Source organism: Haemaphysalis longicornis, unplaced genomic scaffold (assembly GCF_048455015.1).
Source record: "Haemaphysalis longicornis isolate Haplotype H1 unplaced genomic scaffold, Haemaphysalis longicornis Haplotype H1 scaffold_13, whole genome shotgun sequence".
NCBI lineage: Eukaryota > Metazoa > Arthropoda > Arachnida > Ixodida > Ixodidae > Haemaphysalis > Haemaphysalis longicornis.
In genome coordinates this window covers 11,462,947-11,596,430 of record NW_027526233.1, presented here as the reverse complement: position 1 = coordinate 11,596,430, position 133,484 = coordinate 11,462,947, and the positions used below count along the sequence as shown (strand labels likewise).

The window sequence follows — 133,484 nt, the reverse complement described above, 5'->3', positions numbered from 1 at the left end:
GTCAAAGTGATTTTAATTAAAAAACGAGGTGGAGGAGGGTTTTCATTGTTCCAGGTGTTACGTCAAGCAACAATTAGACTGACCGTAGCATGAGACTGAGGCAAGGATGCCATCAGAGTGAGCAATGTTAGTATACAGGACGTAACACCATGTTGACGAGAAAAACGCTCGTTGGGACCTCGAGTCCTGAACCTCGCGGAGAAAGAGGTCTGCATCCTTTACGTATAAGGGTAAAGCCTGTGGGATGTCTTTAATTAGGTGGTCAATGAAACTGGATATTTTTCCCGTTGCCGTTCCATTGCTGGATACAATGGGGCGACAAGGATTGTTTTCTTTGTGTATTTTAGGTAGGAGATAGAGACGTCCTGGCTTAGTATTTTAGGGTAGCATCGCTTGATACAGCGGATTGGTTATTTTCAAACCACGCAGCAAGGACTTTAGTATATCCACAATGTTCAGCTTTAAATCGAAAAGTTGGGTCGTCGGTGAGCATGCGGTAGAAGGTCTCGTCAGCTAGCTGTCGCTGTGCAGTCAGTCTTGTTCATATTTACCCAGACCCGCCTTTGTCAGTAGTTTTATTACAATGGCAGTGTCCTCACTCAGGCACTTTAGTGCCTCACGCTCGTCCCTAACGAGGTTGCCGCGGATGGGCAACCGTTTTTTTGAACACTCTGATTATATCTTTTTGCATGCCCGAAATGTGTATAATCAAGTGCTTATCCCGTTGCTCGTTTGGTGTCCACATTTTGTCTGAACTGGCAGGAAGTAAATTTTTGCTTTCAGTGGGGCGCCCATGAACATATTCCCGAAGGCGCAGCTTTCTCGCTTGCCTTCGTCAAAGTATGGTTACATGATTTGCTGTCAGCAAAACCATGTAGCTGTACACTTATGAAGGCAGGTCCGGTTGCCGCTATGTACGTAAGCGTTCTTTGTTATTATTCTTGCTGTGTATCCGACTCTTTCCTTATACTATTTCTGCGCGGTTTGTGAGTTTTATCATTCTCTCTTTTCTCTCTGTCTCTATATATTGTCACGAAGCCAAGGACGACGCATTTGTTTGGGAAAGAAACAAGTTTATTGGAGCGAACTTGTGCTCCCCTAACAACTGAAAAGAATACAGAGGCGTACGTGCGTCGGCGAGCGTCGCAGAATCCAATGCCCCGGCGTCCGCACTGCAGGCTTTTTGTCTTTCGGCGCGCGTGGTTCTCGAAACGTCGATTCGCATCGAGAACATAGTAGATCCAAGAAGATTATTCTGGGCTGTTCACGTTAGATCGGAATGCTCTCCCTATCACAACAGATAACACATGCGGCACAGAAAGAAAGAATGGAACACGCGCTTCCCTTGGCGCAGAAATAACACAGACCGGCGCAGCCGGGCGGTAAAAGCAAAACACAAATAAACAAACCCAATGTATGGTTCGCGGCATTACCCCCCCCTCTAAGAGTGCATCGACCCGATGCTAACATAAGCGACAGTCCGAACAAATGAAAATAAAAGTTCGTCATCGTCCGTGGAAAGGTTTTAAGCGAACCACGTGGACGACTTCAGGCCGCGTGCGTTGTCGTGATGTGCCGGAGTCACCATCGGTTATCACTTCGTAGGTAAGTTGGCCAACACGTCGTAGAATCTGGTAGGGTCCGAAATACCGTCGCAGGAGCTTCTCACTCAGTCCGCGTCGTCGGATGGGAGTCCAAACCCACACACGATCCCCTGGTTGGTACTCGGCGTCTCGGCGTCGGAGGTTGTAGCGGCCCGTATCCACCAGCTGCTGGTCCGTTATACGAACTCCAGCGAGCTGGCGGGCCTCCTCCGCACGTTGAACATATCCGTGGACGTCGGCGTTGAGGTCGTCGTCTTCTACGTGCGGAAGCATTGCGTCGAGCATCGTAGTCGGCCTTCTACCGTAGACAAGCTCGAACGGCGTCAGCTTCGTCGTCTCCTGGATAGCCGTGTTGTACCCGAACGTGACGTACGGGAGTACTTCGTCCCAAGTCTTATGTTCAACGTCAACGTACATTGACAGCATATCTGCAATTGTCTTCTTCAGACGTTCTGTTAGCCCGTTCGTTTGGGGGTGGTACGCCGTCATTCTTCGGTGATCCGTGTTGCTGTAGCGTAATACCGTAAAAACCCGCGTATAATACGAGGTTTTTTTCCAAATTTTACTATGTAAAATTTGTGCATCGTATTATATGCGGATCCCAAAGTTTTCAGCGGAAAATTTGCACTTTCGGTTTCAGCGGAGGGTGCGCCATCTTGCGGTGGCGTTAGCTGGCTGCTGCTTCTCTCAGCCGGCGCCATTTTGATTGTTTTGACAACGCGAAGGATCGGCACGTTCACCGCAAGTCTATCATGATGTCGGGTGCATGAAGGCAATATTCAGCGGTAATTAAAAGAAAAGTTATTTTATGTGCCGACACCATCAGGAATTGCGCCGCAGGACGGCAGTTCGGCGCCACCGAAGGCAGCATTCGTGGGTGGAGAAAGCAACTGGTGCTCGACTGGATAAAGTCTGTGTGGTGTCGGCGGCCTGGAGCACTGTTGGGGATTCCCCTCAGTGCTCGTGTTGGACGCCTTTCGCTGCCACCTGGCCGATTTCGTGAAGACGTTGTTGCGCGAAACCCGCACCGAACTCATTGTCATGCCAGGAGGAATGACATCCCAGCTGCAACCGCTAGACGTTTGCATCAACAAGCCTTTCAAAGACTGCATCAGGTCCTGCTACCAAGAGTGGATGAGGTCAGGAGACCCGTAAATGACAGCTACCGAATGGCTGACACGGATTTCTCCAGCGGTGCTTTGTGGCTGGATCGCGGATGCGTGGGCCAGCATCCCAGAGGAGCTCGTCAGTCGCTCTTTTAAGAAATGCGGCATCTCGAACGCCCTTGATGGCACTGAGGACCACTTTCTGTGGGAAGACATTTCCGACAAGGCGACTCCAGGAGACAGCGGCAGCGAACCTGACGATGACTGAACGGACGTCGGGAGACAGTGCCAGCGAAAACTGACAATGACTGAGCGGTAACTGCAGTGCAAATAAATGTTTTCTGTGCTCTTTAGCTCGCATTATATGCGGATGAAAGCTTTTTTTCTGATTTTGCTGTCCCCGAATTACACCTCGTATTATACGCGGGTCCGTATTATACGCGGGTTTTTACGGTACTCCTTGCATCAGCTCCGCAGTGAATGCCGCTCCGCGGTCTGTGATTAGGACTTCCGGGGCTCCATGTCGCAGCACAACTTGGCTTATAAAGAACTTCGCCACTTCTTGTGCAGTCCCCCTCGGAAGAGCGGCGGTCTCAGCGTAGCGCGTCATGTAGTCTGTCGCTACGACAATCCACTTGTTCTGTGATCGTGACGTAGGGAATGGGCCTAAAAGGTCCATTCCAATCTGTTGAAAGGGTCTCGATGGGACGGCGATCGGTTGCAGAGGTCCGGCGGGTCTTGTCGGCGGCGTTTTTCGTCGCTGGCAGTCACGGCAGCTCTGGACGTAGTGGGTGACGTCAGGGGAAAGGCCGGGCCAGTAGTACCTCGCCTTAATTTTTCCAATAGTGCGGGCTGTGCCCAGATGTGCGGAAGACGGGTCGTCGTGGCACGCTTCCAAAATTTCGTCACGAAGGTCCGCGGGGATGACGAGAAGGTAATTCGCTCTTGTTCCGGGGCTGAAATTCTTCTTCACGAGGACGGAGTTTCTCAGGCTGAATGCTCTTAAGCTGCGTTTGAAGGTCCTAGGAACGGCAACGTTGCATCCCTCGAGGTACTCGATTATGACGCGTAAGTCGGGGTCGGCACGCTGCTGGGCGGCTAGGTCGCTCTCCGTCACGATCCCGAAGAACGCGCTGTCTTCATCAGAGTCTTGTGGTGGTGGGTCGACGGGGGCGCGGGACAGGCAGTCGGCGTCGGAGTGTTTCCTGCCCGATTTATAAACGACTGTAACGTCGAACTCCTGCAGGCGCAAGCTCCACCGCCCAAGACGGCCAGAGGGGTCCTTCAAGTTGGCGAGCCAACACAGCGCATGGTGGTCTGTCACAACCTTGAATGGCCTCCATACCCGTATGGGCGAAATTTTGAAATAGCCCATATAGTAGCCAGGCACTCTTTCTGAGAGGCAGAATAGTTTTTCTCCTCCTCCGTCAGACCACGACTGGCATAGGCGATTACCCTTTCGCAGCCGCTTTGCTTTTGGACAAGGACGGCACCCAAGCCTATATCACTGGCGTCCGTGTGCATTTCCGTTTCGGCATTTTCGTCGAAATGAGCGAGCACGGGCGGACTTTGCAGGTGTTTTTGCAGCTCGCAGAATGCTTTTTCTTGGTCGTTTTCCCAGCTGAAAGGGGTGCTATCTTTCGTCAAGCGCGTGAGTGGCTCTGCAATGCGTGCGAGGTTTGCGACGAAGCGGCGGTAGTATGCGCACAGCCCGAGAAATCTTCGCACGCCCTTCTTGTCTTTCGGCCTTGGGAAGATCGCAATGGCTGAAGTTTTTGCCGGGTCAGGTAGGACTCCCGCGGCGTTGACGACGTGGCCCAAGAACTTGAGTTCCCCGTATGCGAAATTGCACTTTTCAGGCTTTAGCGTCAACCCCGACGTACGAATGGCCTCGAGTGCAGACTCCAACCTTGCAAGGTGTTCGTCGAACGTCCGGGCGAATACCACTACGTCGTCGAGGTATACCAGGCAGGTGTGCCACTTAAGGCCAGCTAGCACAGTGTCCATGACTCTGTGAAACGTCGCTGGTGCTGTGCACAGCCCAAACGGCATCACCTTGAACTCGTATAGGCCGTCTGGGGTTATAAATGCAGTCTTCTTTCTGTCTCTCTCGTCCACTTCAATTTGCCAGTAGCCGGTCTTCAGGTCCATCGATGAGAAGTACTTCGCGTGGCAGAGGGGGTCGAGGGCGTCGTCGATTCGGGGGAGGGGGTACACGTCCTTTTTCGTGATTTTGTTCAGTCGCCGGTAGTCAACGCAAAACCCTAATGTGCCGTCTTTTTCTTTACGAGTACGACGGGCGCACCCCAGGGGCTTTTGGATGGCTGTATAATGTCGTCGCTGAGCATGTCGTCGACTTGAGTCCGGATGGCTTCCCGTTCGTGTGAAAAGACGCGGTACGGTGACTGTCGGGTAGGTCGGGCTCCATCTTCGGTTATTATGCGCTGCTTCGCTAGAGGGGTCTGACGTAGTTTTGCGCTCGACGAAAAACATTCGCTATAGCGACGCAGCAAAGCCAATAATTTTGTCCGTTGTTCTTGTGGTAGCGCCGGATTCACGTCGAATGTCGGCGGGAGCTTGAAGGTTTCTACGGGTGTGCGTTCAAAGTCGGCGACCGCGATCACGTCACTTGCTTCTTGCGTTTCTTCGAGGAATGCAATTGCCGCGCCCTTGTTTAAATGCTGGTGCTCCTCGGTGAAATTAGTAACCAAAATGTGGGATTGGTGTTCATTGAATCGCGCAATGCCTTTTGCGACAGACACACCACGGTCGAGAAGCACCCTTTGATCAGTGTCTACGATAGCGTCGACGTCAGGAGCAGCATCTTCACAGTAGACTGCGACCATCAAGCTTGCGCGGGGTGGCAGGGTGACATGATCATCGGCAATCCTTACAGCAGCACGTCGTTCGGGGTTAGGTTCCGACGTCATGCAGTGATGGGGGGAAAAAGTTATTGACTTAGCCTGCAGATCGATCATTGCCCCGTTGTCCATCAAAAAGTCCATTCCAAGAATTACGTCGCGGGAGCAGTTAGTCAGAACGACTAACGCCGCAGGGTACGTTGTGCCGTGTGTGGTGACGCGCGATGTGCACGTTCCACTTGGCGTCACGAGGTGGCCTCCTGCTGTGCGCAATTGCGGACCGTCCCATCTGGTCATAACTTTCTTCAGTTTAGACGCAAATGGTCCGCTCATTACCGAATAGTCAGCTCCCGTGTCTACGAGGGCGACTACGTCAAAGCAGTCGATGGACACCTTGACGTCAGATGCAGGCTTCCTCGAGTTCCGGGTTCGTCGGGGCGTCGTATCTCTGCTTGTACATGTTGACGGTCGGGCACTGTGCATCGTCGTTGTCGTCGTCGTCTCGGTCAGGTCGGGTACGCGTCGCACCGTGTAGCTGTCGTCGTGTTCGGGAGTCTCGTCAGGGTTAGGTCGGGTCGTCGGGATGAGGGCATGTCGTGAATCAGTGTCTTCAGCGCGTCCTTGCGTCGTTGGAGGGTTTCCAGTTTTTCGCCGTAGGGCAACTTCACCTCCAGAAGTTGCTGCTTTTAGTTTCCCCCGCGTGGGCTGGTGGACCTTCCACGTGCGAAATCAGCATTGCTACGGCGGTTAGGCGACTGGTATGGGTAGGGCGACGGCGATCGTTTTGAGCGGGCTGGTCCTCGGTTGGTGTTGGACAGGTATTCGTCGATCTCAGTAGGGCGCTGGCCGTGTCGGGGGCGTGGGGCGTCGACGCAGAAATCACGCAGTCCGAGTCTCTTGTATGGGCAGCGACGGTAGATGTGGTCAGCCTCTCCGCAGTGGTAGCACAGAGGACGGTTATCGGGAGTTCGCCATACGTCTGTCTTCCTCGGCGTCTGGTTTCGGGCTACCTGGGGTCGGCCGGGTGACAGTGGGCGGCGGTACGGCGGGGCCTCTTGACGGCGTGTTGGAGCAGGGCGGGGTCGACGAACAGCAGCGGAGTATGTCATAGCTTGTGGCTCTCGGGGTACCTCGGATGGCGTAGAAGTTCCCAACGCTTGTTGCACTTCTTCTCTAATCACGTCGGTGAGGGAAGTGACTTGGGGCTGCGGCGGCGTTGGGAGAAGTTTCCGCAGCTCCTCTCTTACTATTTCGCTGATAGTCTCGCGTAGGCTGTCGGCCGGGATCCGCGTGCTGCTAAAGTCGTTCGCATTGGCCGCGCCAACAAAGTTGCGGTCATACTGCTTAGCACGCATTTCAAGGGCTTTCTCAATGATGCTGGCTTCGGTCACGAATTCGGCGATGGTTTTGGGCGGATTTCGGACAAGTCCAGCAAACAGTTCCTCCTTCACTCCGTGCATTAAGAAGCGCAACTTCTTTTCTTCCGTCATTTCGGGGTCCGCGCGGCGAAATAGCTGCTTCATCTCCTCAACGAAGATCACGACGCCTTCGTTGGGGTGTTGCGTGCGCGTTTCCAACAAAAGGGCGGCTCTTTCTTTCCGCGCGACGGTAGTAAAGGTCTTAGTGAACTCGCTTTTGAACTGAGACCAGTTTGTCAAGGAGCTCTCGTGGTTCTCGAACCAAGTGCGAGCCGAATCTTCCAAGTAAAAGAAAACATGCCGGAACGTTTCTTCGTCGTCCCACCTGTTGAATTTCCGGACGCGCTCCAGTTTCTCCAACCATTCTTCTGGGTCTTCTTCGGGGGCTCCTCGGAATGATGGCGGTTCCCGTGGCTGCTGCAGAACGACAGGAGGATCGGCTTGGTTGAGCATGGTGCTGGTTGCGACGTCTTTCTTCTTCGTCTTCTCCGGTAGTAGACCGAACTCGGGTGGTAAATCTTGCACGCGGAGACTGGCTCTTGTTGGACTGGCTTGGCGGCTTTCAGAGGTTGTAGTGGGTATGAAGGGTGCGTACTCCGCACCTCACCAGATGTCACGAAGCCAAGGACGACGCAGTTGTTTGGGAAAGAAACAAGTTTATTGGAGCGAACTTGTGCTCCCCTAACAACTGAAAAGAATACAGAGGCGGCGAAGCAGCGGTCAACAAAGTGACGTACGTGCGTCGGCGAGCGTCGCAGAATCGAATGCCCCGGCGTCCGCACTGCAGGCTTTTTGTCTTTCGGCGCGCGTGGTTCTCGAAACGTCGATTCGCATCAAGAACATAGTAGATCCAAGAAGATTATTCTGGGCTGTTCACGTTAGATCGGAATGCTCTCCCTACACAACAGATAGCACATGCGGCACAGAAAGAAAGAATGGAACACGCGCTTCCCTTGACGCAGAGATAACACAGACCGGCGCAGCCGGGCGGTAAAAGCAAAACACAAATAAACAAACCCAATGTATGGTTCGCGGCAATATATATATATATACCTTTATATATATTGAGAGGCTGTGGGAGTCGTCAGGCGGTAGACATTATTCGTGCGGTCACAGCGCTAGCAAGGCTCTAAGAAGGCTCACAGCGCTAGGAAGAAAGGCGATGTCGATGATACTGTCGCCGCGGAGATGAAGATGATGCGATGAGATTAGGAGGCACACCCAGGAAAGGGCGATTGTCCACATGCTAAAATAAAACCTGTACAGCTTCTACCACTTATCCTCCCCCTTCAGAAAAATCCGTCACCTGGACGGTGGCTAGGGCGTGTCGGAACGATGAACGTATGGCTTCAACCGAGAAACGTGAACACTTTCAGTTCTGCGGCAGTGACGATCGGTGACAGCGTTGTTCGGAGCCAAGCGATAATTCACCAGGGACGTTTGCCGAAGAACGGTATAAGGACCGATGAATCGCGAAAGCAGCTTTTCTGACACACCAGGTTGGCGTACGGGTGTCCAGAGCAAAACTTGGTCCCCTGGCTGAAAAGAGACACTGCGGTGAGTCTCATCGTACTGAGACTTGCGGAGATGCTGACTGGCTGCAGTATTCGCCGAGGCCAATTGGCGGCAGTAAGCGACGCTGGCAACGAATTGTGCGGGGACATTCGCCGTGCAGTCAACAGGTGCAAAAAAGAAAGTTGAATCGAGAACAGAAGGTGGTGGGCGCCCCAAAACCAGTGGTGCATTGAACTGCAGAATTATACGCGTATGTCACAAAAGGCAGAATAGTTTCCCAATTGGTGTGATCTGGACGGATATAGGCAGAAAGCTTATGAGAAAGTGCCCGATGAAAGCGCTCAATCAACCCGTTTGTTTGAGGGTGGTACCTCGAGGTCGTTTTATGGACGGATTGGCGGCACGAAGAACTTCCGCGAAGACTGATGACAGAAACGTCTTATCAAGGTCGCTTAGAAGAGCGCGTGGTGGACCGTGGCGCAGAAATAAGGAGTGTAAGAAAAACTCGGCGACCTCTACGGCGTAACCGGTTCGGAGAGGGGCGATTTCAGCATAGCGGGTAAGGTGGTCAACCGCAGTACTACCCACCGATGACCAGCTGGCGTAACAGGCAACGGGCCGTTTAAGTCGATGCCCACAACATCGAATGGTGCTGACGGACAAGGTAGTGGTTGCAGCGGTCCGGCAGCTGGAAACATTTGGAAACATTGGTATTTGTAAACATTGGTAGAAAGCCCAGGCCAGGAGAAACGACTTTTGATTCGCTGGTAGGTCTTGTGAAAGCCTAAATGTCCGGCCGTAGCGTCGTCGTGAAAAACGTGCAGTATCTGCTGTTGAAGAGCACGCGGAATGACGGGAACCCACTTGTCACCGGTAGGGTCGTAATTATAACGATGACGGATACCATTAAAGAGACGGAACTTCTGCAGCTGACGACGTAACGGGCTGTTCGACGGCTCTGCGAGACCGTTCTGTTCATCTATGAGTTTCGGACAATAATGGTCTGCCCGCTGGAGTGCAACAAAGTTTGCGGGGCAGTCGAGCTTCACGACGCCCAAAGGCGCTATTGGCAGGGTGACTTGAACCACCGGAGCTGATGATTCACTTTGTGTCGAGATAGGGCAACATGAAACGGCGTCCGCATCCATATGCTTTTTGCCAGATTTGTAGGTCACAGTGAAAGCATACACTTGCAGACGCAAGACCCAGCGGCCAAGCCGTCCGTTCAGGTTATTTAGCGACGAGAGCCAACATAAAGCATCGTTGTCAGTGACCACCGTAAAATGACGTCCGTACAGGTATGGGCGAAATTTTTGTACTACCCAGACAACTGCGAGACACTCTTGTTCCCTGATTGTATAATTTCGTTCGGTAGGTGTCAGGGCATGACTTGCGTAGGCCACAACGTTTTGTACTGAAGATGCGGTGCGCTGCAACAGCACGGCACCGAGGCCATGCCCACTGGGGTCTGTGTGTAGGATAGTCGCTGCCCTTTGGTCATATTGGTGGAGCACCAGCGCAGAAGTGCGAGTGTGGTTTAGATTTTCGAACGCTGCTTCGCAGTCATCAGACCATGTGTAAGGGGTGCCAGATGCGAGAAGTTTGTGGAGGGGGGAAGCAAGCGAAGCGATGTTTCGTATGAAACGCCGGAAATAAGAAGCTAAGCCAAGGATACTGCGGGGGTCTTTGAGACGGGTCGGCCGGGGAAAGTGCTGTACGGCGTTAATTTTGTCGGCGTCCGGGCGAATTTCATCTTTCTTCACTACGTGTCCGAACACCTCCATGGATTTGCTCGCGAATCGGCATTTTTTTTTGATTAGTTGAAGCCCGGCGTTGGCAAGGCATAAAAGGACTTCGTCTAGGCGGTGTTGGTGGTCAGGAAACGTAGAGGAAAAAACAAGGTTTTCTAGATAGCATAGGCAGGTTCTTAATTTAAGGCCACGAAGGACGGTCTCAATCATTCGCTCAAATGTGGCCAGAGCGTTGGAAAGCCCGAATGGCATCACGTTGAATTCGCAAAGACCATCGGGCGTGGCGAATGCTGTTGTCTCTTTATCGGCTTCGGTCATGGGAACCTCTCAGTATCCAGAGCGAAGATCAAGGCTCGTAAAGTACTCGGCACCTTGCAAAGCGTCTAGGGTATCATCGATGCGGGGCATCGGGTAGACGTCTTTACGAGTTATTTTGTTCAGCGCCCGATAGTCGACGTAAAAGTGTACGGAACCGTCGTTTTTTTCACATACACAACAGGCGAAGACCACGCACTCTATGAAGGACGAATGATAATCCGCATGAGCATGTCGTCGACGTTATCTTGTGTAACCCTCCGATCGGATGGAGAAACGCGGTATTGGAGGCGGCGAACAATAGACGGTGCATCTGTATCGATGCCATGCTCCGCAGCAGATGTCTTTCCCAGGACAGACGAAAAAAATGTCGAAGGAACACTGGTGTTTCGATCGCAAGACTTTTTGTGCTTGCTTCTGGTCTGGTGTAACATCAGAACTTATTGCTGAGTCAAAAGCAGAGGCTGGGGTTGGCGACTTGGAGGCGTGTTGATCTATCGAATGTGTAGACAGTGGGAGCACAGACACTGCCTCATCGTCACAAACGGAGGTGACCGTGGCACCTTGCGGTAGCAACATTGTTTCGGCAGACGTATTTACTGCAGCAAGGCGAGCTGAATCAGACGAAAAACGGACGAGGCAGGAAGGTATGACTACGCCTTTCAAAATAAAACTCCCAGCTGGTTCAATCAACACATCACCATCAGTGACTGTGTTCGAGGAGACGGACAAAACTGTTTATTCTCCTCGGCACAAAACAGAATCGGTCCTCGCTACTAAGCGGCATTGCTTCGACCTTTCCGAAACACTGGAAATGGAGGTATCGGCGATATGAATGGTGGGTTGGCGACAGGTGATGACCGCTGAGGCCGACGACAGAAAATCCCAACCGAAAATGAGTTGATTTGCACATGAGGACAACCCTGCGAACTGTATGTGATGACGTATGAAATCGATGAACACACCAGCTCTGCAGAAACCGGAGGGTCGAATCAAAACACTGTTGGCTCCACGAAGAGTCGGACCGTCATTGGGCGTTGTAACTTTGCGTAACCTACAGCACTAATCTGCATGAACCACGGAAACACTGGCACCTGTATCGACTGAAGCCTCGGCCCAAACTCCTCCTATGAGAACAGTCAATGTATTTAATGGGGACTTAGGGGGACTTGAAGATTTTTCCCCCCAGAAAACTGCTGCTTTCAGTTTTCCGAGAGACGGTCGGCAACGTGAGAGGCATGGCGGAGAGGAGATGACGACCGGCGGTAAGGCGAAGGTGACCGACGTCGCGGATAATGTTTCGTGCGAAGCGGGTCATAGGAGTCAGGAGGGGGCGAAGAGCGACGGGTAGCTGGTGGAAACAAGGGTTGTCCATAACGGCGTGGGCTATAATCACGGCATGCGTTCATAGCGTAACTGTATCACTCGTCCTGCTGCGCCGTCAACAAAAACGTGAAATATGGCCCCGGATGCCACAGTAGTAACAAACTGGCCGTGAAGGGCCCCAGACGAAATAAGACTGCGCAGTAGAAGACACCGTAGAAATGGGAGCCACGTGCGCGCCGGATTTCCCCACGTGCGTTAGCAGCGTCGACGTTTGCATGACCGGTAGCAGTGTTGAAGCAGAAGCCGCAGGACATGTGCAGGAGTGCTCAGCCTTGTACGGAGGATATGATTTAATAGCAGCCAGCTCATCCCTTAAGCAGATCACGCAGGCCGGGAACCAAGCTTTCTTGTGGCGCTTCGTGCTCTGTAGTACTCGGCGGCTGGTGGCGGTTGTCTAGGATATTGTGCGAGACGTGTCCTTCAAGCTCCTCGCGAATCATCAACCGAATCATGCCGCGGAAGTCGAAGTCCTTCGATATGCCTTCGCCCCACATGGCTGGCTTCACCCTCATAGATTGCAGGTCTTCGAGTCGTTTGCATGCTGCTATGACGTCCTGCACGCGTGAATGGTTCTGCAGGGCAAATGCCTGAAAAGCAAACGGGGCAATTCCCTTCATAATATGCCGAACTCGGTCTTCTTCTGACATGCCGCCGTCCACGTGTAGACAGAGGGCCAAGACATCCTCGTTCTATTACGTATAGGTCTCCATGGGATGTTGCACGCGCTCATTGAGTTTTTTCTTGGCAGCTTCAGCTGGCGTGGAGGATGTGCCGAGAATTTGACGCAAGTAAGTGGTAAATTTGTCCCAATTGGTTAAATCTTCGCGATAATTAAAAACCAAGTTTTAGCCACCTTGTTCAGACGGAAGTGCACCTTCGTTAGCTTGTAAGAGTCATCCCGCCGATTGAAGGAACTCACGCGGTTGTAGGAGTCGAGCCACTCTTCGACGTTGTCACCGCGGAGGCCAGCGAAAGATGGAGGATCGCGCTGGGGGCTGGTGATAGTAAAGGTAGGCTGGATTGGGGCTGCAGCGTTGCTGCCCGAGCGGCTGCTCTCGTGCTGCATGGTGCTGGTGGGCAGTAGCAATCGACGACCTGATCGAGCTCCAGTCGTGCGGAAGCGAGAGGTAGACTGCGGGATCAAAGCACCTTCAACCACTTGAGAGGGTCTGGGAGTGGTCAGGTGGGAGATTTATTCGTGCGGTCGCAGCGCTAGGAAGGCTCCGGAAGAAAGGCGATGTCGATGACACTGTCGCTGCCGAGATGAAGGTGATGCGATGATAATAGGGTGCACACCCAGGAGAGGGTGATTGTCCACATGCTAAAATATAACCTGTACAGCTCCTCACAATATATATATATGTATATGAATAGATATATATATTTATGTATATATGTATACATAAATATATATATGTATATGTATATAAATAAGAAAAGAAAACGTTCAAACTTTCAACAAGGTAAAAGCACGATTGTTGCCAACGTTTCAGCAAAGAGATTTGCTTTCGTCAGGACTCGGTCCCCACTCTGGGCGCGTGTTTTTCTTTATTTCTTTTTTACGTAATTAATAATGAAAATATAAAAAAATAATGTAACGTCACTAACGGTAAAAAATAGTCTAACCACTCCCCTATACTTTCTTTGGCGTTGTGGACTGCCGGCATTTCTTTCTATATTTCCTAACGAGCCCCTCATTTCCAAACCGTATTATCCTACGAAAGCTTAGCGAGGGCGTCGGTTCGGCCAGCCTTGATGCCAAGGTAGCCTAAGAGGGTTTCCCACCAGTTACCCGCTTAAGACAGGCTGTAGACGTTCGCGTCACGCCCCGGGGGTTGAAAAGAAGGTCCCCTTCTCCCCGTGTAGTCGGAGTGGCGCTGGCTACCACCCTCAAGCGTCAGATACAGTTGTAGTAAATATAAATACCCCAGAAAGTGAAGGAGAACACATTCGCCCAGATAGCCGAATTGGTAAGGCATTCGAGATCTAATCGAAAGGCATGGGTTTCTGCCGGCATTTCTTTCTATATTTCCTAACGAGCCCCTCTATTCCAAATAATATATATATATATATATATATATATATATAAATCTAGAGAAAGATAAACTCACAAAGCGCGCAGAAATAGTACAAGTAAAGAATCGGATACACAGCAAGAACAATAACAAACAATGTTTACTTACGTAGCGGCAACGGGACTTGCCTTCATCAGAGTAAAGTTACTTGATTTTGCTGTCGCAAACATTTTGAACACATTTCTTATATAGGTTTGCATAAAACTGTGAGAAAGAGCGGAAAATGTTTCGGAAATGGGGAGTGTGCTTACAGTCAGGCTACGCCTATGTTACAACATCAACAAACAAACAAGAAAAATAAAAGGGGGGGGGGCGAGAGAGAGAAAAAGGGGTCGTGTTAACAATGCAGCGTTGAAGGTTGCACCATGACGGGTCAACGTATGCCGCGCGGGCTGCAAGTTCAGACAATGGGGGAAACTAGACAACCGCGGTTTGAAAAGAAAGGGAAGAGTATACAGTAAGGTATTAAGTGACTGCGGAGACTGGTTCGAGGGGAAGCGAAGATGGGTGTACCCCCCGCGGGTCAAGAGAATAGATAGGAGGCACAAAAGAGCATTTCACAGAAGCTAGCAATTGAACAAAAAATAGGTAGGGTCACAAAAGGTTAAACATGAATAGATCACAAAGAGTTAAACATTCTTAAGTGGTGGTGGGAACGAGGCCTCCCTCCCAAGGACAAATGGCATTGTTGAGCCGCATTAGGCTAATAAAGCTGCTGTATTAGGAGAGTTTCTGCGAATTCTGATGGCAAACTTGAGGGTAGGAAGAATGAACATAGTTATAAAAAGTATGAAGCCGCTAATTTTAATCCAGGGATAAGCACGTTAGTTTTCCGTAACTTTCATTAATTCCAAGCGTGGCTGACCCAAACCTATAAATGAGATAAGATTCCCTAACCTAGCGGTCGTGGTGCGTTTTGAAGGCGGATTCTAAAATCGTTGCTTTAAGATGTTCAAATGCATGCCCGGGACTGTTCACATGTCTTGACAGGGGCAAATAAGGGCAGCTTTTTGCATGAGAGCGGTGATTATTGAACCGTATTCGGAAGGGCGTTTCAGTTTGGCCGATATATTGTTGCCTACAAACAGTGCACTCTAGAAGATATACAACATTAGCGGAGTCACAGTTAAAGTTACCTTTTATATTTACGTAGTAGTCTGAAGCCGTGCTGGTGGCGCGCTGTGTAGTGGTCATGTGTGGGCATACTTTACATCGGGGTTTATTGCAGGGCATGCAGCCAGTAGTTGGCGGTCGGTTGATACGAGAGTTATTAAGAAAGTCACCTAAATTCTCATTACGCCGGTAGACAACACGTGGTGGTTCGGGGAATATGCTTTTTAAGCGATCACTTTGCATTAGGATATTGTGATGTTTTTTTAGCACGGTTGACACTCTTGAAGCGGAGGATGAGTGGGTTCAAACTAAGTTAGTTTGCGGGTTCCCGTTCGGGGCTTTTTTCTTACAGATTTCGTTACGGTCTAATTGGTTGGCTCGCACATTAGCGTCGTCGATAACTTTTTCCGGGTATTTTTTATTCAGGAGGGCGGTCTTGAGTTCTCGACAGTTTGAGGCAAAGTCGGCTTGGTTTGAACAAATTCTCCTAAATCGGTGAGCTTGGCTGTAAGGTATTGCTGTCTTGCAGTGTCTGACATGGCTGCTTCGGAAGTGCAAATACTGCCGCGTGTCTGTCGGTTTTCTATACAGTTTAGTTTGAAGCCGACATTGGAAGGTAGTAACGGTGACGTCCCAAAAGTTTACACTGTGTTCCGAATAGGAATGAGCAAGGGAAATAGTAGGATGGGCTAGGTTAAATGCCTCAATGAAGGTGAGGAGCTCCGCCTCACCATGTTGCCAGATCATGAATATGTCATCAATATACCTTTTATAGTACATTGGCTTTAAATTTTGGGTGTCAAGAAAGTTTGATTCGAGGTGAGCCATGAAGATATTAGCGTAGTTAGGTCCGACTCGAGTTCCCATTGACGTTCCGCTGACTTGCACGTAATGAACTCCGTCGAACTCAAAATTGTTAAGTTCAAGAATAAGCCTAAGGAATGTTTGGAGAGCAGAAGAATCGATAGGTCTGTCGCACGATGACTGCTCATACGCAAGGGATACAGCGGCGATGCCATCTTCGTGGGGGATGTTAGTATACAGTGACGCAACATCAAGGGTGACTAGAAGGCAGTTATCAGGAATTTCAATTTTTGAGATGTCTGAGAGAAAGTCATTGGTGTCCTTAATGAAGGAGGGAAAGCTGGGCGGAATATCACAAATGAGATTATCCACATAGAGCGAGAGGTTTTCGGTAACATTGCCAATGCCAGAAACAATGGGGCGCCCTGGGTTGTTCACCTTGTGAATCTTTGGGAGAAGATAGAATTTACCGGCTACTGGGCTTAAGTGGATCAGGGAACGAGCCGTGGTTTCATTTATTGTTTTATTATTAACAAGCTCAGCAAGTTTATCTTTGACAATTTGCTTATAATCTTGAGTGGGATCATTTGGTAGTGCTTTATAGAACGTCGGTACTGATAGTTGCTTATTGGCCTCGTTAACATAGTCGGTTTTGTCAAAGATTACGATTGCGCCTCCCTTGTCGGCAGGTTTAATAATTATGTCGGGACAGCTTGCGAGTTCCTCTAGGGCTTTCTTTTCGTAGGTAGTCATGTTGTGGTGGAACGAAATTTGTGTTTGGTAAGCTTTTCGCACATCGCGTTGGGCAGCTTTGATTTACATGTCGAGGCAACTATCACGCTGTGTGGGAGGGGTCCAGTGCTTATAGCTAGGTAGGGGTCTGCGGGCTTCTTCCGTCGCGGGGTGATTGTAGAAGTAATTCTCGTCGTCTCATGTTTCTGGCAAAGTTATCTAAGTCCTTAAAAAGTTGAAATTCATTAAAACCACCAGTATCCGGGGAAAAGTTTAGGCCCTTTGACAAGACGTTCATCTGAGCTGGGGAGAGGGTTATACTTGAAAGATTCATTACATTCCTGGTAAGGTTTTCTTTTGTGACGGCAGGCGAGGGAAAAATATTAGTACAGGGATTTACCTTAACTGTTTGGGGTGCAGTAGTCGAAGCATATATTACAGTCGTAGTGACATTATCGGCCGTATTGTAAGAGTTGTGGCAGTTACTAGTGCCGGAGCTTGTTAGGTTCTTACGCATGTGGCCAGTGTTAGAAATCTTATCTCGGTTAAACTTTTGGTCTTTTGTTCGGGATATGGCGGAGGCCGTCTTAGATTCGTAGTTGCTTAAAAGGTTCAACTCTCTTTTGCTTAGTTCCTGACTAAGTAGTTCCTCTTTCTTTCGGAGAGAATGGGCCGTAGTTGCGTAGTGATTGAGGATTATTTCAGTTAATTATAAGGATGTTTTATCGAGTACCTGTTTCCACTTATTCATATTGGACGGGGAGAGTACGGTAGTAGCAGGTTTTATTCTAATCCAAAGACCCCTGGGAGCGACCGGGGCAGTCAAGTACTGTGCAAGAGCGGAAACGTGCAATTCGGAACGTATGCGCTTTCGGTGATTTTTCTTAGCTTTAAAAACTGTCTTAAAACGGGGAAGGAGGCCGCGTTACCTGTTTTTTTGTGTTGTAGTCAGTCGCTGCTATATAGTTGCTGCTATATATATATATATATATATATATATATACATATATATGTATATATATTTTCCGGAAGCATAAAAACTCAGACAGAGCGGGAGAAAGTAAGGTAATAGCAGCAGATACACACGAGAAAACACATTCAAAAAATCAAAGTTTTCTGACGTTTCAGTAAGAAGACTTCCTTTCGTCAGAGTACAGAATAGGTTGGTTTCAAGGTTATGTATAAAGAGAATGTAGCTAAGGAGTGGGCAGGGAAAGTTAAGGGAGAGTTTGTACAATGGATTCATGGATGGTGGGCAGGGACAAAATGAGCGCAGTGGAAGAGGGGAAAGAGGAATGTAAGGGGCAAAGAAAAACATTAGAAAAGTAAACTAAAAAGATGCAGAACGAAGAAAAAAATTTAACAAGGTAATTCCCCCTTTCCCCCGTGGCAACAGGGGTTAAAAAGAACGGTCAAAACAGCTTATGGCCCTGCACGCAGTTGGCCCTGGCATGAAAAAATACCACAATAAACTGAAAGTCATGCGGAGCGAACATGAGAAAAAAGAAGTAAAAAATTTTTACCATCTCCCCGTAGGAGAACCCTGAGTAGTATGCGAAGCAGCCATGGGGTCAACTCAAGTTCCCAGTAGTTTTCAGTAGGATCGCGGCGTTGCAGAGGTAGAATGAGTGGAGCGGAGCGCGCGCGTGTGTCATTAATACCGCGGAGCTACAGTGGCGCCCCTAGCGGAGTACGCAGTGGCTACGGTCGCGTCTCTAACCCTAAGCTTGGGCACCCTGCCACAATCATCACCAGTGGTGCCTGGCCAGGCATGTGCAGTTGGGCATGTGCTACTCCGGATTCCCCTACGGGAATAAACATGCAATAATAACGAAAACGTAACGCAGTAATCACACTTACTTGGCATGAAGATACAAATGAAGTAGGATAAAAAATAAACTAACAAGGTAATTGCTATTTTCAGTGTACCGTGGCAACTGGGGGCAAGAGAGGAGTCAAAACATATGCCTATGCACACTTATGGTGCACATCTGGCCATACCCTTCTATTACATGGATCAGAGTCAGGTGATTGAAACATAAAAGAGTACTATACTTGGCTTCTGGTTTTGAGAAGAAAAGGCAGCGCGCACAAAAGCACAAAGACAGGTACTTTCGAAAGGAAATGAGTGTACATTCCCATCCAAAGAGCAATAAAAAGCAGGAAAAAAGGAGTAAAAGGAGACAGGGTGAAGCAACTCTTGAGACCAAATATCACAGAAGGCAGTAGCACACACAAGACGCGCTCCTGGAAGTGTAGGTCTGGTTGGCACATGGTACCAGTTCCGGGAACACCGGTCTTTTTCGGTAGAGAGATTTTTTTAAGTAGAGAGATTTCTTGCCTCGATGCTGCCTCGATGCCTTAAAAAGGAAGAAATCTATCTACTTAAAAAAATTCATTTGACTACGCAAGAAAAGACCGAACTAGAAATGTTTAAACTGAACAAAACAAGCCATTTTTCCGCTCTCAAGGCAAAAAAAAAACGCTCCGCGACGGTGTTGATTTATCCCTACCCGAACCTAGCACATCATCTTCCCATAATGATGTACCCGAGCCCGATACTCCTGATAATGTAGTCAACCTTTCCACCGTTACTCTTTCGAAGGATGAATTGAGCGCATTGTCTAAGGGGCTATCGTTTTGTCCCTCCACTGGAAAATTGAATGAGCTGCAACTGTACAAGGATCTAGAACATTTCTCACGCTCACTCCGGTTAAAAGAGTACTATCATGATGTCCCCAGGGTTGATAACACAGGACCGAGCCTTCCATCAGTTAGCCATTGGACGCCACCACCACAACGTGACAAGTATATGGATACATACATCAAGGCGGTTCAAAAGGATGTCATAGCGGAATATAGAAAGCGCACCTCCTACCGACCGAATCTCACAGGAAAGGAACAGAGGGCACTAGAAATTCTTAGCACCCGCTCTGACATCATTATAAAGACCGCTGACAAGGGAGGGGCCATTGTTGTCATGAACCAAACGGATTATAACACTGAAGCGCAAAGGCAATTAGGTGACACGTCTTTCTACCAGCCCCTTGTGGCCGATCCGACATTACAATACAAAGAACGAGTCCGCAGTACCATAATTGAACTTAGGGATGAAAAACTGATAGACAAAAAAACTGCGGGAGCTCTTATTCCATTGCACTGCACGCCAGGACGTTTTGACCTCTTTCCCAAAATTCACAAATTCAACAATCCGGGCAGCCCATAGTCTCTGGCATAGGAACCGTGACCGAGAACATTTCTAGCTATGTCGACAACATTATAAGGGAAATTCCACCTACATTAAATTCGTACATAAAGGATACTACTGATTTTCTAAGTGAAATAAAAGACCTCACAATACCGGATGACTCCTTCCTTGTAACATTAGATGTAGCCTCTTTGTATACAAACATACCTCACGCCGGTGGAATAGAATCCGTCATAAAAGCCTACGAAAATTCACAAGAGGACGAACGTATTGACAGCAACACTTTGGCTAAACTGCTAACTTTATTACTTGAATTAAACAATTTTGAATTCAATAACCAGCACTACATCAAAATAAGTGGCACATCTATGTGGACAAAAATAGGCCCAAATTATGCAAACATATTCATGGGAACCCTTGAGACACAGTTCTTGGAGAACTCCCCTTTAAAACCACTGTTTTACAAGCGGTACATCGACGACATTTTCTTGGTTTGGTCTCATGGTGAGGAAGCCCTGAAACCATTCATATCCTATTTCAACAGTGCTCACAGTGATATCTCATTCTCACACGAGTATTCAACTTCTAAAATAAATTTCCTTGATGTGCAGATAACAAATAACGGAAACAGACTGGATACTTCTGTGTACAGAAAACCCACCGACCGACACCAATACTTGAATTTTCACAGCAGCCATGTGAGACACTGGAAAATGGCCATTCCATACAGCAAAGCCCTACGCTTCCTCAGAATTTGCTCTAACCAAAATGACTTCGCTTCTAATTGTGATCAGCTCCGCATTGACCTCGCACGACAGAAATACCCACTACCACTCATTGAAGATTCAATCAGGAAGGCATCAGAACAGGAGCGTTCTAGCCTTATTAGTGGCAATAAAACCTCCACTTCGAGGTCACAAACCAATCTGATTCTGACATATTCGGCATCTGGCCCAAACGTCAATGAAATTTTAAGAAGACACCACAACATCTTGCTCCAGAGTGAAAGAATGAAGCACGTCATTCCAGACCCACCACGCGTGGTGTATCGCCGGCCAAGAAACAAACATCAGAGACATTGTAACATCATCTCGATCAAGAGAAACTAGTTTCACAGGTTCCACACCATGTGGAAAACCCCCGTGCTAATTGTGTTTAACGATGACACCAACAACAAGCGCTCAGAGCAAGGAATCTGACTTTTCCATGCAGATCAGGGGCAACTTTAATTGTGACACTGCAAATAAAGTTTACCTCCTAGAATGTGGTGATTGTGGTGCGCAATGTATTGGACAGACTGAAAATTCTTTTAGAACTCGCATCAATATTCACAGATCCGATGCAAAAACAAAACCTTATCTCCCCCTTTCAAAACATATCAACTCTTTCAAACACCCGTTCGACCAATTTAAGGCCACAGTGCTCCAATCAGGATTTAAAACCCATTTCGACAGGGAAGCCTGCGAATCTTATCTGATCCACAAATATAACACTCTCACAAGAGGTATCAATGAGTCTCCGGGAAGGCTGTCGTGCCTTCATACCTAGATCTTGTAGCGGCACGTATCGCACGTTACCACTTCTCAACCGTTGGATGGTTCATCGTTGGGAGCAGGTTACTTTTCCGTATGCTTTAATGCTTCTCCTGCACGAAATCTTGCTGTATCCCATCATTACACTTTCCAAGCACTATTCGGTCTAGTGTTGTGAATAACTTATTTTGTCCGTATGCTTCATTGCTCTTTTGCCCGAAATGTCACTTTGTAAGCTATTTTTGTTCACTGCTATGGTTCCCCATGTTCTACGATTTGTACACGTGTATTCTTTGTATTCTTTCGTTTGTCAGTTTGTTTAAAGAATGTTGTGTGCGAATTTATACTGCCATTGATGACTAGCTACAAAATGTTTTTTTTCCTAGATCACTGGAGATTTGTTCTGATACGTGCGTCACATCTTTATTTTACTTTTTTCATAATGTGCAAACCCTTGTTACTTGCAAAAATATCAAATGCAAGCTGACAATTTGTTGTATCTATCCATTTCATGTCATGAGCTGGGGGCTCGTTCAACTGCTTTTTTTCTGTGTGCTGTTTCTTTGTTTATTTCCTGCCTTGTGTGTCATTTCTCAAAATTATTGAACAACCTGCGCTCTTCTTGGGTGGCTCTCACACACACCTCTGTCGGCGTCGGCGCCCTCCGAGGGGTCGTCATTGTCCACCTTGTGCCCGGGCCGCGGGACGCGGATAAGCCATTTGTGGCTATTAGCTGGTCTCCTCCGGAAGCGGCGGCATTATCCTTTGAGGACGCGGCCCCCTCGCTAATTCTCCCACCTGCATTCTTTAACTTCAACGTCGCCTTCTGCCATTTTGCGCTCCCCAGTGTCCGGATGACTAATTGTCGATTCTAAGCTTGCGCCTTATGCGGCAGGTTGTTTCCGCTCCTTTGGAGTAAGATGCCCAGTACCACTTCCTTGTTTGTTTACTTTTTTTCTTAATATTTCTTTGCGTGGGTGGGCGGTGGCTGAAGGAAACACGCTTCCTAAGTGCCTCGCTTTTGCTTTTCGCCGCGTTGTATATTGAGATGGATTACCTGCGCGCCCAGTCATGCAGTACATTTCTTTCCACTTGTTTCTTGCTGTTCTTCCTTCTTGTACATTTTTGAAATAATGTGTCCACGTGCTCACAGCGCTCCCTGCGAGCCTACATATACCCTGTATTCGACCTATGTACTTCACTTGAAAAAGGCTGGTTCCCAGCCGAAACGTCGTATTAAATATTGTTATGTTTTTCATGGTTACTCTTATTTATTATATATATATATATATATATATATATATATATATATATATATATATATATATATATATATATATATATATATATATATATATATAGGGAGTAGTAGAACTTTGAAGATGGTAGAGAACACAAGAGAAGAAAAACTTCGAACAAGGGAAAAGCACGATTGTGGCCTACGTTTCAGCAAAGAGAATATATATATATATATATACAGAAAGATAGGTCGGCAGTCTACAACGCCAAAGGAGGCATAGGGGTGTGTTTAGGCTCTTTTTTTTACTACGGGTAATGAAGTTAATAATTTTTTTTTACATATACGGAAGAACGAAAGAAAGAAAAACACGCGCCCAGAGTGGGGACCGAACCCACGCCTTTCGATTAGATCTCGAATGCCTTACCAATTCGGCTACCTGGGCGACTGTGTTCTCCTTCACTTTCTGGGCTTTTTATATTTTACTAGAAGTGTATCTGACGCTTGAGGGTGGTAGCCAGCGCCACTCAGACTACACGGGGAGAATGGGACCTTCTTTTCAACCCCCGGGGCGTGACTAGAAGGTCTACAGCCTGTCATGAGTGGGTAACTAGCGGGAAGCCCTCGTATGCTACCTAGGCATCAAGGCTGCCAGAACCGAGACCCCCGCTAGGCTTTCGCAGAATAATATAGTAAGGAAATGAGGGGCTGTTTGGGGGAATACAGAAAGATAGGTCGGCAGTATACAACGCCAAAGGAGGCATAGGGGTGTGGTTAGGCTCTTTTTTTACTACGGGTTATGAAGTTAATGTTTTTTTTACATATACGGAAGAAAGAAAGAAAGAAAAACACACGCCCAGAGTGGGGACCGAACCCACGCCTTTCGATTAGATCTCTAATGCCTTACCAATTCGGCTACTTGGGCGACTGTGTTCTCCTTCACTTTCTGGGCTATTTATATTTTACTACAAGTGTATCTGACGCTTGAGAGTGGTAGCCAGCGCCACTCAGACTACACGGGGAGAAGGGGACCTTCTTTTCAACCCCCGGGGCGTGACTAGAACGTCTACAGCCTGTCCTGAGTGCGTAACTAGCGGGAAGCCCTCTTATGCTACCTAGGCATCAAGGCTGCCAGAACCGAGCCCCTCGCTAGGCTTTCGCAGAATAATATAGTAAGGAAATGAGGGGCTCGTTGACGGAATACAGAAAAATAGGTCGGCAGTCTACAACGCCAAAGGAGGCATAGGGGTGTGGTTAGGGTCTTTTGTTTACTACGGGTAATGAAGTTAATATTTTTTTTACGTATACGGAAGAAAGAAAGAAAGAAAAACACGCGCCCAGAGTGGGGACTGAACCCACGCCTTTCGATTAGATCTCGAATGCCTTACCAATTCGGCTATCTGGGCGACTGTGTTCTCCTTCACTTTCTGGGCTATTTATATTTTACTAGAAGTGTATCTGACGCTTGAGGGTGGTAGCCAGCGCCACTCACACTACACGGGGAGAAGGGGACCTTCTTTTCAACCCCAGGGGCGTGACTAGAACGTCTACAGCCTGTCATGAGTGGGTAACTAGCGGGAAGCCCTCTTATGCTACGTAGGCATCAAGGCTGCCAGAACCGAGACCCTCGCTAGGCTTTCGCAGAATAATATAGTAAGGAAATGAGGGGCTCGTTGGGGGAATACAGAAAGATAGGTCGGCAGTCTACAACGCTAAAGGAGGCATAGGGGTGTGGTTAGGCTCTTTTTTTTTACTACGGGTAATGAAGTTAATATTTTTTTTACATATACGGAAGAAAGAAAGAAAGAAAAACACGCGCCCAGAGTGGGGACCGAAGCCACGCCTTTCAATTAGATCTCGAATGCCTTACCAATTCGGCTACCTGGGCGACTGTGTTCTCCTTCACTTTCTGGGCTATTTATATTTTACTACAAGTGTATCTGACGCTTGAGAGTGGTAGCCAGCGCCACTCAGACTACACGGGGAGAAGGGGACCTTCTTTTCAACCCCCGGGGCGTGACTAGAACGTCTACAGCCTGTCATGAGTGCGTAACTAGCGGGAAGCCCTCTTATGCTACCTAGGCATCAAGGCTGCCAGAACCGAGCCCCTCGCTAGGCTTTCGCAGAATAATATAGTAAGGAAATGAGGGGCTCGTTGACGGAATACAGAAAAATAGGTCGGCAGTCTACAACGCCAAAGGAGGCATACGGGTGTGGTTAGGGTCTTTTGTTTACTACGGGTAATGAAGTTAATATTTTTTTTACGTATACGGAAGAAAGAAAGAAAGAAAAACACGCGCCCAGAGTGGGGACGGAACCCACGCCTTTCGATTAGATCTCGAATGCCTTACCAATTCGGCTACCTGGGCGACTGTGTTCTCCTTCACTTTCTGGGCTATTTATATTTTATTAGAAGTGTATCTGACGCTTGAGGGTGGTAGCCAGCGCCACTCAGACTACACGGGGAGAAGGGGACCTTCTTTTCAACCCCCGGGGCGTGACTAGAACGTCTACAGCCTGTCATGAGTGGGTAAGTAGCGGGAAGCCCTCTTATGCTACGTAGGCATCAAGGCTGCCAGAACCGAGACCCTCGCTAGGCTTTCGCAGAATAATATAGTAAGGAAATGAGGGGCTCGTTGCGGGAATACAGAAAGATAGGTCGGCAGTCTACAACGCTAAAGGAGGCATAGGGGTGTGGTTAGGCTCTTTTTTTTACTACGGGTAATGAAGTTAGTATTTTTTTTAGATACGGAAGAAAGAAAGAAAGAAAAACATGCGCCCAGAGTGGGGACCGAACCCACGCCTTTCGATTAGATCTCGAATGCCTTACCAATTCGGCTACCTAGGCGACTGTGTTCTTCACTTTCTGGGCTATTTATATTTTACTACAAGTGTATCTGACGCTTGAGAGTGGTAGCCAGCGCCACTCAGACTACACGGGGAGAAGGGGACCTTCTTTTCAACCCCCGGGGCGTGACTAGAACGTCTACAGCCTGTCATGAGTGGGTAACTAGCGGGAAGCCCTCTTATGCTACCTAGGCATCAAGGCTGCCAGAACCGAGACCCTCGCTAGGCTTTCGCAGAATAATATAGTAAGGAAATGAGGGGCTCATTGGAGGAATACAGAAAGATAGGTCGGCAGTCTACAACGCTAAAGGAGGCATTGGGGTGTGGTTAGGCTCTTTTGTTTACTACGGTTAATGAAGTTAATATTTTTTTACATATACGGAAGAACGAAAGAAAGAAAAACACGCGCCCAGAGTGGGGACCGAACCCACGCCTTTCGATTAGATCTCGAATGCCTTACCAATTCGGCTACCTGGGCGACTGTGTTCTCCTTCACTTTCTGGGCTATTTATATTTTACTAGAAGTGTATCTGACGCTTGAGGGTGGTAGCCAGCGCCACTCAGACTACACGGGGAGAAGGGGACCTTCTTTTCAACCCCCGGGGCGTGACTAGAACGTCTACAGCCTGTCATGAGTGGGTAACTAGCGGGAAGCCCTCTTATGCTACGTAGGCATCAAGGCTGCCAGAACCGAGACCCTCGCTAGGCTTTCGCAGAATAATATAGTAAGGAAATGAGGGGCTCGTTGGGGGAATACAGAAAGATAGGTCGGCAGTCTACAACACTAAAGGAGGCATAGGGGTGTGGTTAGGCTCTTTTTTTTACTACGGGTAATGAAGTTAATATTTTTTTTACATATACGGAAGAAAGAAAGAAAGAAAAACACGCGCCCAGAGTGGGGACCGAACCCACGCCTTTCGATTAGATCTCGAACGCCTTACCAATTCGGCTATCTGGTCGACTGTGTTCTCCTTCACTTTCTGGACTATTTATAGTTTACTAGAAGTGTATCTGACGCTTGAGGGTGGTAGCCAGCGCCACTCAGACTACACGGGAAGAAGGGGACCTTCTTTTCAACCCCCGGGGCGTGACTAGAACGTCTACAGCCTGTCATGAGTGGGTAACTAGCGGGAAGCCCTCTTCTGCTACCTAGGCATCAAGGCTGCCAGAACCGAGACCCTCGCTAGGCTTTCGCTGAATAATATAGTAAGCACATTAGGGGCTCGTTGGGGGAATACAGAAAGATAGGTCGGCAGTCTACAACGCCAAAGGAGGCATAGGGGTGTGGTTAGGCTCTTTTTTTTACTACGGGTAATGAAGTTAATATTTGTTACATATACGGAAGAAAGAAAGAAAGAAAAACACTCGCCCAGAGTGAGGACCGAACCCACGCCTTTCGATTAGATCTCGAATGCCTTACCAATTCGGCTACCTGGGCGACTGTGTTCTCCTTCACTTTCTGGGCTAATTAAATTTTACTAGAAGTGTATCTGACGCTTGAGGGTGGTATCCAGCGCCACTCAGACTACACGGGGAGAAGGGGACCTTCTTTTCAACCCCCGGGGCGTGACTAGAACGTCTACAGCCTGTCATGAGTGGGTAACTAGCGGGAAGCCCTCTTATGCTACCTAGGCATCAAGGCTGCCAGAACCGAGACCCTCGCTAGGCTTTCGCAGAATAATATTGTAAGGAAATGAGGGGCTCGTTGGGGGAATACAGAAAGATAGGTCGGCAGTCTACAACGCCAACGGAGGCATAGGGGTGTGGTTAGGCTCTTTTTTTACTACGGGTATTGAAGTTAATATTTTTTTTACATATACGGAAGAAAGAAAGAAAGAAGAACACGCGCCCAGAGTGGGGACCGAACCCACGCCTTTCGATTAGATCTCGAATGCCTTACCAATTCGGCTACCTGGGCGACTGTGTTCTCCTTCACTTTCTGGGCTATTTATATTTTACTAGAAGTGTATCTGACGCTTGTGGCTGGTAGCCAGCGCCACTCAGACTACACGGGGAGAAGGGGACCTTCTTTTCAACCCCCGGGGCATGACTAGAACGTCTACAGCCTGTCATGAGTGGGTAACTAGCGGGAAGCCCTCTTATGCTACCTAGGCATTAAGGCTGCCAGAACCGAGACCCTCGCTAGGCTTTCGCAGAATAATATAGTAAGGAAATGAGGGGCTCGTTGGGGGAATACAGAAAGCCTAGCGAGGGTCTCGGTTCTGGCAGCCTTGATGCCTAGGTAGCATAAGAGGGCTTCCCGCTAGTTACCCACTCATGACAGGCTGTAGACGTTCTAGTCACGCCCCGGGGGTTGAAAAGATGGTCCCCTTCTCCCCGTGTAGTCTGAGTGGCGCTGGCTACCACCCTCAAGCGTCAGATACACTTCTAGTAAAATATAAATAGCCCAGAAAGTGAAGGAGAACACAGTCGCCCAGGTAGCCGAATTGGTAAGGCATTCGAGATCTAATCGAAAGGCGTGGGTTCGGTCCCCACTCTGGGCGCGTGTTTTTCTTTCTTTCTTTCTTTCTTCCGTATATGTAAAAAAAATATTAACTTCATTAACCGTAGTAAAAAAAAGAGCCTTACCACACCCCTATGCCTCCTTTGGCGCTGTAGACTGCCGACCTATCTTTCTGTATTCCCCCAACGAGCCGCTCATTTCCTTACTATATTATTCTGCGAAAGCCTAGCGAGGGTCTCGGTTCTGGCAGCCTTGATGCCTAGGTAGCATAAGAGGGCTTCCCGCTAGTTACTCACTCATGACTGGCTGTAGACGTTCTAGTCACGCCCCGGGGGTTGAAAAGAAGGTCCCCTTCTCCCCGTGTAGTCTGAGTGGCGCTGGCTACCACCCTCAAGCGTCAGATACACTTCTAGTAAAATATAAATAGCCCAGAAAGTGAAGGAGAACACAGTCGCCCAGGTAGCCGAATTGGTAAGGCATTCGAGATCTAATCGAAAGGCGTGGGTTCGGTCCCCACTCTGGGCGCGTGTTTTTCTTTCTTTCTATCTTCCGTATATGTAAAAAAAAATATTAACTTCATTAACTGTATTAAACAAAAGAGCCTAACCACACCCCTATGCCTCCTTTGGCGTTGTAGACTGCCGACCTATCTTTCTGTATTCCCCCAACGAGCCCCTCATTTCCTTACTATATTATTCTGCGAAAGCCTAGCGAGGGTCTCAGTTCTGGCAGCCTTGATGCCCTGGTAGCATAAGAGGGCTTCCCGCTAGTTACCAACTCATGACAGTCTGTAGACATTCTAGTCACGCCCCGGGGGTTGAAACGAAGGTCCCCTTCTCCCCGTGTAGTCTGAGTGGTGCTGGCTACCACCCTCAAGCGTCAGATACACTTCTAGTAAAATATAAATAGCCCAGAAAGTGAAGGAGAACACAGTCACCCAGGTAGCCGAATTGGTACGGCATTCGAGATCTAATCGGAAGGCGTGGGTTCGGTCCCCACTCTGGGGGCGTGTTTTTTTTCTTTCTTTCTTCCGTATATGTAAAAAATATTAACTTCATTAACCGTAGTAAAAAAAAGAGCCTAACCACACCCCTATGCCTCCTTTGGCGCGGTAGACTGCCGACCTATCTTTCTGTATTCCCCCAACGAGCCGCTCATTTCCTTACTACATTATTGCGCGAAAGCATAGCGAGGGTCTCGGTTCTGGCAGCCTTGATGCCTAGGTACCATAAGAGGGCTTCCCGGTAGTTACCCACTCATGACAGGCTGTAGACGTTCTAGTCACGCCCCGGGGGTTGAAAAGAAGGTCCCCTTCTCCCCGTGTAGTCTGAGTGGCGCTGGCTACCACCCTCAAGCGTCAGATACACTTGTAGTAAAATATAAATAGCCCAGAAAGTGAAGGAGAACACAGCCGCCCAGGTAGCCGAATTGGTAAGGCATTCGAGATCTATTCTAAAGGCGTGGGTTCGGTCCCCACTTTGGGCGCGTGTTTTTCTTTCTTTCTTTCTTCCGTATATGTAAAAAAAATATTAACTTCATAACCGTAGTAAAAAAAAAGAGCCTAACCACACCCCTATGCCTCCTTTGGCGTTGTAGACTGCCGACCTATCTTTCTGTATTCCCCCAACGAGCCCCTCATTTCCTTACTATATATATATATATATATATGTATATATATATAATAGGGAGTAGTAGAACTTTGAAGATGGTAGAGAACACAAGAGAAGAAAAACTTCGAACAAGGTAAAAGCACGATTGTGGCCTACGTTTCAGCAAAGAGAACTTGCTTTCCTCAGGGCAATCTCTCGCCTGGCACGAGGAAGGGTTTATATAGGGGTAGGTCCCCAGGTGAAAGGAGAGGGAAAGATGGAAGGGAAATTGAGCAAGCTGATTGGTTTCGGAGTGTGTCGGGGGAGAGATTGAGGGGCCAAGAAGGTTGTCTAGTTTAAGCCGCGAAGTAGGTCACACGGAAGTCAGCTGGTGGTTGATATTCGTGGAATTTTTGGACAGAAAGGATGAGAGGTTGCTTTTGACCCGCCGCGGGGTATAGGGAAAGGATCTCAGAACCGCCGGAAGCAGACCAGGCGGTGAGGGCGGGGTCCTTATCAGAAACTATCTTTAAGCCTCAGGTCAAAAGAAAAGATAGAGACGGGGGAAAACTAACTAGGTCAAGAAAAAAAAAGAAAAGAAAGAAAAAAAAAACAGGGAGGGAAACCACATAAACCCACACACAAAAGAAAAAGCAATGACCGGGCAGCTGAAATGGCACGTGTCACCCACGGCAACATTCCTGGAACAGGCCTGTCCTGAAACCCAAAAACGAAAAGATAAAGTTAGAGTGACGTACGGGGCACAAGACCACACGGAGTAAAAAAAAGAGAAAAATAAATAAATAAAATTGAATTCCAAAAGCAAAGGTTGGAGTCCTGAGGGCGAGTATTAAGCTAGATGCTAAGGAATGAAAAAAAAGAAAAAGAAATTATGTGACCAGGTACAGAGCAGAGTGAACGGTCATGGTCTTTGGATGAGGTATATGCACGAAAATGCCTAATGCTGTATTCCCGGTGAATATCGCAAGGATTCCAAGTTGCCCTTTGACGCATTAATTCCAGCAGGTTTCATAGAGTTTAATTTTTGAATTAAGTAGGATTCCCGGTATTTCCTGTCCCTAGGAGACTTAAAATTTGACTGAAGTATATATAACTTAAGATCATCAAAATTGTGGCCTGGTTGGTTGAAATGCTGCGCTACAGCTATGGAGGATTTGTAAGAGTATCTGCCCGGTGACCATTAAGCCGTAGGCTCATAGGTTGGCTCGTTTCGCATATACTGTTTGTGGCACATTGAGCATTCCAACATATACACAATGTTGGATGAAGTGCACGTAAAACTTGAATTAATCTTGTGGACATAATTACTGGCTGTGCTTTTTACAACGCAGTCTGTTTGCAGGTGCCTACAAGTCTTGCATCTGGAGCGGGAGCAGCTGGCTATGACTGGTTGCTTTGAAGGCCCTGCTTTATCATGCACTGAAATATCTTTTAGATTCCTGTTTCTCCGGTAGGTAACCCTTGGTGCTTCCGGGAAAGTCTTTTTAAGTCGGTCGTTACTGGCTAAAATGGGGTAGTACTTCCGCAGTATATTGTTTACGTTTGGGAGGGCGTTTGAAAATTTAGTTTTTAGGGCAGGTGGCCCGGCGCTTTCGTTTTGCCGCTGTTTCTTGAGAACGTCATCCCTTTTGAGATTAGACACACGTTGGTACGCCTGATCGAGCGAGCTTTTGGGGTGGTTCATGTTCATAAGGGTGGCCTTGAGTTCGTCTAGGTGCTCTACGTAGTCACTGTCATCAATGCAGGCTCTTCTAAGCCTGGTGGCTTGTCCTACAAAGATCCCATGTTTGCAGTGTCTGGGGTGATGGCTTTTATAATCTAGGTACTGCTGCCTGTCTGTTGGCTTTCTAAAAAGCGTGATATTAAGTTTACCGTTGTTTAGAATGACGGTAGTATCTAGGAAGTTCACTTCTGTTTCAGAATACTGGCAGGAGAATTTAATAGTCGGATGCGAAGAATTGAGATGGGATATAAACGTTTCTAGAGTCGCGCGACCGTGTTCCCAAATCATAAAGATGTCGTCTATGTAGCGGAGGTAAACCTGAGGTTTATGCGGAAAAGAGCTTAATAGGGTAGCTTCAAAGTGCCCCATGAAAATGTTGGCATAGGTCGGTGCGAATGGAGTACCCATGCTAGTTCCAAAAACTTGCAAAAAGTAAGAAGAGTCAAATTCAAAATAATTGAGAGTTAGAACTAGTTTAACAAAGTTATGTACACTTCTGGTGCATGTTGGTGTGGGTTCACTAATAGAGATTTTGAAATCGCTTCAATTCCTTCGGCGAACGAAATGCTTGTATACAATGCAGCAACGTCAAGAGTAACAAGGACGGTTCCACTGGGTAGGCGCCCGCCCATATTTATCTCTTCTATTATGCGGAGGAAGTGGGGGGTGTCCTGAACAAATGAAGGAAGAAGAGCCGGAATGTCGGATGGGTGATGATTCAGAAACAGAGATAGTGCTTCGGTTGGGGTATTGTTATTCGAAACTATGGGTCTGCCAGGAATGTCGGCAGTGAACAATAATTCTACGGGGACTTTATGGACTTTTGGGAGGAGGTAAAAACGTCCTGCATGCTTATTATTTGGTTTCATGAAAGTTAAGTCAGTAGTCCTTATTAATTCTCTAGATCGTAGATCTGTGAGGGTATGAAGGATTTTTAGGCTGTATTCCAGGCTCGGATCGTTATCTAAGGGCTTGTAGTGGCAAGGGTTATTGAGCTGCCTATAAGCTTCATCTTTGTATTTTCCCTTAGGTCAAACAACTACACTACCACCTTTGTCGGCTGGCTTTATGACTATGTCGGTTCTGGCTGATAGGCAATTCAGGGTAACTTCTTCCGACGGAGTTAGGTTCTTGCGCTTGTTTCATCGCTTAGTTGTCGCCAAAATTTCTCTTGATACTGATTTTAAGTACAGATCCAATTCTGGAGATTGATCTACATCTGGAGTCCAAGTGCTAGGAGGGTGGAGGGTGCGTTCGTTGATACCGAGAATCCTACTTAATTCAGAAATTCAACTCCATGGAACCTGCTCGAATTAATGCGCCAAAGGGCGACTTGGAATCCTCGCGATATTCACCGGGAATACAGCATTAGGCATTTTCGTGCATATACCTCATCCAAAGACTATGACCGTTCACTCTGCTCTGTACCTGGTCACCTAATTTCTTTTTCTTTTTTTTCATTCCTTAGCGTCTAGCTTAATACTCGCCCTCATGCCTCCAACCTTTGCTTTTGGAATTCAATTTTATTTATTTTTTTCTCCTTTTTTTTACTCCGTGTGGTCTTGTGCCCCATACGTCACTCTATCTTTTAACTTTATCTTTTCGTGTTTGAGTTTCAGGACAGGCCTATTCCAGGAATGTTGCCGTGGGTGACACGTGCCATTTCAGTTGCCGTGTCATTGCTTTTTCTTTTGTGTGTGGGTTTATGTGGTTTCCCTCCATGTTTTTTTCTCCTTTCTTTTCTTTTTTTTCTTGACCTAGTTAGTTTTCCCCTGTCTCTATCTTTTCTTTTGACCTGAGGCTTGCAGATAGTTTCTGATAAGGACCCCACACTCACCTCCTCGTCTGCTTCCGGCGGTTCTGAGATCCTTTCCCTATACCCCGCGGCGGGTCAATAAGCACCCTCTCATCCTTTCTGTCCAAAAATTCCACGAATATCAACGACCAGCTGACTTCCGTGTGATCTACTTCGCGGCTTAAACTAGACAACCTTCTTGGCCCCTCAATCTCTCCCCCGACACACTCCGAAACCAACCAGCTTGCTCAATTTCCCTACCATCTTTCCCTCTCCTTTGACCTGGGGACCTACCCCTATATAAACCCTGCCTGCCAGGCGAGAGATTGCCTTGAGGAAAGCAAGTTCTCTTTGCTGAAACCTAGGCCACAATCGTGCTTTTACCCCTTGTTCGAAGTTTTTCTTCTCTTGTATATATATATATATATATATATATATATATATATATATATATATATATATATATATATATATATATATATATATATATATATATATATATATATATATATATATAGTTGCGCTGGACACCGCCCTCAAGTGTCAGATACACTTCTAGTAAATATAAATAGCCCAGAAAGTGAAGGAGAACACAGTCGCCCAGATAGCCGAATTGGTAAGGCATTCGACATGTAATCGAAAGGCGTGGGTTCGGTCCCCACTCTGGGCGCGTGTTTTTCTTTCTTTCTTCCGTATATGTAAACAAAAATATTAACTTCATTAACCGTAGTAAAAAAAGAGCCTAACGACACCCTTATGCCTCCTTTGGCGTTGTAGACTGCCGACCTATCTTTCTGCATTTCCTCAACGAGCCCCTCATTTCCTTACTATATTATTCCGCGAAAGCCTAGCGAGGGTCTCGGTTCTGGCAGCTTTGATGCCTGGGTAGCATAAGAGGCTTTCCGCCAGCTACCCGCTCATGACAGGCTGAAAAGAAGGTCCCCTTCTCCCCGTGTAGTCAGAGTGGCGCTGGCCACCACCCTCAAGGGTCAGATACACTTCTAGTAAATATAAATAGCCCAGAAAGTGAAGGAGAACACAGTCGCCCAGATAGCCGAATTGTTAAGGCATTCGACATGTAATCGAAAGGCGTGGGTTCGGTCCCCACTCTGGGCGCGTGTTTTTCTTTCTTTCTTCTGTATATTTAACAAAAAATGTGTAGTTCATCAACCGTAATAAAAAAGAAAAGAGCCTAACCACACCCCTATGCCTCCTTTGGCTTTGTACACTGCTGACCTATCTTCTGCATTTCCTGAACGAGACCCTCATTTCCTTACTATATTATTCTGCGAAAGCCTAGCGAGGGTCTCGGTTCTGGCAGCCTTGATGCCTGGGTAGCATAAGAGGCTTCCCGCCAGTTACCCGCTCATGACAGGCTGTACACGTTGGAGTCACGCCCCGGGGGTTGAAAAGAAGGTCCCCTTCTCCCCGTGTAGTCAGAGTGGCGCTGGCCACCACCCTCAAGTGTCAGATACACTTCTAATAAATATAAATACCCCAGAAAGTGAAGGAGAACACAGTCGCCCAGATAGCCGAATTGGTAAGGCATTCGACATGTAATCGAAAGGCGTGGATTCGGTCCCCACTCTGGGCGCGTGTTTTTCTTTCTTTCTTCTGTATATTTAACAAAAAATGTCTACTTCATTAACCGTAATAAAAAAGAAAAGAGCCCAACCACACCCCTATGCCTCCTTTGGCGTTGTAGACTGCTGACCTATCTTTCTGCATTTCCTCAACGAGCCCCTCATTTCCTTACTATATTATTCTGCGAAAACCTAGCGAGGGTATCGGCTCCTGCAGCCTTGATGCCTGGGTAGCATAAGAGGCTTCCCGCCAGTTACCCGCTCATGACAGGCTGTAGACGTTGGAGTCACGCCCCAGGGGTTGAAAAGAAGGTCCCCTTCTCCTCGTGTAGTCAGAGTGGCGCTGGCCACCACCCTCAAGTGTCAGATACACTTCTAGTAAATATAAATAGCCCAGAAAGTGAAGGAGAACACAGTCGCCCAGATAGCCGAATTGGTAAGGCATTCGACATGTAATCGAAAGGCATGGGTTCGGTCCCCACTCTGGGCGCGTGTTTTTCTTTCTTTCTTCTGTATAGTTAACAAAAAATGTGTAGTTCATTAACCGTAATAAAAAAAAGAGCCTAACCACACCCCTATGCCTCCTTTGGCGTAGTAGACTGCTGACCTATCTTTCTATATATATATATATATATATATATACATACATACATGAATATTTTCATGTGTCAGGGAACCCCCTGAGAGGGGGACGTATCAAAACCCCCGAAAAAGAGGAAAGAAAAGAACAAAGGAACAGCCATTTGAAGTACAGGCTAAGAGCGCGCCAATAACAGAGCTCCAGCGCCTAAAACCCTAGGAATCATGGGGAAAGCTGACAGCGCACTCGTCGCCCAATTGCATAACGCCGCCAGAATACCAGTGGCATGGAGACCATATAAGGACATAAAAGGGGCAAAGAGCCAATGAGAGTGCGCCACGAGAGAGCCCACAGGGGATAAAATGGGGCGCACAAAGAGAGGGGGAAGTCAAGACACTGGGAGGCAGACAACCAGGAGGCGGCCGGAGCACGTGAGCTTCACGGAACGAGCCAGAGAGACGCGGCCAGGCCATCGACCATGCATTTCGAGCCTGGGCGGGAGTAGGCCGACTTCGCATCGGCACCATCATCCTAGGTTCAAGACGAACCTGTGTCTTCATGGGACCAGCGGCACCACTCGGGCCCCAGCGACCTACGTCCACGCTCCTTCGACGTTTGTCTCGGCGGCCCCGAAAGGCGACGTTCATGCAGAGCCTACCTGAGTCCTCCAGCGGCAGCGGCTACAAGGGGGTAGCCGCCAAGGAAAGCAATCGGGGCGCGCGGAGCCCACGCCGTCCAAGGAGCGATGGCGGGCATCAAACGCCGGCAACGAAACGAGACGAGGACGGCTACCACCGAGTCGCGGCCACACACCGAGTGCGACACGTCAGCGCCGACGACAGCGGGGTAAGCCAGTCTATTATAGGGACATAGTTACAGGACACAACTGAGGAGTTATGTTACAAGAGGAATTTACTAGTTTATTGTAGAGACTTTTGGGGTTTTCATTTAAATTTTATATTGAGCTGTTAAATTATCGGTTTATATTGGAGTTGTGTTTTGGGGTTGTTAGAGGTTTGAGTGTTTATCAGTTGTGTGTAGTTTTTTATTTAGTGCTTATCGTTAGGTTTTTTAAGGGTGCAATAGTGCGTTTTGTCCAACACGTCAACGGCTTTCCTGACCTTTTCTTTGATCTGGTTAAGACGACCTGAACATAGGTTCACGTGACAATAAAAACCATTGTCATGTGCCCTGACTCATCACAATTACCCCCCCCCCCTTTAATAGTTTTTCTCAAAAAACTGCTTTATATTGTGCGTCGAGGTCCTCTTGTTTCACAATGCTTGCTCATTTCACATGATTCCACTGTTGACCACCACTGCTCACTTCTTTCGACGTGCTTTTCACTTCACACTTCACTTCACCACTTTTTTCACCCTTGTCTCTAGTTCATTCCTTTACCGAACACACACACTTGGTTCACTCCATGTTCCCGTTCTATCACCACTACATCACTTTCAAGAACTGTGAGATACTCATATTCTTCTCTAACTCATCACTGCAATCAAGGACTTCAATAATCTACTATTCGAGAACACTATTTCTCAATCAACATAAAAAAACGTTTCCCTCCAATGGAACTTTGAAACTACTTTTATAACTAGAATTCATGAACTTACACCAAACTACTCATACAATTTGTTCTAACATCATCAAAATCAAACACACTTAAAATGAACTCAACTTTAAAAACCCTCTCACTTAATACGCACTTCTCAGCTACACCACTTCCATGTACGCTTCATACACTTCCACCACCATACGCATACCACCTACTCGAACACATCATCAAATAAACGCATCAATTAGATATTATTCGACACCATGATGTCTCAATCCTAATTTCATCACTACATCTTTATTATCCCCATTGTATACATCTACAACAAGCTTACCTGTTCACTATACAACAATATTTATGCTCTACTCCAGCACACAACTTATTCGTTACCGTTATGGGTAATATTCCTTTCCGAATCGACTCCGTAATTTCCATCAGGTTCACTGACCTGTTGCTTCATCTTCACCTTCTTCCGCCTCAACCATTCAGCAGCATTAACAATACTGTCGTCTCCGTATGAACGTCCATTACTGTTCACGGGTCTCACTGAACTATGGCCCAAATCCTGTATATAGGTCTGGCCTAGTTCAGGTTTTCTCTGTATTTTGCGCGCCTCGCACGCTCTCTGCGTTTTTTGTCTTATTTACGCGTCTGAGCTTGCGCTCTCCTCTGCCGTCGGTACCATCGTTCCTCTCAGAATATGACTGAATGCCTATATCACGGTTCCCGAGCCCTTGGCTGGCATGCTCATTACAAAGACATTCGTTCGTCTTACGCATTTCAACCCGGCGTCAGCGCATCATCTCGCCAGCGTGTGCTACGTCTGCTAACTTTCCTGCTACCATACCTCTTTTCGCACACCTTGTCTCACGCTCTCTAACCTTCCTAGGCATCGATCTACTTTCCCTCATTCGCTTCGCAGGCTTTTGCAAAAGTGACCGTTTCTTCTCGCGCCACTGAGTTTCAGCTACCAGCAGCCCCTTCACACTGCTGTACTTCTTTTCTATCGGCGTCACCGAGTTCGGACTGAGGGCGTTGTTCTAGCTGGTCTGAATTCCCGGTACTCCGCTGCGCCCTAGTGACCGCATTGACAATCACCGACGCTGAGCTCCCCTTTTCACTGTATAAACACTTTGCACTCTGGTTTTCGGGGATGAGGCTACTCTTAGTACTCATATGCATCTCTAATGAACCAGAACTAAAGCCTTCTGGAGGAATGCTATTCCTTTCCGCGCACGGAGTGGCGGGCACCTCAGTCTTAATCATTATTCGTTCGGGAACATTGAAATCAATTGTATCATTAGAGCTACTAGGCGGCAGAAATCTGTCCATGCCTGGCGCGTTCTCGGTGCGCCCATCTCCCAGCGCCTGGCCTGCGATTACGCCACGCCCCGCCCGTTCACTTACTCGCACCTCAAACGCGCCTGTAGCCTCAGGCAGCTGGCCACACAAACCATTGTTTTCTTTGTTTTCCTTTTTACTTGCCGCTTCGTGATATTCTGCGACCTGCGTTATTTCTATCTCACATGCCTCATCGTGATCTGCGCCCTGCGTTCTTTGTATCCCACGTCACTCATCGCGATCGGCGGTCTGCGTGCCTTCGGTCTCACTTGCGGCGCGTTCATCGCTCACTTTGCGTGTCCCTTCTTCGGGCCACTGTGCTCCCTGTGACATGTGCTCTCGGTAACTCTGCCCGATTTAATTAAAATTCTTTTTTTTAAACACGATAGCCTTTCTTGGGCTACTTACACCCAGAAATTTTGGTCTGTCTATATGTCTGTCTGTCTTTTTTTTATTTTTTTTATTACCGGTTTCAGACATCACAAAAACGTGCTACAGATAAAAAACGCTAGATTTGCCTAAGCCTGCATATTATGTTTAAAAACGGGGCATAGACAACACTTTCTCTACTTCCTGCAGCCACTCGGGTGTACAAGGTTGATCCTTCCACATTTCTACAATGCGATGAACGCTTTCACAGAAATACTGCCTCGCGGGCCGTCTGTCTGTCTCTCTGTCTGTCCGTCTGCCTGTCTGTAACACGATTCAGCCACCCGGCCGAAGTATTACAATGCCTGCGCAATAGTCTTATATAGTCAAAACTAAATCTACCTGTCTAAGTCCGGTGTAATATTTATACTTGTCAACATTGTTGAAGAAGAACAAGACATTACGCAAATATAATACTACAAATTTATGCAGAAGTGATATCTGCAGTGTTCCTTTATAAAAATCATACATGCTTGGCTTTGGCCAAATTAAATACCTAATCAACTGCAGAAAAAAATTCACTTCGCTGTCGCCTGCAGCCGCCCGCGCCACTATAGCTTCTGGCGCCATTTTAAGAAATCAACCGGCAACACTCACGAAAGGTTCCACTAGATAGGTTCCACGTTCTGCTTCCAACGCACGTGGAGTAGGGAAACGCGGTTCTCTAAAAGTTAAAGTAGGGCGCTTCGATTCCCACGCGTCTTCGCCGTACGGCAGCGTTGGCATCGAGACACCCGGTTTGGAGCAGTGGAACGCGGGAAATTTAAAATAATTTAAGCAAACCTTTGGTGTCTTTACCTTGGGAGAAGCGCGGCGCAAGAGGAATAACATGAGCGGTGAGCAGGAAAGCGAAGAGAGACATTTACTTGGCAAAAGTCAATAAAGACTATCGTCGTTTGACGACATTTGCAACGAAAGGAGCAGATACGCTGCCTATTTTTTTCTCCTCAATCCTTCTTTTCTCCTCCTCAATGCTTCTTTTCTCCGTCGGAATCCTCCTTTTCTCCGCCTCAAAATTTCTTTCGTCTGCCAATCACCTTTTTTCCTCCACCTCTGACCTTTCGTTTTCTTTGTGAGATTCTTCGTCCAACATACGAAAAAAAAACTGCTTCTTGTTCAATCTTCGCGTTTGAACAAACGTCAACAACATTACAAAATCCATTCTCGCAGCTGGTAAGACACGTGACAAGGCCCGATGGGAATATTCTTGGTGAGGATAGATCTATCCTGGCAGGCTGGCCATTTGTTTTTATTGTCACGTGAACCGAGTGAGTGAAACACTTTATTAAAGATGAGAGGCCAGATGGCCCTGCGGGGAAGTGAGGATGGGAAGTGGGAGGAGAAAGCGAAAGGTAACAATTCACGCAATGCACACAGTTTTAGTCTTGGGGTCCAATTCAAAGAAGGCACACTTCACTAAGACATGAGTGGCAATTGCGCTGCTGACATCGGACGGGGAGAAGTCACTGTTCACTAAGTCATGAGTGGCAATGTCGCTGTTGACATCGGACGTGGATAAGTAAGGTCAGTCCGAGAGAGTCTTTGAGACCGCTTCACCAATTGGTTAAAACCGTTTTGAAGGGCGTACTGCGTTATTATTTCTAAAGTAGCGGGGTCATCACGGACACGACTAACGTGCTCCACTTCAGTCACAGGCGCAGGACCTACTGTTAGCAGCTGATGGCGGTTACGGGCGAATACAGAACAGAGCCAAATTAAGAGGAAGAGATTTGGTATGGCATCACTATTACATTGGGGGCATCGGTGCAATTGAGAGCCTGCTGGGGCTGACCAGTTATGTTTAATGTGTGGTGTATTTGCATACACTTGCATACACTTCATTCGCGAAGACCTCGCCCGGACGCGAGAAGGGCTTGAGCGTTGCAAGGATGCCAACCGGTGTTTCATCTTGCAAACGCTTCCATCTTTCTTTCTTAAGGAGCCGTGGCTGAAGTTGCCAATCTGCTTGGAGCGGAGGGCCGGGCGTGGCGGGCACCGTGGGCGGTGATTGAAGCCTCTCACTGGCAGCGTCGAGCGCCATGCGATTGCCTTTTGCGCCGGAAGTATGTCCCGGAGTCCAAACAGTGCTGGTTTTGAATGCTTTAATTTGTAGGTCTCGTACTGTGGTAAGGTTATTTGTCGCCGTAGTTTTCGGCGAAAACGGACGATTCAATTAACGGACAGCAACGTAAGAATCCGTAATAATGCGAAAGTTCTTCGCGGTGAGGTGGGCGGAACGGTCATAAATTTGCCGGGTGGCTGCCAGAATGCCCAGAAGTTCAACTTCTTCTACGAGGCCGTACGTGTTGAATATTTGCCGGGATTCGTTCAATTCTGGCAAGTCTGTAGATGTGCAGGCAATAGCCGCCGTCATTCTATGCAAAGACGCGTCGGTGTAAATGCCAACTTTGTCGCCCGCTTTCTCATCTCGGAGCGTGCGAACGTAATGTTCGCGTACTCTTCGGTTACTGCACCGGATTAGGCGAAGGCGTAGACTACCGATAGAGGGGCGCTGCCACGGAGGGATTGCTGGCCGCGAATCGGTGCTGTCAGAGTCGCTATTTAGGTGGTCCCATTTCTGCTGTCTTTTTCCTTGGGGTGAATGGTCCAGATGAGATAGAACATTTAGTGTGGTCTCTTCGATGCGGTTAGTGAGAGGGGGAAGGGGAACTGCTTCGTGGAGAGTATCTACCCGGTTGAAGGTGGGGAGGCCGCTAATCACACGGAGAAGGTGCCGATTTATATTGTGAAGAGCATTAAGATGTGACTGTCGTAGTTCATAGACCGGGAAGCCGTAAGTGAAACGTCGACGTGCCACGGCACGGGCGAGCATAGTACAGGCTGCTTGCTGCGCTCCTCCATATTTATTAGATAGCCGTGTAACTAGGTGTAAGGTGGAACGCCAGGATTTCTGAAGTGAGGCTATCCACTGGTTTGGACTATTGCAGCGGCTGACTGGAACGCCCAGCAGTCGAATTGTACCGTTGCGAGAGTCAAGAAATGTATCCCCCACTTGAAGGGAGATAATCTGTTCCTTATTTGTGCCACGTTTACCATCGACGCTGAGCAGTTCTGTCTTTGTGGGGGATCGCTGTAGCTGGAATTGGGACAGCGTATGCTCCAAGCTCAGGACTGCTGCTTGCAATTCTGTTTGCATAGCTTCTTCGTGTCACAATCGGTGGCTTCTGTCCATACCACAATATCGTCCGCATAAAGCGCAAACCGGACGGCCGTGTCCTATTCAAGAGTTCGGGCCACTCGGTTCATTGCTAGATTAAAGAGGAAGAGCCAAAATGGACCCCTGTGGCACTCCTCTATCCATGTAGAACGTAGTGGTCTGGTCTGGGGTCGAGGATTAAGACGGATCGGTCGATGCTGAAGAACGCTGCGTATCCAGGCTTGAGCTTTTTGGCTATGGTAGGCGAGGGAATGTTATTGATGGATTCCTGATTGGCTGATATTGCCAAATGCCTTGGGTATGTCTAAAGCGAGTACGTAGTCCGGCAAGGCCTTGCGCGAGGTCCGATTAATAAACCTCTGGAGCAGCCAGAGATAGTCATGGGTACCAAGGAGGGGGCGGAAACCCGTAAAGGAGGGATGAAACCAATTGGTACCCTCCAAGTGGTCTACGAGCCGATTGTTCAGCAACGCTCGATGAGCTTACATATTACAGGGGAAAGAGCGATGGGACGAAGATTCTGAGGATGACGAGGATCTTTACCGGGTTTGGGTATTGGAAGAATGACAATCTTCAGAGAGTCATGTATCTCGCCTGAGTCCCAGGAGTTGTTGGCCAGATGTAGTAGAGTATCCAGGCCGTGCGGGGGAAGGTTCAGCAGGTCTTGTAATTTAACTTTATTGTGACCAGGAGCAGATTTGGGTTTGCCTTGAGAAATGGCTACTTGCAGTTCACCCAAGGTGAAAGGGGAGTGGAGTTCCCGCAGGGGGTGATCGATGTTGATGATTGGTAAAGGTTGGAGGGTTAAAGGATCTGTAACGGCGTGAGGGAACAACGTGGGAATGATGTCATCTTCTACTTGTGTGTATCCCATTTGAAGAGAAATCTCATCCAGGATTGGCAGACTGTCACAAACTCGAGCGTACGACGTCTAAAAGTACCGTATATATTTTTCATTTTATTGTACAGCGCCTAATTCTTCTTACACTCGGTTCTATTCGCCCAAGACAAGGCTGGAAGTTTCTCGAACGAAGAGGCGGTAACACGATCTTACGCCGGCTGGCCGGCCAGAAAACAACAAAAATAAAACCTCCCCCGCTCCGGTTTCGTCGAAGCTTCCAGTACTTTCGAGGAGGTGCGCGTGGCCTTGCCAGCTCTAAAGAGCATCGAAGATTCTAGAAGGGAGAAGAGTGAAGTTATTCGCTGACGGCGGCGGGCGCGTGGTGTGTTGTGCTCTCCTTCTCCGCGCCGGCACGGCTATAAAAAGAGAAGCCGCGCCTAAGCAAACCAGCTACGTTTGGACGTCGTGATTGACAACGGTTCATCACACCATCGGCGACCCGCGCCCTGGAGGACTCCAACGTGCTCCCGGGCCTCGAATGACCGTGATCGTCTCGGACGGCCTGGCCTACAGCGAAGCCACGCTTCCCAGGTAGCCGACTCGCCTCCGACAGTGGTGCATCGTCCGGCCCGGTCGGTGAATATGCTGGGACTCTGTCACTCATATGCATCGAACTGTTCATTTCCTTTTTAGTTAACTGCTCCGATTCGTGATATTCATTTGTTAACGCTCCGGTTTGTATCATTTTGTCTAATTGGACTGTTCCTTGTATTTGAATTCCATCTAAGTTGCCGGTAATTATCGATCCGTTACCTCGTGCTTGTATTTGTGACTTGCCTGTCTAAATATAAGTCTTTGTGCTGTTTTCCGTTTAAGGCTCTTGCTCATTCTTGCCGCTCTGGTCGGCGAAAGCCGCACATCAGACGGCCACCCCCTTTGTCACCTGTGCCCTGTGGATTCGGTGGGGTTTGTTGGCTCTCATGAGTCGACTCCCCATATCTTCTGGCAGTGCACCCTAATTTAAGGAAGCGGGTGACAATTTCTGGCGTCCGCGACAGGACGTCTGATGTGAGCGGTAGGGAAGAGAAAGAGCCTGGAACTTTTTTGGCATAGGTTGCTACTATGTTTATAAGTGGGGGCTCTCGTTAACATTTCTCTGTGTAGATATACCTAGCTACAGGCTAGAGTATTGTGGCTAGATTGCGATACATTGGCAATCATGGATTTAGAGAAAATAGTAGCGTTGGGCTGTCGGCTGGGCCTGTCAGGGGCCGAATTACGAAAGTGTGTCGCGCAGAAAGAAAAAGAGGAAAACGAGAAAGCTGAGAGAGCAAGACAGGTAGCACGAGAAGAGGCTGAGAGGGCTGAAAAAGAAAGAGAGAAAGAATTTCAGAGGCAACTTCAGTCGGGTCGAAGAGAGTGCCGTTGGCTAAGGGAAAATTGTCAGGCAAACCCATTAGTGTTTTGCGCTCCACCGGCACAAGCACAGTTACTGTGCGAGCGGACTTAGTCCGAGAACAGGAGTTCACTGGGGAAACAAACCCAGTGTTCTTTATGGATGGCTCAATGCGAGAGTTGCCGGTAGCTCAGATTGAGGTGGAGACTCCCTACTACACGGGAAGCGTAACCGCCCTTTGCATGGAGAGGTCCATGTATGACCTCATCCTCGGCAACATCGACGGAGTCAGGGATCCGGACGACCCGATAACTTTAACTGCCCCAGAAGAACCGCCACCCGTGTAGGTGGAAGAGCCACTTATAAAGGAGCCACATTCCGATGTGTCGGCTGGAGACGCAGCTGAGGCTGCCGTGTCTCAAGGCATGAATAAGAGCACAGCGATTGTGCGAAATGAGTTCCATCGGAAGGATGAACTCAATGATGAAAATTCGAGAGATGAGAATAGTGGCCAAACTACTAACCGTGAGAAGGCAAGAGAATGCCAGGATAGCTCCGGAGGTGAAGAGGCGGAAGTATCCGCAATCAGCAAAGAGGAAACACCTCCAGAATTGTGCGAAAGCGCACCACTTCAGACCTGGAAGGACGATGATCCTACAGGTGATGCGGAGCTTGAGGATGGAGATAACATCCCGGTTGTGGATACCATCACGATGTCGGGACCGAACCCTCTAGACGAAGGGGTACCCGATATGGCGGGGAGAGTGCCCGAGGGAACCGTCGTCTTTCCAAAAGACACGGATGGAAGCACACTTATTGTGCAGGAAGACCCAGTTCGAGAAAGCGAATTCGCTGGGCAGACTAGCGTCACTTTCGAAACTGACAGCTCGAGGATCAAAGAGACTGACTCTAAGGTCAAGTTTGAAACCCCCGTGCGAAGCGGAGCCGCACTCCGCGGAGGGAACTCGCCGTACATAAGCGTCGGCGGGGATCCTGTGACTTCAGCGGTAGGAGAGAAACCACCCGCTGTTTCGAAAGAACCCCGATTCGATGCCTCGGAGAGAGGCGAAGCCGTGCTTGTCGTAACGCGAGCACCGGCAAAAGCGAAGCTGGCACATTTCCGGCGCCCAAGGTCTGCGGCCCCTGCGATAGAGCCGCACAAAAGGAAAAGAAGTGCCGAAGGTCGTGGAAAGAACAAACGTTTGAAAACCGGCCTTCAGAAATTTGGCAAACAGCCGGGCTGCCGAAAGAAAGAGTGCAGATTTGGGCGCAAGCTTAGGAGCAAACGTGTGCGCCGGCATTGCAGACAGCGGACAGGTGTAAAGAAGCGCCAAGCCGTCATTAGCCACTCGGTCGTTCACCAGGTGAAGGCCCAGGCAGTGAAACATTTTCGCGAGCCCGGTATCACGGCGGAAACGAAAGGGTTTGTCGCTTCGCGCGACATTTGGAAAGGAACTTTTCCGAAGAGAAGAATTCCGCAGGCGCAGTTACGCGAGCGCCCGATAGACACGGGCTAAACATAAAGAATGCAAATTTAGGTATTCACGTGGGATATGAGTGGAATTGTGTAAGACAGAGTTGTATTTTCACGTCGAGTACTGTATACCTGAACATTGTATTCATTGTTTCTCTGTCGTACTGTACGCGAAGCTTGTACTTATTTTGTCACTCTGGCTGTACAGTGTATACTCACGTACTAGTTGCGTTCTGCGTAAACTTTACTTTCGCTGTTATACAGTACATTTTATGTGTATTATTGACGTTATTAGTGCACGACATTCGTGAATGTTGGGGTTGCATGTTATTGTTTGTGAACAACATATTAGTTATGGTTCTGATGCGTTTCATTGTATCAGTGCACTGTATGTATTTCTGAGTACTGACGTATACTCATTGTATTTGTTAAGAAATCTGCGCCAAACCGTTGTTCTCTACGCGAATTCTGTACGTGTCATTATTCTTATGAAGAAGATTGGGCTGTACTCGATTTTGTATTCGTAGGCACAGCCTCTTTTTGTTCCCTAAGTGTGAACGACGCGAACGCACAACTTTGTGAGTTTTGGGAATATTATTGCATAATATTCTGAAACTGGGGGGCTGTGTCACAAACTCGAGCGTACGACGTCTAAAAGTACCGTATATATTTTTAATTTTATTGTACAGCGCCTAATTCTTCTTACACTCGGTTCTATTCGCCCGAGACAAGGCTGGAAGTTTCTCGAACGAAGAGGCGGTAACACGATCTTACGCCGGCTGGCCGGCCAGAAAACAACAAAAATAAAACCTCCGCCGCTCCGGTTTCGTCGAAGCTTCCAGTACTTTCGAGGAGGTGCGCGTGGCCTTGCCAGCTCTAAAGGGCGTCGAAGATTCTAGAAGGGAGAAGAGTGAAGTTATTCGCTGACGGCGGCGGGCGCGTGGTGTGTTGTGCTCTCCTTCTCCGCGCCGGCACGGCTATAAAAAGAGAAGCCGCGCCTAAGCAAACCAGCTACGTTTGGACGTCGTGATTGACAACGGTTCATCACACCATCGGCGACCCGCGCCCTGGAGGACTCCAACGTGCTCCCGGGCCTCGAATGACCGCGATCGTCTCGGACGGCCTGGCCTACAGCGAAGCCACGCTTCCCAGGTAGCCGACTCGCCTCCGACAGCGGTGCATCGTCCGGCCCGGTCGGTGAATATGCTGGGACTCTGTCACTCATATGCATCGAACTGTTCATTTCCTTTTTAGTTAACTTCTCCGATTCGTGATATTCATTTGTTAACGCTCCGGTTTGTATCATTTTGTCTAATTGGACTGTTCCTTGTATTTGAATTCCATTTAAGTTGCCGGTAATTATCGATCCGTTACCTCGTGCTTGTATTTGTGACTTGCCTGTCTAAATATAAGTCTTTGTGCTGTTTTCCGTTTAAGGCTCTTGCTCATTCTTGCCGCTCTGGTCGGCGAAAGCCGCACATCAGACGGCCACCCCCTTTGTCACCTGTGCCCTGTGGATTCGGTGGGGTTGGTTGCCTCTCATGAGTCGACTCCCCATATCTTCTGGCAGTGCACCCTAATTTAAGGAAGCGGGTGACACAGACGCACCCTTGCACGGCCGTTCATGGAACGGGAGACACCCCCAAAAACGCGACCGACCAGATTGATGTCCAGGACTTGAGAGAAATTCTGCCAATTCTTCTTCTGTAATGTGAGCTGATATTCGCGAATAATGCGATAATGAAGTTTCAGCTGACCCAGGTGATGTTGGTGTTTTTCTTGTGTACGATACTGTTTGGTTAGCCGTTCTGCCTTGCGGAGAAGTTGGAACATGTGGTAATCAAGACAGTTCACATCTGCCGTACTGGTAACTTCTTCAGCTGCGAGCGACTGTGCTTGTAATATGGAGGTGATGAATTCCTCGAGCGGAGTTTGAGGAGATATTGCATATTGCGAGCGATATGACGTACAGTTTATCTGGCTATAAGCACGTGTAGGCCGGAATTTCTTGGTATTAATTTGAAGCACGATTGGGTAATGGTCACTACCCGAGGTTCTGTTTAACGTGTGCCTGCTCTTTACCTCCCCAGGGGTAGCTAGGGTTAGGTCCAGCGTAGTATCTCTTTTGGCGTAATAAAGGCCAATGCGGGTAGGGACGCCGTATTCGTTTCTCAGTTGAAGGGGGCTGAAAAGCCGGTCTCGACGGTTTGTGGAGGAGTAGCTCAAAAGAGTGTTGCTAGGGTTAGGTGCGGCGTAGTATCTCTTTGAGCGTAATACAGGCCAATGCGGGTAGAGACGCCGTATTCGTTTCTCAGTTGAAGGGGGCTGTACTCAAGTGTTTGCTCTAAAAGCCGGTCTCGACGGTTTGTGGAGGAGTAACTCAAAAGAGTGTTGCGAGCGTTGAAGTCACCTCCGATAATGATGGGACCGGTGAAATGTAGTTAAAAAAGACATGGAATCCAGTCATATTGTGTTGAGGGAATGGGAGTCGAGCTCGGCTTGTAGTAAACAGACACAAGAAGCATCGGTTTGCCTCCTGGTGACGTAACAAGGACAATAACCACTTCTCTGTCGCCATTGCATGCTTGGTCCAACGATGCTGGACTGCGTGGCAGGATTTGTGAACAAGTACCACAGCTAACCCTGGGGTCGAGCCTTGTGGAGAGCGGGCTTGGGTTGGAATACTAGGATCTGAAAAGATGTTATAATCTAAAAGTTTACAAGGACCACGTGTTTCCTGAAGAAGCAATGCCATAGGACGGAGCGTTTTAATCTGGGACTTAAGAAGTGGGCCGGTTTGAGAGAAAGTACGGCAATTCCTTTGTAGCATGCTTCTACTAGGAGAAAGAGCTGGGGGAACATTGCATGGCTAATGTTTTTTCTTTCGTTTCATTTCGGTGGCTGGTGGCGTTGAGGTCTTGCGAGTTACAACTGTTTGACCAAATGTCTCCATGAACTGGCGTAGTTCCTCTTAATTAGTAGCCATTTGATCTTGAATTGAAACCATTTCACTGGACGCTTTTTGCCATTCCTTGGTTATTTCAAATTTGATACGGGCATCTCTTTGACTAAGCATCTGTTCCGTTATGTAAGAGCTTGTCGCGTGTGCCTGGGTGATATTAGTGGACGCCTTGCGGCGTCTTGTGCATGAGCGGCTGCGGCGTGCTGTGGCAGAACTACTTGGCCCACTTGAGAGGGCGATTGACTGCGCGTTGCTGCCTTTCGGAGGGCGGCCACTTCCTTTAGTAAGGCCGTCATGGCGGCGCGCATTTTGTGAGGCTGAGACGGAGCTGAGCATTTTCAGCTACTAGAGGATGGTTTGCCGATCTCTACCTTAGTCACAGCAGACATGCTCCATGACCGATAAGACGGCAGTTCGCGCTCAGCACAAATTTCGCAAGAGGGACTAATTTAATATACAGTGCATGCTTTATCGGACCTATTTACTGAAATATATTTTATGCTTTGAAAGACCCATGACAATAAATGCTGCGCACAAACTGCACCTAAGTCGTTCTGCATGACATCGGCAGTGAGCAGCTTTGTGAAATTAATAACATGAAGAAAAAACCATAAATTAGTTTAGGTGAGTTGAAAATCTTACGCATGTTGTCGGGGCCCACATGAACCATTTAGGCAAACCTGAAAAATTGAATTCATTGTAGGGAAATGAGGCTAGCGGCCAATAATTCAGTAAAACAAAAATGTATTGATCTGACATTGTCTTTCTAACAAAAATATAGTAAATCCACGGCACGGGAATGTTATTGAGCATTGCCGACTGCGCTGCCCAAAAGTACTCCCGAAATTAAATCGGTTGTTTTTAAAGCAAATACATACTCTAGACAGAACACACACACCTAGCGGCTACACGAACTGAATGTTGTTTCCACGAACATTTGAAGGCTGAAGTTTTAGAAACAGCTTTCATGCGCAGCAGCGGCCCTTATCTTTATTTTACGCATGGTATGTACAGCAAACGAACATTTGAGAACGATTGCACCTAAATACGAATTCATAAGTGAATCATAATTTTGAAATATTAGGTGTTTTCGCAAATTTAATTTGTCCAGGGTCTGGCAATCCTACCAAATCTCAAAGGTGCAGAACTGCTTTTCTTTCCCCTAATCGTAAATATTTAGCAAGAATAATGCATGTCTTCCCTGAAGCAAACGTCCTCCCAAAATGAAAAAGCTTTAGTAAACTGGCGCTTCTAATTTACTGCGGTATATGAACTAAAATACTTTACCGACTGCCCACATCTAACTGTGCCTGGAAATTTATATAAAAGCAAGTAAATACAAAAATAAAGAGAACATATGCTGTAGCAAATAACAGCTTCATAATAAAGGAAGTCATCCCTTATTTAGCGACCTCTCTTTGATGATAAAAAAATAAAAAACGGAATTACAATGGCGTTCCGTGTTGCTAGATGCTTCTTTTTTTAAGTCCCAGTTGACGTAAACCCCACTACACAAGTTACCGGAGAAACTGGTCATTCCTTTATAGAAGAGCATCATTACGAGAGCTGCGAGGAAATGTTTGTGCAATGAAGTGAAAAAAAACTAACCTTTTAAAACCAATTGGTGTTTAGGACTGCCAACTAGTATCATTCCGGAGTATTGTCACCGAGACACAAAATACGCTGCTAAAATTTTGTTAGGCTGTAGGTTGTGTGAAACGTCCAATAATATCACAATGTAATTTGATACATGCAAGGTATATTGCGATTGATTATACAGAACTGCATTGTACACCAAGCGCTATATTGTTGATTGCTTCAGTAGCAGAGTATTATCAAAGAATATAAACGGGTAACTGGTGGCAGATATGACAGGTACAACACCCCAGGAACATAAGGCAGGAAAAAACACTGACAGTTTATCTCTTCGTCCTCTAGCTAATAGTGCGTGTCAAAAAAGAGGCACTTTAATCAGCCGACAGGGGTGCGCCACAGCTGCTCGGATGCTCAGTTCATATTCAAATGATGCAACTGCAAGAGCCGGTGAAAAGAGCCTGGTGGCGGAGGCCACGTACATGTACCAACTAGTGGATGAGCTGAACGCGAGGTTATTCGCCGGAAAAGTAAGGTTTTAGGTATAGGGCATCGACAAGTTGCCACCTTCGGTAAGCGGTTGACCAGAATTGGCGTGACTTTCATAATTTTATGGCTCACAGCGAATGATGTTTAAAGACCAGTAAAACTGGACAGTAGTTTTTCGAACAGACCAACGCGTCGTGATTGGGTTTACTGGTGAACCAGAAAGCTAGGTGGGCAGCCCGCAACGTGGTGGGTATGGCATTGGCGGCGCTTCTGACTTGCTTGTGACGTGGCGATTCCAGCGCGGGTTTTTTGTAGGCCAAAATAGCATGGTCAATGGTTTCACACACGTATGCCCTTTTCGGCGTAGTCCATTCAGGCAACTGTGTGTACATTGGCTGGACAGGTTCACTGCTAGAAGGACAAAAGAAAGGAGTGTAGTCGGCGCTTTTGAGGCGAGATGAACTGTAGGGAAAAGGTGAGTAAGATGGAGGAACTTCTCATTAAAGACATCCGGCGGACTCGAACATAGCGATGATATCCATGGATTTCTTTTGTAAGCGTTCAATGAGCAAATCGGCACGCAGGAGGATGAGGGGTGAGGTTGGCTGTAGTGCGCAACAAGCGCAGAATGTTGTCGACTTCTGGAGATGACACGAACCGACTGCGAAAGCGCCGAAAGCACTGTGACGCAAAATGGTTGCGTGTAGAAGGAAATCGGCTACCTCCGTGTCGGAGCAGGTGTAATGAGCACGTGTTACATCTTAGGGGTGGCAGAATTGGGGGCTGCAGTTTCCAACCGTTATCACAGCGGGATAAGAGGACATAAACAAGAAGGTGCAAGCGAACATGGAAGAATGGTTTTTGAGGTCGGTCAAACGATTCAACAGGGCCTGTTTGAAATGAATGGGGAGTCTGGCTGTGCTTGCGTAGTTTAGAAGCGGTGACGTACCGTCAGGGAGACCATTAAAGCCGCGCACGTAAAAGTGTCGGCTGCCACGCTGGTATCTCGTAATGGTGACAATTTCTAACATTTGGATCATCGTGAAGCTGGCGGATGATGTAGGAGCGGAAATTCTGCGGCAGGGGCAAAAGGACGCAAGGCCCGCCCGCAAAAACCAAACGATACCATGAACCGACATAAAGGATTTCAGAAATTGATTCGATGACTTTTAAAAGAGAAGCTTGATGACACGTACAACGTGTAACGAGGACTTGGCGGTTGGTTATGCCGTCCACGTCTTACAGTCTTAACTCCCATAGATAGTTTAATTAACCCATAGAATCAGGCGGGCAAACAAACTGGTGAAACGAGCAGTCCACCTTCGTGTGCATTTGGTGAACCTGTAGACCACAGTCACACTCGTGGAGTCGCAACTCGTAGCGGCCAAGTCTTCATGACGGGTTCTTTAGAGAGGAAGGCCGCCGAAGGCAGCAACGGTCGTAATGGCCGTGTAAGTATGGATGCGAATGGGTTATGGCCCATAAGACTGCGAGGCATTCCCGTTCTATTAAGAAATATTTACACTCAACGTTGAACAAAAGCGGGCTAGCGTATGCAATTCCTTAATTTGGACGAACCTGTTGCTCAATCTGTACTGCCCCTATCCTGAGACCAGTGAGTCTGTTCGAACTTCGGTGGGTCAAAACGGATGAAATTGAGCCTCACTGGTAAGTGATTCAGGTGGGCAACGATTGCGATCAACGATGCTCTTTGGGTGGATACTCATGAGAACAATAAATAAACCCCAAGAACCCCGTCAATGGGCGGGTCATTGTAGCGAAATTCCCGACGAAATGACGAAAGAATGAGCCTACTCAAATACAGCTAATAGTGTCCTTCGGCGAACACAAGACAGGGAACTCCTTAAATGCGCGTATGTTGTCGCTAACTGGTCGTACACCAGAAGCATTAACTATTTGCCCTAGGATTTTTAGTTGCTGGCCACCAAAATTACGTTTTTCCAAATTAGGATGGAGACCGGCACGATGGTAGACCCGGATAATGTCTGAAAGACAGTGAAAGTGAGTCCTGAATGTCAGTGTTCAAACGATGACGTCGGTATGTAGCAGATGTAGGTCAACCACCTAAAGAATGTAACCGACACTGGATCAATCTCTTGAAGGTGAGGCTCGCTTGAAAGGGCGAATATCGTATAATTAACTTAATACAGCCCACTCGGTATCGCAAATACGGCCTGTTTTAGGTTGTTTTCTTCAACAGCAATTTGCCAATACATAGACTGGAGGTCAAAACATGAAAAGTACGATGCATGGGGAGGACAATCCAGGGGGTCATCAATTGATAGAAGCTGTTGGACGCACTCCATGTTCGAACTCGTAATAGAGTACAGAAACCCCCGCAGTTGCCAGGATTTCTCGGCAGTATCTTCATCACAGTGTTGGAATTGGTCATTGGGTCAGGTGTCGAACAGCACTGGCACAAGATTTTAGACCGCACTGGGATATCTGCTGTCGTAGGGGTTGCTGCGATTGGAGGCAGCCGGCTAAACTGGTGCGGTGGCATTTGGCTTGCCTAAATAGGCGGCATCCCGTAAAAACACATCTATCCTAGTGCTCTCTTTCAAAATGAGCTAATTGAGTGCATCGTCTGTCATTTGATAAAGTGCCTGCGTAACTTCGTTGGGCTCCGGCACGTTAAGATATACTTTGCGGCAAAGACCCAAGATTCCACGACCGAATACTGCACGCGCCAAGAGATATACCTCTGTGTAGCAAGCTAGCACCCAAGGGACCAAGCTAACTACTCTCCTCAGTTCTGTTTGAAGACGTGCGAACTTCTAGGCTGTTCTCTGTTACTTGCAAGTTAAACTCGCGGCATTCCATTCAGATAGAATATGATATTGGCCAGCACTGGTGTTGCATTCAACCAGAAGTGCGCACTGAGTAGTTCAAGCATTCTGAGCTATTCATCAGTGCTGACATTACCATCGCTAGAAACAGTCGAGAATGCTGGGCTGAGCAAGAATGAACAGCAGCGTGGTGGTCCAAGCTCACCTGATGGTGACATAGCGCAGTGGTGTATGAATCTCATTGCAACCCGACCTGGCTACCGGCATGAAGACAAGAACTGGCACCTGTAATACCAGATGCGTCATCGCAACGTGGGGGATATATACAAGTACCTAAAGGGTATTTTCTATTACGGCCGCTAAAGCGGAGCCAGCTATGGAAGCTTCGACGTCTATAGAAATGCAAGCAAACGAAATTCCCCGAGGGCTTCCCCTTCTATGTCGAGCCTATAGGCCGGTTTAGCAGAGGTGCGTGCTCATACAGAGTTGGTCAGCACATCGTGTCGAACAGTGTATTATATACTGAAGGAAAGAAGGACAAAATCTTCTCACACTGTGCACAAGAGCCTTTTAAGTAATCAAGCATTGTCGACACAGATCGCAATGAAGACACGATGCAATTATATGATATGCGTATATACCATGTCTAAAGATATGCCCCTTTTTCGGAGATACTGTAATTACCCGATTCTAACGCGCCCCCGATTATAACGCGCACCGAATTTCCCTGGCAAAAAAAACCCGAAAAAACTTGCACCTCCGATTGCAACCGGTACGGAACTTTTTGAGCAAAAAAAACGAATGCGAGAAAAACGGGTGATTTACTTCCCGAAGTAATCTCATTCATCTCACTCATCAGCGCTCTCCGCTGACCACATCATCTCGTCCTCGGTGCCGTCAAGCGCGTTCGCGATGCCACACTCTTGAACGAACGTTCAACCATGGTCGATGGGATCGTGGCCCACGCCTCGCACGCCTATCCCGCGAGCTTCTCCAGATGCGCACGCTTCAGGCTACGGGTCTTTTTCAACGTGAGAGAGCCGCTGCTGCCATTGCTGTTATGAAGAAGCCAAGGCGAAAAATTTGACGATTTGTGTGAACGCCAATAGAAAACCTAGGCCCTTCCTGCGTGCGAAAAACTAAAAGCTTTGGCGCCATCTTGAGATGGCGATGGCGATGGATGGGACAAAATTTCCACTGTTTCGGCAGTTTCGGTTTCGTACCTGATTCTGATGCGCATGTGATTTTTCTACCATTTTCCCGGAAATAAGTGCATGTTAGAATTGGGTAAGTACGGTATTCATTGACTAAACAAAAGGATGGGAAAAGTTGCTTACTATAAAATTTGAGCAGGACTTTACTATATCAAACACTGCAGATGAATGTCCTCGGTTTGCAGCCGCTCACGTACCGGATTACCCACGGCTTTTGCGAGAATATTTCACTATAGTTCAGCTGTGTAATAAGCCTAGGACAGTGCTTTGCTGTATTACATGTATGATTATGGATACCAACAATGCAACAAAGTTTCAGTGAATAAGAGATTATTGTTCTAATACCAAAAAGAAGTTAAAAAGAGTCTAATGTTTTTTTTGTGAAACCAAAAGCTATTATTGATGTGTACTGACGCAGTTCTTCCCTTTTTACTTTGGTTCGTCTGCAAGTTTTTGATGATTAGAATGTTTAATTATCATTTTATGTAATAAGGATAAGCGGCTTACTTGCCCGCTAGTTATCCGTGGAAATATCTGCCTTGACTGCGCTCTGATACGATGACCCTCAGGCAACTAAGACAAGTACAAAGAGTGTTGGGTAGTTATCCGAGTCTTATGTGCGGCCTAAGCGTACAACACAGAAATTGTAGCGTAAGGTGAGGGATCTCATTTACGAGAACTGCCCTAGCTTTCAAATGTAATTTCTGCGAGTGAATCGGAACATGAAAGAGAGTAAAAGGTGCTTTGAATGCCATTTAGAGTACGGCTGTGGCTACTCTAGCTAGAATGGGAAAACTTGAGTGCTGACAGAAAATATATAGGAGAGGTGGGGGACCAGGAACTCCTACATAGATTGCACGACGTAACTGTCGCCATGGCAGAAACTGTCGCCATATATCAAGAAAGGCTTCAGCTACGCATTTAAATAGAGACCGCCGTTACTAATGGCGCTTGTTACTGATTCTAGTTGTGTATTTGTGAAAATTATTACGTGCGTTAGATTGGCTTTGCATCTTCAAAATTCTTGTTATTCATAATGACCTGACTTTCACTCACCCTTACAATTGGAGTGTACACTTCTAACATTTGCTAGGAGATGAGTAGCTGAATTCACACACAGAGGGCTGCAAAAATTTGTAAATGATGCAGCCGATTTCATGAAGCGTACTTTTTACTACAAGAGGTTGTATTACCCATGTGTATATGTTATTCCCATGCATATGTAAATATACTGAAAAAATTGTACTTATGACTATATTTGATGTCATAATCATCATTACTAAAACACAGTCTAGTTATTTTCTCTGCATGACACAAGGCTACCTTAGTGACCTCCACCGGCTGCTGTCGTCCTGCGCTGCCTCAGTGAATTCGTTCCTCAGAATGTTCTTATTTCCTCTCTCCTGCGAGTTAAGGGCCTTGTTGTTCTTCTAACCACGACAAGACCTAAAGATACTCCCTTTGCTTAGAAATATTTACCCATCACATGACGAGGGTCGCCGACAAGCACGGCTCAAGCATTTACTACCACCCTCGGTGGTGATCAGGCAGTTACCGACACAGACGCCTCCCAACATCGAGGGCAGCAGTACGCCATCATCGTCGCTACCTGCAGGAGAAAACTCCTTGGTTGTGCCTCACTCAAGCCCGAATACATGACGGCAGCAGAAGAGGCAGCCATCGCCTTGGCTCTCACTCAACCAGAGGTTCGTAAGGTAGTCACAGGTTCCCGACAAATCTACCGGAATTAAAACTAGGGTTTGGTGGCCCGACTTGCACTTAGTGTGTTAAAAAAGTTCTCCTCAAATGTTTCCATTCAGGTCATCCGGACATCCGCTCACGCTTCCATGGAGGGCAATGAATACGCCGGCCAACATGCCTGCGCTTTTACCCCCCGTGCTATGGAGCTGCACGAGTGCAGTCATCAGCTTGTTTCGTTCAGGTACATAACCCAGCATTATCGCTTTCTGAGACAGACCCTACCTTCGCTTTCCCCCGACGTTTCCATAGAAGAACAAACTACGATAAGGCTCATACAATCCGGCTCCTTCCCATGCAACCGAATCAATACGACTCTAAATGAAGGAATAGAAACACTCCGCCACATATTCGGGGTGTGAGACTTTAGCCCTGAGCCCGCTTCTCTCTTTCCAAGTACCAAACAAGAGCAATGGGAGATGCTGTTGTCCAGCCCCTCTCTGCCTACCGAGCTTCAGCTTGTGGACAGAGCACAGGCGGCGCGGACGGAGTAAGGGCTACAGTGAAGAAGAAACCTTTCCCCTGGGTCGCACTCTGGGTCATTCAGAAATTTGAATAGATGTATTTTTTCCTCTTGTAACTTCCTCTAGCTCCTCCTCTGACTTTGCTGCCGGTCTCATCGCCTCTGTCCGCGATGGCAGAGACGGAGAAGTGAGATCGTCTAACCCCGGCTTTGAGCTTTGATGTTATAAAATAAGTCTCCCCCCATGTGCTACACTACTACAACTCATCCAACCACCGTTCATGCATCATGAATTAAGTTAACCTTAAGATGAATACTTCTTTGAAGTAATAGAAGGTGTGGTTAAGTGCGTTTCACTCCTCTCTGGTTTCACTAGTTGTAGAGTGACGTGTGTTCATTTAAGTAACGTGGCATGCATAATCATTGTCGGTGCCGTTTACAGTTTTGCTTTCCCACCACATTGACAGGACAGGGTGGATTGGCGCTGATTTTTTTATTGTCATTAGCTTGTCATCGCTGCTGATTTTCTCTTAGGCTGAAACAACCATATCAATTGGTAGGGTTATTTTAAACTTGTTTGACCTGGTTCGGGCTGACTCCATGGTTGGGTTACGACGTTTTGGTAGTTTTCCTATTTTACTTTTGACATTTAGCCTCATTTCACCTGACGATCTGATTTTCAAGCTGCGAATTTCGCTTAGCACCCACACGTCCTGCACGACCCCACGGGTATGACATAAAATTAGGTAAATTTCATTTTTGCTATGGTACTCTTGGTATGGTACTTCATGGTGCAGTTGGTACTTCTGTATGTCCTTTTTTGTTGTTCCATTTTCAGAAGGAACTGTACATTGCCCTTAGGTTAGTCCTTTCGGTACATCCAACGAGGGTATCTCCGCGGCAATTGCAAATTCCGATTCCAAAGTTTCCTAATGACTTTTCGCCTACTTTCTTTTGACCTACTTTTACGTCAAAGTCTAAAATAACAATCGCGATTTGCGTTGGTTCTTTCTTGATTGCTCAGTATACGTCCCTGTGGAAATCATGTACCGCCTCGATATCGTAGCTAGCTGCCGGTACATAGGCTTGTACTATCTTTAACCTGTATGGTTTGTTCTGCATGATCACAACTCTGACCCTGTCGCTCACACTGGAGAATTTCTTGACGTCCGCTGGTACTTCTATGTGGATTTTAAATCTCATCACCTGTTCTTTCTTTCCTTCTTGTTAAATGTTCGACAGAATAGAGTATGCTCGCTACTCAGTTCTATGAGGCCTTCTGTTCTTCGAACCGGCTTCAACTTTTGACATTCCTTTTGATGTTTGCGAGCTGCTCAAATACTACAACAATGCATTCCTCGGTAGCCAGAATTCACACGTTGAACGCTTCGAAGTTCAAGTTTCATAGGTGGACAGTCCGGATCCCGATATTCTCAGCACGACTGCTCTGTCGTTTGCCTGGGTAGGTAGGTAGATATAACTTTATTTTACAAGAGTGGCTGCCTCAAGGCGGCCGCCGGTGGGGGTGGTCCCTTCTTCTCAGGGCCCAAACCAGGGCAGCACCTCCAGTCCACGGGCCACTATGGCGCTGTGGATGTTGATGGAGGTGCTGTACCTGAGGATCTCCCATCACTCTTTTGGGGTGGGGAAGGAGGTTGGTAGAACTTGCAGATGCGATTTTGGTCGTGGTGACTTGCTGGCAGAAAGGGCCTGTGTCCTTGTACTGTTCTGGGTACATACGGTGCATTAGGGTTGTGTGCGCTTGTGAGCCTCCTCGGATTTGACTTAGAATTGATTGATCATTCCTCGTTAGCGACCGCTGGGGCTCCGAAACTGTCTGTCGATTCTCCCGGTACATGAAAATCATCCATTTGTATCTGGTTTGGGTGTCGGCGCGGCTGGGTCTTCCCTCTCGTGTGCCAGGCATGCCATCTCTCGGTCATGGTAGTAGACGACTGTGTTGACGACTAACGACGAGTGTGAGGTGGCCCATATGAGCTCGACCGCATTCTGTGGTGGCTTCCTGCTTATTTAGATTCTAGCTGCCAATGAGGAGATCACTCCTCTTATATAGTTACTGTACACTTTCTTGCTATCGGTAACCACTGAATGCCACCGTGGTCAGGTGATCTGCAGTTTCCGAGGGTTGGGCTGCTCAATCTTAGAAGCTGAGGTCCAGCACCTGCACAAGGGTGGCCAGACCCTTCTCTGGAAGGAAGTGCTGTTTGTGTCTCTAAAAGCGTTCCTAGCATTTTTACACCCATCTACTTTAGCTCGTTCGATATTCCGGATGATGGTTACTTCCGAACAAGGCCACACCCCATGCGTGGGATATTCGGAAGGCCAGAAAAAAAGGAAGACAGAGAGAGAGGGGGGATTCACACGTGCTTATATAGTGAGCGTCTTCCACTTTGTCCGGTTATGATAGCAGACGTTGCTCGCTGCAGTTGTACATTGGATTTTTACCGTTTCCAAAATAATTACGGGTATTTTTGTCCAAGTTGAGTTTAAGGTAAAGCATGGTCCAAGAGCCAGGACAAACTGAGTGAGCACGCAAATAGGAGTGGCCGTGGCCCTTGTCTGCGAACGAACGAATCACGCTAATATAACACTTTTTAGATAATCACTTTGCGTGGTTGCCGAATAAAAAAAGCGTATGTCAATGAAGCGGTATTGTGCGTGCTTGTAGACCAGGCGGGGCTCTGATTGTTCAAACTACCGACGCAGTCGCATGTAAGGCGTTGAAGGTATTTCTTCCACTGCTGTTTACACGACATGGACAAGAAAACAATAAAACAACGCCCATATTGAAACAAAAATGGCGTAGTAGAAGTCACTCACTAGTTAGCGGGACGGGAAGGATGAGGCAAATGATAATGTTGGTCGACTGAATAAGCAACTGTCGACGAGAACAAGCACGTCAATTTTAACAAGTTTTGGTGCGAAGTGTGATGGTTTGCGCTCTGTCTTGTCTTCTTTGTTTACTGAATATTCGACTTGCAGCTGACTTGGAAAGAGATTATGCGTTATTTAAGGAGGACTCCCGCGCCAACAAAAACACGTAGATCCTACTAAGTGTATTCCCTATAGTAGTACATCCATCTCTTTGAGGTAGACGCCGCACTCCTCCTGAGGGCGACAGTATCGCTACCGTTCCCGGATATTGCATCTCCACGCATTGTGTCTCCCGTAACCGATGAGAAAACGCATTTACTGGACAAAACAGATATTTTGAAGCTTCATGTCAACTCAAATATTAAGCAAGTCCAAAAATAGGCGGCGCTTCCAGGAATCAGTGTTGGCTTTGACACAGATTTAGGTGATACCAATATTATTCGAGATCCCCCGGTGTTTTTGTAACGAGAGGTTTCCTTCCTTTTTCCATCCAGCTCAGAATGTTGAATCTAAAAATTACTGGCGATCTACAAGGTTTTCAATGCCTCTACGCGTCTAAGAAACACCTCGGAAACGAGGCGAACAACGCAGGTTTAGAATATTAAAAATACCGGCGGGTTTTTACGTTGATATAAATCAAAACATATGGAGGTGTCTCTTTCCTGCTACGTATAAAACACACTATCATGGCCTTAGTAGTGAACACGCATTCCAGGACTAAGTCTGTGATTCAGTAAAGTTATGAACTATCGTGGCCGGTGGTAATCAAACATAGTGTAATAGATATTGTAACATAAAATGCTGTGAACGCCTTACCGGGCTCTTTACACTGCAGAGAGGTAGGCGGCTGGTGCAGGCGGAGCCAGGTGCGCACACTAAACCAGCAGCCCAACGCTGAAAATCGCCTCTGTAGCCTTTCCTGCTCCGTCTGAATACCACCGGTATACCCGACTCCAACAACTTTACTGTTTATTCATTCATAATAGTGTTACGCACCGCAGTTAAGCCTAGTCTAGCAGGCATGGTGTAGTGGGGAGCTAGTAATTATCAGTCACCTCGGGGTATTTTCATCCTTCAAAATCTAGACATCAGACATTTTTTCCTGTCGCCTCCATAACAGTAGCGGCGCTTCAGGTCGTGATCAAATCGGTTTTACTGGTTTCAGCAACACATCCCCTATGCCAATGAGCTACGCAGAGCGTCTCCAACCTCTTTTCGTCGGAGTCTGGATAGTTTTAGAACCATATAAATGAACCAAAGGAAAAGATAGAAGAAGTGCGACGTCATGTCAACCGGGGAAGGGCAGGTACTGAAAGGAGAAGAGGTGGTATTTCACATACGCTCAATGATTCAAGAGAAGTTCAGAAGAACAGAGAGGACTACAGCATTTAGATAGCTGGCAACTCAGGTGTGTACCGATAGTAGCTAAATTTGGGGACAATACACCTGAAAAAAGGCGACGAAAATTAGAATGATTGCAGAGTTTAACTCGCTGACGTAACGCGGGCGATGAGGCGCGCCTTAGTGGAGGGCGCCAGATTAAATGTCCCCACCTGGGGATCTTTAACGTGCAGCGAAATCTCGTACATACAGGATTTCTTCTCTATCAGAAAAGCGGCTGCCGCGGCGGGGAATCGACCCCGCGACCGTGTGCTCACCAGCGCAATGCCTTAGCCAATGAGCCACCAGGGCGGGTGAATAAAATATTCTATCTGAATATGAAAAAACAGCGCAAAAACAGGACAAAAGAACGTGACAAGACTGGGCGCTGACTAACAACAACGAGAGTTTAATTTCGTCGTTGCGGAATATATACCATCAGAAAACACGAAAAGAAAGAAAGGGAGACAAACATTCAACTAATACACAAGGCGCATGTGCAAAAAAACATTCATTGATCACGATAACTGAGTTTTTTTTCTAACAATTTAATGGATGCCTTACTGACAGACGAATCAACCCGCTTGTGGATTACATGTGCGTCGTAGATTTCTCTGGCACTTTCTACTTTATACTTTCTTAGCACACGTGTCTTCTCGAAAAGAGGGGGGTACATTTACGATCCGCACAATCCGCACAGTGCAGAGCCAAATTACTGCCAGTTTTGTTTTTCACTATGTTCGCGTGTTCTAGGAGCCTATCATTCAGACACCGCTCTGTTTGGCCCGTGTATGATTTACCACAAGACAACGGAATGCCATAGACTACACCAGACGATCATTCAACGAACTTAGTTCAAAATAACTTCAAAGAATATTCAAAAGAACTTCGTTATCTTCATCAATGAATGTTTCTTTCGCACATTCGCCTTGTGTATTAGTTGAATGTTTGTCTCCCTTTCTTTCTTTTCGTGTTTTCTGAGGGTATATATTCTGCCACGGCGAAATAAAACTCGTTGTTGTTAGTCAGCGCCCAGTCTTGTCACGTTCTTTTGTCCCGTTTCAGCGCTCTTTTTCCATATTCAGTTCGGTATCAACAAGCCCGCACCAACACACTTTTTCAGTTCATATTCCAGCAAATACGGCAACATGGATGGATGAAATTCCTATACGGCTGTTGAACCTACTGGGCCCAAAAAGCAAGGCACAGCTGACTAGAGCAACCGAAGAAGTCATACAAACTAAGATTACAGTTACCTTAGATTAGTGGCATACAGGCCAGCAATGCAAGCCATAAAAGCGCAACTACAAGCGTGCGTAGAAGGAAACTGCGTGCTGGGAGAACTAAAAAATGGATTCAGACGGGGAAAGCACTCAGATGACAATTTCTGTGTCTTAACGGAATCTATAGAGGCGTCGATGGCTCAACAGCAACCACTATATACAGCATTTTTGTGTATAAGCGCCGCCTGCGACAATGTAGATAGGGAAATTCTACGGAGTTTCCTTGAGCGGGAGGGATTAGGCCAGGACTTCACACCGCTGCTGCAAGGAATTTACAATGAGATCGAGCTATTACCTGGAAAGGCCTAAAGTACACCGAAGCGGTAGCCACAACTAGGAGAATAAAGGGTTGTCCTCTTTCGCCATTTCTGTTTAGGCTGTACATGTAAAGAATAATAGAAAATTTTGAGGGCAATAAAATGGGTTTCAATCTATGTTATAGCCACAAAGAACAAGAAGTGGAACAACACATCCCGTGACTGATAAATGCCGATGATATAGTACCAGTAGCAGTTAGTGAACAGTTTCTACAAGAGCTCCCGAATATATGTGGGGAAAAAGCCAGTGAAGTGGGGTTAGAGTTTAGGACAGCGAAGTTTGTAAGTTCTGGCTGTTAATGACAAGGCCAGTAACTAATCAGTATTAGTTCAATAGGCAATAATACCAAAGGTATCACAATACAAATTTCTCGGTATATGGGCAAACGAAAATCAGGCCTATATAAAAACTGATAAGATGGATTCAAGAGTTAAAGGAAAAAGAAGCGCCTCTATTATGAACAGAGAGCACTATAGGGATATGACAAACATGAAGCGGTCTGAACGATCTTGAAAGTGTAATGGTACAGCGACTCATCTTTTCAACAGCAGGATGGAAAGTTGGGCGAGTTGGTGTTGCGACATGGTGACTAAACAGCGCAGAAGACGAAACACAGAGAAGAGCAAAAACAGGACGAGCGCTGACTATCAACTGGGGTTTATTGGAAAAGAAACATATTTATATACAAGGTCACAAGTAAAAAGCGCGTGCACTCCGTTGGTATCACCTCAGACAATCAGAAAAAGAGTGAACAAGCAGAATCAGAACCTTTATCGGCAATCAAGAAAGGCTACTTCTTTCTCTTGCAAACATACTGAGGCATGACTAATGCAAGCGTCACCGAGCTTTGTTATGTGTGAAGCCTCTATTATTTCACGTTTACGCTGATTAGAATGTTTAAAAAGAATGACAGTTTTATCAAGTATGGGCTCGCATGAAGGCGTGGAGCATGACCGACAGTGTTCTGACATGTGGGACGTCGGCGTTCCCTTCAACGAATTGAAGTGTTCTCTTAAACGTACATTAATACACCGGCCCGTCTGGCCGACGTATACCCGTCCACATGATAACGGTATTTGGTAAACAACACAAATGCAACAAGTGACATACTTATTATTGTGTTTAACCGAGCAATCTTTGTAGTTATTGGCGCCGGAACCTTGCTTCTTTCGGTTAACTAAAGCACACACTCTACCGAGTTTATTTGGGGCAGATATGGCAACCTGCACCCCATATCTAGACGCTATCTTCTTCAACCTATGGGTGGTCCGGTGAATATACGGAACAACAGCATACTTTTTTCGTTGATCTGGTTCCCTCTGAGTGGCGGGCTTTTCACACCCTTTTACTACTTTGAGCAGTTTATTACACGCTGAGGCCAAGGCACAGTTTGGAAAACCCGCCTCCGTAAGTTTTTTTACCTGTTCCTTAAAACTGGCGCCCATTGAGTGCACACAAGATTTAAACAGGGCAGAACGTAGGCTAGAGAACGCTATAGAGTTTTTCACAAGTTTACTATGGCCTGACTTAATAGATAATAGAGTATTTAGAAAATGAACATTTTGCTAATATCGGAGCCTTTAGCATCGACGTTGAAGACATGTACTACTCGTTGCCTCAGAACCCCCTTTTGGTTGCAGTGGAAGAATGTATTAAGGTCGATAATGACGAATTGGCCTTCAGGAACTGTAGTGGAATAAGTGTGGAATCCTTTCTAGAACTGCTCTCTTTTTATTTGAAGTCTACGTTTGTTGGTTTCAATGATGGTATTTTTCTACAGAAGTCGGGTGTGTGCATTGGCTCGAAGGTGGCTCCATTATTAAGTGACATTTTTCTGTGTAAGGTTGATCGTGCCTTAGAGAGAGAATTGTCGGGCATGGTTAAAAAAGTGTACAGGTATGTCGACGATTATATTGTGTTTGTTGATAAGTGTTCCATTCTCCGCAGTATTGCGGATATACTGAAGGTATTTAAAGAAAATGGTATGGGACTTAAGTACACATTTGAAGTAATGAAAGAAAATTGCATTCAATTTCTTGACCTCTCCCTAAAATTCGGCGAAGAACATGTTTGCTGGAAATTCGCCCCCAGATCAGTTAAGCCCTTGTTAAACTATAAGTTAGGCCATAGTAAACTTGTGAAAAACTCTATAGCGTTCTCTAGCCTACGTTCTGCCCTGTTTAAATCTTGTGTGCACTCAATGGGCGCCAGTTTTAAGGAACAGGTAAAAAAACTTACGGAGGCGGGTTTTCCAAACTGTGCCTTGGCCTCAGCGTGTAATAAACTGCTCAAAGTAGTAAAAGGGTGTGAAAAGCCCGCCACTCAGAGGGAACCAGATCAACGAAAAAAGTATGCTGTTGTTCCGTATATTCACCGGACCACCCATAGGTTGAAGAAGATAGCGTCTAGATATGGGGTGCAGGTTGCCATATCTGCCCCAAATAAACTCGGTAGAGTGTGTGCTTTAGTTAACCGAAAGAAGCAAGGTTCCGGCGCCAATAACTACAAAGATTGCTCGGTTAAACACAATAATAAGTATGTCACTTGTTGCATTTGTGTTGTTTACCAAATACCGTTATCATGTGGACGGGTATACGTCGGCCAGACGGGCCGGTGTATTAATGTACGTTTAAGAGAACACTTCAATTCGTTGAAGGGAACGCCGACGTCCCACATGTCAGAACACTGTCGGTCACGCCTTCATGCGAGCCCATACTTGATAAAACTGTCATTCTTTTTAAACATTCTAATCAGCGTAAACGTGAAATAATAGAGGCTTCACACATAACAAAGCTCGGTGACGCTTGCATTAGTCATGCCTCAGTATGTTTGCAAGAGAAAGAAGTAGCCTTTCTTGATTGCTGATAAAGGTTCTGATTCTGCTTGTTCACTCTTTTTCTGATTGTCTGAGGTGATACCAACGGAGTGCACGCGCTTTTTACTTGTGACCTTGTATATAAATATGTTTCTTTTCCAATAAACCCCAGTTGATAGTCAGCGCTCGTCCTGTTTTTGCTCTTCTCTGTGTTTCGTCTTCTGCGCTGTTTAGTCACCATGTCATCTTTTCAAACGCAGTCGTGCGCGTAAAATCAGAGATTCAATCAGGGTTAGAAGTAAATAAGGGGGTTGTACGTCGATTGGCATAAGGAGCACACAGTGAAACAAGAAAACAGGAGGGGCACGAAAACATGAGATGGGACTCCTTTGAAGTGAGAGAAGCATCCAGGAAAATATGCTTTTAAGAACGACTTACAAATATAGATGACCAGTGATGGGCGGCCAGAGTTTTACGGCATCTTTACAACCAAAGCGTGGACACAGAGTGGAGTAAAAGAACCAGAAGGCTGAGGACAAAATATACTTTTACTAGGCATGGTTATGTTGCTGGCGCAAAAGACATATGATTTAAAGTGGACACTCTACATGACTCAATGCGATCATTATTATTTGGGCACAATACTCAAGGATTTATCTCGCGCACTAAAGCCTGTTCGTCTTTCCTGGGGCCTGTACTCCGCTGTACGAATCTTCCAAATATAGCCTCTCCCCCGTTATATTTCCGTGCATGTGTGCGGGAATGCTTTGCGCACAACTGAGCTTCGCCGTAGACGTCAGCTTGCTCAAACATGAACGATCATGGCAACAATAAAGTAACCGGATCAGCCACCCCACCTGTCGTTGTTTCTCAACTCCATGAACCAGGTAAGTGAACCGGAACCGACGACTTTGACATTCAGGACTGGATGGACACGTACGAGTGGCGCTGCACTCATAACTGTTGGGATCCAATCATCATGCTTGCCAACTTCGATTTACATCTGTACAAGGGGCCAGGGCCTGGTTCCAAACTTACGGGGTGGAAGTAACCAGCTGAAACATCTGCGAGGACAGGCGGCGCACCTTGATCGGCAAACCAGTCCGCTGCCAACTCGCAGCCAACTTGCAGTCATACGCACACAGAGCTCAACCAAATCTTACGTGACCGACATTCAGGACACCCGGTATTTTTGCAATAAAGCTGACACCCAGATGACTGACTCCGACAAGTTGGGACATGTACTCAAAGGATAACCGATGACACGTTCCGCCCGTTCATCTGCACAGCCTGTGCTACCGTTGAGGCTATCATCACCGAGCGCCACCAGTTCGTGCAGGCGAAGAGCCGCCGATTTACATGGCTGTTCACCCCGCTCCCAAATACTGCTGCCACATTACGTTGCGAAGACATTTCGCCACAAGCCCGTTTATGTCCAATATCACATGGCGTGACAATGGCTCCACCTCAAGGTTTCGCGAGACTAGTCCGCAGAGAGCTAGAGGTCTTGGTAGCAGCCATTCGTCCCCAATACGCCACGGAATACAGCAGGCTCCACGTGCCAATATTTTAAGTTGGGGCCTTCATTAAAGAAATTTCCAAGCTGGTCGTTCAATGCGTCTACACCTTTAGCCGCCCTCTCTTCCCACCTAGCCCTTTACACCTACTAGAGATTGGCGAAACCCTTATACCTCACTTTCAAATACCCCATAGGAAACCCTGTCGTTTGGAGAACGGGTGACGACCGACCCATATACTTTCACTGTCGTCGTGTTGCCAACGTTGCGGGATAGGTAAGAGAGCCGTCGATTCCAGCTTTCCCGACTACGATATACTACATTGAAGAAACCGGAACAAGGTCCTGCTCGCTTTTCTCTACGTCAACAGCCACCCTCCCAAGACAACGATGCCCGAAAACGCCGAAATAACCGCTCGCCGTTACCGCAACGCAGCCAGTACCGTTCGGCGCAGCCTCGCCCCTTCCTGTCGCCGATCTCGTATGAACACTCCTCTCCGGAAACTAAGAAGTGGAGCTCCCAGAGGCGACGCTGCATCTCTGACGCGGCCACCAATTGCTCTACTAATTTTGCCCGCCAGACAAAATTTACCATACGTTCCCGTTGATGGCGTTTCAGTAAGTGGTCTCACTGACAACGGAACCCATATTTCGGTTATAAGGGTAGACCTCGGCCACCGCCTTCACAATGTTCTCACTCTGGCCATGCCCAGTGTCGTGCACGTCGCCGATGGAGGGACGTCCGTCGTTGCTAGAATGTGTGTGGCCCGTGTTCGCATTGCAGTCCACGAAACTGTCGCTCTGTTTGCCGTATTGGAGCGATGCCCCCCCCCCCCCCCGACGTTACACTAGGCCATGATCTTCTTTCAAAGCATTCGGTTCTCATCGACAGCTCAGCGGGTGTTCTCTGCCTTGAACCACCTTCTACCGACAATACCACAGAAGAACCCGTCCAAATGCCTTCAGGTGTGCTTGAGGACAAGGAAACTATATGCCATATTGTCTCTCAGCATGATGTTTCTTTACGGCCGCAAGATGCAACCTCCGTTCACTTGTCATCGCGACCTCCGGTGTCTGACGGCGGTAACGTGCTTTCGACTCATCTGGATGCGTTGTTGTCACGCCAAGTGACCCTCTCACATACTATTGTCACATTACAGTTGTGGACAGCAAGATTCGCCTAGAAATCCTGAACTGTGGAACAACCCCTCAAGTTCTACCGAAGGGTATATCTCTGGCTACGCTGCGCCCGACAGGTGACCACCACGTTTTAGCTATGGTAATGAACCGACCCCAAATTTCTGGTACCTCAACCAGGCTAAATCTTTATGTCCAAGATTTCGCGGAAATGATCGCCTCCGATGTTTAGGCAGATGGAGCTGCCACTGTGCGCCCTCTTTTGACCACCTAACAAAACATTTTCGACTTCAGTAATCGTCAATCCGGTCAGAAAACTGTTTTTCAACATCGTATAGACACAGGTGATGCCAGCATTGCCCACAGCTGCCCATACCGTGTTTGCCATGCTGAACGACTGGAAATTCAGCAGGAAGTCAAAAGCGTGTTCCGCAAGGACATAATCGAGCATTCTCCGAACATCCGAGCTTCGCCTGTAGTTTTAGTTTTAAAGAAATATGACAGTTGCTTGTTCTGTGTAGATTACTGCGGCTCAGCCACATCACCAAGAATTACGTTTATCCATAGCTTCGCACTGACGACGAACTGGACTGTCATCATGGCGGCCAATATTTTTCATCTATACACCTCAGGCCTGGATATTGGCAAGTTTCTGTTGACGAATTCGACCGCGAAAAAACGGCGTTTGTTGCACCCGGCGGCATATCCCATTTTGGGGTTATTCCGTTTAGCCTATGTGACGCACCCTGTATCTTTGAGAGTATGATGTACTCAACACTCCGTGAGTTCAAGTCATCTATGTGCATATGCTACCTCGATGATGTAATTGGTTTTTTCTACATTATACGCCCACCACAAGAGATTTTCGCCAATTCTGGAAATGTTTCGACGTGCAGCTTTCAGCGAAACGCACGAAAATGTCACATTGGTCGCTGCAAAATTCAGCTCATTAGACACCTTGTAGACGCCAAGGGTATTCAACCCGGCCCTATTAAACTTCGCGCTGTGTGGAACTTCCCGAATTCGCAGTCGTAAAAACGTGTGTGGAGCTTCGCACGCCTCTTTGCATACCTTCGTCGCTTCATGGCGATTTTCGCAGACATTGCCCGTCTTCTTACAGACCTTCTTTAAAGAAGGTTACCTCCACATGGAGCCCAAGCATAATGAAGCCTTTTCTACGCCGCTTATCGCTATGCTTACACCGCCACCCGTTTTCGGCCACTTGGATCCATTGGCAACAACCCAAGTCCGCAGCGAAGCAAGCGGCTATGAAATAGAGGCGGATTTGGCACAACAACAGGCCGGCCAAACCCTCGTCATCGCCTGTACCAGCCGTCTCCTGTAGCCAGACGAGCGCAATTACTCCATCACGGAACTTGAGTGTCTTCCGCTTGTCCTGGCTTTCGCGAAATTATGCCCATATCTTTACGTTAAGAACTTTGGCGTTATTAGATACCATCAGGCTCTGTGCTGGCTTGGTATTTCAAGGGTTCCTCGGGAAAACTTGGTCGATAAGCTCTCCGCCTTGAAGAGTACGCTTTCTTTGTAGTGGCTGCCTACACAATCTGGCTGCCTACACCAGGACGCTGAGAGCCTCCCCCGCAATCCTGAGGACTTCCCAGACCTTAGCGGAGCACGTTGTGATACCTGCCTCGTTGCCATTTCGATGGTGTCGAATCCCCAACATGTAACCTTTCTCTGAGTACCTATGCAATTCGCGATGACACCCTCCATGGTGTCGCAACTTCCGCGCCGACGTACCGAATAGCTACGCGCTATGCCTGAATACTGGCGTGTGGCCATTTTGCAGCAGCTTCACGATGCACTAACGGCTAGCCATCTCACAAAAACCGGCCCGTACGACCGTGTGCGGTGTCGCTTCTTTTGGCCAGGCCCATAAAAATCCGTGTGACGATGCGTGACCGCCTGCGACTTTGTCAGCGGCAGCAAACACCAGCCAGGGTTCTGGCCGGTCACCTTCAACGTCTCGGAACTCCACTTGAGCCATTTGTCTGCGCACGTTTGTACTTACTGGTCTCTTTTCCTGTATTCAAGTACGGAAACAAGTAGGTGGCCGTCGCGAAGGACTATGCAACACGTGTTGCAATAACTCGTGCCCTCCCTACGGGTTTTGCGACCGTTGTTGCCTATTTTATAATCGCTAACGTCCTGCTGCCGCACGAAGCTTCCGTCAATTGCTCACCAATCGTGGCCGATACTTCTTATCCAAAGTCGTTGACGACCTTCTGCGCTCCTGCTTTACTCAGCACAAATTTGAGACAGCATAGCATCCGACAACTAACGGACGCACCGAACGACGCTACCATAACGTTATTGACATGTTATCAGCCTACGTCTCTCTGTGTCATGGCGATTGGGATATCGGTCTTCTCTGCATTAGATTCGCCTAGAATTCTTCCCGTCTTGATACCATGGGCTTTCCCTATTTCTACCTCTTTTATGGCCGGGAGCCTCATTTACAGACGACACCTGACTGCTCCCTTGTGCCCCTTTATCCGCCGAACACACTCACGATGAGACCACCCGAGCCACTTTTCCAAAGCAGGTGGCTATAATCGCCTTCAGGCGTCACAAGACTCTCAGAAGCATCGATATGACTAGCCGCACCGGCCAATATACTTCCCTCCAGGATCCACGATCCTCCAGGACCATACCCCGGCGTCGATGTTCCCGAAAAATTGCTTTCTCCTTATACCGGTCCTTACCGCATTCTCAGCAAGGTTATGGACGTTACATATGAAATTACTCCCGTCGTCTTTTCACCTTTCATCAGAACTCAGCCTATTTATTACCTTAGTGCATGTGTCCAGCTCCAAGCCATACTGTGCGCCTTCATCGACTGCCCTTTACCAATGGGACAACACCTTTCCTGCAGGGAGTTACAATGGAATCACGATAATCAGAAATTGGTTAAACGGAACTACAATTTAAACAGACCAGAAGCGTTACAATTGGTTGGTATTCTAATAAGGCAATTTAAAAAAAAATTTAATTTGAACTCAAATTTTCAGGCTACCACATCAACGGAACAGAAAAGAGACTCGACAACCGACTATTTGGGCAAGCGCAGCGCGATCGCGGTACGCATCATTGTCCCCCCCCCTCTCGTCACAGCTATGTTGCGGTTTCTGCATTCGGTGGTTTCTCGTTTTCCCTGATTTTGTGCGGGGTCGTAAGCGACATGTCGTCGTGAAGCCAGTATATAATGGCAGCGCACAAACGAACACACAATGCACTAGCATTGTCCATGAAGTTGGAGGTAATCAGTGACTTCGAGAGTGGTCGCTTCACAAAACCGGCTCTTGCAAAGCGCAAAGCACCGGTTTTGTGAAGGAAAAAAAATGGGCAACTCTTTCGGGCACATGAACATATCTTTACGATGTGTCAAGACCACCTTAAACTGTTGGTGATCGTGAAAGCAAGGCATTTATTACTTTCTGTAAGTAAAATGGGAGTTCATTTCTTACTGTACGAGCAAATTAGTGGTTGTTTTGGGTTAGTAATGCGTATAGATATAGTTTTCTCTTGGTTTGTGTGCACGTCTCAGCACTCACACCAGGTATTAACTGCATCAATACTTTGGTCCAATACTGCGTGGTCATCTGGGGATTTGAATTAACGAAACAGAAGGTAATCATTGCCAAACAGCCGCATTTCAACACCATGTTTGACTGAGGATGTAATATCATTGATGTAGTTAAAAAGAGTAGAGGTCCCAGGACGCTACCCTGGGGAACTCCGGAGTTAACGGGAAAAGAATTGGAGTAGGTACCGTTTATTTCAACAAACTGTGTGCTTGAAGATATATATGATGTTACCAATTTAACAATGGTCGAGGGAAACCCAAGCAAGCTGGGTTGTAAAATATTTGGAGTGGGGTATTTCACCAAATGCTTTACTGAAGTGAAGGGAGATAACGTCAGTTTGACCGGATTTATCTAGGACTGATTAGGGAGAAGGTATACTGAAAACTAATTGGGTTGCAGTGGATAGACCTTTAAGGGAAACACTGTTGGAATGGTGATAGTACGTTGCGCTCGTCTAGAAAAAAAATTTTAAAGTTAGAAAACGCCACAGAACAAGCCACAGGAACATGCCGCAAAAAGCAGTGCGTTGAGAAGTGTGCACGTAGCATAAAAGACAAATCACCAACAAACGAATTAGTGGATAAATTTGATTCCTGACCCATGAAATCCAGCAGGTTTAAGACAAGGGCGTACAATAACAATGGGAGACAAAGTAATTGTGGCCAAGACAGTGACACAGGACAACTAAATTTGTGATGGGCCAAGGGAACGCCAGTCTAACAAGGCCAGAGGAAAGTCCAAGAGACGATACCGCAAAGTTTCAAGAAAACTTGGGCGTGTATTGCAATCGTATGAGAACCAGATGAAAAAGCAGGCATAACAAGTAGCATTCCCGCATTTCATGGACATGACGGCCAACGTTTAACAGAATGACATGAAGAAACAGCCTGGTAGGAAAGCTAGGCATGCGTTGCCGGAGAAGATACATTCTCCCAAATGAAGACCTGTACAGGTACAAACGGGGTAATAGAATGGCCTAACAAATAAGGTAAAAACAAAAGAATGCTACAATTTCGGAGTGATGCACGCGCAGGACGTAATACAAGAAATCTATGCTGAATTCTTTAACCAATGTGTGTACAAAAGAGAGAAAATAGCTGCTGTGGTGAGGAGGGCGGGTTTCGCATTCAAGCATTTTATGAGCCAACGGTACATTCAGGACTGAACATCCGGTAGACTCTCAATAAACGGAACTTCAAGGAATTGAAAAGCTTATGTTTATTGAACAGACCACCGGGGGGTCGCGGGTTGCAGTCTTTCTTGGTATGGGTTCCTGCACAGCCTGCTAGTAACTGCGGTTCGCTCTATTCTTCTCCCAATCAAAGCATATGTTCATAATTATGATCAAGTTCTAAATCAGCAGAGGTCAACATTTCCCCCGTCGGACCGTCCAGTATTCACATAAAAGGGTCTCAAACCGTCCGATTCGCAAGTTAGGTTTAGTGACCCGGCTGCGTTCCAAACAGGGAGTTGCTTCTACCACAGCTGGCATGGCGGTGGCTGCCCGCGTGTTCCCGGCGGCCCGCGTGACGGCAGCTGCGCCTGTCGAAGAGATGGCGCGTTTTCAACAGGTACCGTCGATGCTCCAGGCTAATACCTGAAGGTCTTACCTTAAAATGAGCAACGAGACGCCGAATCAATATGAGAAGTGTAACCAGGGCGTCACCGTAGCATTACCACCACGTTAACAGCCGCTCCTTTAAGGTACCGAGGATGAAGATGACGAGATTTCCATGCAAGAGTCCGAGGACCCTATGCAAGACGACAGACAGGATGGCTCGCAGCGAGTCCAAGCGACCAACGCAAAATTAACGAGTAAGTCGTTCACGTATCAACCTTCAACTGAGATGACTTGCTAATACGTGCACTACAGAAATTCCCCATCGCGCAATAGCAAATGGTATAGGCTATACGCATCCCTCTGTTGAACTTGTTGAAATGGCTCCAGAGACTCTCGATGATGCCTCCAACTGTGCTCACATACCCCTGTATGCCGAAAATCATGCAGTAAAACTACTTCACATCGACCACCTCACCTTCCGTCAGAGTGGGAAAGTTGAGACAATCGAAGTGGTCATTGAACCCATGCAGTAGTACAAGGATACCATTCGAGGTGTTTTTCAAGTGGATCCCGCAGGTAGCAATGGAACTATCTTGAATTGGTATCGTGAGAAAGCCGACATCATTCGCGTCCAAAAGATTGTTAAATCCAATAGAGCTATACTTACGTTTGACTATACCACTCTACCTCAAGTTGTGAACTACTACTTGGAGCTTCTTAGTGTCGTGGACTATCACCCCAAACGAAGTGTCTGCTTCAATTGCCACAATTTAGGTGACATGACAAAATTTTGCCCATCACCTATGTTTGCAAGAAATCTGGGTGGTCTCACACTGAGAGAGATGGGTGAAGGAACAGTATTTTGTGTCGCTCGTAAGGAGGTCAGCCATCGCTGGGTCAGCAAAGTCTCTCCAAGCCGCCTCCCGAAAGCGGAAAAATCAGGGCAAAAAGATCACACATAAGTTTCCATAACTGACTTGACTTGCCTTCAACCAGCTCACGCATCGAGCTTCCAATGGAGTATCTTGGACCTCAAAGGTGCTTGGTGTAAATGAGGATAAAGAGCACTCTACCTCTGCTGCTCTCCCATCAACTCATCCGGTCATGGTCAAAATTCCCCAACTTATAAAAGACCTTCAATGTGTGCGAAATAAAATGGAGATCCCAAGAAAAGAGAAAATCTGTTCGCAAAATGTGCCCTGTAGGCAGTCCGCGTCTCCACAACCACCGAAGACTTGGGAACAGTGCAGTCCATAAAGAGTTTCCCTCCAAAAGGTAAATGTCACCAAATCCACGCCAGGCACTTCCTCGACGTGCATCACTGAGCATACGCTGTTGCAGCGGGAAAAGAAATTGAAATTTTGAAGCGCTGAAGAATGGCAGAAGGTCCTCAGTGGCGTCTCTGCTTTAGAATACCAGTTGAACTCGCTAAAGGAAAACTTGAAGAAGTTTTTCAGCGGATTCAACAGTTATACCTGCAGGAAACTCCCGAAAAAGCCAAACGGAAGAATAAAAACTCCCATTAAATGCCAACACCATCACTGGGTATACAAAAACGCCTAGGTGTGGAATGAAACTGCCACAGTTTCTTTTAAACTGAACTCCTCCCTATTAACCAAATTTTATATCTGCCTCCTCTACTTCTACAGGAAACTCGAGGTCCTTGTAAAATACCCAAGTATGCCTGTATCACTGATCCCGAAATTACGCACTCCTCCAAAGACCCTTCTAAAGGACGTACTGCCTGTGGACACGCAGCAGTTCTTGTACACAAGTCTTCCCATGCTGTTCAACACCACTTGGATGGTTCAAGCAACATTAGCCAGGAGGTATTTTTCGTTCACATCAGTCCACCTGGAGGGAAACCACTCAAATATTTCTGTCTAGTATCGTCGCCAACGCAGTTCTCGTAACCCTTGCACTTACGATTGGTTGCCACATATCCTATTCCTCGAGGGCTCCGGACCAATAATCGTAGGCGGGACTTCAACGCTAAGAGGACACTGTGGGATTACTTAACTTCGGATCTACACGGTAAAAAACTTGGAACAGGCCATTGAGTTCAGCCAATGGCAGCTGCGTAATGAACCCTTCACACCTACACGCGTCGGCCTACATTCTTCACAAGAGGACACCCCGCGCGATCTTACGTTCACGACTCCGGGTATAGACAAAACGTGGCAAACTGCCACCTGTACATAGTGAAGTGACCACTATCTTATTTTGCTACATCGCAATACTAAGAAACTTCTCTCCAAGCTAAACTATTGCGTAGTGAATTGGACCGCTTTTCGCAATTTATCTAATATGGACTCTATTTACACTCTCCCGACCTTGTCTCTTGTAGAACTACACCGAGGCAGGAAGCCACTGAATCGCTGCACATCATTTTCCATGTAGCCCACCCAAACCCCCACATGTACCAGAGACTTCATACTGCGGAATGACTACTCACCTATATCGTACTCAACGCAAGCGGCATAGGGATCATATGAGCTTTCTTGAATTCACAGCGCAAACATGAAATCAGGACGATCGGGAGAGCACGACACACAGGCGCTGACTAACAACGGAGTTGTTAGCGCCTGTGTGTCGCGCTATCCCTATCGTCCTCGTTTCTCTTTTGCGTAGGTTATAAAAGATTGTGGAACACCAACTCGCCCAAAATTCTAGTTTAACCAGTTATAGATCTTCTAAAACTGAAGAAACACAGTAAGGTAATTCAAGAATATCAAAAGATTTTACAGACTGAGAAATGGCATCATTTTTGCAACCGCCTAGGTCAAGAAAGCAGCCCCTCACATCTCTGGTCAGTTTTTAGAAGCCTAAGCTGTAAGGCAACAGCAAAAGCTTCCGTTTGTTGAAGAGTTATGCTTACAGTCTGACTATACCGTTGTTGAGGAGGTCATTATCACTACCCTTTTCCTCACCCGACTACGGATCTGACCTCACTTGAACCCCTCCCTATTATCGACAATCAAGAACTATTTGAAGATCTGGACGTTCCCTTCACCACTGGAGAACTTCATAGTTTTCTGAGTCAAGGCAAACAAAAATCAGTCCCCGTGCACGGCTCGGTCAGGTGGCAAGACCTTCGAAATGTCCCGCATACTGGAGAACAAATTATCCTTGACATAGTCAACAATTCATGGTATACAGGCCAAGTTTTGGAACACCTAAAAGCAACTATGATTACCCCCTTCCAAAGCCTGGCAAATTTACTCAAAGGCCGGAAAATCTCTACCCCATTGCCTTACCACCGACCCTAAGCAAAAGAATTTGAAAGATTGCTACATAATCGAATGCAACACCATCTTGAAAGAACTGGCTGGTTCCAGCCATCCAAAAAAGGTTTTCGACCTAAATTTGGGACCAATAATTTTCTGTGTTTTTTTATTTTATTTTAATTTTTGTATTTCATACTGCGGATAATTCAAGGTCCATGCAGGGTGGGTAGTTACATAATATTCAAAGCAAGAAATACGATGAAACATGAATACAGTGAAACAATTGTAGCAACGAACGTCACTTGGAATGAGATATAGGGCCTGTAAGAGAATCATAAGTAAAACAAAGCAACAGACATCATTTTGAACAAGGTGCGGGCTCTGCAAGAGAATTCCAATCAGCTATTGTACGAGGAAAGAAAGAGAATCTAAATGTGTCGGTTCTAGCGAAATAGGTCGTTAGTGAATGAGGGTAGTAATTGCGCGAAGGTCGTCTCATTAGAGGGGATAGATACGGAGTGGCGTCGATGGCCAATTGTTTGCTGACGAGTTGCGCTAGAAATTCTAGGCGAAATTGCTTCCTCCGAAGTTACAGGAGAGGGATATGGTTAGCTTGCATAAGGTCAGAGGGGGACTCAAGTGGGGAAAAGTTAGAGAAAACGAAAACGGCTTTTCTTTGAATCCTTTCGAGTTTGGTAATGTTAGCCTCAGTGAACGGATCCCATACAATGCATGCATATTCAAGTTTAGGGCTAATAAGTGAGAAATAAGCAAGTAATTTAACGTTTGGGGGTGTTTTACGGAGTTTGTGCCTCAAGAAACATAGCTTTCGCCGAGCAGAAGAGCAGACATTGTCAATATGGGAATTCCAGGACAGATTGTTGGTAAGTGTTAGACCTATATACTTGTGGTTGGTGACTTCAGTTAAAAGAGAAGACCTTAGTGTGTATGTGAAAGGAATGGGCGTTTGGTTACGAGTTTTGCGAAGAAGGACGGATTTATCATTGTTAAGCAACATTCCCCACTCCGTGCACCACTCATTCATATTATTTAGGCTTGCTTGGAGGTCACCTTGATGATTGGAACAGGAAATACTTTTGAACAAGACACAATCATCCGCGAACAATCGAATGTTAACACCCGGCAACACGACAGACACAATATCATTATATACAATAAAAAAAGCAAGGGCTCCAGTACACTTCCTTGAGCTACGCCTGAAGTCACTGGAAGACTCCTCGTTGGTTGCCCACCTACCGTTACGCGCTGTACGCGGTTATTCAAGTAAGCTGTGATCCAGCTGATTATCAAATCTGGAAAGCCTAATGATCTTAATTTTAAAATTAGTTTGTAATGCGGGACCTTGTCGAATGCTTTACTAAAATCTAGAAATTTGGTATCAATTTGACCGTTATTATCGATTACTTAAGCGAATGAATGAACTATCGTTACTAGCTGCGTTACTGTCGAAAAACCTTTCCTGAATCTATACTGCCAAGGTGTTAATACAGAACGTTCTTCTAAGTAAACCAGTATGCGGTTAGCTATGATGTGTTCAATCAATTTACAACAGGACGATGTCAAGGAGATAGGACGGTAGTTTTGGGGTAAAGATCGGTCACCTTTCTTAATATTGGTACAATTCGGGGTGCCCTCCAGTCTTCAGGCAGCACACTGGACATTATTGAGGCACAGAACAAAACTACAAGGAATTTTCCTAAGGATTCGGCGTATCACCTCAAAAACGAATTCGGGATACCATCCGGGCGACAAGACGTTTTGGTTTTTAAGTTTAACAACATGGAAACAACACCAGGATAAGAAATGAAAGATACATCTGAGGGGGCAAAACATGCAGCATTGGGAGTACATGGGTTTGAGCAGGAGAATACGCTGTGAAAGTAGTTATTGAACTGTTCTGCAATTGATGCATGGTCAGTAATACATACTCCATCAATAAATAGCTCTGAGACGGGCTGTTTTCTTTCGCTTATGTTATTCCAGAATTTTTCAGGTTCATTCTTTATAAAGTCAGGCAATGTTGTTTGGAAGTAATGCTCCTTTCTCTCGCAAATCCTTTAACAGATGAGACGGAGTGTGCTTTTTCTTAGGACGCTTGATCTTTCGCTTAAGGTGAATAATGTTACGAGTCATCCCGGGGGTTTGTTTAGATGTACGTTTAAATTTGTTAGGTATGAATTTACTGATGCAGAATTGACACATATTCCTAAAATGGCTCCAAAGTGTGTGGACGTCTTCCTCGCAAAAGCCTTCAAAAGCACTTTCCATGTATTCAATTATCCTTGCATCATTCGCACGCGAAAAATCTTTAAAACAGCCCAGCGGTGGTTTGCTGTGCCTCTTGAGCCGTACGATAGGCACCGAGACGATTAGGAGGAGGTGGTGAGATATGCCTTGTTCAATGGCGACCGACGTAGTGTCAGCGTAAGTTCTGGGAAGGAGAACCAAATCAAGAATAGAACTGCAAGTTCTCTGGACACGTGTAGGCTGGAGAACAACCTGAGCAGTGTCATGTCTAAGCATTACATAAAATAATATATTCACTTGCTTTCTGTTTTGCAAACAATCCTGAAGGCGTTCCCAGCTAACGTCAGGGAGATTGAAATCACCAACCAAGATTACCTTATTTTTGCTATGTTGTGTCATGTGAGCCTGCAGTTTTTCAAGATAGTCAAGTTGCATCAGGTGGCCTCTACAAAGCATATAAGATGAACTTGTTGCCCCAACAACTTAGTCTGATACACAAGCATTCTAGGTCGGCGACTTCTCCTAGTGATACGGCTTCAGTTGGGCTTTTGATAAGCACCGCTACACCACCACCCCTTCCAGACCGGTCTTTGAGGAACACTCTGTAGGAAGGGGGAAATACATCCTCGTCACAGAGTTCTTCGAGCAACCAGGTTTCAGTTATTATGGCGACGTGTGGATCATTTTGAATGAGTGCAACTTCGTGCATATAAGTCTTTTCGCTGGGCAACGCGCATTTATGTTGACCAGTCTGAGCTGTTTGTCGGCTGATACGAAATTCAGTCAAGGTTCCGATAAGGAAGGTTGTTTTGCCGTTTTTTTGTCACTTTCACCCGTTCATTTTTGCATTCATCCCAGATGTACTCGTCCTTGTCTATTTTTAATCTGTCATGGACCAATTATACGTTTTTTCTATTATTCTTGTCCGCCTTGCCACTTTCCCACAATAGTTTGCGCTTGCGCAAGGTTTGCGCAAGGGGAGTATTCATTCTGTACAGAAATTTTTGAACCTTTTAGCTTTGTGACGTTTCCAATTATAGCTTTTTTTTAATTAAAATCTTGAAGGTAAACGATTACTGGCCTATTACCGGTATATTTGCCAAGCCGATGAATTCGCCCGATAGATTTGCACTCGACTTGTAATGTTTTCTTGAATACGTCTGTGACAACTTTTTCTTTTAGTTTCGCCTGTTTCCTCTGCCCTTTCTTCGAGGCCATAGATAATCAGGCTAGGGAGTCTACTTCGATCTTCCAGATCAGTTATTTTTGGGATTGAAAAGTCATGACATTGGCCAATAAATTAAGGCTTGATTGCACTTGTTCCGTGGTTTTTAGAGACGATGAAGGTTCGGAAATCCTTTTGTCAATTTGGGTGCACAAGTTCTTCAGATCAGTTACCATGGTAATTGCGGAGGCCAGTTCTGTCTTAATTCCAGCAATATCTGCCTGGATCGCAGCTTGACCAGCAAGCAACGTTTCTAAGACGTCTTTGTTCGAAGGACCGGGACCAGGATTTGATTCCACGTCACCACTAACAAGCAGTTTACATACAAGGAAGCGATTATACGCAATTTTCACGCACCTATGGGGGCACGACACGACCACTATACCACGACTGTCGTTACGAAATGAGGTTGAGTGAAAACTAACCTGCAAAATCAAGTAGGAGCGGCTTAGAATCATGGCCCTGTCGGGTCTGCCGTTACTTAGGAGAGTCAAATATTCGCACTTCTTGAAGTCACGTTCCAGATTTTATACTTGCTCTGGGCATGCATAAAGCTTTTGAGAGCGTGTACCAAGAATGAATCATAACGAGCTTGCCCTAGCATTCCCAATTTGCAGGGCTCAAGCTTGGATTCGAAATTTTCTACAACATAGACCCATACGACTAAGTTGCTCGGGGCGTGACCCAAGTACATACTACCTTGATGGGGGGGTCCCTCAGGGGTCCACTCTAGGACCTATTCCTTTCAACCTTGCCGTGAACAATGTACGCTGAAGACATTGTTGTCTGGACAGAAGCGCAGGACTATCAAAGGAAAAAAGAGATGCAAATTGAATTACAAGCTGCAGTTTTCCGCTTGGCTTACACGTTATCTACTTTTAATTTAGACATTTCCCCTCATAAAACAAGTTAGCACCGCTGACAGACGAGACACTAATCCGTCTCAGAACATCACCATCTGCATCCAAGATACTGAAATTACATCTGACAATGGCATTATACGTCTCCTTGGCTCGAAACTCGGAAGCTGTGACTGCCCCCCCCCCCCCCCCCCCAGTTAGAATCGGCATCTCCACACAACATGGCCTGACACATGCACCTCGTCACTAAAATATCCAACAAATACGGTGGTGCTCAACAAGCCTCATGCAAACTGCAAGCAAGAGCAGTGGCGAATAGCCGCATTACTTATCGGTTCCCTATTTACGACCTCAGCCCCGACATCTGGAAGGCTTAGAAATCCCTTACCGATTCCTTATTTGTACTATTACAGGTCTCCAACGCCACACTGGGATGAAATGTCTGAACTTGCCGTACCCCTTCTTCCGCTTTAGACATTACATGAGGAAACGGTCTCACCTTTCCAGAAACATCTAGAATGCACTCTGGAAGGGAGAGAGATTGTGAAATGGGATGGTTTAAATAGCGTCTTCGATCCAGAACACTTCTCCGGCGGCGTTCCTTAATGGGAATGTCTCCTCTAGGAGTAATGAGATAATGCCCCCGTCGAAGTGGAAATCATAACGGCAGGGAACTTCTTTTTAAAAAGGTTGTCCAAGACAAGGCAGAAGACGAATTAGACATCTACACTGACGCAGCTGTCCATGAAAACGCAGCGGTCATCGCCTGGAGCTGCTTCGGTATGCCTATGCATAGCGAATCACTACAAGTTGCCAATGTCTCCGGTCTTGTGGAAGAAGCTGAATTCTTGGGCGTGCTCGGAGCTTGACAACGCCTACACGATTGTGTTTCTAATCTTCTGTGTAGGAAATACCGTATCATCACCGACTCACATGTTGCACTTCGGGAACTAGATCATCCCGTTTCACCAAATTCAACCACCACTTTAATGTTTCGAAGAGATTCAAGAGATACACTGCGGAAAGGTTCAAATCCGCATGGTCTGGATCCCGGCTCACACTTTAGAGACTACATGTAACCATATGGCACGCAAACCTGCCCAAGAGTGTAACCCTCGGATGGCTATCCCTTTGGTCCCAACACATAACGAGCCTGCTCCTCCACAACAAGATGCATCCCTTCTTATTTGGCCCCAACAATAGCGACAATACAAGGTGATGAATAGGAAACAGCTGTTTGACGCAACGGCACCAGGTTTGATTTCTGCTCTCAATTGCCCGACCAGGAAATGCGAAATATTTGCTAATAAGGTCTACCCGAACTCCGCCTCTACTCCGGATATCATTCGTAAATGGACTAATCCACATAGTGACTGTCCTTCAAAATGTGCATTTTGTCATCACACACTGACCCTAATCTTTTTCATTGAATATGGATATGCCCTAATTTTATTCGGGGTCGAGAACAACTAATCGCTCCCATGCCTCTCCCAAATGATGCGCAAGAACCCTTACTAAGGGTTCGGATTCATACAACCCTACTTGAAGGAATTTTGCGGCTTTCACTACACAGTGGTATCCATAAGGTTTTGTGGTAGGTGAATGACGATCTCTTCGCCAGTGTGCCCTTTGTAAGAACTCCAACTGTTGTTCAGTTTGTGCACATTCACAGTAGTGCCCTTCAGTGTGTTTTGTCTCTTTCAAACTGAATGGTCTACGTGAACAACGGTCCCATCTTGTTTGCATCCTCTGGAACATCTGCAACTGTTGCCCAGTCTGTGCACGTTCACTGTACTGCCCTTCAAATAGTTTTTTAACTCAAGAGCAATACACACGAACTGAATATTATCACATTTCAATAATCAGTAAGTACTCTCCCCACCCCCACCCCTTATTCCCTTTTCTCCGCCAGGGGTTTTTGCCTCTTTCTCTCTATAGCCTATCAATCAATCAATTTCCCAGGAGTTCCCTTTAGTGTGACGCATGCGTAAAAGTGCCCATGTTTTTGTGAACACGCTGTTAATACAAATATATAAACCTCTGAGCAAGAGAATAATATTCCTTCACAAAACCAAAATATCTGGCACCACTGACAAAGTTTATTTGGCAACAGTTGGTCACTGTGCCCTAAAATGCATAGAAATTTTGTTTATTTTATTTTCACATACTGCAGCCCTTTAAGGGGTATAGCAGGAGTGGTTGAAATAAATAACAATGATTACAAATTCACCACTTCAGGGAACAAAAAAAATAAACATAGCACCAGCATGCATGGCCACTCCATTTAGAACAAAATCCTGATGCCAATGTACACAGGAAAATCGTTATACATCCAATGAGTGGGCTCTGCAGGACGGGGCGCACATACCAACACGACAAAGCCAGGAACTATAGATTAAACACGATTTACAAGAAAATGCAGAAATTGATTTGTCGATGCGCTCGTAATCTCACACTCCAATAAATTCCACTGTTCTGTCATTCTTGGAAAAAAACTAAATTTGAATACATTGGTGTGTGCATGAAATAGGGCGAGGTTTAGGGCATGATTATTTCCATTTACGGTTGGCATAGGATACGTAAGATAGCTGTTATCGTAAAGGCGGTTAACTGAGTGAACGCTACCATGCAAGAATTTGAGCGAATCGATATCGCGTCGCGTAGAGAGTGAGGCAAGACCTAAAATGAATCAAAGTCAAGAATGATGTCCTTCCTGTTCTAACTTAAGTGCATGGTGTGCACGTATCACGCCTCGACTTTGCGAGTGCTAACGAGCCACCGAATTTTGAAGACGGCAGCGCGGTAATGAAGCACGAATAGTACATCCATCGCATGAGGAAGGCTACAGGAGCCTCGGCGGCTCGGCGACCCTGTAACCTCGGCGACTCGAACCGAGTCCGAACGACTAGAACAAGACCTGTAAAGTTGTATTCGTCGCGCTAACAGGAGTGCCAATTGACGAGCAGAGGCCTACAAGGCCAACGAAGCTAAAAAAACAATAACTAAACAGCCCAAACCAGAATAAGCTCATTCTTAGGGCCATGGGTTTGACTAGAACTTCCATTTTGTGTTCCGTTTGCATGGTGAGCCGGAATATTTATTTCTAATAACGAAAGGTTGTTCGTTTTATGTGAATAGAAAAGCAACCACCTTCCAGGCTACAGTTCCGATTAAGCGGCCATTCCGTTTGAGAAAGTTCTGTTTATCGAAATTCTAGTGTAATATACTTTCTTGGGCATATTGCCCGAAGGGCACCCTTTGCACAAAATAATGTCCCTAATACATACAGTCCCCCACAAAATACTCTCTCACGTGAACAACGCCTTGGCCACGTTAAAGTATTTAAAGAGAGCACTAAAGATAATCATTACGTTGCATTAAGTCCCAACACTCCTCTGGGTGTACCTGGCATAATGAAATGAGCAAGACAATCCATGTTTCAGACCCACTATACTGTTAAAACTTTGGGGTTTAAAGACAGCAAAAGCCGTTTTCGCGAAAAAGGTAAAAAGTTGTTTTTGTACCTTGCCTTTCCAATGGTATCATGCGTCTTCGATTAAACAGAAAATGTATTACCGGTGGTGACGCGCACAATATCATAATATTTGGTATTGCCGATAGCACAGAAGTATTGAGCTCACGGATACTCTTTCTAAGCAGCTGCCCATTAGAAACAACGTTTATGAAGACATCGCTAAGTCGAGGAAGTTGAGGACAGAAAGTGAAGCCCATCAAGATCCACCAAAAACACCGAGCCCTCAGAAACAGGCGGAAATCAACCAATGCGTACACGTATGAAAGGCTCCACCAGAATTTCCAGGCTAAGGAAGAGAAAAACGAAGGAGGAGCCCTGAGACGTGGGTAGTACTTGAGTGAAGACAGCCCTTACAGGCCGGAAAACGATGATGCCAACACTGTAAGCGAGACCTCTTAAAAATTAAGTGTGACACAGCGCCTGCTGAATGAGGAATATGCTCCGGTCGCTCATTTCCAACACCATTTCGGATGCCCAAAGTCTCGAGAATTTTGGACAAGTGCTGAATAACTTCCTCTCAACCGAGATAGAATTTGCAAAGTGGTAATAGTAAATACGTTGTTCTACGTGAAGGCGAGTACTTACGACAGGAAGTTATAAGGGACTTTTTATGAAAACCTGGATTGCTTGTTCACCATTCCTGCTCTCAACGTCTTGTTTGAAGTATTCACCGCAAAAGTGCAATATTGTTATGTAGTGATCCCCACGAAACCGCAAAATTTATCTGGCAAATTTATCTCAAAAACAAATACAAGCTCGTCACAACGAAGTTATAACTTATGAAAGATACCATCATTAAACTTTTTAGTTGAAATCGGTTGTCTGTGTGTTCAGCTACATTCTTTATGTACATCCTTCACGATGGTAAGTTGCCGTGACTTAGGGGCAACGGCAGCAAATTGGAAAGCTGCTACTGCTTCACATGAGAGCGGTCCGCGCACGAGACCTTACACGTCACCATATACTAGTAAAGGCTAAGCTATGTGCACCTGAGAAAAGTTTTTTTTGGCCTTTCCGTTGAAGGAATGACATGTTCAAAATGGCATGCAGCCTTTCTGCATAATCTCGAATAATGGTTAAAATGAGAGCATTTATCCAACTATTTGTTGTTTTGTTTATTCAAGCCGACTGTAATAGTAGACATCAGAAAATAAAAAGACAAATTTACAGTCTCAACCACCTCCGGGATGGGCAGTACGTAAAAGAATAGATACACAAAAGTGTTGAATCAAGCTATAGAGCTTCGTAATCATTCCGGCGTACAACCAGATGTTTCCGCATTTTTTGCTAGTATTTCCTACATTGTGTGCTAGCTAACTGACGTAATATTAAGTAATACTTGAACTGAAACAATATTGTGTCAGAAGTTTTTATCAACCTATAAAGGCCCGTTTGTAGTTGTGCGAAAATTAAGCGGCCTGAATTACGAAATCGCTAAAGTGATCAAGCAAAGTGCAGTATTGGGAGAGTTGGTTATCCATCATTACTAAATAGCGCAACAAAAACACGGACTTTAGCTGAGGTGCACAGGACGAGCGCTGACTTTCAACTGAGCTTTTATTGAAAAAACACATAGTTATACCCCACCCACCTACACACACGTGCTATAAATGCACACAACAAAACAAACGATTCCTCATATCGGTGCTATGACGCGCCACACACGCTCTACAAATTCCCATTAAGAACACACGCACTTGACATGATAATAAGCCCTCTCAAGCCTTGACACACGTGTTGCGCCCCCAGATTACTTTCTATGTTGCGTTCCTTCCCTCTTGTAAAAAATCAAGTTCCTTGGCTGACAGAGCAACCGAAGGTACGCTGACGCATTTTTCCCCCAACCTAGCAATTTTCGCTGCCTCCACTATCTCCCTTGCCATCCGGTCACTATAGCGCTGAATGACTTCGCATTTGTCGAACATGGGAATGCACTTTCCGGTGGTGCCTTTGCAATCTCGGCAGTGAATGCCTAACTGCCCTTTGACACTTGTTCGTACGTTGTTGCTATGCTCCCGGAGACTTGTATTTAGTTGTAGTTGTGGTATAATGAAACCTTGAAAGACGCCAGACAGAGCGACACCACACCCTTGTGAGGAACAAACAACGACTAAATTTATTTGGATAGTGCTGCTGCCTACACATCGAGCTCGAGGCGGATATACAGTGTTGCCAGATGGCTAGACGAAAGAAGTCGAAGTTGGGGGTTTCTACATACTCCCCCCGGAATGAGCTTCAGATCATTCTAAGGTGCATTCCATAGGATACAATAGCTGAATAGGTCTTCTGAGGATGGTTCCACTTGGTAGACGCACCATACACGCTCTAACACGTCCATCTCGTCCGACCAGCACATCATCTACCACTCCGGTTTTCCACAGCTGTCTTGGCAGATGATGCTCATGAACTAACACAAGAGTTCCTTTCCTCAATGCCCTGGATGCACTTGGTATGGCAAAATGCGCGGAGCGCAAAGAAGTCAGGTACTCCTGTCGCCATCTTCGCCAGAAGTGATCAGCCAACCTTTGCCGGTATCGCCAACGACGGGTCAACTGATCCTGCGTTGATGAGTGTGTTTCCTGACCAGACCCACTGGGAAGGCAAGTCAAACGTCTGCCAACGAGAAAATGTGAGGGGGTCAGTGGTTCTGGTTCGTTCGATTCTGCATACACGTAGGTTAGCGGTCTTGAGTTTATGACGGCTTCGATTTCGGTCAGAACCGTAGTGAGCTCCTCAAAATTGCAGTAGCAGTTGTCCAATACCTTCTTTAGAGATGTCTTTACAGACCGCACCATCCTTTCCCAGAATCCGCCCCACCAGGCGGCTCTTTCGACGATGAATTTCCACTGAATCTGATGACCCGTGAAATAGTTCTGGACTTCTTCTCCACGCAGTGTTTCCCACAGTCGCTTCAAATCCTTTGATGCTCGCTTGAACGTTTTTGCGTTGTCCGAAAAGATGGTTCGACAAACTCCTCGTCTTGCTATGAACCTTTTGAATGCCATGAGAAAGCTGGAAGTAGTCATGTTACCCACTAGCCCCAAGTGCACAGCGCGTGTAACCGCACACGTGAAAACCAGTATGTATGACGTTTTGCTCCTGCCCTGATCCTTTGTATTCAATGGTCCTGCGAAATCAAGGCCAGTCACCTCAAACGGTGGAGCCTGAGTCACCCTGTCACGTGGCAAAGGAGCTACTGGTTCGGTTGCAGCGCGGCTGTTGAAACGGTTGCACGTGAAGCATTTCTTCAAGGCCTTTTTGACCATTTGTCTTCCACGAACCACCCAGTACTGTTCCCTGAGCTCCGTGAGCGTTTCAAGTGCGCCAGCATGTAAAAGTCGGCGATGGGTGGCGCATATCAGGAGCTCGGTGAAATGATGGCCCGCAGGGAGAATGATCGGATGCTTCGTGCTGTAGGAGAGGGCGGAGTCGTCAAGACGTCCTCCGACCCTTAATATTCCGTCTTGGTCGCAGTAGACATCCAGGTCATGCAAAGGAGAGTTGCTTGCCAAGCGGGTTGACCTTTGAATACATTGCAGCTCTTCGGGGAAGGCCTCGCGCTGCACCTGCGCTATCGCAAGCGTCTGAGCTCGTGCGATCTCGTCTGCTGTCAGATGTCCCGTGTGCTTCTCGTTTCGGTTTCTTGAGTTATGCAAGAAACGTTGCACCCACGCGACAACTCGAACAAGCTTAAAAAGGGAGCTGTACTGCTTCATTGTCAAGACCGTTTCTTCGACTGTTACGTTGTGAACGCGAACTGGTCTTCTTTCTTCCTCTGCTTCAGTCAGTTCGACATCCTCATGTCTTGGCCAGGCCGCAGGTGGTTCAGCAAGCCAGCTTGGTCCATTCCACCAAACCATGTTTTCCTTGAGGGCCTTAGGGCACACTCCTTTCGTCAGGAAATCAGCTGGGTTCTCCGCTCCGGGGCAGTGATTCCACGTATCCGGATCAGTTCGCTGTTGTATCTCCAGCACTCGATTGGCCACAAAGGGTTTCCAGAGTCGCGCTGACCCTCGGACCCAGTGTAGTGCAACGTTAGAATCTGTCCACATGTACCACCTCGCAACTGGTAGGCTCAAAAATTCGGACAAATATTCCTTCATTCTGGCACCCACCAGCATTCCCATCAATTCCAGTCTTGGAAGAGAAAGCTTCTTGATTGGCGCCACACGTGACTTCGATAAAACCAAAGTCACGGTCGATTCGCTTGTTCCTGTTCCGCACAAGTACGCTACAGCTCCGTATGCCTTGGGGCTTGCATCCGTGAAAATGTGGACGTCAATTTGGCCGTCCTTGAGACCACTGTATCTTCTGGGTACTGTGACCTCCATTAAATGATGCATCTGTGTGTGCCACTGCTTCCAAGCTGTCTGTACGTCTTCAGGTAGGGGGGCATCCCATTCGAGTCCCCGTTCCCAGAGTGTCTGAAACAGCAACTTCGCGGTCACTGTTACTGGGGAAATGAGTCCAAGCGGGTCATAAATGCGCGCCGATGCCCGGAGGATGAAGCGTTTTGTATTGCTATTCTGATCCAAGAAGTCCAGGACGGCATTTAAAGAGAAGGCCAAGCAGTCTTGCTCCTTGTCCCACACGAGTCCCAAGACCCGTGAGCAGCTGGCCGTGGGGCATTCAACATGGCTCTCGCCACATCCTGTCCTGTCATTGTCCAGCAATCGTTGCAATGTCTTCGAATTCGTGCTCCACTTCCGTAGTGTCATGCTCGCAAGATTCATGACCTCGAGGGCTCGACGGTAGAAATCTTCCGCCTCTTGTTCAGACTCCGTTCCGGTGATTAGATCGTCCACGTAGAGGCTTTCCGCGATCTTTTTTTGTCGTCTCGGGGTGGCTGTCCGCCTTCGACAAGTGATGACGCAAAGTGGCGGCGAGAATGAATGGGCTGCTTGTCGCTCCAAAAGGCACCCTTGTCATTCTCCTGACTTCCATCGGTGGGCTTGGGTCGCTCTTTGTTGGCATACGCTCATACCAAAGGAATCGCAGAGCATCGCGATCCTCAGGGCGCACCAAAATCTGCAGGAACGCCTTTTCAATGTCAGCAGTCAGGCCGATGCGATGAATCCTGAAGTTCAGTAGTACCTTCAGAAGGTCCGGGTTCAAATTGGGTCCTGCCTCCAGACTCTCATTTAGGGAAGCACACCCTGCATCACTGGACGATGCATCGAACACGACTCTAATTTTTGTCGTAAGACTGTCAGGTTTGAAGACTGCTCGATGTGGCATGTAGTACATTCGTCGTTCGGGCTTGACGTCAGCCTCTGCTGGTACTCGTTCCGCAAATCCTTGATGTAGGTACTGACGTATCGACTCATCGTACTCAGTCATCATCCGTTCATCATTCACCAGCTTCTCAGTGAGGTTGAACAAACGCTTCTTTGCTACAGCTTCGTTGTCAGCTAATTGGAAATTCACTTGCTTCCAAGGCAGTCCATCCTCGTAGCGTCCGTCAATGAGCTTGATGGAGGATGTAAATTGCTTGACAACATGGTCCTCTTCGTTTTGTTGGGCGACTGGTTCGGTAATGCCCATACTCTCAAGCTCCCAAAAGGACCTGAGTTCGGCGGACAGGCTCTGCGTTTCTCCACACACGTGGGTCCGGAGAACAGCAGCGGTCGAACAGCAGGCAGTTGAGCTGCTGCGGGGAATTGGTCCCTGAAGTGTCCACCCAAACTCAGTGTTGACCGCAACCAGAGCTCCCTGCAGTTTCTGCATGTCTCCAGACACGAGAGTCCAGTAGTAGTCAGCTCCAACGAGAATGGAGATGCCAGTTCTTGCCAAGTGGGCTGGGGGCACGGTGACATCAGCCAGTTCCCGTATCTTCGCCTTGGCTTCATGAACGACATGCTCAGGAAGAATGAGATGGTCAGTGCAGATCTCTGGTATTTCTAGAGCTTCGATGGAATGCTCCTTTCGGTCGTATTGGCTCCTGAGCCAAAGTCGCACTCGCTTGCGTTTTTCGTTGATGATGTTTCCGGCTCCTCCGAAGGCGTATATCGTGACGTCCTCTTCCCCAAGAACCTCCAGCTGCAGTTCGCGAGAAAGTTCTTCGGTCACAAAGGTACGCTGGCTACCTCCATCAAACAGGAGGCGGGCCAGTGCTCTTCGCTGACGTCCTTCTGCCCAGACTTGGGCCGTTTGGAGAAGCACGGAAGACGCCTTGTCGTTCTTCTTGCCCGTAGCGGAGTGCAGCTCTGTTGCTGTGTTCTCACTTTTCTTCCACCCAGGGTCGCACATCTGAGTCAGGTGCCTCTTGCGGCAATTCTTGCACCTGACGCTTTTGTTGTTACACTGTCTCGAAGTGTGGCCTTTGACAGCGCAGCGGAAGCATCTACCGGAATCCCGAAGGGTCTTCTTCTTTTCCTCCAGAGAAAGTGGGGCTTGACATTCCTTCGTTCCGTGGTTCTTCGCAGCACAGAATGCGCATGGATCCATATGCCGCGACCCACTTCCCGAATACAGTGAAGCTTTACACTCTCTGGTCTTTTCATTTTCGAAACGAGGTTTCGTACTGGGGTTCTTTCGTTCTTGTCGGCCAACTTGCAATGCTTGTTCTCTACTTTCCACTTCGGTTTTTAAGAAATCAAGCAAGCCCTCTATGCGCAATCCGTTGTCTTCCTTGACTGCGGAACGACGCCTGTGATGTTCGATGACAAGTTCACTTGGCAGCGTTCGCAGCCGCGCGGAGCAAAGCATCGCTCCGTAGCTTTCGCTGTTCACACCCAGAGCCGTCAGCGCTGACATGTTGCGCTGCAAGTGATCGTAGAGGCGACGTAGGCTGTTAACCACATTTTCACTTCGTATGGTAGGCAAGTCCAGTAACTGGGTGAGATGTTCCTGGATAAGCACATCCGAGCGGCCAAAACGCTCCTTCAAAAGCTCGATGACGCTGGCGTAGTTCGCTCCTGTCACTTGTATCCCAGCTACCGCAGATGCAGCTTTCCCAGTGAGCGTTCTCTGTAGGTACAAGAACTTATCCGCGTTTGAAAGAGCTTCGTTGTCGTGAATAGCCTGCCGAAACTGCTCCCAGAACGGCTGCCACTCGGTGGCAGCGCCGCTAAATCGTTGTAGGGCGAGCTTCGGCAACTTCACCTTCGAACGCGCAGAGCTCCGGTTACCGTCGGAAGGCGGCGGCGGCGTTGCGTCGCTCTCCGTTTTCATTTTTGCCTTTTGTGCTTCTTGGGCCTCCTGGCCGAGCCTCGCTATGCACGTGACGATCGAGTCATCGTATTCTATGGTGCTGGCGTAGTTCTGCGCGGCTTCGTGTTCCAACACAAGTGGCTCAATGGCGGCATCCGCTTCGTTTAGTTTTATTTTCAGGGCGCTAAGCCTAGCAGTTAGAACGTTTAGGGCCTTTTCTTCTGCGTGGCTTTCAAGCGCTAAATTCGCTTCGCAAATCAGTTTCGTCACCTGAGTTCGCAATGCTGCTCTTTTCTGTTTGAGCCGTTCCATAGCCCCGTTGTGGCGTTGTAGGCTTCGTTTGGTTCTTCGGCTTCGTTGGGATGGCGTCTTTAGGCTTCGTGCGTGGGCGCGACAGAGTCAACTCGCGTTTCACTTCCAAGTCTATGTCGGCTCACCATGTCCTTGGATTTGTCGTCTCGTCGCCGCCCGATAGCCTCGTTGTTTCACGGTAAGCGTAGTTACTTTTCCGCGTTTTCGGCACCAAAATAATGAAACTTTGAAAGACGCCAGACAGAGCGACACCACACCCTTGTGAGGAACAAACAACGACTAAACCTATGTGGATAGTGCTGCTGCCTACACAGCGAGCTCGAGGCTGATATACAGTGTTGCCAGATGGCTAGACGAAAGAAGTCGAAGTTGGGGGTTTCTACATGGTAGAAAAGGAAAAAGAAAAAAGGAATGTTGCAGTGATTCCATACATACATAATATAGCCCATAGGCTGAAAAAAAATAAGGAATGCCGCTGACGTAAAAGTGGTTTTTTTCTGCCCCTCTCAAACTGGGGGCCCTTTGCAAAAAGACGTACCTCCCAAGCAAGGATTCCCACAACTGTTCCATTGAGCACAAAACGAAGTTCGTCCCAAGCGCAAAGTCGGTAATCTATGAGATTCCTTTGCCATGCGGAAAAAAGTACGTGGGGCAGACGGGTAGGTGTCTTAATACAAGGTTCAGGGAGCATAGCAACAACGTAGGAACAAGTGTCAAAGGGCAGTTAGGCATTCGCTGCCGAGATTGCAAAGACACCACCGGAAAGTGCATTCCCATGTTCGACAAATGCGAAGTCATTCAGCGCCACAGTGACCAGATGGCAAGGGAGATAGTGGAGGCAGCGAAAATAGCTAGGTTGGGGGGAAAATGCGTCAGCGTACCTTCGGTTGCTCTGTCAGCCAAGGAACTTGATTTTTTACAAGAGGGAAGGAACGCAACATAGAAAGTAATCTGGGGGCGCAACACGTGTGTCAAGGCTTGAGAGGGCTTATTATCATGTCAAGTGCGTGTGTTCTTATTAGAAATTTGTAGAGCGTGTGTGGCGCGTCATAGCACCGATATGATGAATCACTTGTTTTGTTGTGTGTATTGATAGCACGTGTGTTTAGGTGGGGGGTATAAATATGTGTTTTTTCAATAAAAGCTCAGTTGAAAGCCAGCGCTCGTCCTGTGTACCTCAGCTAAAGTGCGTGTTTTTGTAGCGCTGTTTAGTAATGACGCTAAAGTGATGTCACAAGATCGCCGATCCCGCAAAACTCAAGTTGTTCACGTCGCCTGCCTGCAGCCTTGCCAACCCCGACAACTTGAACTGGCTCAGTGAGCTTCGTCTCGCTTCGGGAAGTGTTACAGCGCAGTTTCTTCGAAGGACATTGTCTCCCGGGTTTCTAATGGAAAGGGATTGGCCAAGCCCACGGTGGTGTGGGTAGAAGAGGAGGTTGAGGTGGCGACTGTGCCGACCGCTTCCTGATCTGTTCGCTTGGCTCTTCCCGGGCCACACCACTGTAAATAAACCCATTCCATCCATCAAGATCGTGTCAATATCAATTAGTCAAAGGGTTGAGAGCTATCATTAGAGCATAATAATGGGATCAATGCTACTCATTGCCGTGGGGCTCCACCTTCAACGGAAGTAGCAGTTTTGTATTTTGAGAACAATAGTTGTACCGGGTTTATGAACTATTACAACTTGACTCTTTGTGTGTTTTGCTTTATTGCCTATCATAAAACAAAGAGTGGGGCTAAGGTACACAGTTCAGGACCTCCAATATTTTAAGATATATGTATGCACACAGGAACTCTAACATCTAGAGTGTAGTAAAACTGTAGTCAAATACGAAACATCGTTTTCTGTTTTAGGGTGTTGTATACCAAAAGTAAAAACGATACCATAAAAAAACATTTCTTAGAGTTTTCAGGCGTCTAAAACATACTTTAGCACATACCAAGTTCCCACCTGATCCGCAAGGTATCCCGTCTGGAAGAGGAACTGAGGTGCCGAATAATTTGTGGAAGAATACATGGTTTTTGCAGCACGTAACATAGCAATGCCGTCCCGTTGTCCACTACATAAAAGGAAACGAAACGCAAAAATTAAGCACGTGTGGCACGTTTTGTTTGTGTATATTTTAATGAGGAACTATGCATAAAAGATACAGTAAAAACATATCCGCCGCACTTCGAAACAAAGACACAACTTTCTCTTATGTGGTATTGTGAAAGTACTATAACTCATCGAAGGGCTTTATTTTTATAAGCGCTTGAAGCTGGTTACGGTTTCAACATGTCGCCAATTGACAATCCGCTTTTCAAGTCAAACCTTTTTCCCCCTTAAATGGTACTTTACCGCTTGTAATGGTGCACAGATTTCTAAGTCCTTACCCAAATTTTTAACATTAGCGGAAAACAAACTGTCACAACGTGGTTTAAAATCGATCATCATCTCATGTGGCCGTAAACTAAACAAGATTGCGCAAACAGTTGATCAAACATACATTTAATAGGTCAATCAATACCCATTTATTTCTGACGATGCCAAGTAGGTGAATTCTACTGTGACAATAACCAATTTAGATTTTCACATTGCCTGTTACGTATTTACAACCAATGTTATAGTTACCAAACGTTACTCTAACCATCGGCGAGACGAAGGCTTTTTCCGAGGATTGCTACAGAAATGAAACCAGTGTAAAACATAGTTTTCCATTCGCCTCAAAAGAGGAATTGACAAACTTGAACACGTTATTAGGTATATTATCAAAAGTCACATTTAAGGAGCCTATATGTAATGAATATTTCATAAGAAGCAGCGATGCTTAGAGATCTCGTGGGTAGTGTGAAAGCAGGCCAAATCTTCTCGCTTATTCTGAACTTAAATTTTATGCCTTTATTTGCTTTCGTGAATTGTCGATGGATTTTTGAATATATCGAGCAGACACGGGTACGAATTCTGCACTTACCCTTCTGCATTACAACATCTCACGCGATCTTCGCCACATCTTGACTAGTATCGAAAACGTTAGAGCAGTCAGGGGTAGTTCACCTGTCTTACCTTACTTAGGCGCGTGTTAACGTAATGATTGACCATTTCAGAATTACCAAAGAAAGCTTTCCCATTCGCATCACCTAATGAAGCTCGCCGTGTTCTGAAGCCGCTTTAACCAGGACAATAGTGAATTCGTGGCCGAAGGTTCTAAGATGTGAAAGAGAATATTGTTTTCCCATGGCCTTGAAGGACTGCAAATGTAGTAGTACCGGAATCGTGACGACTGAATATACTGAATATCATCGCAGGATCGCCTTTACAGAGGAATAGTTTCAGAACTGCACAAGTGAACTGAGACGGGCTAGATGGTGCATGATGCCACTTAGAAAAAACAGCGCCAAAAAACGATACGACAGGGAGTAAAGACAAACACTGCGCAGAACTGCCAACTGAGGTTTATTTAGAAGAACAATGAATATACCCTAGAATGAAAAACAAGGAGGAGAGAAGGAAATCCATAACACAAACAGACAAAAAATTGGAAGTTGATTGTGGAAATGAAAGCAGCCACGTGGAAATGAAAGCAGTCACACTATGAAGGATGGTGCCACTTGGAATCAACACGTAAACCAAAGAGAACTTCTTGGTAAGTAAGCCTATCGCACTCGTTCCAAGATAGCGGAACTGAGTAGTGAATATGATGGTTGGTAAGACTGCCACTCCTATAATTAAAATTACCTACGCATTTCCCAGAATAGGGCGCGGCTTCGATGATGACGAGTCCGGTAACGCAGACTTCTGTTCCAATATAGAAGATCACGTTTGAGTCAACTGCGTAAACCATTGCACTGAACACGGGAACAAGGAATTATTCAACAGACACCCCCATATTTACCTAACTACCACCTCTATGTTACTACCAATCTTAATCTCTTCATCAGGCAAAGCACAATTTTTGGATTTTGCAGATTCCATCCTGCTTGGCGTTTTCCCCAACTTTGCCGACCGCACGAAGCCTTTTACAATTCAGGCCATGAAAAACTAAGGACAATTTAGCTTTTGCAGAGGATATTTTTACTGCGCACTATTTAAGACGACTCCCGCAAAAACTCTCACTTCACCTTCTTCCCGCTGGCGACAGGACTGGGGTTGTATAAAATTGGAGAAGAACAGAACCGCAGCAATTTCTGAGCGTGGTTCAGGCGCTAGGTTCAAGGTTTTGTTCGTGCGCCAAACGTCTTATACAGAGAACCCGAAGCTTTTTTGAGTGAATTGGACTTGTATTACCAGTGGAGCCTTTGTACAAGTCGCAAGTTCGGTGTTGCAGGAACAAGAACCCAAGAAAATCCGAATGCTTGCGAGTGCGTCACCCCGGCAACCACCGGGCGACCCCGGCACGCGCATGGCTTTAGCAAAAATACAAAGAAAACAAACTGGCACAATTCCCGTTGACCTAGGAAATGCCGAGCGCTCGTTAGCCCGTGCATCGCGGCGACCGCCAAGTCTCCGTCTCGCGCAGTGGCTTTAGCAAGAAAAACAAGCTCCAGCGCTGTCGCCAATCTCTACAGCGCATGTAGAAAAACTCCAGCGCTAATGCTCATGTTGAAAAGACGTTGTGCTCTTGGGAGGCCCCAGCAGCCGTCGCACTCTCTGGAAGCCATTATGGATAGTTGGAGACACCGCTGCGACTGTGTCAATAATTTCCGAGACGGCGTTCAGGCCTCGCCACCACTTCCTCGAGTGGACGACGAAGAGCTGGTGGACGTCTGCAATGCTGAGCATGACTTTGCATCAACAACTCTCCGCGATAAAGACGACGACCTATTCGATGCCTCCTTCTCGTCAATAATTACTAGCACCGCAAATATGCAAAGAAACAACGATATTTAAATTTCACCGCGTGTCGGAGCGCACCCGCCTGCAACCGCTTCGCCATTCAAGTGTGGCGCGTAAGGGCCATCTTCCCGGAATTCATCAACTGCCGAGCACTTTGGGGCCTCCCTTGTCATCGTAGCTCGCTGTGACGGCCAATGCTCTTTGATGTCAATTGACTGCCGGAATCAGGCGGCGCAGCGAGATAACGCACCTAAGAAGAGCCCGCCGTACCCTGGATGGCGCGTCTGACGAAGGCTTCGAAAACCAAGTGGTTTATACGGGGTGATCAAATTGAGGTCGACAGGTTGTTTTTTAATTTAGGTGCTCAAATGTACATAACGAGCACCGCTACAGTGAAGTTATGCGCCCAGAACGACACAGAATTAGGGGGTAATTATTGACGTTTGTGGCTTACCTAACTAAAATTAATAATTAAGTTTGTAGGGGCGGCAGTTAACAGGCATGTTTATATTGAGAAGTTAGATGCAAAAGTTTTTCTGCACAGTTTAATTTGTCAGAATTCTTTTTGCGCATCCTAACTTTCAGATATCGCACTGGGAAGTTTAATATCCGTACGCCTGATTACTCATGCTAGACAGTGAAGACCTGCAAAAAGCTCTTACCTTGTGTTTGGTGCTTTGATAATGGTTTCGCCTACTGCAGATTCCGATAACACCAGCCAAAAACTAAAAGGCTGCCAGTTTTCACTGTTGCCGATGCCTCTACCTCGTTGTGAAACAAAACACCGGACGTCATAAAAGGGAGGAGCTTTGCGCCCGACCTCACTGTCTTGCGTGCGTAATCATGCCAACGGCAATTAAACTTCGTAGTTCAATATCTCGGAGTACGGATCCGCTCGAAGAATTCGTTCAAATGAAACTGTGTAGAAACAAGGATGTATGAAACTCTTCAATGCAAACATGCCTGCTTAATGCAGCAGCAAGAAAGAAGTTATTCAATTTTAATTACTTAAAAACCACGACATCAATTGTTACCAATTCTGTGTACCCCTTGGCGCATAACCTCACAGTAGCGGTGGGCTTCACGTACATCTAATCGCGTAATTTAAAAAAAATCTGTCCACCCCACTTTGATCACCCTGTATAGTTATAACCGTTTAAAACTCATAAACCGCTGGCGCTGGTCCTTCCCCGTTGTTTAGCCCAAAGAAAACTGCTGGTACATTTGAGGCAAAATCTCTGTATATAAATTGCAGCTCTGCGTTTATTTAGTTACGAACGCTTGTTGGGTTGGTTTTTACAATAGACAATAGTCAGCGAAAGAAGTGGCAGCCAGAATCGGCGCGTCCCAAACTGTGCAGTGGGGCGCAGCATATGCGGTATGAAAGCAAGAACAAGAACAAAAGAACTCCCGCTCGCGATCTTATTGACAGGCGGTGCACCAGCACTGGGGTGACAAAAATTTGAATTGCATGGGACAAACTGCCGGTCCATTCATCAAACAGAAGTGAGAAAAGGCAGGCAAGAGCGTGATGGGTGCTAGCAGCGAGCGGATAACGCGCTACGGCCCATTTTGGCAAATCACTGCTCTGCACTTAGTCCAGAGCACGGTGTAAGATATACTATTAGGTGAGGACACAGCTTACAAAACGAACGTGTGCTCTTTGTTTTGATAAAGTCGCCAAACTGGCGCCGCTGAGACCGTTGATTGCAGCGCCCTCCAGCGGCAGAGAAAAGAAGCTGCCCGAGCGCCGCCCAATCGGAGGTGTTCGGATCTCTTCGCCTCCTTCTCGGGCCTTCTCGGCAGCTTCCGTAACCGGTCGTCTGCTCGATTTCTGCTCGCCGCAGCTTGGCTGGTTCCGCCGACCGAGGGTGCAGACGATAATTGGAAGAAAGCCGTGCGAAAGCCTTTGCGCTCGGCCCAGTGTTTCAACATGTTCGAAGCATGTGTTTTGAGTCGGTAACAATCAAAAGAAGGTATAAAACACTAAACCGAAGGGAATGTGTGCCTTGGTAGCCGTTGAGCGCTCACACAAATGAGATTTTATGCTGCGCTTTTTATGCTTGCGCAAAAACAAAATGGGGTGCAAATGTTTTATTGAGTACGTACTGCAACGGATGGCACGAAAACGTGACAGTAATGAACGTTACCTGAGATCCTAAACGAATGAATGCGTGCTCTGCAGCCATCCCCAGCAGAAAATGATGCTACTTGCGGTCAGCATTTTTCTGAGAGTGCACTCTTAGGCAAAAAGGACTAAAATATGGACTTAAATGCAGCCGTTAGTCTTCGCGGGCGACCGTTCATTTTCAAAGGGAGTATCTGCGGCAGAGTACGTGCCGTGTGCATAACTTCGGACTAACTGTTCGTCCCCGCCGATCTATAAGGAGTAACGGGAAGGCGAAACGCATGCAGTTAGTCTCTTTGCTGCGTCGTTATCCCCTAATGGCGTCGTCGTTGCCCTGTCGCGCATATGTCTGCGAACAGTTTTATATTTCCAAAACACAAGGCATTGCAGTCAGCAGGTCCTTTAGATGGTGCCACGGGAGAAAATATTGATGTTAGTTATAAGAAAATCGCCTAGTGTTAGTAGAGCGGCGGGTAATGGCTAGGAGCGGCGAAGCGCGATTGTCCTACGCTTCTCGGCGAGGTTCTGTTGATACGCTGTGTTGCATTCTATTCGTGCGAGATAATAACGGCCAATGAAAGCTTTCAAGCGCCTTAACAGTAACTCAAAAAATAGTGACAGTAGCAAAAGTTCCTGAGCGTAATGAATATGTATATGTTTAACAGACTAGAAAAAAACGCATGTTGCTGATGACAACTGCAAAACGAAAATGCTCGCTGCAGGTAAGCGTCTCGAAGTTATCTTTTACACTCGGTACATAATTGCCTTGGGCACCAAAGCTATGACAATGCTGCAACTGCTGTAAAACCCGCTTGCATTTCGCAGTCGCAATCGTCTAGCGACGCGAATTTGAAGAATTCAGGCTAAGCAACACTAAATTCGCTTTCGCCGATGCAGGAAAATATGGCATGTTTCGTTATTCTGACACTCACACAGACGACACCTTTCACATACGTTACATAGAGCACTTAACATATGTTTCGAACACTAAGAAAGCACTTAGCTTGCGCTAATTTTTGCGGAAACATATTAGTCGTCCGATCGCCCAGCTACCTATCTCAACTAGGCGACGACGAGTTTATTGTTATTTACGAGAAAAACTATGGTTGTGAGGCTCTACTTCGAATCGAACTGAGCAATAGTCCCTAAACCTAGCAAAGCGCTAAGCGCAAGGCGCAAAATGCGGTCACGTTCGCTTGCACAGATAGAAATTCGGGCACCAGTTGCAATGGATCTGTTGCGTTATGCACAGAACTATACGCTGTACACTTGAATATTATCTGCCGCCGGAACCACCCGGTGGCGTGGTCTAGCGGATAGCGCGTCGGGTTCCTTGTGTATAATTCCGGGCGTCACGGTTTCGATCCCTGCCGGTGCTGGCGTTTTTTTCTTTTTTCTGCACTCTACGCAGTTCGTCCTTGGGGAGTAACGGAACGGACCATCCGGGTGGGGACTAACCGTTTGTCCCCTCGCAGTTATTCCCCAAAGGGACTAATGATTGTGGCAGAGGCTGTTAGTCCCCGAAAGGACGAACTTTTTGTCCTTTTTGCCTAAGAGTGTGCGGTTGCGCGAAAGGGTTCTTTTTGGTGCTTTGAGGGGATGTACTACGGAATGTCGAAGAGGGGCGCGCTCGCCAACGATGCAGTGCCGTCGACTTTACCGTTGGCTACAGCCCACCAAGCTACTCCGTACAAGCAGCGGCAAAAGAAAGCGTCCGCTGCCGGAACAACGCTCCGACATACAAGGAAAGTTGGCAGTTTGTGAAATGCATTAAACTGGCGGCGAGTACGCTTATGTTTCTTCGTCGCAAATGACGTTGCACAACTGGGGCTCCAGCGGAGACGAATCGACGTTGTCAAACTCACTGCCGGTGTCCAATGTTCTGAGGAGCTGCGCGCGCGTCTTAATGAACTTAGTACGCCGGAAATCTCGCAGCTGTTTACAGAATGCAATAAATTACGCGTTAAGATCGCGTTGTGTTAGCTCACACGGTGAGCTCAAACAATGTTGTTTTACACGCATGCCGCAGGTGCCTGCGAACTACCTGGCTTCGGACAGTCGTTGTTCAAGTCGCTTGAAGCCTCCGTCGCTTCGAAGCTTTGTTAAGAGGTCTGCCACCAGTAGTCCTTTCAATAAAAGGTCCACGCGCGGCGCCACGACGCCACCAACTCTATTTGACAGATTTTTGGGCTGCTGTGTCCACACCTAAAAGTATATCTTACACCGCGGTCCAGAGTTTGACGGAATACCGTCTGGTCAGGTAAAAGCATGGTTGTGACGATGAAGCGTAGGTCACTGACCAATAGCTTGGCCATATATATATCTTCGTATATAGCTTCGTTTTCCACGCACATGCTCATTGTGATCAAGGTACCCGTAGGTGTACCGAAATGTCAAACCGCTTCTTTGACTTGGTCAGTGACCTACGTTTCGTCGTCACAACCATGCTCTGCACTTCCGACAGATTTCACGTTGAGTGGAACGGCATTACTTATTGAAGTTTGTTTCTCCTAAGGATGGGGTGACAAATACAGAAAACAAATACAATATTCAAGGGTGATTGCGTCGGTCACTGTCTGAACTAGGGGTTTGGAATAAAAAGAAAACCTCAGTACAAATCATTATTTCGCACTTATAATCATGAAGGCAAGAATCGAAGACATACGTTTGCTTTTTATATCATACCAAAACCAGCAATGCTTGGAAGGCAAAATGTTCACATTTATGCTGGATCACCGCGAGGGTTAATCCTTATGAAAACAGCATACTTGAAAAAGGTAGTTTTGACAAAAAGTGGTCTACAACGCATTCTTGTGCTGAACATCTTTAATTATCCCCAACAAAAATCATAAATTGAGCTAATCAATCCAAGAGAAATAGAAAAAAAATCAGAGAAACTCTCCTCTTTGGGATAGGTAATAACATAGGTAATAAAAAATTAGGTATCATTCCTGCTAGCAGCTGCAATTACCTATTTCTGTGTATGCTATCAATAACAAGGGGTCCCACTAGAGTGTATTAATCTGGGACCCCTTTCTGTATTGACTATATTCTAGGGATGTATCATTCTGTAAAAACAGCAATAAAGTTCTGTTCTCAATTCCGAATTCTGACAGGAAGTGAACATGGCCCAATTAAGCTGACGTACCTTCAAGATGGGTCATTTGTCACAGAGTGCGCAAGATGGTTCCAGAGGGAAACAATTCTAGCCTACCAACAAAAATTGTGTATGTGTTTCTACGAAACGTTCTTTGAGATAGTAAAAAAGGACGTCGCATGGCTACATCTATTTTCGGTACTCTTGGTCGGGGGAAGTTTCAGTGATGCACAAAATTCAACAGAAAGGTATACAGTTACCGTGCTACACAGTAACTGTTAACATGGTAACAGAGTAACATGAGAGTAAACAGGTACTGTACGATATGTTTTTATCGGGAAGCAAACAATAAAACGTTCTATGGCAAAATCCCATTACTCAAGAATGTTGAAAAAGGCTAAAAATTAGCATACTCCATCTGAACCTCACTTTTATTGAGCAACCTTCAATTACCTAACCAATTTGGGATGCCCTCTCTTCATTTCAACGTCCAGGAAAAAATTCTCAATGAACGTAAAAAACGAAGATGCACTTTGCGCTCTCAGCGGTGTATTCACGATGAAGATACAAAAATGTCTGATTTTTAAAGTGCATTTGTTCTTGTTGAACATCGGTCGCCAAGGCTGCCATCCGCCTTTTAATGTGTTGTCGTCGTCGTCGTTTGCATGTTCCTTCGCTACCCCACCAAAACCCGGCACTCCGCATTGATATTATCCACAGGGCGACACTCAGAGATTGCCATCTCTCCATCCGCTGGCAACTACTGTTAGGAATAAATGTCCACGTCTCAGTCCTGCCATTCTGTGGTTATGCTATAGCGTCCCTGCAACGCGCAGGCTGCGGCTTGTTGTACCACAGTGTGACCACAATATCCCAAAAAATAAAGGTAGGCTTTCAAGAAATGTCGATGAAGGTTCACTTTCGTTGTCGTGTTATGCAATTTTCGGCAAATGTATTATTAAACATAGAAAACAATCGTAATAAACGTACGAAGAAGCATTATGCCTAAGATGCATGATCTTAATAAAGGATGTATTAGGCAGAAGAGCGTTTTTTGTCGAATCGAATCAGCGAGAGTCCACATTTTTCTTCAACAGTATACAACTGCAGACCAGGCTACTCCGGTTTATTACTTCAATTACCAATCCAGTACTATGCTGATGGTATTTTGTAACCGTAACTGCGTGAGTGTCAGCTTGGCGAACCCTCCAGTTCGATATTAGAATTGCATGCATGCCAAGAGACTTTACGAAGTCATATTGTATACTTTTGGTGCAAGGCACCTGAACTATTCTCTGTGTTTTAGGTGAAATTGGTAGCCCTATCTCTAAAAACTTCTCTAGGACATCGCACAAAACGACTTTGTATGAGCATCTTTTGAAATATTGATGGACAGTTGGCGGTTTCTAGTACAATCAACATGGACTATATAGGATCCGCTACACTCAAAACTTTATATCACCAATGTCTCTACCAGCAGAATACTACTGCCCACCACAGAAACCTGTTTTGAGGAATAATACGTCCTCGTCACAAACCGTCACACAATGATCTCTAGGGTGACGCAGGAACACTTGCCCTCCAAGTCTACCATAAATGTGTTCTTTGTAAAATTGTTGATACTTCAATGACCAACGGACTTCTACAACTTGAAAAAGACCATTACCCCTGTGTAAACTCTTTAGACAACCATGTGCAGACGATAAAATAAGGGCCCATGATACACTTCCGATAAACATTGTAAAAAGCTCCGCAAAGATTGTGAATGGAAACCCGTAAGAACAAAAGCGAAAACGAGACATAATACAACCCCAAACCTCCTGCGTTGCCTGAAATATTGGTTCTTTATAAAAGCCCCCGCACCGATGCCCAAATGAATTGACCAACACAGGTGTGTTTTATAAAATTGGATACGTGAAATTTGAAGGATATGCAGTACTCACCAAAGCTTTGCTATGACAGAAAGGCTGGCAGTTTTGGCAAGAGGGATAACTGACAATACTAACTCCACTCCCTTCACTAGCTTTTCTGGCAACCTCACCATCTCGAATTCCTCGGCCTCGCGACTATCCTGATAGCTTTCGAGGAGAATTTCGTGACAACGCTTTTTTTTAAATGCCACAGCTGTAACGCCAAATTGAATATGAAACTAATAGCACGTTACCCTAATTAGGAGAAGTCATAGAAAGATACAAAATTTCCCCTTTAAATATTCCCAATGCTGACGTTCATATTCTTCTTCCCGAAAAAGCCACGTCATCCGCCTTTGTTACTAGTGTTCTCCTGAGTTGAGAAGACTCGAAAGCCGAGCCAAGCACAACGTATTCATTTTCGCGAGCACAATGTTTCAGAACATAACAAACAATACAGGAGCGGCAGAGAATCCTTGCCTCTGAGATGATACAACCGAATACTTTAGACAACCCTTCTCTAGTAAAATAATTTTAGAAAACTTTCAGAACCTGACATCTATACCCTCTTTCAAACAACGAAACCTAAACTATATCAAAAAAGGGCAAGATTTTGTGACACGTATTCTCAAACGCCCTTATATCTCTAACCTGAAGCAAAGCTAATCTCCTAGAAATATATCTTTTCTAGGAGATTCTAGGAGAATCTAGATTTTATTCTGGGATTTCTACGAGAAACAAAATAATCTTTTAACTAATCAGAGCATCAAAACACCAAATGGGACATAAACATTGTTCAGCATACCTTTCTTATTCAACCTATCAGAACTACGTCACCTCGAACACTTTTTCCGCAAGAAAGATTGCAGTGAAGTGTCGGCGTAGATAATGGGTTAGCAGAGAACGTGACCGGACTAAAATCTAGGGTAGGGTGGATAAAACAAAGCGCTCATGCAGATTTTTAATTGCAAGTTTCTCCAGGCCCATAGCGTTACGTGAGAGCCGTCACAGGGACTGGCAATGCCTACCATCGATTTCTCAACTGCTGTAGAGTATTTACACTGTCTTCACTTTAGTTTCGTCTTTTAAGAATATCTTCAACAGTCTACTTTACTTTAAAACCATGTTTGGTTCTCTACATTTTCTTTTGTTTGTCTTAGTCGCCAACTACTTCAACCAGCAGCCTGCTTCCATAAGAACAGCTTATTCAGACTGAAGATTCTGTAGAGCTCGCAAGCACTAACTCTATTCCCGAACACTCACTGGCGTGTAATGTAGTGCGCATTATGGTCTACTTTTGTTCCCGCATTTCGAACGTGTGGAGGTAGTGCAGTCGCCACGCACGTGGCTATATATGTTGTGATCTGTATTTATGTTTCCGGAGCCTCTGGGCGGATTAATTCGAATCACTCAAGCGGCGCAAGTTTTCTCTAATGTACATCTACTACTACAACCCTGAAGAAGTGTTTGGTAGAATCACGTACTTCGGGCTTCAGCATTAAAACATTGATTTCGGATAATACTTATTCAAAGATAGTTGCACATTCACGCGATGTTTCTTCGTTTACGCATTCCAAACCCCTTGTATTAATTTTCTGGCAACATGTTGTACAGTTTAATAAATCTCATATTATTCAAGTCTTCGGAGTGTGCTAAGGATGAGCAGTTACCTGACAGGAACTACCTTTGGTATTCAGGGTGAGCTTGGCCGGAATATTGTGGGCACCGATCCCCGCTCGCATTGTAATCAACGGTTAAGGATATTCGACGAACAGGAGGAAGAAACGTCACAGCGTGAGCATCCATGAATGATTCCTGCTCTGCCAGCAAAGCCTATTGCTTCTGTGCAAAGCTGGCCTGAACGAATAATACTGGTTCTTACCAGTGGACCTTTAAAAACCTCATTTTGGAAGTCCTCTGCCAAGTTTGTATTCCGAAATTCACAAAAAACAGTTATCGGTCCTAAAAATTCGCGCTAAAAAGAACTTTCTGCTGTTACCAAATACAGAATTGGCGAATGGCTGAAAACGCTCGCGTTTTGTTACGGAAACTAAGTTTTTCGACTTTCTGTTACAGTTACAACAAAGTCAGTTTTTCGGAATGGTAGCATTATTTAAAATGTTGCCCCGGAAATTACAAAAAAGCCCAATATTCCATTCCTCTGGACATATTGTCAAGAACAGACTTGAAGCGTCACCACAAAAACATCATTGGCTAGACTCACACACCCAGCTCCTTTCTCCATGTGAACCCCGAGGTGTTATATGAGAAGTTCATCTCAAAGACAATACTTTCTGGGACTTGGTGGAGGAGCTGCGTCACTCTAAATTTAAAGTTGTTATGCAAGTCGCAATTTGTAGGGCAACCAAGAGGTAAACACAAGGCTTCATCAATCTGCAAATATATGTTTATGTGTTGTAAGTTCTGACGACATGCTCGTAAACTTAGGTGGTGTTTAAGTGTCATCTGAACAGCCGTGGCAGTAAATACCACGGCAGCCCTAAGACGCGCGACATGTTCGGACAGTGACCACAAACAGGCAACGACCACTCAACCGTACAAGAATACTCAAACTGCCCATCTCGTCCATTATCAGACCAGTTATCTTGACTTCATGGTGACGAATGTCGGTGAAAATGTCCGAGAATATTTGATTGAAGGCAAGGGCCCTCCGCTGGCGTTGGAAGATCTGTACGATCACTTGAACAGTAAAATGAGCAATACCAAGTTTTACGGCGGTTTCTTATGCCCTTCCTAAAGCAATTTATTCTTTTATGAACCAAGTCCTCCTTGATACATAGACGCCAGTACGTAAACTGCGTAAATGAAAGAATTTGAGGCCTTTCTTGTACTTCATCTAGAAACGTTTTGGGCAACTGATGCTAAGTCTTTGCTAAGGCAGCATTAGGCAAAAATACTTAATTAAACAGTTGTGTTCTTAAGGGTGCTATCCCCCCCACCTTCCATTTCACCTTGACATTAAGGACATCTGTGATGTCGTATTTTGTCGTGGCACACATGAGAACCTGTTGCTGCGTTGGAAAATAAATCTATTGGTGTAATGAAGTGTTTCCGCAGGAACTTGATTTCAGTTATCACTACAAAAACAAAATTAGTATCCTTCTACAATTGTTCGAAGACCAGTATTGCTCTTTTTCGGTTTTGCCTGCATTATGGCCTATGTTGTATTTATTGTACTCTCTTTCCCAGTAAGTACGATACAAATGCTGCATTTATTAGGTATGTGATGGTATTTATGTGTTTGCTGTTAGGTGATAGTATTTAGGTGTTTGCTATAAGGTTCTCGTTATTAGGTTAGGTTTGTTGGTGTTTAGTTTAGGTATTTGCTAAATGCTGGTATTTAGGTGTTCTCTTTTACTGAGACACGTCGTTGAACAGTCGCATGGCCTACATTTGTGCACGCATCCGCAAAACATCCCGCTATCTGTTCTTCACTGAACACTCTCTGTCTGATCAATATTATTACAAGGTTAACTGGCTTGCCCTGACATGCACTGTACCACGTATTGCATGTATTGTTTTTGTTTTTGTTCCGGGTTCTTGAGTGACAACATTACAGTACTTGGAAAGGAATTTTCATGTGGATGAGGCCACAGGACGAAAAACACAGTGCTTCGAACTGTTCGCAAACGCACTGCTTCCACTCAATTTTAAGGAGACTGTTATTTGGAAAAATCTGCGCACACAAAAGTTCCCTCACACAAACAATCGTGCTCGTGACCTGCGCCTCTGTGATCGTGTCCTTATTTGGCGTGTTCACGTTTAGTTCAGGGAGCTTGTCTTTTCCTTGTATGTCACAGGCACTTTTAACGAGTTGTTTGCGGTCTTTTTATCTGGCACTACCATCAAGATATTATGTGGCGGCTTCTTAAAGTGCTCATCTATTTCCCCCCTTTCCTTTATAATATTTTGCGGTGCATAATAATAACATTCAGGCCTGGACGTTCAGTAGCTTCTGGGTTCTGCCCCACCGTCCCAATTCGTCGATTAGGCAGGCCCGCATTGTATAAAGGATGCGACAAATAAGTTTCTTATAATGATAAGCATAATATTATAACAGGTGGACTGCCCTTTTTGGGGATTGCACACGCCTAGAGCCTGCCCTAGCAGAGGGCCTGATAGTTACAATTTGATTTCTTGCGCGCACATATGCGCGCACCACACCTGAGAGCTTTTACAAACTTGTATTTTTTATTTACCCACACTCTATCAAGCTCAAGTGAGGCCTTATTCCTTCATCCGGAATCTCCACTAACTCAAAAAAGTTTGTATTTGATACAGCTGCAACGTTTCGGTCAGATTTCGCAGGGTTCATGAGGACAATGTTCGAGGTACTCTGGTTTCCAACACAATATTACTGACACCTCTTATGGTAGCATTTAGGGTAGTATCGTTGCGGAAATACTCAGGGATTAAATAGAGCACCGGAATTGTCGAAAACGAACCACAACCTAATATTATCTTTTGGTTTTATTAAAGCAAAGCTTTCTACAGCTACCAGCCAACGGTTCATTGATGGCGTGCGGGACATGAAACTCCCGACGCAGCTGGGAATGCGGAATGCGGTTTTCTCTCACGGACCACACTGTAGACGGCGCAACGAATGGTTACCCAGCGTTACCCGCGTGCTGCTCACACCAGAGGGTGCATCGGTGGGACGGCTTTGTCGTATTCTTTAGCGGGGCCTGTTTGGATTCGTCTGGCGCAGCTTCGCGTCCATTGCGCACTTTCTTTGCACAGCTTGATTAACTTGTTCGGCAGGGCCTTCTGTTAAACCAGACCCGATCAAGTTATGTGTTCGCACGGCACAGATACGTTAAGGATTGGTTTTGCAGTGTGGGAGAGCAAAATGTAGAGGCATTTTTACTGACATCTGACCGCTAGAGAAACGGTACCTTTTGCGCACTCCTTGCCACGAATGAAGCGCTGTTTGCTAAATTAGTAATTGCCGATTCAGTTGTGTTTTAACAGGTATTACAAAAGGCGAAACGAGATTCTAGCTCTGATAAATAGCGATTATAAAAGTTCCCTAAGCGTCCACGCCATACGCAAACTTCAAAAACAAACTATTTTTAATCAGTATGAATGGGAATCCCTAAGCTCACATGCCGAACTATTTCGCTGTCCGCACTTGTGTCACGGGGCGCTGTAGCCCCTAGCTAGCACATGAGGGTGGCTAGGTTCCGCTTTCTAACCCTTCGAAAGACGTTCCTCTCCGTTTTCTTCCAGCCGACACACCGCTGGGGTACAGCGACGTCGTGTGCCGCTCTAGCCCGGCCATGGCCGACCTTGCTGCGTTCAGGATACCGCCTTCGCGAATTTGAGGTAATGCCCAGCAAAATCATTGGTTTCTGTCTTTGTAGAGCTAGTTGTGTGAATTCAAGTGACTTCGCTTGGGCAATAGTTGTGGGTGTCGTTTAAAGCTTTGCTTTCTAACAACTTTAACCGCGTAAATAGGAGCCAGTTTTTAGGCTGACTTCATTATATTTAATATAAATTTTAGGACTTACATTATCTGTTGCACTCCGCTCGCGCACCAAGACCGAGACACCCGCATGCACACACAAACGCACACACACAAAGATGCACACGCGCCCGCAAACACACATACATGCACAAGTACTCGCACACACACGCACACAAACACACACGCAACACACACGCACGCACGCACGCACGCACACACACGCAAAGGCACATACACGCACGCGCACGCACGCACACACCCACACGCACACGCACACACGCACGTGCCCAAACACTCACATACGCACACACGCACACGCACACACACACTCACAAACACGCACACACAAACACGCTCACACGCACACACAGGTACACACACACGAACACACACACACGCGCGCTAACATGCACACGCGGACACGCTCACACGCACACACGCAAAAGCGGACCCACACTCATACACGCACATACACACATACGGACGCGCGCACGCGCGCACACACACACACACAGACACACACATATGTACTGAGTTACACATCTGTCTTATACAAACTTTTCGCATTGAAACGAGACCAAACGAAATCTGTTGGATTTTTAACGGTGAAAACGAAAGAAACAACAGCGTGTAAACAATGAATTTAATATGAAAAGAACAACGTGCAGGCACAAAGATCGAAAGAAACAGAAAACTGCAGGTGGCTAATAGCAGGAGTTAAAAACGTGGGAAGAGAAATATTTCGACTTTTTAATATAGGAAGTTACCATGCGCTTAGAAAACACATGCCACAGGTGCAGGCATCGTCAATGACAACAATGAGCCTAATTGTCGAGCAGAATAAAAATAAAGGGCGTCTGTGAAAGCAGATAAAACATAGCATAGTCGATGTTTTGTAACCTCGCAAAACTCGTTGGTTTATCGATGCGTACAAAGCGCCAACAAATGATGGAGCTGCATGGCTATTCCTGTAGGTTTAACTCGCCGGAACAAATCATTTATTATCAACCAGAGATCATAGAGGTGTGGCAACCCATGCGATAGAAGAAATTGTACCTCACTGGTAGAGCAATGGCGCGTGAAAAATTATATTTTTACGACAGGGTCCCTAATATGACGGCGCATAAGATTAGAGGTATAGTTGTGAAATATATTTCAAGCGCAAATAGACTAAACACAAGATCTATACCCCAGGAAGGCGTTAATTATGAATGAGATCAAACTAGCTCAACATTTCGTTCTACAGAACACAAATTGTTTTAATTACTAAGTATTGTTTTAGTATTGTAGCGCAATGGGAACCTCCAGTACAAGCAAGCACTTTGTTCAATGCCACGATGGAGCCTAAACTACTAAACTATATTTAAGGGAGGCTGGTTGGTTCCTCTTCTCTCATCCGGAACACATGACGCTGGTTGCTTGGTTTCGCAGGGAGGACGACTAAGGCATTACTGCAGAGCAGATTGCAGGCGAAAGAAATCTGGGCTTTGTGCATACAGGTTCGTAGTGCAGCTCTTATGCCAAAACAATAAAAAAAACATTAGTTCTCCCAACAAGGCTGTTTTCGTGTAGGACCCCGGAAACCATAAAACCACAGGGTAGTTTATGTATTTATGTGTATACAAGTAAACAAATTTGTGCGCCTGTGTGTGGGTGTGGGTGCATACATATGGGTTTGAACTTCTACCTAACTACATGGGCGGAAAGAATACTTTTGTGTACTCTTGGCAGTTTAGTACACTTGATATAAAACTACCACTCCAAAAGTAGCATGGGTTCGTGCGATTAGGAATGCAGCACTACAACTAAAGACATATTTTGCGACCAAGCAAATATCTACAATATACAGAGGCGCTAAACTGAGTACTACATTCTGGTCTGTCATTGCATTCCAGGAGGCACGTATTTTTTTTTATTTTCCTCAAATTATTGCATGAACAGAAAAGTGGCAGAGGCAGCGATTACGGTCAGTTTAATGTAGATATCACTACAATTTCTTCTGACTTCTTGTGTTGATACAATATTCTACAATTGTCGGCGGACTTGAGCGCTTCTACGGACCGTATAAAAAAGACAAAAAATGACAGAAAAGAGGGATACATACCAGGCAGGTTTCTGTCCGAGCATTTAAAAAGTTGCAGAAATCATCTCTTTTCATCTCGCTGAAAGGGCTGTAATACGGTCGGGCTTCCTGAGTGTGGAAAGGCACATTCGGCTTTTTCAGGCAGTCTGGGTAATTGCTTTTCAAACGTCTGAAAGAAATGTAATACCGTACATTATCGATAAAAGGAAAGCGTTTAATTAAAAGGAATTGCCACTTAAGCAGAACAGACACCTGATTTTGTGTTCATATAAGAGGGAAACACTCTGGGTCAACGGAATTGAAATTTCGTTGTCACCGTACAAACGGAACCAGGAATAGAACTTCTTGTTAAAATCATTGGCATGAGATTCAGGGTTTTATGGCTCCAGATGTTTTATTTTTGTTTTTTGTCTTGCTCCATATTTTGTTAGCCTTGTTTGCATTGTACGCCTCGTCTCGTGAGTGGTCAGCCGTGTTGCGCAACGAATGCAAAATAGCAGTTCTTGTTTCAGTCGTTCAGTCTCGATTCAAGACGCCGCGGTTACAGGGCTCAGCTCCTGCCTTCTTGGTTTTTCCACGCTGGTTCTAATCGCGCTTAATTACGGCGTTGCGGCCTTGTAAATTCGGTGGCTCCTAACGACGCGCAAAGTTGAGCCTTCTAGCTTAGCTGCCGAGAAGATGCAGATGCAACGACTAAAAAAAATAATGGATGCATTTTGTAGTGCATGACGACTCATTATTGCCGAATTAACTTTGTCAGTACTGTGCCTAAACCTCTTGTAGTTTTCTTGCTTTCTCAAAACCTATCAGATACATACAACTTCTAGTGCTTATGGTGCAAAGAAATTGTATTAAGAGCCTGTACGCAGATAAATTTGCACTTTAAGACACCTATCTCAGTAAACAGAACTACTGTTACCGGAACTATGTTTTCGGTCCCTGAAGTTCAGTTTATCGAGAGTCTACTGTATATCTAATCGGTTTTTGGAAGGGTGTGGCCACTAAACCGACCAATTTGTAATGTGGCGTGCTTGTGTGCCGTTGCCATTTGGCAAAGCAATATGCACGGATGTTTTAAAAAAAACCGCGCCCTGAATGCTGCGGAATCGAAAATTTAAAATGAAAAATGGGCTGTAAATTTGAAATTGAACTTACCACCCTGACAATATAAAAGAATATACGAAACAATTAAATGCCGCTCAGTAAAAACTGGCACTACAAATTTAGACCTTCTTTTCGATGGATTTAGTTAGGCGTAATACATTTGTGATCCACTATAACCTGGTATTTGAATTAAAATATTATGCAGCCAAACTACAGTACTACTGAAAAATCTCGGTAAAGCCCAGGGACTTCAGATAGGTTTCCAGGCAGTGGAAGTAGTAAGCGAATACATCTGCTTATGCTATTTGGTGACTCCGTACCTCAGCTATGAGGCAGAGATTATTAGAGGGAGTAGAATGGGGTAGAGTGCAATCGGCAGCCATTCTCAGAAAACATTGCCAGCCTCCCATTGTGCCTGAAGAGGGAAGTGTATGACAGCTACATCTCAGCGGTACTCACCTACGTGGCAGAAACGTGGAGGCTCACTAAAAGGGCTCTACTTACATTCAGGACAACTAGGCGAGCAAAGAAACGGAATGTGATAGGTTTAACATTAAGGGACAAGAAGTGAGCGGAGTGGCCCAGCGAACAAACATGTTTAACGACGCGTTAGTAAAAATTAGGAGTACGACATGGGTTTGGGCAGGGCATGTAATGCAAACGCAAGATAACCGTTGGTCATTAAGGGTAACAGAGTGAATACCTATAGAAGGCAAGTGTGGCAGGGGGTGGCAGAAAGTTGCATCAGAAAGGGGACATCAAGAAGATTGCGGTGATAAATTAGTCACAGCTATCACCGAACTGTGGTATTTAGAGGTTTATGGGAGCTGCCGCTGTCTAGCAGTGGCCGGAGATAGGCGAATGATGGTAATAACTTAGTAATACATTTTAAGTGTCTTTGAAAAAACACGTGGAAGATTAAACTAGAGACATTTATTTAAATGATATCAAATCCGTCTTACCTGCAGTTAGGAACATGAGTCATCCAACTCACAAATTAAAGCTTAGGAGTTTCAACTACTTTTGACAGAAGAAAAGTGTTTTATTGAACGTCGCACTTCGACGACCATACCTAACGTGATTTCTCAATACCTCGAAATCATTAACTCACCATCGATTTCTATACAATTTTTCCCTCTCCCTCATCTTTAGCTCGAAAATACCAAACAGCTGTAAGATTGAAGCCCAAGAAAAGCAAATCATCAAAGGCCAATGTACGCGAGTTTGGCAATACATCGTCCACCATTACTGGGTGGTGTTCAGGAAAGGTGATAAGCCAAACAATGGCCAATCTCTGGAAGGTCAGTACTGGCCAATGCTTTGCAAAGCATATTACGTGATAAAGCCTAAGCTTGGACTTCATTTTCATGCACATTTCTGGCTTTCTGGCAACTCCTTCTGGCCAGTGCCTATACAGTCGAACACGAATATATCGAACTCCAAAGGGATCGCGAAATAGTTCGATATATGAAAAATTCGATATAAAAAAATATGGGCTCTGAGACCTCACCTGTGGCGGACGACCACTTACCGATCGGCGCATTCAAGAATGACAACTAATTCTGCACTAACGACGCAACAGGATGCTTTATTTGCGTGAAAGGAAATCGCTGATCTTGGCCTGCTTCTTCGTCCTGTACATGGATTTCAAGACGCTGGTCTCGATATTCTCGAGGCTATCCAGGTGTGACAGCCCAGTTCCTCTCACGTCGCCGCAACTACGCAGAATCAAGCTGAACGCAGCCGCCAGTTTACCGGCGGTGTACGATCGTGTAGCCGCATCCTCATCCGGACAATCTTCGCCACTGGAGCTTCAGCCTGGGTTCCTGCAACCGCAGCTACGATATCCTCGTCACCGACGCTCGCAACAGCCTAAACATTGCTGTCAGCGTTCACGAAGTCGCAGGCAGACAGCCCGGCTGGAACAGCAGCCGGGAAAACTCGCGAAACGACAACTCGCGAAACGAGTCGACCATGTCCTATACGTCGTCGTCGCCGTCTTCGCAATCTTCCGAATGTTCGGCCGTCACGAAGCCTGCCTTCCGGAGGCAGTTGGCCACGCTCTGCTTTACGCTGTTCCAGGCACCCGTAATCATGTGTATGGCCCCCAGCTGGTCAACGTTAAGCTCGGTGCCCACGCGGAGGTTCATGAAAAGCCTATCGAGGAGTAGCCTCCTGTACCCAACCTTGAACAACGCTCGAGCGGCTGCAGCCTGGCTGTTGTGTTCGGAGGCAGAAACTTGAGCTCGATGTTGTTGAGCTCGCAGGGGGTTTGGTTGGCCGAGCAGTTATCCATGAAAAGGCAAGCGTGACGCTCCGACGCCCCGGCTTCTGTCCCTGTTGGGTTTCGGTGAAGGCACTAAGCGACCGCGGAAATCGGGGGTGCAGCGACCGCCGAAGAGCACCTTCCAGCTCGTGCGGTGTTCAATATACCCAATGCCGGGAAAAATACCGTTCGATATAAACGTACGAATTCCTATACTTTTACACAGAATTTTCAAGGGGATAATTCATGAGTTTGATATAGACAATAATTCGCTATACCCGTGTTCGATATATCCGTGTTCGACTGTACTCTGAGTTTCCTCGTTCCCGATTTCTGCGTCACATATGACAATACGCATAAAATTGGTGATCATCAACATAATCACATCATCAACATCATTATCATCATCAGCCTGCTCACGTCCACTGCAGGACGAAGGCATCTCCCGTTAACATCCAACCACTCCGGTCCTGCTCGCTTCGGGTCCAAAGTATACCCCCAAGTTCCGTAATTTATCCCTCCATTGCATTACTGTCCTTCCTCTTCTTCTATACACATATCTTGGGATCTGTTATCCTAACTGTCCACCATTTGTCAGTTCGTATCTATACATAGTCAGCCCGAGTTTATTTCTTTTTTTTCGAATTTGAACTATGACTGAATAACTCAAAATTGTTTAGTGCGCACGCAATAACAATTTTCTGAAGAATGAAATGTTCAAACAGAAATCAAACAGCAATGCGCAATGATCGAATAGTATCAATTTTGGCAGGCAATTTTGGGGCGGTACAAAACCAATTGAGAAACACAACGCACCAGGTGGCGTTGCTAACTTTTCAGTTATGCACATCAAATTTAGAACGACCAACAGAAATTAACAGTGGGAAGAATACGGAATAAGTTTGTTCAAAACTCCATCACGAAAGCAAAGCACAAACACAATATAAAACAAAAAAATAAAAAGCTCGTAATACGGCAACGATCCATGCTTTGTTTAGCTTGTTTAGATGCCTGCAATGAAGAAGAATTTAGGTAAGTGAAAGGAAGACCGTCTTCGTTGGTCATTCGCCGATCTGCCTGATCAAACAACTATGGTAAATGCACGAAGGTAAATGCACGAAGATCACTAAATACACTACCTAGCACCCTCCTTAACGCATACCCCAGTGAAAACATTTGACTGAAACTTTCAGCTTGATGACACACTCTATAAACTAGGAAACGTTACGCGCAAACGTAATTTATACTTCAATACTATGCATTACGACAGCAGTTTCTTGGTCGGATTTGTGCAGAAAACAGACAGGACTTTTTCTGAAAAGGTACTTTGCACAATGGCCATCACTCGAGCAACACGCAACACGCCGGTGGTTCCGTGAAATTTTGTTGTGCCTATTATAGACACATATACAGTTCATAGCAACAGACGGAAATGTCGTGCCGGAACTTTTTATTAACCTAAGTGTTGTTTGCTGACAACGCGAAATGAGAGACTGCCATGAAACGAAGAGCCCAATGGGGTAGGAACAGCCAAACTTTCACACATTTTTTCGCAAGACATCTTTGCCTGCCTGGAGCTAAATGGGAAGCTCCGTGACTTTTTCTGGGGTTATTTGTTAGGGCGCACCCAAAGAAAGCGCACAATTCAGAGCGACGGTAGAACCCCCACTAATTTAGTACTGAACTGGTTACGGTGTTGCTGTCAGCGTCACTCACTTCTGCCTCGGCAGATGTGCCAAAACTAAACGGAGCTGATGGAGCAGCTCAGAGGCAGTGTAATTACTTTGTCGCTCGGCAAAATCTATAATACCTCACCAAAATATAGAAACGAAAGCTTGATGTCCCGCCAGCTTAATACAGCTGTACCTCGAACTGCAGATGTGTCTTGCTCCAACGCACGCTGGGCGTTATAAACCTGCAATGGGTGCCAGGACACTTATCCGGAAAACGCAAAGCCGAAAGAGAGAATAGCTAGAACTGGCGTCACACAAATTGAAGCACCTATCAGTGACCGCTTAATTCTTCGCAAGAACCGACAACACTGAGCAGCACTGAAGTGCGCCAACCATTATGAGCGACAGCTCAACTTTAGGCGGGAACCGCGCACTAAAAAATGAAGTGGTGACACATTTTCCACGGCCGGCCGGAGTAGGCAAACGGAGTTATTCCACGAGTCACTTATACTTCCAACACAGCCACGGAACCGGAACGCACTTCGCAGAGGAGTAGTACGGCGGTTTTAAGGAGTACTACGGCGGTTTCAATGACCCAAACGAGACGCAGACGTTGCAGCAACACGTCCGTTTACCACCTCAGCTGCGGAAACGCGCAAGAGCACAACAGAAAATGGTGGTCGAACAATGTTGCGTTGAGTCACACAAATGACATTTCTCTCGCGGGCTGTTTTGAATATGCTGCACTCGAGTTGGACTAGGCGTTGTGTCGGAACATGGTGCTGCGGGTCTTTAGGTAACTATTTTTTCTGCGTTTCTGCCCGTTTACGGCGCAAAACGTCATAATTACACACGCCAGGAAAACAGCACGCGCTTTGCACCTCACCGCTGTTATAGGTCGGTTAGGGCTTGGCCTCCAATAGACTTGGCGTGTGACTCTCATTCGGGTCGCCCTCTACTTGGCACTGAATCAATCGTTTAGCCTAGCTACCTATGGGTGACAGAAATCTCGCAAGCCCAGGGGGACCAATGGGTTTCAAATCATCGGAAATGGGCTACAGCTGCTAGGCAGACTCATAAAAGTGTATTTCGAAAAATGCAGAAAAAATATTTTCTCCAGCTAAATTTCGCTACATTTGATTTTTGCCACCCTGTACTTCTTAATAATTGCAACTACAGCTTGGCTCACCGCAGGCTAATCCATATCGTTTCTGAATGCTCTCTCAAACCAAATTTGCCTCCTTTCCTGAACCCTTCCCAAGAGCAGTAGCCTCCAAGCCTGCTCCCAGACTGAGCTGATGTTACCGGCGCAGCTGGTTGCGCTTTGCAGGACGTTCTGTTCTGAGGACGTCACCCGCGCGGCCGAACTGCTGCACCATTTTTGGTTGCTCTGAAAATAAACGGTCACACGTCCTCTTTTTTTCGCCATCGTTCTGCTCCACCTCAGCCGGAGATTCGCCTCAGACTCGCCTTAGTATTTGCCCTGCAGCAGTATTAGTTACGGTTGCTAAGAAATTCTTAACAGATTGTTGCCTATAAATTGGTGGTATAACAAGTATCATAATCTACATATAAGTATACACAAAAAATAGCCTACTTCAGGCATGAACATTAGACTATTTTTTTCTTGTGTGTGAGCAATAAATACGCACCAATTGAGTACCCACAGCGGAGCTATGTTTCGTAATAAAGGTTCCATAAGGTTTCATCAGGCGTTTTCTTTCGGTATACTTTAATTGGGGCATTCTTTGTGCTATAATTTGTTTGGGTTTCAAATTTATCACTCAATAAGTCTTTAGGAAATGGTTATCCCCTTGATTGTACGGCGGCTTTTATTTTATATATGCCACTCAGACGCAGGTATTGCAACGTCACGACCCACATCAAGATAAAGAACCGTATAAGGGTAACTATCCGTAATTAGAATGTCAATCCATTTGTTGAATGCGATCACACTAAAAATAAGAACTGACGTGAGAGAGTAGTTGCACCGAGACAACCACTAATCTGTGGATCTTTTCTGGTGAAGCATTCTGAACACCAAACGCTTATTATACTGTAAATATGAGATGTATTCGCCCGACCGCATCCACATTGTTTTTGATAGTTGAATTAGTCACAAACCTTGAAACTGTCGTGCATCAATACCAAAAGTTTTATAGTGCAATCAGATTCCTAAAGACCAAGTTATACATTTATTACTTTTGTACTAGAAAAGAAGCGCAAACACATTTTGTATGATGTTTTTTGTCCGTGATGGCGCCATCTTGTAAGCAAGAGTTTTATCGGTTTCTTTCTGTACAGATGTGAAAAGATTCCAAAATGATCAAGCAGGGCACTCGAAAACTTTTATGACAGTGTAAAGCGTCCCGTATTCGAACTCAATTGATTTATATCCCGTGCGCTATGAATGAGTAAGTGACATCGGAGTGGGATCAAGGGAGTCCTGTACGAACCAGCCCCATGTCCTCCTGCCTCAATCGAACTCTCCGTTTTTGCAGTTTCGTTTGCCCGTTAGATCAGTAAATACTTTACTAAAAGTAGGAGCTCATCAATGTTCTGTATTTCCACAAGTGTGCAGTTCACTTCAATCTATTACAGCTGAATAAGTTTTGATCCGAACAAATCAAGCCCAATGTCCAATGAAGCAAACACTCGAAGGTGAATACCAATGTCAACGCAATATAAAGAAGTTCGTAGAATTATGTTCTCAGCCCCGGTATCTTCCCCTTGCGTGAATACAAAATCACACTGTACAGCCTTTTGCCTCGTTCACACTGGGGTATCAAATTAACTGTGTCCCTTTGTCGGTAAAAGTGATAACCACCAGTGTCCATGGTGTACGTCATTTTTCAGCGTGCAAATATATTTACGCCCCACAGATTTGGTAACCGGTTAAGAACAGAAATTTAACACCACGCGCCTAGGCGTATTTACAATTGGGCTGAAGCAGGAGGAGCAAAAGGGTGCAGGGCATTGAGCACACACACACACACACACCACACAAACACACGCACACACACACACACAAGCACACACACACGCACGCACACACACACACACACACACACACACACACACACACACACACACACACACACGCACACACACGCACACACGCACGCACGCACACACACGCACACATACGCACACATACGCACACAAACACATACAAAATTCTTTAGTGTTTGACTGGCCGACAGAATATGCTGCGGTTTGTCGGCGAGTATAGGCCGGTCGTCAGCGCTCCTCATTTGTTCCGTGTGCTTCCGGTGCGCTAGAGGAGTTCTCTTTGGAGACTACCGATCTCTTGCTTGGGTTTAGCATTCTCTCTAGTTACTTGATCAAACACCTGTTTGATTTTAAAAAGCCCCTGCCTTCAAAGTGTCCTTTCAGAAACGCTGAGACAATCCTGTTCGTCCTTTTGTGGTGTAACTGTTTTCTTATTTCTGTTGTGTTGGGAGACTGTTTCTGCCCAGCTTACCTGATTTTCACCGCTGTTTCCACTGACGTTACCGCTGTCGCATTGGTTCATCTGGTGGAGCTTGGACGGAGATGGTGATGGCGACCCGGTAGCACGAGCAGTCTCTGCGTTCCGAGGATTCCTGGGCGTAGACCGCGACGCAGGCCTCTTCGTTTCTCGACCACCCCTCCGTGTTTTTGATTGGGAACGGTGCCGCGCGCTGTCGCCCACACTTGCAGCGTTGCTAGAATGCCCCCGAGACGTGCTCCGGCAAGGTCTTGACTGCGTCGTAGAGGAGCGCCGCTGGGTTTCGCGGTCCCGTTCCAGTGCCTTGCGTCGCAAAATGTAGGGCTCACAGAACCGCTTCGGGCAGCCCTTGCTGGCTGTCAAGTGGTCCCCTTTGAACAGGGCACAACACGGGCTACACGGTGTCCTGGTTGGGGATTCCGCCAACCGCAAGACTGGCAGCTGCGAATGTGCAGATTCGGGCACATCGATGACCCATGGTCTGGCAAACGCTGCAGAATGGCACGGTCTTTTTATAGAGGTAGCAGTTGCCTTCTGCTCCCTTGTAGTAGACGCAGAACGGCACTTTTTGCCCCAGGATAGTGACCACGACCATCCAGGTGGTGCCGAGGCACCGGCATTAGAGAAACTCGAACCCCGGGAAGTATAGGTGGTCGAAGACTTGTTCCTTCGGGTAGTGGTTGGGTATGCCGTGGATCACCCCTTTGGCAGAGTCGTATGGGGCGAGACCGTAGAGATTGATCGGGTATATTCGGCCCCCAATAGTCAGTTCTCGGATTCTGTTAAGGGCTAGGGGCAGCTTGCTGATTAGACGTGCTCACGGTTAGAATGTTCTGGGTTTCTTCTACTCGAATCCGCATGTCGGCTTCTCGCCAGGTGAGTCCTGCTTCTCGCAAAATTGCTTCGGATAGTGGGGTGGGACCAAGCTTGGCGAGGGTTAGGCCTTCCTTAGGTGTGATAACAATTTTATAGTCGTCTTTCGGTAGTGGTGTTACCTTGGCTTCTTGTTATTAACGCTTGGCGTAAGTACCGGACGAGCAGGGGTGAGGATTAGGGTGTTAGTGCCACTCACATTAGCTTTACGTCTCTGAGCCCGTTCGACGGGAAGATCCAGCCTTCGTCGTTGTTGCTTTCGGTTGGGTCTCCTTCATCAGTGGGACCGCACTGCATGGTGTCTTCATCGCTGGGTTGTTCAGGCTGATCAGTTTGGGGTTGAGCCGATGACATGACCAAGCTTGCCATCGACGCTCGGCGCGCAGTCGTACTGGTCCCAAAGTTAGGCCCAGCGGGGCGCCACCACTTCAAAAAAAAAACGGCCGCGAAAACAGAAGAGGTGCCCTCACGGACGAATTCTTGGTTTGCACAGGTTCCTGTTGACTTCAGCCACACGATACAAATGTTTTGGTGCGGAAACACTTAAGAAGTTTACTACTGGAATGTCTATTTCCATCAGAAAGTATTGCAAACGTGGCCGTGCCTCGTCGTCTTCTTATTTTTTCGATTTATTACAGGTTTTTCTTCGCATATCACATATGATACAATGCAGTTACGGGTAATTCTTTGGAAATGAATAATATCATAGCAGACGAAGAAAAAAACGAAGCGGGAATAAAAAAAGAATACAAAGTTAAGGTAAATTATTTGTAGCAAGTTGCTCGAGCCTACCTGAAACTTTTTTTATAAAGCAATTTCAATTTTGTAATGACGACGCTGCTTGATGATGGAAATGATAATTACGATGCCGGAGAAACAAGATATCACGCTTCTGGGATCGCGACACCACTTAGGCATCCTGACTGACTTACTGACAGACAGAACAAACTTTATTGAGGAATAGGAAAAGTAGGGAATGGGGTGATAGGTAGAGGGGTAGAAGGATTCATGGTTGAATCCTAAGTCCAGGGCACCGGTGGCCTGCCATGATGCGGAAGGGCCATCAGTTGTGAGCTTTTGGACCTGTTGCAACACGATTTTTTATTTTTTTCCGCAACGTGGTGGTTTGGTTTTTGAGGTCGGGTGGCTTACAGTATACCCTTAACTGCATAGTATATCATATCTCTTACTAGTCTAAATTGCAAAGGTATTGCAAAGGCGCTTATTTTGCCGCAAGATAAAGACAAGGAGCCATTGAACAAGCTATTAAATTTTTGAAGTGATAATACACGTAGAAAGTACAAATAATTGTAATCGTGCACCAGTTAGGAGCATGCAAAACGCGACGCTTCCTCCAAGTGTTGTTGATACAAATGGCGTTCTAAATAGGTTCGGAAGAAGGAGCCACTGCAATTTCAGTTGCCAAAGAGGATATAAATTCAAGCTAAATTTGCAAGAATGTATTTCTTTTCCCTACCGCTCAATGAGAACTTCGTTGAGTGTCATATATGATACCATATGCGTTATTAAACACATGTTGATTGAAAAGTTGTAAAATATGTTCTATGGTTTCTTTGTTGAGGTATGGTACATGTGCATTTTTGATGTTGTCAATTCCTGCCACGAGTGTTGCGTTTGGAAGTAGGATAGTGTAACTACCTAGGACACGTTGGAAATCCTTATCCTAGCTGCAAGAATAAAACTCAGCGCAGAATGGGTATAGACCGCTTCATCGGGCGAAGGTGAAACGTACTGTCGCACTCATGGGTCACGGTGGGAGGACCGCCTATCCCCCTCTCTGGAGTGTGCGTGCCGATCGCGGCGGGCCTGGCGCGGCTGCTCCTTCGCCTTGACTACGCTTTGCAGGCATCGCGTGGGTGGGTTTACCACTAGTTTACGCATTATTTTAATGAAATGCTTCTAATAAATGAGCAGCACTAGCAGTTTCTGAGTTGCGCAGTTTTGTTCTTCTGGGATTTTCTGTACACACCTACATTGGAGTAGTGGTAGAAAATTATTTTACGTTTTTTCCAAACTAAAATGAATTACTGAAACTTGCCTCTGCTGCAGATGGTATTAGTTCCATCTCCACTGCTGCTGTGGTCACACTGCGGCATACCCAGCTCCAAGTATTACATTGGCTGGCCTTAGGGATTTTTACAGTGACTACTACCTCCCTAAGATTTCCTATTCTCCAGCCAATCTGAGTTGACGGGGGAGGGGGCTTTTGAAGAAGACTCCGCCTCCCTTCTTCCCCCATCCGATCGAAAGAAAATAGTCCACTCACTCACTCTAGCCAGGAGTTCAGTCTATTATCCAAATGTGATGACTTTTTGTCAGCAACATCAAACTAAGCAACGCTAAAGCGAACGCTTATCTGGTTGCCCAACGGCGGAAGCTTAATAACACCTTTTGTGGTGCTCTCAAGGAGCCGTGTTGCCTATTTTATTTATGTTGTACATTAGTTGCAGGGAGAGAGAGAGAGAACCAAAGTTGTTCTCGCATTAGTTGCAGGGCTAAATTGTGCTGCAGAGCAGCTTGACACTCTAGAGACAGAAAGGTTTGTTTATAGTTGGCCACAGTGGTGGCTGAGGGTGAGGTTTTGATATATCGAAGATATTTAATACAAACTATATAATATGCCAAATACTTAATAAGTTCACCCAAAACTACCTGTATTGCACCCTGCCGGGATATGAAACCAGAAGTCTGTTACACTCACACGCGCTTCCGTTTGTTACCCATTAGCGCCGAGCGTATGACGGTTAGATCGTGTTACCAAACATCACTTTTTGCAGTAAAGCGATCAAAATACCAGCTATACGCGATCCCGGGCACACACACACAAACAAAAAGGGACGAAATATTTCAAACATATGTTCGACACGGCATGGTTCACGCAAAGCGGACCACGCTATCTCTAGGCAAGTTTGAGCTTCACCGCTGCCCCAAAAAGCCGCCAATTTAAGTCACATCGCTTAAACTGGTCCTATGCAACAACTTTCCCATTTAAAGTATATTACGGAAACGAACGTATAACGCCCTACAGCGAAAAATTCAACGAGACGCCGGTGGCGCCTATGCGCCGCGGAGCAAACGCCCAAGCCAGCAAATCAGCCAGCTACCAGACGGCGCTGCGCACGCAAGATGGCGGTGCCCTCGTTGGAATTGTCTATAGGCTGGGATTTGTCTGAAAGTGGATTTCAGCAGCCAAACTAGAAATGTAAGTCCCCCTGCATTACTAAATCTCTTATGTAGAACTATGCGTACCGCAACCGATCACAGTAGTTTGTACAGGTGCGGCCTTAGAGGTATTTAAAAACAAATTCTTACAATTGGTGTATATAAATAAGAAGAAAGAACACATACGAACGTACAGGACGCCACCATAAAGGAACTGGGTACAAAGACAAATATAATATATCAAATATTACATTAGGGGCAAAACTTAGCATGGCCATATTGTCACGAAGCCAAGGACGACGCAGTTTTCTTGCAGGAGAAACAAGTTTATTGGAGCGGACTTGTGCTCCCCTAACAACTCAAAAGAACACAAAGGCGGCGAAGCAGCGGCCAAAAAAGTGACTTGCGCAGACCAGCGTCGTCGAACCGAATGCCGCGGCGTCGCGGCGTCTCCTCTGCAGGCTTTTATCTTTCGGTGCGAGTGTTTCTAGAACCGTCGATTCACATCCAGAACATTGTAGGTCACAGAAGAGCATCCTGGGCTAGCGATGTTAGGGCGAAACAGTCTGCTTATCTGAATGGGATAGCCGGTGCGGCATAAAAATAAAGAATGCAAGACGCGCTTTGCTTGGAACCCAGATAACACAGACAGGCATGGCCCGGCAGTAAAAACAAACAATAAACAAACCCATACATGGTTCGCGGCAATATAATAACGTCAACGACAAACGTCACAAGACGAATGTAAGTGATTTACTTCCGATTCACTAATCTAGAAATACGGAGGTTGGAGAAATTTCACCGATGTATCAAATAAGAAAGTCTGTAGGCAAGTAATCAGCTCCAGCAGTGAGATGGAAGTTTCTGGAGGTGAATTGGAGACACCTACGACTGGATGTTGCCGTAAAAAGGCTGTCGTTGTTCCGAATTATAAATATAGTATTATGAACTATAGGATAAAGCGTATTGATACTGCTATGTCGAGAAATACTCGAGTGTTCTCAGTCTTTTTCCAAAAAAAACTTTCATGACGTTTGGTGTACCGAGGTTAAATGTAGACCCCACACGAAGCTCGTTCTTAACATCAGAATATTTTTATCTAAAGCCACGCTACTCGGTTTGTATTTTTTGGAGTCCACCGGCGTATAATCCACACGTACCAAAAATGGCCTCGTGCAGTCACAGCTTTGTTAGAAGGTCAAATTTCAGTGTTTTGAGTGCTGTTTCTAATAGCATTGTTCGTCTCGCCATGACCCTCGATGGCTCAAAGATGTTTCAAGCGGCCGACACGGGTGTTAGTCCTGATTCAAGCAAGCAGCGATAACCACCCACCGAAGTTCAGCATTTACAAGTATGATGTTTGTGTGGTCTTAAAATTGAAGTGAATCTGGTACAGGGATGACAAGCGGCGTTCAATTTCTTTGTCAAACAACAAAAAATCAAACCTAATAAAGCAAAGTGATTCCAAAGTTTTCATTCTGTTTATAAAAAAATCTCTTATTAGGTAGTATAATTTGAAAAGAAAAGGTGAAACCCACTGTGATAGATGAGCAATAAAAAGCAAATTTCGAACTGCATATTCTCTTTTACTTTTAAGCGAACTTCGCATACAATAACATATCATAGTAATTCCCTCTGATATTCTTTTAAAGCATAAAGATCTCACTCCACTGAATGAAAAATCACGTCGGTTCATAAAATAATTCTAAGTACGCAACCGAGACTCTTAATAATTTTGCAAACCAAAATCACAACTTGTTAGCCGAGACAAAACAAACAATACTGAACTGTTTTCCGCCTGCGTTCTATGCACTTGTGTACGTAATGAACCAAAGCTTCAGTATTTTTGAAGTTTGTGTCATTGTAATATTCACCTGATTTTCTCCCGCGCACTTTTTTCCGTGCAAGGGGAAAACTTGAAATTCTCGGGGTAGGTTTTCGGCCTGTTGCCCATAAGAAATTCTTCGCTGGCAGGGCAGTCTTTACTGTCTTCCATTCCATCAAGATGAACACCTATTCTAGAAAAGGAAACAAAGCTCAGTGAAGCGATTTGCTCGAAGAGTGTGTCGAATATGGTTTTTATTAGCAATTTATAGGGGTGACTGTTCTTCATAATCTTTAATTGCACCCAACCTTGCGTATCCTTAGCTTGGCCTCGTGGCAATAGCACTGAACGTAAATTTCGGCATTAAATGTAGAAACTTGGTCGCACTGCCCTTAACGTTACCGTGATAATAACATTTCCCGCAGGTACTTTTAAATCTAATTCCAATGTCGAATAAGTTATCTCATTCGGTTCACCCTGAACACACTGGGTTGTAAATAGGAAACACCTGGTGCATTATTACTACTAAAAAAGAGTATGTAAATACAGGAGACTTTGATGTTAGTCATTCTGTTGAAAACAAAAGACGTTCCCCTAAGAGGGACAAATGGGAAGGATACATTCAAAAGCCAGTGGACTCATGTCTGAAGTTTACGTAAATTGTATGTACTGCTGGTAAAGCTTAGGTAATCTTCGATACAATCTACACACCTTCAATCTGTGGAGCAATGTACACATTAAATAATGTGTAAAAAAACCATACAAAATCATCTATGCGTAATCAAAATATTTTCAACGGATATACTTCGACAATGTAACCGAAACCATGGCGTAAATGTTCCTCCCCGGGTGCACCCGGACAATACGCGACTCCATTATCACAAAGTTGTGTTGTTTATTTCCTGAATTTTATGTATACTTACAGTGACTAAAAGTTCCATCCCATCACAAGCTGTCCGTTTTTGTGTGCACAGGGCATCTTAATTTTTCCACGGCTACTGGTGATACTACATTTGCGGGCATTTTGTGTTAAATGCGAGTGCGTGCTAGTTTCCACACTGCAGCAGCACTCGTGAGATCCAGTTTACACGACAATCACTTCGATTGAAGATTTGTTGTTGTATTTTATGTACCTTATCTGTACGCGTTATTAATACCTGTTTTCAATGAATTGCAGTTGTTAGTTCCGTTACAGGCCTGAGGCGCCTCGTTTGGCCATCTCTCGGTGACACGTTGTTCCAACAAATCCAGTCTGGCCCATCGTAAGCACAAGAATGATTGGAGGATAGGACGCCGGAGGGCAACAATAACCGCCGAAGTAGAGCACAGTGACCACAAATGAACAGCAAGGGAAGCCCGAACAACAGCAATAACATTCGACGCCCAGGCTTAACATTTCTTGAGGAAAACAAATAAGAACATATACACCAGAGCAGTTATCAACACAAACAACCAAGAAAAGGTCACTCATTTCACAAAAGTAAGAGATACAGGATGATTACTTCCGGTGCAATGCTTTGGATTGGCGGAGTTCCAAAAATGATTTAGGAGCGTAATAAGCTAGTATAAAAATATAGAAATTTTAGTATGTAAACGGTAAGCTTCACAGTGAGCTTCTCGTGAAAGACACAGCGGGTTCAGGTTGAAGTGAGAACATTTTGTAAGCTGTTACAAAGTATTATCGAAGTTAAATTAGGAGCTACTTATTGCTTATGTGCTTTCATTATTACGGGCTCATTGGTTGGCTTTCGTTTAGACGGGATGGTGTTCTCTGTTGAAATGTAATGAAGATGCCACCCAGTGCGCATAAAACCAATAGTGAAATGAGCAAACATAAGAGATGATTTTAGGCGAAAACGCATACGTGCGGATAATGTTTGTTTTGGGACACTTGCGATAATATTCCTAAATTATTCACAATATATAATTCCGTCAGTTCACTTCTGGACAGATAATATTTTTATTAGGTGTAGGCTTGCAAAAGGCTTCAAATATAGAGCAGTATTTTATTTTCGCGGTTATGGATATTAGATAAGCTATTTTTTATCCACCGAGATGCTGATTTGTATTTCTTGCTAAGTAGCACTGTGGCGTGAGTCATCTACGTAGATTAAGTTTATTTGCGTAGTCTATGAGAGTGTAGAAGTCATGTGTACGCCAGGGTATTTGCAAAAAAGGTGCAGTCAACACGATCTAATTTGATTTTCTTATGGTAAGAAGTTTGGGTTTTCTGCGGGTGAATAAGGATGGGCTGTATTAAGAAATATCACAGTTTGCTTTGAGATAGCTTGATGATAGCTTGCAGTAAGAAATATGATATTGCCGCGAACCATGCATTGGGAACGTTTATTTGTGTTTTGCTTTTACCGCCCGGCTGCGCGCCGGTCTCTGTTATCCCTGTGCCAAGGGAAGCGTGTGTTCCATTCTTTCTTTCTGTGCCGCATGTGTTATTTATTCTGATAGGGAGATTCATCCGATTTAACTTGAACAGCCCAGAATATTCTTATTGGATTTACAATGTTCTAGATGTGAATAGATGATTCGATAACCAAGCGCGCCGAAAGATAAAAAGCCTGCAGAGCGGAAGGCGGGGTATTCGACTCGACGACGCTCGCCTACGCAAGTCACTGTGTTGACTGCCACTTCGCCGCTTGTGTATTCTTTGAGTTGTTAGGAGAGCACAAGTTCGCTCAAATAAAAGCTCTTTTCCTTCAAGACGACTGCCTCATCTTTGGCTTCATGACATCTGGTGGAGGTGCTGGGTACGCACCCTTCATCCTCCCTACAACTTCTGGAAGCCGCCAAGCCAGTCCAACAAGAGCCAGCCTCCGCCTGCAAGGTTTGCCACCAGAGCTCGGTCTACTACCGGAGAAAGCGAAGAAGGAAGATGTCGCAACCACCACCATGATCAACGCAGGTACCGTGATCAGTGGTTTCAATCCAGCCCTTGTTCTTCAGCAACCCAGGTAGCCCCCATCCTTCCATGGGTCGCCTGCGGAGGACCCCGAAGACTGCTTGGAGCAGGTCGAACGGGTAAGGCTCTTTACCCGATGGGATGACGCGGAGACACTGAGGCAAGTGTTGTTCTACCTTGAGGACTCAGCACGGATCTGGTTCGAAAACCATGAGAGCTCCCTGGACTCTTGGAACGATTTCAAAACACAATTTTTAACGATGTTGACCACGGTTGTATGGAAGGAGCGGACCAAAGTGTTCCTGCAGACGCGGACACAACAACCTAACGAAAGCTCTGTTGGGTTCGTCGAGGAGATCAAGAGGCTTTTCAGGCGTGCTGACCCTTGCATGGCGGAAGAAAAGAGGTTATGCTTCTTGATGCGCGGTGTGAAGGAGGAACTGTTTGCTGGACTTGTCCCCAACCCACCCAAACCGTCGCCGTATTGGTGACCGAAGCTCCCACAATTGAGAAGGTCCTCGAAATGCTTGCTAAGCAGTATGACCGCAACTTTGTTGGCAAGGCCAATGCGAAAGATTTCGACAGCACGCGGATCCCGGCCGACTACCTACGCGCGACTATCCGCGCAATAGCGAGGGAGGAGCTGCGGAAACTTCTCCCTACGCCACTGCAGCCCCAAGTCGCTTCTCTTACCGACGGCATTAGGGAAGAAGTGCAGCAAGCGCTGGGAACTTCAACGAAGCCAGAAGCAACCCGCTAGCCGAAAGCTATGACCTACGCGGCTGCTGTCCGTCGATCTCGCCCGCCTGCCCCCCATCGTCCCGAGGCTCCATACCGGCGTCCCCTGTCGCCGGCCCGACCACCTGCGGTGCACCCCCCGCCCCAAGGAAGACCGATGTGGGGCGAACGCCAGGTAATCGTTCGCTGTGCTACCACTGCGAAGATGCCGGCCACATCTACCGTCGCTCCCCCTACAAGAGGCTCGGTTTGCGAGGGTTCTCCGTCGACGCACCATGCCCCCGACACGGCCAGCGCCCTACTGGAATCGGAGATTACCTGTCCAGCACCAACCGAGGTCCAGCGCGCTTCAACCGTTCGCCGCCACCTTTCCCATACCGATCGCCAAGCCGTCGAAGCTATGCAGACTTCACGCGTTGGAGTTCCACAAGCCCACATAGGGGAAACTAAAAGCAGCAACTTCTGGAGGTAAAGTTGCACGACGGCGGAAAAATGAAAACCCTCCATCGACGCTACGACTTAACGAAGACCATCATTCACGACATGCCCTCAGCCCAACGACCCTATCAAACCCGGACGTGAATCCCGAACACGACGACGAAAGGAACCCACGCGTACCCGAAATGACCGAGCCTGCCGCTGAGAAGACGACGACAATGACGAAGCATAGTGCTCGACCGTCAACACGCACAAGCCGAGATACGACCCCTCGACGCACCCGAAACTCGAGGAAAGCGGTGTCCGACGTCCAGTTGTCCATCGACGGCTTTGATGTAGTCGCTCTCGTAGACACGGGGGCCGACTACTCCGTAATGAGCGGACCATCTGCGTCTAAGCTAAAGAAAGTGATGACCACATGGGACAGTCCGCACATAAGGACAGCAGGTGGCCATCGCGTGACGCCAAGTAGAACGTGCACACCTCGCGTCACAATGGACGGCACGACGAACACTGCCGCATTCCTTATCTTGCCTAACCGCTCCCGCGACACAATTCTCCATATGAACTTCTTGATGGAGAACGGCGCAATAATTTATCTGCAGACAAAGTCGATAACTTTTTACTCCAATCAAACCAGGACGCTGGAACCGAACCACGAACACCGTGCAGCTGTAAGGATCGTCGATGCTCAAGTCACCCTGCCACCCCGTGCAAGCTTGATGATCACCGTCTACTGAGAAGGGGCTGCTCCTCACGTCGACGCTATCGTGGAGAGTGACCAAAGGTTGCTTCTCCACCGCTATATCTCCGTCGTCAGAGGCATTGCGCGCTTTACGCAATTCAAATCCCAAGTTTGGTCAGCAATTTCACTGAGGAGTACCGGCATTTAAACAAGGGCGCTTCAATTGCATTCCTCAAAGAAACGCAACAAGCAAGTGACGTGATCGCAGTCACCAACATTGAACGCGCACCCGAAGATACCTTCAAGTTTCCGTATTCTTTCGACGTGAACTCAACGCTGCCGCCAGAAAACCGGAACAAATTATTGGATTTGCTGCGTTCCTACAGCGTGTGTTTTTCGTCAAACTCAAAATTACGTCAGACGCCCCTAGCGACGCACCGAATTATAACCGAAGATGGAGCCCGACCTACCCGACAGTCACCGTACCGCGTGTCTTCAAACGAGCGGGAAGCCATCCGGGCACAAGTCGAAGACAAGCTCAGCGACGATAATATACAGCCATCAGAAAGCCGCAGGGCTGCTGCGGTCGTACTCGTGGCGAAAAAAGACGGCACACTCATGTTCTGCGTTGACTACTGGCGATTGAAAAAGATCACCAAAAAGGACGTGCGCCCCCTGCCATGAATCGACGACGCCCTCGACCACCTCTGCCACGCGAAGTACTTCTCATCGATGGATCTGAAGACAGGCTCCTGGCCAATTGAAGTGGATGGGAGAGATCGATAGAAGACTGCTATCATAACCCCGGACGGCCGATACGAGTTTAAGGTGATGCCGTTTATGCTATGCACGGCGTCAGCAACGTTTCAGAGAGTCATGGACACTGTGATAGCTGGTCTGAAGTGGCACACCTGCCTCGTATAACTCAACGACGTTGTGGTATTCTCAGGACTTTCGACGAACACCTTGCAAGGTTGCAGTCTGTACTCCAGGCCATCCGTACGCCGGGGTTAACTCTGAAGCCTGAAAAGCGCCGCTCCGCGTAAGAGGAACTCAAATTTTTGGACCATGTCGTCAACGCCGCGGTAGTCCTGCCTGACCCGTCGAAAACTTCAGCCATAGCGAACTTCCTTAGACCGAAAGATAAGAAGGGCGTACGAAGATTTCTCGGAATGTGCGCATACTACCGGCGCTTCGTCCCAAAATCCGCACGCATTGCAGAGACACTCACGCGCTTGACGAAAAATAGCACCCCTTTCAGCTGCGCAAAAGCCCATGAAAAAGCATTCTGCGAGCTGCAATATTGCCTGCAAAACCCGCCCGTGCTCACGCATTTCGACGAAAACGGCGAAGCGGAAATGCACACGGACGCCAGCGATATAGTCTTGGGTGCCATCTCCGTCCAAAAGCAAAGCGGGTGAGAAAACGTAATCGCCTCTGACAGCCGTGGTCTGTCCACGGACGAAAAAAACTACTCAGCGTCTGAGAAATAATGCCCGGTGATTATATGGGCCATTTCGCAATTCCGCCCTTACGTGTATGGACGACACTTTAAGGTTGTGACAAACCACCATGCGCTGTGTTGGCTCGCTAATTTGAAGGACCCCTCTGGCCGTCTTGGTAGGTGGAGCTTGGGCCTGCAAGAATTCGACGTTACAGCAGTCTATAAATTCGGGAGGAAACACTCCGACGCCGACTGCCTGTCTCGCTCCCCCGTCGACCCACTCCCACAACATTCCGACGACGACAGCGCATTCTTCGGACTACCTCGACTACCGGACCACCGTGACTACCTCGAAGGACGCAACGTCGCCGCGCCTAGGACCTTTAAACGGAACTGCCTGCCTGCCACTGGTGCAGGGGCCCTAGTCAGGCTCCAAGCCTTTCGCCTCTGCTCCCCTTTCTGTACGGAAAGCAACAATAAAGAAAGAAAGAAAGAAAGAAAGAAAGAAAGACAGAACTTACCCGCATTCAGCGTGAAAACCGCCGTCCTCGTAAAGAAGAATTTCAGCGCCGGAACCACAACGAATTATTCTTGCCATTCCTACAGACCTTCGTAACAAAATTTTGGAACCATGGCACGACTACCCGTCTTCCGGACATCTAGGCACAGCTCGCACTATTGGAAAAATTAAGGCGAAGTACTTCTGGCCCCGCCTTGCATCCGACGTCACCCACTATGTCCGGAGCTGCCGTGACTGTCAGCGACGAAAAACGCTACGACGAGACCCGCCAGACCTCTGCAGCATATCGCCGTCACATCAAGGCCCTTCCAACAGATTGGAATGGACCATCTGGGCTCGGTCCCTACGTCACGATCCGAGAACAAGTTGATTGCCGTAGCAACAGACTACATGACGCGCTACGCAGAGACCGCTGCCCTTCCGAGGGAGACTGCACAAGACGTCGCCAAGACTCATGCAAGAAATCTTACGCTACAGCAACACGGATCACCGAAGAACGACGGCGTACCTCCCCTAAACGAATGGACTAACGGAACGTTTGAACAAGGCAATTGCGGATATGCTGTCAATGTACGTCGCTGTTTAACATAAGACCTGGGACGAAGTGCTCCCGTATGTCACGTTTGCGTACAACACGGCCATCCAAGAAACTACGCAGATGACACCGTTCGAGCTTGCCTACTGAAGACGGCCGACTACAATGCTTGACGCCATGCTGCCATACGTAAAAGACGACGACCTGAACGCCGACGTCCAAGGATACCCTGAGCGTGCGGAGGAGGCCCGGCAGCTCGCTCGAGTAAATTTCAGTGATTTCCCTACACCCCCCCTAGGGGGTGTGTAGACCCCCCCTAGTTTTTCTAGACACCCCCCCTTGAATCCCCAAATTTCACTCTTGTCAGTCCTTGTATGGACCTTTTTCAGTATCGATCTGCGCATGCGCGGG

General features: G+C 46.6%; 1 protein-coding gene across 1 annotated transcript; it reads right to left on the bottom strand.

Moving 5' to 3' along the window:
• Positions 1-12,261: 12,261 nt before the first annotated feature.
• LOC144164403 (uncharacterized) lies at positions 12,262-90,645 on the bottom strand. The gene is made up of 2 exons (XM_077694922.1): positions 89,419-90,645; positions 12,262-12,543 (listed from the first exon to the last, which is right to left on the bottom strand). Exons 1-2 carry the CDS (start codon positions 90,643-90,645, stop codon positions 12,262-12,264), a joined length of 1,509 nt encoding a protein of 502 aa, XP_077551048.1.
• Between the last annotated feature and the right edge of the window lie 42,839 nt (positions 90,646-133,484).

Excerpts from the sequence above, each read along its gene's own strand:
- LOC144164403 (XM_077694922.1), bottom strand. The coding sequence starts at position 90,645 with ATGTGCGACCCTGGGTGGAAGAAAAGTGAGAACACAGCAACAGAGCTG. Across the intron at positions 12,544-89,418 it reads AGGCGTTCCTGCAGATTTTG|GCATTTGCCCTGCAGAACCA; the intron begins GTGCGCCCTGAG and ends TTTGCTTTTCAG.